Consider the following 131,986-nt stretch of genomic DNA (forward strand, 5'->3'; position numbering starts at 1 on the left):
GTATGCATAGAATACATTATGACATAGTTTTACGAATTACACAAGTCCAGGTACAGATGGTGATGCTTCTTGTTACTTTATCTTTTTTGTTGTTGTCGTTTATCTTGTTTGTTCTTTAGAATATCTTTTGAGGTAGTCAAGAGCGGTGCCAGGTCAGAGGAATAAAGGGTAAGCAAATGAACCATGGGACTCAGTGGATATTATGTGGAAAATGAGTTATGCAATTGTGGGGGAGGAAACTGAGAGAGAGGGAAAGGAGCGGACACTGTACAAAAAGAAATATGCGCACTACCTGATTTATGAAACAGGAACTCCTCCATATAACACATTAAGAATAACAATAAGATATAAGAAAAAGAGTTACACCTAAAATCTTTTTTCCTTTTTTTATTGTGAAAATACCATACAGAGGAGGTTACAATTACATGTCAAATCCTTACATTATTCTCTTAAGATCACATTTATTTATTTTTAGCTTTCTTAAGATTACTTTGATCCTGGGGCTTCAACTCAGGGTATAATGCTGTCTCCTGCTTGGCTTTTACACTCAAGACAAGTTCTTTGGAGAGACAACTCATAGATTTGTCCTCAAAGGCTGGCTTGAAAGGGTAATCCTCTGATCTCAGCCATGGGAGTACACATTGTAGGTGTTAGCCATGGTGCCAAGGAAAAATTGAGGTTACACTAAGAATTCTAACTACTGTATGCACTATATTTTAAGCATTTTGACCATCTATACATGCATATGACCCAGAAACGCATACATACACACAGACATATATATACATATATATACATATATATATATATATATATATAAACATTGATCTTAGCACATATCATATAAGTACAAAGTGCAATAAGAATCTTTAACAAAATATATTCAGAAATGTAAACAATTGTTTAGATAAGCAAAATAGAATTTTATTATGAAAATATCAATGAGTTTCAATTTTTTGAGGAATAAACAAGGAACTTTTAAGTAAATAAGCAAATGAAAATTTACACATTTCCAATCATAGTTATTTTAATTTCCAGGATCCCCTTATCTTCTGCATGACTCGAAAGAAAGCGTTTTTCACTTCCTTGTTCCTAAGACTATAAATCAAGGGGTTGAGCATGGGGATCACAATCGTGTAGAACACAGAAGCCACTTGATCCTTGCCCAGGGAGTAGGACTTCCTGGGTTTTAAATAAGTAAATGCTGTTGTGCCATAAAAAATGGTGACCCCCAGCAGGTGGGAGGCACAGGTGGAGAAGGCTTTCTGTTTTCCTGAAGTGGACTTAATTTTCAGAATAGTAGAGAGAATGGACATATAAGACCAGGACATTGGGATAATAGACAGTAACAGGTTAGAACTACCACAAATGTATACTATAATTTGAGTGGTGTATGAATCATGGCAGGACAGAGCTAAAATTGGAAATACATCACAGAAAAAGTGATGAATTACATTGGAATTGCAGAAGGGCAATCTGACTATAGAGAGCACAATGAAAAAGCAGTCCACAAAGCCAACCATGTAAGAGCCAGCAAGGAGGGCCCAGCAGAGTCTTGAGGACATTATAACAGGATACTGTAGAGGATTGCAGATAGCCACATAGCGATCATAGGCCATTGCAGAGAGGAGAGAAATTTCAGAACCACCAAACAAGACAAAAAGATACAACTGTGTGAAACAGCCCAGGAAGGAAATACTCTTGGTAGAAGTCAGTAAATCTGCCAGAGTTTTAGGTGTGATCACACTTGAGTAGCTGAGGTCGATGAAGGAGAGGTGAATGAGAAAAAAATACATGGGGGTGTGAAGCTGGAGATCTAGACAAATTATTATGATCATGCCTAGGTTTCCCAACGCAGTAATCATGTAAATCAGGAGAAGCAGCACAGAGAGGGCCAGCTGCATCTCTGCAGAATCTGTGAGTCCCATAAGGATGAAGTAGGGCACCTTTGTGCTGTTCCAGCTTCTCATAGTGTGCTGATGGACACTGCTGAGAAGGAGGGTGATCCTTAGCTCAAGTGATTCCCAAATGAATTGTGTTTGTATGATAAATCCAAGATTTTTTCATTACCCTCGGGTGTGTCCTAATTAATCATGAAGGTATGTATTGTGACATGAATTTATTCATGAAACCTAAATAATAAAGTAACTTCTCCATTTCATCCTCTCATCTGGTAAACACTTTATGAAAATATTTAAGCAATACAAAATGCTAAAAAATACATATTACTGCTTTTCAACCCAATAGCTTTTATGCATTATCATTTGTAGGGAGCTGATGGTAAAGCTCAACAGTAAAGGTCATCTTGACCCTTGTGCTTGCTTGAAGGCCTGTACAAGGAACTGGCTTACTTGAAAAACACCAGGTGCCCGGAATTGTTTTGCTATGTTTTCAGAGTCTGTTTTACATTTAACCAGTTGACCTTGTCTTGTTTTTATTGCACTTTGTTTTTACTAAACTTAAATCCTCCTTGTTTTTCTGGACTATAGTAACCTTATGCTACTTCTTGATTTCTAACAGCATATATTAGAGGAAGTTAAGAATAAACGGGGCTGCAGTCTTGAGCTGCAGACCTCACAACCCCATTTTTTGTCTTGTGTCTCTCTTCTTCATCCTCACCCCCTAAATCAGGATTCCCTTTTGTTGCCAGCAGGCTCCGACAATCATTATTATTGTTTTTGTTACCATGTAGTTGTACAAAAGGGTTACAATTCCATGTCAGGTTATGAATATAATACTTCTTGGTCAATGTTACCCCTGTCTTTATTCTCCAATTTCCCATTCCAGTGTCTATCTTCAAGTAAATTTAATATCTTAAGAATACTTACTGTGGGAAAAAGTTGGTCAGAAGAAAACTTCTTCCAAAATTATAAATGAAAATCTGCTACATTTCACATTAAAACATCCCATTTCTGTAAGATACTAATCATTTCTTTAATATAGCATTTGTTTCCCTTCCTGTAGTTATTTTTACACTTCAGTGGCATTTATTTATTTTTGTTGTGAAATAAATTAAAACTCAAAACCTTTCATCAGGTTGCTCAAAAGAAGTTTCCCAGAAAGGTATACCTCTAAAGTATCCCAGGGAACTACTGTAAGAACAGTGCATGCTTCCACTCCCTGGCTGACATGTCTAGGGTGCCTTATTTAATGGTATGGGGTATTATGCAATACTTCGTCATCCACAGTAACCAATTCCATGGAAGGTGACTTGGCACCATTTCAAGGACAAATTTTCAAGTGCTAAAGCTGCATGAGCTCTTCTCATCTGTGCTCTACAATAAAGAGGAAGATCATCTGATCTCTTTTGATTGATTCATTGCTTTTATAATGGCATTTTTTGTTAAAAGCTAGCTAGTAATGAATTAGATAACACTTGAAATAGTTAATTGAGGATTATTTTGCCAAGATAGGGAGGCAAATGGGGGAAATCTCAAAAATGAACACAGGAGGAAAAGATTCTTGTGAATCTTGCATTGAGTGATCATAAAATTTATTTTTCTGCAAATGTGTATGGAAACTATTCCTCCAAGAAAGTATGCTAGTTCCTTACCATTTTAAGAGACATTTTGTTGGTGTAAGTAAAGAAGCTATCTATATGTATTACCTAGATATCCAATGAACTTTTAGAAGGCAGTGTTATGTTAGAAGACAGAAAGTGTTTTTAATCTGGACTAGAAATCCAGTGTCAATGTATGTGATAAGCAAGTGACTTTAAGACCAAGAATAGCTCAGGGTAATTTTCTGTGTCATCTTATTATGTTTCGTGAATGTGGAATCACCTGAAACAAAGTATACTTCTGAGCAATTTTCCAAGAATAAAATATATTCATCCACCATATGTTGATGATGTCCAAAGAACTTCTTAGATTATTATCATAAGTAAATCAAAGTGTTATCAGAAGCTTTGTAACTATTTTAAGTGTAAATTATGAATTATGAAGCTTGAATTGTGACAAAGGCTATCTCCACATCTATTGTGATGACTGAGTGATAAGGATCATTGATTTGATTTATACATTATGGTATTTATTAATCTCTGAACGTTCACCACCCTTGCTACAAATATCCCGATTCAATGAATACGGTCATTGCTAAAGCATTTCATTATCAACAACAGCTCAAAGAAAATTTCAGTAAATAATAAATGCTTAGTCAATATTATTCTCAAAGTGAAACCAAAGAACATAGGTATACTAGCAAATAAGCAGTCTACATGGCATAATTATGAAAGAAAATTCAGTAAAAATTCTTTCCAATGACATTAGTATATGACAAGGCAAAATTTAAATACATTAAGAAAGTAGTGAATACAATTGATATTGAAAGTTTTAATAAAAAAGTCTGTGCTTTGAAATTATGAGAATCTATTAAATAATTAACTTCTGAAATGGACAAGTTGAAAATTTTAATTTAGTCATTTTTATTTTTTGGCAGTACAAACATGAACTTTCTGGTAAGTGCATTGTTATGTTAACACTCAGAAGACATTTAGAAAAATTACCTTTAAATTTTACTTAAAAATTTAGACACTAGCTTGGTAGTTACTTTTTAAAAATATAATGGTTGGATTTGAACAATATGTGTAATTTTATTTTTAATATATTTAAGATAAAAATAGGTAAAGGAAGAGTATTTTTAAAAATTAAACTTTAATGTCAAGAAAAATGCCACAATTCTAAAATACTTTGTGAAAATTGACAAGGAAATTTTATTATTATACTAAACTTAAGTTTATGGGATGCCGCAAACCCTAAATTTATTATTAAATATTTGCTTTGTACTTATTTTGAGAAATATTACAAGATCAAATCAAACATTTAATTCAATAATTTATGTTTAAAGTATATTCTAATCCTGAGGAAATGGGCTAATGTAATGAAGCATACACATAATGTCACTGGATACATTGTCCTCAAATGTTTAGCAGTTGCCCATATAAGAAATGGTACTGCAAGTAGATTTCATCATGGAAAACTCATAGTGTCTTAATCCAAAACATTGCAAAATAAGTCTTAAATTTGCCCATTTCCGGAGACAATATTTATCACTTTTATTGAAAATAATAAATGCAACAGATTTTAAATAACTACAAAAATTTCCAGAAGAGTGCACATAAAATGATGAAAATTTTATTTAAATAAGTCATACGTATACACACATAGTTATTCGTGTAGAACAAAATACACAATTGTACATTATAACCCTTAATAATTAATTTCAAAAGAATTTTTCCAAATAGCCTTCATTCAACATTAGCATATACTATTTTTTAATGTACTTCAATTGTTTATTCTAAATGAAATTTGTGAAATGGTGAAGTTTTCTACATCTGCTATTTTTTTTCTTGGTTTCTGAGTTAAGATTAAATGAAAATAATTTTTAAAAATGTACAGAGAGTGTGTAACTCACACCTGTAATCTTGATACTTGTGAGACTGACATATAAGGATGTTTATTCAAAGTTCGCTCTGGGAATATGTCTGTGAGACCCTGATCTTCATTTAACTACCAAATAGCTAGAAGTGAAAATCTCAGGGAAAGCCCAGGTACTGAGTTCAAGCCACAGTAAAGGTTTAATTAGGGGTACAGGTGGACCCATTGCAACAATGATATGGACAAGTCATTATGTTGAAAACGAACTTTACAACTTTTGCTGGGGGGGGAGGGGAGAAGGGTGGGAGATGGGAAGGGATGGGAAGGGGAAACAAAGGAGGAGGCAACAATGCTTGATAAGAAATGAACTCATTATCTTGTCCATGTAATTGTAACCCCTCTGTACGGTATTTTCACAATTAAAAAAAACAAATGCACTAATTAGATGACTTTTGTAACTGTAACCCTCTTTACATCATATTTACAACAAAAATTTAAGAGAAAAGAATAATGTGAACAAAAGTTGGTGAAAACCAATTTCTTCCAATAATGAAAACCCAAACAATTTTATAATATCATATTTAACAAAATCTACCATTTCTATAAGGTACTAAACATCTCTGAATATAATGTTTGTTTCCTTTCTTGTAATTATTTTTAAACTTTTGGTGAATGCATTTTTTTTGTATGAAGTAAATTCAAACTCAAAGAATTTTTATTAGAGTGCTCAAAAGAAAAGCTTACCAGAAATATATCTCTCTAAAGAATCCCCAAAGAGATACTGTAAGAGCAACATGGACTTTTTCTCCATCTGCTATGTCCAGAAGGCCTTATTTAATGGGCTGTGGTGATTATGCAATACTTTATGATCCTCAGCAACCAATTTCCAAGGAAGGTTACTTGGCACATTTACAAGGACAAATTTTCAAGTGCTAAATCTGCATGGGATTTTTACCTAGGAGCTCCACAACTTCAAAAAAAATATATGGGAATGTTATAAAAAAAAGTAGTGTATATAGTATATATCAGAAAGCAAAATGAGTGATAATTCTTTCAAATTACATTGGTTATATGATGAGGGAAAATTTTGAAATGCATTGAGAGAATAGCTGAAGGTAATAAATATGGAAATATTCCATAAAGAACTTTAAATTATAAGAATTTTAAATAATTAACTGCTAAAAGTTGAGGTTTTCACTTTATTAATTTATTTTATTTTTTGTCAGTGTTGAGTTTAAACAAAGGGATTCATTTGTAGTAAGTGCATTGTATATCAATAGAAGGCAATAAGAAAAACAAACAAATATAATACATTTTTTGTCAGGTATGGGGCTTGAACTCTGGGACTGAATAGTGTCCTTCAGCTCTTCAGCTCAAGGCAAGCACTCTGCCACTTGAGCCACTAGGCCACTTATGGTTTTCTGAGTGGTTTATTGGAGATCAGAGTCTCACAGACTTTCTCACCTGGGCTGGCTTTGAACCCCGATCCTCAGATATCAGCCTCCTGCATAGCTAGGATTCCAGGCATGAGCCACCTATTCTGGGTCAAATAAAATTTTTATTAAAACTTTTTAGGTCTTAATTTTATAGTTATTTTAAAAGTTATAATGGTTAGATTGCAATAATTTGTAACTGTTATAAAATTTAAAACAAAAATAGGGAAAGGAACTATACAGTAAAAATAACCTTTAACCTCAGAGAAAATTAAGCAGCACTTCCAAAATATGCAGATAAAAATTGCATATCAAGGAAATTTTAGTATTTAACTAAACTGGAGTTTATGGGAAGACACAACCATAAAGCTTATTTTAATGAATTATTTGCTTTATATCTTCTAAGACTATAAATGAGTGGGTTGAGCATGGGGATCACAATTGTGTAAAACACAGAAGCCACTTGATCCTTTCCCAGGGAGTAGGACTTCTTGGGTTTTAAATAAGTAAAAATGATGGTGCCATAGAAAATGGTGACCCCAAGGAGATGGGAGGCACAGGTGGAGAAGGCTTTCTGCTTTCCTGAAGTGGACTTAATTTTCAGAATAGTAGAGAGAATAGACACATAGGACCAGGACATTGTGGTAAGGGACAGTAGCAGGGTAGAACTACCACAAATGTATACTGTAAATTCAGTGGCATATGTATCATTGCATGACAGAGCTAAAATTGGAAACACATCACAGAAAAAATGTAGAATTACATTGGATTTGCAGAAATGCAATCTGACTATAGAGAGCACAATGAAAGAACAATCCACAAAGCCAATCATGTAAGTGCCAGCAATGAGGGCCCAGCAGCATCTGGAGGACATTATAACAGGATACTGTAGAGGATTGCAGATGGCCACATAGCGATCATAGGCCATTGCAGAGAGGAGACAAATTTCAGAACTAGCAAAGAAGGCAAAAAAGTACATCTGTGTGAAACAGCCCAGGAATGTGATACTCTTGGTGGAAGTCAGTAAGTTCAGTAAAGTTTTAGGTGTGATGACACTTGAGAAATTGAGGTCAATGAATGAAAGTTGAATGAGAAAAAAATACATAGGGGTGTGAAGCTGGAGATCCAGACAAATTATCATGATCATGCCTACATTTCCCAACACAGTAATCATGTAAATCAAGAGAAACAGCAGAGATAATGCCAGCTGCATCTCTTCAGAATCTGTCAGCCCCATAAGGATGAATTCGGTTACCTCTGTGTTATTCCAGGTTCTCATAGTGTTCTGATGGACACTGTTGAGAAGTGATGTGTGATCCTTAGCTCTAGTGTTTCTCAAATGAGTTGTCGTTATAGGAAAGGTCCAGCATTTTTTCAGTACCTAGATTACATTATAATTAATGATAAACTTTGTATTATGAGTTCAAATGAATCATGAACTCCAAATAATGGGATAAAATTACATTTAGGTATTATATAACTAAAAGTAACTTTCACCATTTTATCCTATAATGTGTTAAAACATTTTATGAAAATATTTAAGCAATATGCTATAGCTTATATACCACTTTTTTGCACTTCAATATTTTTATGGTTGTTATTATTATTATTCCTATTTTGTAGTTGTACAAAAGGATTAAAATTTCATAAGTCAGGATATAAGTATAATGCTTCTTAGATGATGTTACCCCCGTCTTTATTCTCCAAAATTTTCCCACCCAGTGTCTATCTTCAAGTAAATTTAACTTCTTAAGAATACTTTCTATGGGGCTGGGAAGGTGGCTCAGTGGTAGAGTGCTTGCCTTGCATGCATGAGGCCCTGGGTTCGATTCCTCAGCACTACATAAGAAAAAAGAAAAAAGCCAGAAGTGGTGTTGTGGCTCAAGTGGTAGATTGCTAGCCTTGATTTGAAGAGCTGAGGAACAGCGCCCAGGCCCAGAGTTCAGGCCCCATGACCAGACACCCCCCCCCAAAAAAAAAAAAAGAAAAAGAAAAAGAATACTTACTGTGGGGCTGGGAAGGTGATTCAGTGGTAGAGTGTTTGCCTTGCATGCATGAGGCCCTAGTTTCCATTCTCAGCACCACATAAGCTGAAAAAGCTGGAAGTGGTGGTGTGGTTGAAGTGGTGGAGCACTAGCTGTGAGCTGAAAAGCTGAGAGACAGTGCCCAGGCCCGGAGTTCAGGCCCCACAACCAAAAAAATAAAAAAGAATACTTACTGTGAACACAAGTTCGTCAGAACAAAACTTCTTCCAAAGTTGTAAGCCAAATCTCATTTTAAAACATCCTATTCCTATAAGGTACTCAACATCTGTATAATTTAACTTTAATTTTCCTTTCTGTAGTTATTATTAAACTTTTGTGGAATTCATTTCGTGTGAGGCAAATTCAAACTCAAAGAATTTTGTCAGGTTGCTCAAAAAAGTTTCCCAGAAAGGTCTATCTCTAAAGAATCCCATGGAGATACTCTAAGAGCAATGTGTCCTTTTTGTCTCTGTCTGATATGTCCAGGAGGCTTTATTTAATGGGATAGGATATTATGCAATACTTTGTCATCCTCTGCAACCAATTTCTAAGGAAAGTTACCTGGCACATTTCCATGGACAAATTTTCAAGTGCTAAATCTGCATGAGATTTTCACTTTAGAGATCCACAATTAGGAAGAAGACCACCTGATCACATTTGATGCAATGTGAAATATTTCATTAAGGATTGTTCCCCAAAATGAGTAGGTAAATGGGGGAACCTCAGAATGTACATAGTAAAAATAAGGAAAAGTTTCTTGTGAATCTTGCACTGAGTGATCATCAAAATAATTTCCCTGCAAATATGTATGGAATGTATTTCCTAAGAAAGTAGGTACATTCCCTACAATTTCCAGAGACAAATGATCTGCAGATTTGAGCAAAGAAGTTATCCTCATGTATCACATAGATATCCACTGAGCTTTTTGGAAGGCAGTGCTCTTTTAGAAGGCAGAATCTTTTAGTCTTGGATCGTTTAAATAAGGATACAGGTGGACCCGTTGCAACAATGAGAAGTGCAAGTTGTCATGTCGAAAACGAACTTTACAACTTTGGTTAGGGTTGGGGAGAGGATTTGGTGGGAGGGCGGGGCCGGGGCAGGGTGGGGGGGGGTGGCTGAGAAGGGATGTGAAGGGTAAACAAAGGAGGAGGCTACAATGCTTGATAAGAAATGTACTCATTATCTTACCCATGTAATTGTAACCCCTCTGTACAGTATGTACGCAATAAAAAAAAAAGAAAATTTACTCTTCGAGACTAGAAATTCAGCATCCAAGTATGTGTCAAGCAAGGAACCCTGCTTTCATTGTATTTGATGATGATATAATTTGTGGAGGGGAAGGGAAAAAACAAATGGTTTAAATAGGGATACAGGTGGATCCATTGCAACAATGAGATTTACAAGTAGTTATGTGGAAAAACGAACTTTACAACTTTGCGGGGGGAAGTAGAGGGATGGGGGGCGATGGGAAGAGATAGGAAAGGGAAACAAAGGAGGAGGAATCAATGCTAGATAAGAAATGTACTCATTATCTTGCCCATGTATTTGTAATTCCTCTGTATAGTATTTTCACAATTTAAGAAGAAGGTAAAAGAATAGTTTAGGGTGATTTTCTGTGCCACTTTAATATGCATGGCGAATGTTGAATCACGTGGAACAAATTATTCTTGTGGAAGATTTTCCCAGCAATAAAAATTAATATTTGTCAACCCTAGAGATGTGGATAATGGCCAAAGTGTTCCTTTGAGTATTGTATCATAAGGAAGTCAAAGTGTGATCAGAGACTCTATACCTCTTTCAAGTGTAAATCATGAACGACAGTTGAATTTTGTCAATTTTTATCTCCACAGCTATTTGCATGACTGAGAGATAAGGGTGGATGTTGCAATTTAAACAGTATACTGTATTTATTGATCTATGGATGTTCAACAAACCCTCCTAGAAATATGTCAGTTCCAGGAATGTATGAATCTGTAAAACATTTCAATACCAATGACAGCTCAAATAAAAGTTCAATAAATGATAAATTATTAATCAATATTATTCTCAACTTCAAACAAAAATATATAGGAATGCTATAAATAGCTATTGTATATAGCATGGTGAGGAAAGAAATATTTAGAGAAAATAAGGGGAAAATTTGAAATATATTAAGAAAGTAGCAGAATATAATGAGTACTGAAACATTCAATAAAGAACTTGAAATTATACAAATGTTAATAATTAACTGCTAAAATAGACAAATTGAGTTTTTCTCCTTAATTTATTTTATTATTTGTAATGAGGAATTTGAAGAAAGGAATTCTATTTTATGTTTCTTATTGTAAAAAATAATTTACAGAGGCTTTACAGTTACATGAGTAAGGAAATGAGTACATTTTATATTAAGTATTTTTACTTCCTTTTTTATTTATTTCATGTTTTTTATTGTAAAAATACTGTACAGCGGGGTTACAGTTACATGAGTAAGGTAATGAGTACATTTCTTGGCGAGTATTGTTACCTCCTCCTTTGTTTTTCCCCTACTATCCCTTCACTCCTACCACCACAATTACCCCCCAACACCCTTCCAACTGCCAAAGTTGTAAAATTTGTTTTCCACAGAGTGTCTTGTAAATATCATTGTTACAATGGGTCAACCTGCATCCTTCTTTCAGCATTTAGTTATTTCTCTTCCCTTCCCCATGAGGCACCGACATCAAATACAGTGAAAACAGGGGTTATACCATGTGGAAACACATACAAAAAAAGCAAAAAAAATCACATCGTGCATTTTAATTATGTTAAAAACTATAGGAAGAAAGAAAAAAACAGTTGTGTCCTTTCATTTCAGTTAACATCATCTTATATGGTCATATGTACATAGCTTTTGACCTTTTCTGCTTGTCCTAGACTTATATAGTTATTGCAAATAAGTAAAATTATAGGACCTCTGTGTTTTGGGCCTGGCTTACTTCACTTAAGATACTTTTTTCCAAGTTCTTTTGTAGTAAATATACCATTATACTAACACCCAGAAGTCACTAAGAAATAAAGGAAATATAATTTTTATGCCTTAATTTTGTAGTGAGTTTACACAATTGTAATGGTTGGATTTAAACAATCAGTGTAATTTGTAATTGCTATAAATTTTTAAATTACAAAAATAGAAAAAAGAAATATGCCTTAAAATACCTTTAATATCAGAGAAAAAGGAAAACAGCAGTAGAAAAATATACAGATGAAAATGAAAATTGAGGAAATTTTAATATTCAACTAAATTGGAGTTGATTGGAAGGCACAAAACCTGAACTTTTTAATGAAATATTTGGTTTATACCTCTATTTACAAACACAAAAATAGAAAATTAAACATTGGATTCAAAATTTATTTTTAAACTATATTGCAAAATTGAGATCCAACCTTGCTAGAAAAAGACAATTTCAAGATTTTTTGCAAAGTTATTTTTAAATATTTGAAAAATTAGTTATTAGTAAAGCATTTCATTATGAATGGCAACTCAAAGAAAATTTCAATAAATTATAGATGCTTAATAACTATTATTATTAACTTGAAACAAAAATATATAGGAATGCTAGTAAACACATAGTCTACAGACTGTTGTGAGGAAAGCGATATTGAGTGAAAATTCTTTCCAATAACATTGATATATTACAAGGCAAACGTTTGAAATTTGTTAAGAAAACAGTAGGATATAATAAATATTGAAAGATTTAAGGAAGAACGGCAGATTTTAAATTAAAAGAATCTATTAAATAACTACTAAAATAGACTAGCTGAAATTTTCATTTTATTAATTTACTTTTATATTTTGGAAGTGAGGAGTTTGAACAAAGTGATTCATTTTTGTAGTAACCAAAATGTTACAGGTATTTAGGAAAACATCAAATATAATTTTTATTAAAACATTTTAGAACTTATCTTTGTAGTTACTTTACAAAATTATGTTGGTTGGATTTAAACAATCTGAAATTTGTACGTGTTATAAATTTTAAAACAACAAAATACAGGAAAAGGAACTTTACTATTAAAATCTTTCATATCAATGAACAATGCAAAACCAATTCCAAAATATGCAGTGAAAAAAATGGAAAATTAGGGAAATATCACTATTCAACTAAGCCAGAGTTTACTGGATACTAGAAACACAAAGAGTTTTTTAATCAAATATTTGCTCTATATTTCTCTTTACAAATATTGCAAGGGAAAAAACAAACACTTAATTCAGGAATTTATTTTTATGTATATTCCATTAACCCGAAGAAATGGATTAATTCAATGAAGCAGAAGTGATAGGTCACTGGATACATAGTCCTCAAATGTTTAGCACATTCCCACATAAGAGATGTTACCGCAAGAAGATTTCAACATGGAAAAGTGACAGTACCTCACTCCAAAACCATTACACAATCAGTGGTACGATCACTGTCTACTGCAAGCATAGTCATCCAACAGTTTTCAGATTACATATAGCGAAAATATGGATATATCCTGTACAGCTGAAGAAATGACTAAATTTTCAGTCATTTGTTAACATTTATACAGCTAAAAAATCATTACTTATTATGCAAAGCCTGGCATCTGGAACTATTAATGTGCATATATAGATATATTTCTTCAAGATAAAATTTCTTATAATTGAGATATGCATAGAAGGGGCTGGGAAGGTGGCTCAGTGGTAGAGTGCTTGCCTTGCATAGAATACTTTATCACATCGTTTTAAGAAGTACCCCTGTCCAAGTAGAGAAGATGGTTCTTGTTGCATTTTGTTTTTTTTTTTCTCTTTTCTTATTTGTTCTTTTCATTGTCTTTGGAGAAAGTCAAGAAGCACACAGAAATGGAGGAACAAAGGGTGAACAAAGATCACCATGGTAGTTAGTAGGATTTATGATGAAAATGAACTATGCACCCTGTGGTAGAGGAAACAGAGATTGCTGAAGAAAGAGGTGACATTGTAAAAAAAGAAATATGCTCTGTATAACAAATTACTAATAACAATAAAATTTAAGAAAAAGTTATTACACCTGGAATCCTTACATTACACAGATGTTTTCCTTAAGACCACATTTGTTTATTTTTAATTTTCTTAAGATTATTTTGATACTGGGGGTTGAACTGAGGACATAATAAAGCCTCCTGCTTGGCTATTTCACTCAAGAAAATTTTATGGGGAGAGAACTCACAAGATAGATTGCAAAGGCAAGCTTCAAGTGGCAGTCCCCTGATCTCAGCGTCTTGAGTATGTATAACTGGTGATAGTCATGGTGTCAAGGTAAAATTGAGGTTACCTTAAGAATTCTAACTACTGTGTGTTTTACATGTTAGTTGATCATTTATACATGCATATGAATCAGAAGCACACACAAACACATATATAAACAATAGTTTATCACAAATTATATGACTTTAAATTACAATAGGAATCTCTTACAACATATACCCAGGAATATATACAATCATGTGTAGAAAAATAAAACAGAATTTTACTGTGAAATATCAATGAGTTTCAAATTTTTAGAAAAAAAACAAGAAGTTTTAAACAAGTAAAGCAGCAAAGGATGAATGTACACATTTCAAATCATAGTTATGTTAGTTGCCAGAATCCCCCAGTCTTCTTCACAACTCGAAAGAAAGCATTCTTCACTTCCTTGTTTCTAAGACTATAAATCAGTGGATTGAGCATGGGGATCACAATCGTGTAAAACACAGATGCCACTTGATCCTTGCCCAGGGAGTAGGACTTCTTGGGTTTTAAATAAGTAAAGATTGTTGTGCCATAAAAGAGGGTAACTCCCAGCAGGTGAGAGGCACAGGTGGAGAAGGCTTTCTTCTTTCCTGAAGTAGACTTAATTTTCAGAATAGTAGAGAGAATGGACACATAGGACCAGAACATTGGGATCAGGGACAATAACAGTGTAGAACAACCACAAATATATACTAGAATTTTATGGGCAAATGTATCACGGCAGGATAGAGCTAAAATTGGAAATATATCACAAAAAAAGTGATGAATTACATTGGAATTGCAGAAGGGCAACCTAGCTATAGAGAACACCGTGAAAGAACAATCCACAAAGCCAATCATGTAAGTGCCAATAACCAGGGCACAGCAGAGTCTTGAGGACATTATAACAGGGTACTGTAGAGGATTGCAGATAGCCACATAGCGATCATAGGCCATTGCAGAGAGGAGACAAATTTCAGAACTAGCAAAAAAGATACAAAGGTACATCTGTGTGAAACAGCCCAGGAATGAAATACTTTTGGTAGAAGTAAGTAAGTTCACTAAAGTTTTAGGTGTGATGACACTTGAGAAACTGAGGTCAATGAATGAGAGGTGAGCGAGAAAAAAATACATAGGTGTGTGAAGCTGGCGATCCACACAAATTATCAAGATCATGCCGAGGTTTCCCAATACAGAAATCAAGTAAGTCAGAAGGAACAGCAGAGTTAATGCCAGCTGCATCTCTGCCGAATCTGTCAGCCCCATAAGGATGAAGTCCAGCAGCACTGTTTTGTTCCAGCTTCTCATAGCGTGCCGATGGACAATGTTGAGAAGTGGGGGTGATCCTTAGATCAAGTGATTCCAAAATGAGTTGTCTTAATATGAAAGATGCAGCATTTTTTCAGTTCCCTAAGTTATCTCAAAATTAATCATGATGTTATGCATTTTAATACCCTAAGTTGTGTCATAATTAATCATAAAGTTATATATTATGACATAAATTTAATCATGAAGTATAAATAATGATATAAAATTACACTTAGACTAAAGGTTACTTTTTCCATTTTATCCTATAATGTGCTAAAACATTTTATGAAAATATTTGAGCAATACAAAATGCTAAAGCTTCTATATTACTGTTTTTCATTCCAATATCTTTTTATCGGGTATTATTACTATTATCATTGTTAATTTTATTATGTGTACAAAATAGTTACAATTCTATTTATACAAAGCTTTTTGGTCAATGTAACTCCTTTCTTATTCTCCAATCTCCGTTCCAGTGTTTATCTTCAAGTCAATTAAACACCTTAAGAATACTTACTGGGGATGAAAGTTGGTCAAAACAAAATGTCTTCCAAAATTAAAAGATAAAATTTGCTAAATTTCGTTTTAAAACATCTCCTTCCAGTGAGGTACTAACCATCTCTGTAATTTAACATTTGTTTTCTTTTCTGTAGATATTTTTACATTTAGGGTGCATTTATTTTTTATTACGAGGTTAATTAAACTCAAAGAACTTCATTCAGTTGCTCAAAAGATAGTTTCCCAGAAAGATACGTCTGTAAAGAGTCCCAAGGAGCCACTTTAAGAGCAGTGCATGCTTCCTCTCCCAGTCTCATATGTCCAGAGCACCTGACGTAATAGGCTGAGGGTATTTTGCAACACTGTCATTATCTGCAACCAATTTTGAGGAAGGTTACTTGGCATATTTTCAAGGACAAATTTTCAAGTGCTAAATCTGCATGATCTTTACACAATGGAGCTCCTCAATAAAGAAGATCACCTGATCTCTTTTGATGCAATGATTTTTTATGTCTGTGGTTGAGTGCTTCACTAGTAATGAATTAGCTAATAACACCTGAAACATTGCTTTGAGCATTGTTTTCCAAAGATGGGAAAGTCTATGGATGAACCTCATAAGTACATAGTAAGAATCAGGAAAAGACTCTTGTGTATTGTATTGAGTGATCATAAAGTTTATCTTCCTGCAAATATATATGCAAACTCTTCCCCTAAGGAGGGTGGATCAGTGCAGGAGTGCTTGCCTTGCAAGCATGAGGCTCTGGGTTCAATTCTTCGGCACCACATAAGCAGAAAAAAAAAGCCGGAAGTGGTGCTGTGGCTCAAGTAGTAGAATGCGCTGGCCTTGAGCTGAAGAGCTGAGGGACAGTGGCCAGGCCCAGAGTTCAGACCAACAACCGGACCCTCCCATCCAAAAAAAAAAAAAAAAAAGAAAAAGAAAAAGAAAGGGTGCCCATTCCCTGATATTTTAAGATAATACTAGCATGAGTAAAGAAGCCATGCTTATGTCTTATAGGCATATCCAATTAACTTTTAGAAGTCAGGGCTATTTTATAAGTCAGAGAATGTATCCAGTCTTGGAGACTAGAAATCCAGCAGCAAACAAAGTATGTGACAAGCATGTACGATTAAGTTAAGAGGACAGCTCAGGGTGATTTTCTGTGTCACCTTCATATGCTTGGTGAATAATAATCACCTGTAACAAATAATACGTCTGCAAGATTTCCCAACATTAAAACTAATATTCCTCAACTCTATAGATGTTGATGATGCCTAAGAATTTCTTAGAGTATTGTATCATAAGGAATTTAAAGTGTGATCAGAGACTTAATCTCTTTTAATTGTAAATCATGAATGAAGTTTGAATTTTGTTACATGCTACCTCCACAACTATTGTCATGACTGAGTGATAAGGATGGTTAATTCAATTTATATACTATACTGTATTAATTGATCTATGGATGTTCGTTCATCCAACCTTCCTAGAAATATGTCAGTTCCATGAATATAGCAATTTGTAAACCTTTTCATTACCAATGACAACTCAAAATAAAAGTTCAATAAATGATAAATATTTCATGGATATCATTCTCAACTTCAAACAAAAATATATAGGAATGCTATAAAATGTAGTGTATTTAACACAGTTTAGACATCAAAACTAAGTAATAATTCTTTCAAATGACATTGATATACAATGAGGAACAAAATGAAATATATTGAGAAACTAGCAGAATCTAGTAACTAATGAAAGATTTAATAAAGAATTTGAAAATATAAAAATCTTGATCCACTTATCTACTGAGGGGCATCTGGGTTGGTTCCATATCTTAGCTATAGTAAATAATGCTGCAATAAACCTAGTTGTGCTGGTAGTTTTAGTGTGGTCTTGTTTGTAAACATTTGGGTAAATGCCAAAAGTGGGATTGCTGGGTCATAGGGGAGCTCTATGTGGAGTCTTTTAAGGAACCTCCATACTACTTTCCAAAGTGGTTGAACAAGTTTACACTTCCACAATGCAGTAAGGTTCCCTTCTGTCCACATCCCCTCCAGCATCTGTTGAAAATGTGGAATGTATACACAATGGAATTCTATGCTTCCATTAGAAAGAATGACATTGCCCCATTTGTTAGGAAATGGAAAGGCTTGGAAAAAATTATATTAAGTAAGTAAGCCAGGCCCAAAGACACATAGGTCCCATGGCTTCCCTTATTTGCAATATCTAGTATATGTCTGAGTCAAACAGAAAAGGTCAGATAAGGGAAATGAACCCTAAGATATGGATTCAAATTTTTTTCTTTCATGCGATTGTTTCTAACACAATTATAAGATTATTTCTTTGTTGCTTTGTATGCCCCTCTCCCACAGTACAATCCCTGCTTTCACTGTATTTGATGTCAGTATAATGTGTGGAGGGGAAGGGGAAAAACAAATCGGTTAAATAGGGATATAGGTGGACCCATTGCAACAATGAGAAATACAAGTCGTTATGTCAAAAACGAACTTTACAACTTTGGTGAGGGGGGCGGGGAGGATTGGTTGGGGGGGCGATGGGGGTGAGGAAGGGAAAGGGATGGGAAGGGGAAACAAAGGAGGAGACTACAATGCTTGATAAATAATGTACTCATTATCTTGCCCATGTACTTGTAACCCCTCTGTACAGTATTTCTACAATAAAAAAAAATAAAAATAAAAAAAATCTTAAATAATTAACTTCTAAATAGACAAGTCGTAGTTTTTCAATTTAGTCATTTTTTTCTTTTTGGCAATGTGGAGTTTGAATAAAGGGATTCTCTTTGTAGTAAATGTATTTTGAATTAACAAAAATCAAATAGGGGAAAAACATAAAAAGAAACCAAAAAAAAATCACATAGTACATTAAAACAACAACAACGAAGAAAAACTTCTTGTGACCATGTCTTGGAGTTCATTTCACTTAGCGTCATTGAGTTATTCTGGTCATCTGAAAAGAGTATTCTAGCTGTAGAGTAATTATAGCAAATAAGGGAAACCAAGGGACCTATATTTCTTTAGGTTTGGCTTACTTCACGCCATATGATTCTTTCCAAGTCTTTCTATCTCCTTACAAATGGGGTGGTGCCATTCTTTCTGATGGATGTATAAAATTCCATTATATATATATATATATATATATATATATATATATATATAACATATACTTGATCCATTCATCTACTGAGAGTCATCTGGGTTGGTTCCATATCTTAGCTATGGTAAATAATGCTGCGATAAACATAGTTGTGCTGGTAGCTTTAGTGTGGTCTTGTTTGTGATCATTTGGGTAAATGCCCAAAAGTGGGATTGCTGGGTCATAGGGGAGCTCTGTGTGGAGTTTTTGGGAGGAACCTCCATAATGCTTTCCACTGTGGTGAAACAGGTTTACACTCCCACCAACAGTGTAGTAGCATTCTCTTTTGGCTACCACCCATCCACTATGTGTTATTAGATTTTTTTTTCTCACAAAGGAAATTACTTTAGTACAATTTTAAACTTTTGAGATGAAATCATTTGAACAGCAAATCTTTTCATCACTTAGAATTTCAACATTTCAGTTACTGAATAACAAGAGAGAAGCCTGTTAATAGAGTTTTTTATTATAACCATTCTAATTGGAGTGAAGAGGAATCTCAATGTTGTCTTGATTTGCATTTCTTTTATAGGCAGAATGTGGAGATAATGAAGACCCCTATGGATCAAGGAAGATGGTGGAGAAGCAGTTCCCAGCTAACTGAGCTCTCTTGAAGAAACAAGTTTTAGTGTTCCAGTGAAAAAGCCAAGGCTAGAGACTCACATCAAGTGAGCCATCATAATACAGAGTGTTTGGCCGAGAGGAAAAATTCAGGCAGCCTGTTTAAGAAGACAGAACCGAGCAAGCACTCGCCAGTGACCATGGCAGTGGAAGTGGAGAACTGACAAGGAGTAGAAAACTTCTTCCTGGTGACCACAGAGGGATGCAGATTGCAGATAGACCAAAAACCAAGGAAAAGGCTGAATACACCTCAAGACATTCCCAATCCTTCTTACAGAATAGCATTTGGAAGGTAGCTCTTCCCACACCACCAAAGAAGACTGCCATCTTTGATATAATTTGTATTAAAGCATTTTAGGCCTTAGTTTTGTGTTGACTTTTTAAAATTATAATGTTAGCTTTGAACAATCTGTGTAAATTGTAATTGTCATAAATTATAAAAGAACAAAAACAGGAAAAGGAATTATACTTTTAAAAATAACCCTCAACTGCAGAGAAAAAGGAAAACAGCAATTCCAAAAAATATGGAAAAAATGAAAATCAAGTAAATTTTAGTATTCAACTAAACTGGAGTTTATTGGATGGAACAAACCCTAAAATGTTTAATCAAATATTGGTTTTATATCTCTATTTACAAATACAACAATGGCAAGTCAAACACTTACTTCAAAATTTATTTTTAATGTATATTACAAAATTGAGAGAACAGGTTCATGACATGAAGCAGACTGGAAACACGTTCCTCAAGTTTTTAGCAAATGCTCCTCACATAAGGTCTGTTACAGCAAGAAGATTTGAACAGGGAAACTTTTAGAATCTCAGCCCAACAATAGTACAAAAGAAGTGTTACATTTGCCTGTTTGCTGAGACTATAGTCATCCCACAGCTTTTATAGGAAAGGTTGCCTTTTGTAAGTTTTCCCTAATAATAAAATTAATATTCATCAACCATATAGATGTTGGTGATGTCCAAAGAATTCCTTTGAGTTTTGTAGCATAAGGAATTCGAAATGTGATTGGAGATTCTGTATCTCTTTCAATAGTAACTCATGAATGAAGTTTCAATTTGGCCAATCTCCACAACTATTGAGATAACTAAATGGTAAGGATGGTTAATTAAATATACTATATTGCATTTATTGATCTTAAATATACTATATTGCATTTATTGATCTCTGACTATTCATCCTGCCTTGCTAGAAATGAGCCAATTTCATGAATATTTTCTAAAGTTATCTGTCAATGTATAAATATAAAATTTTTTGTAAAGCATCTCATTACCAACAACTCAAATGCAAAATTCAGTAAATGATAAATGCTTACTCAATATTATTTTTAATTTAAAAAATATATAGGAATGCTAACAAATACAATCTATTGAGCATAGTGAGGAAAGAACATTGAGTGAAAATTTTTACAAATAAAATTGATATATGAAAAGGCAAAATTTTTTAAATTTCATAAGAAAGCAACAGAATATAACATATATTGAAAGATTTTTAATTTAAAAGTTCGTATTATAACTTAACTACTGAAATAGAGAAGTTGAGGCTTTCAATATATTAATTTACTTTTATTTTTGGCAGTGTGGAATTTGAAAAAAGAGATTCGTTTTGTAGCATGGGCATTGTTATATTCATACTCAGAAACCATTTAGGAAATAATCAAATGTATTTTTTATTTGTAATTACTTTATAAAATAATAATGGTTGGATTTAAACAATCTGGGTAATGTGTACTTGTTGTAAGCTTCAAAACAACAAAATATAGAAAAAGAAATTATATTTTATAAAATAACCTTTCATATCAGAGAAAAATGAAAAATGTAATTCCAAAATATTCAGGGAAAAATTGAAAATTAGGGAAATTTTAGTATTCAACTAAACTGGATGCCAAAATATGTAAAGTTTCTTGAATTAAATATTTGCTTTATATCTGTATTTACAAACAATACACTGGCAAATCAAACACTCATTATCCCAGGGAAACAGGTTAATGCAATGAGCACACTCAGTATGTCACTGGATGCATGGTCCTCACATGTTTACCAGAAGAACACATGAGACATGCTTTGCAAGAAGGTTTCAAAATGGAAAACTCACAATATCTCACTCCAAAATTTGAGACAATGAGGGTTATATTTGCCTGTTTACTGAAACCATACTCATTACACACCTTTTCTGTTCACAGATAAGAAAAATATGGGATTATCTTATATAAATGAAGAAATGCCTAAATTTTCAGGAATTGGTTACTGTTCTGCAGCTAAAAAATCTTTACTTATTATGCAAATCTTGGCATCTGGAACTATTAATGTATATATATATATATGTGTGTGTGTGTGTGTGTGTGTGTGTGTGTGTGTGTGTGTGTGTGTGTGTGTTTTCTTCATAATAAAATTTGTTAAAATTGAAGTATGCACAGAGTACTTTATGATATGGTTTTAAGAATTACAAATATTGAGAGAGAGACGGTGATGCTTCTTGTTGCTTCTTTTTTTTTCTTTGTTGTTTTTCTAATGTCTTTGGAGGATGTCAAGAGGGGAGCAGAAATGGAGGAATAAAGGGTGACCAAATTCAACCATGATACGTAGTAGACATTACATTGAAAGTGAAGTATGCGATTGTAGTGGAGGAGAATGAGAAAGAGGGGAAGGAGGAGCTGATATTGTACATAAAGCAATATGCTCATTACCTGACTTATGAATCACTAACTCTACTTTAACACACATGAATAACAACAATAAATATTAACAAAAATAATTATAGCTAAAATCATTATATGACACAATGTTTCCCTTAAGAACATATTTGTTTAATTTTAATTTTCTTAAGATTTCTTTGATACTGGGGCTTGAACTCATGGCATTATGCTTCCTCCTGCTTGGCATTTTTGACTCAAGAAAATATCTTTGGCGAGACAACTCACTGACCTGTCTGCAAAAGCTGGCTTCAAGTTGCAAGCCTCTGATCACACCCTCTTGAGTACATATTACAGGTGTAAGCCATGGTGCCAAGGTAAAATGAGGTTTCATTAAATATTCTCACTACTGTATGTAACAAACTTTAGTCATTTTGATCATCTATAAAGGTATATGACCTAAAACACACAAATATACACACATGAGCACACAGACATATATATATGTATATATATATAAACAATAGTGTTATCACATATTATATGAATTTGAATTATAATAGGAATCTCTAACAGCATATACCCATCATCTTTAGATAAATGAAATAGAATTTTATGATGAAAATGTTGATGAGTTTGTATTTTTTTTTAGAAAAACCAAGGGAATTTTAAACAAGTAAAGTAGCAAAAGATGAATTTCCACATTTCAAATCATAGTTACTTTAGTTGCCAGAATGCAGCTCTCTTCTGGACAACTCGAAAGAAGGCATTTTTCACTTCCTTGTTTCTAAGACTATAAATGAGTGGGTTGAGCATGGGGATCACAATCGTGTAAAACACAGAAGCCACTTGATCCTTTCCCAGGGAGTAGGACTTCTTGGGTTTTAAATAAGTAAAAATGATGGTGCCATAGAAAATGGTGACCCCAAGGAGATGGGAGGCACAGGTGGAGAAGGCTTTCTGCTTTCCTGAAGTGGACTTAATTTTCAGAATAGTAGAGAGAATGGACACATAGGACCAGGACATTGTGATAAGGGACAGTAGCAGGGTAGAACTACCACAAATGTATACTGCAAATTCAGTGGCATATGTTTCATTGCATGACAGGGCTAAAATTGGAAATACATCACAGAAAAAATGTAGAATTACATTGGATTTGCAGAAAGGCAATCTGACTATAGAGAGCACCGTGAAAGAACAATCCACAAAGCCAATCATGTAAGAGCCAGCAATGAGGGCCCAGCAGCATCTGGAGGACATTATAACAGGATACTGTAGAGGATTGCAGATGGCCACATAGCGATCATAGGCCATTGCAGAGAGGAGACAAATTTCAGAACTAGCAAAGAAGGCAAAAAAGTACATCTGTGTGAAACAGCCCAGGAATGTGATACTCTTGGTGGAAGTCAGTAAGTTCAATAAAGTTTTAGGTGTGATGACACTTGAGAAATTGAGGTCAATGAATGAAAGTTGAATGAGAAAAAAATACATAGGGGTGTGAAGCTGGAGATCCAGACAAATTATCATGATCATGCCTACATTTCCCAACACAGTAATCATGTAAATCAGGAGAAATAGCAGAGATAAAGCCAGCTGCATCTCTTCAGAATCTGTCAGCCCCATAAGGATGAATTCGGTTACCTCTGTGTTGTTCCAGGTTCTCATAGTGTGCTGATGGACACTGTTGAGAAGTAATGTGTGATCCTTAGCTCTAGTGTTTCTCAAATGAGTTGTCTTTATATGAAAGATCCAGCATTTTTTCATACCTAGATTGTATCATAATTAATCATAAACTTTGCATTATGATTTCAATTTAATCATGAACTCCAAATAATGGGATAAAATTATATGTAGGTATTATATAACTAAAAGTAACTTTCTCCATTTTATCCTATAATGTGCTAAAACATTTTATGAAAATATTTAAGCAATACAATATGCTATAGCTTATATACCACTTTTTTGCACTTCAATATTTTTACGGTTGTTAATAGTATTAGTATTAGTATTAGTATTGTTATTTTGTAGTTGTACAAATGATTACAATTTCATAAGTCAGGTTATAAGTATAATGCTTCAAGGACATTGTTACCCCTGTCTTTATTCTCCAAATTTCCCATTCAGTGTCTATCTTCAAGTAAATTTAACCTCTTAAGAATACTTACTGTGGGGTTGGGAAGGTGGATCAGTGGTAGAGCACTTGCCTTGCATGCATGAGGCCCTGTGTTGATTCCTCACCACCATGTAAGCAAAAAGAAAAAAGCCAGAAGTGGTGCTGTGGGCTCAAGTGGTAGAGCGCTAGCCTTGAGCTGAAGAACTGAGGGGCAGCGCCCAGGCTCAGAGTTCAAGCCCCACGACTGGACTCTCCTTCCTCCCAAAAAAGAATACTTACTGTGTGTCTGGGAAGATGGCTCAATGGTAGTGTTTGCCTTGCTTGTTTGAGGCCCTGGCTTCCATTCCTCAGCACCACATACGCTGAAAAAGCTGGAAGTGGCGGTGTGGTATAAGTGGTAGTGTGGTAGCCCAGAGGTCAGGCCCCACAACCAAAAAAAAAAGAAAAACAGAATACTTACTATGAACACAAGTTGGTCAGGACAAAACTTCTTCCAAAGTTGTAAGGCAAATCTCATTTTAAAACATCCTATTCCTATAATGTACTAAACATCTCTGTAATATACCATTTGATTTCCTTTCTGAAGTTATTATTAAACTTTTGTGGAATTCATTTTGTGTGAGGTAAATTCAAACTCAAAGGATTTTTGTCAGGTTGCTCAAAAAAGTTTCCCAGAATGGTCTATCTCTAAAGAATCCCATGGAGATACTCTAAGAGCAATGTGTCCTTTTTGTCTCTGTCTGATATGTCCAGGAGGTTTTATTTAATGGAATAGGATATTATGCAATACTTTGTCATCCTCTGCAACCAATTTCTAAGGAAAGTTACCTGGCACATTTCCATGGACAAATTTTCAAGTGCTAAATCTGCATGAGATTTTCACTTTAGAGATCCACAATAAGGAGGAAGATCACCTGATCACATTTGATGCAATGTGAAATATTTCATTGAGGATTGTTTCCCAAAATGAGTAGGTAAATGGGGGAACCTCAGAATGTACACAGGAAAAGTTTCTTGTGAATCTTGCATTGAGTGATCATCAAAGTAATTTCCCTGCAAATATGTATGGAAAATATTTCCCTAAGAAAGTAGGTACATTCCCTACAATTTCCAGAGACAAACGATCTGCAGATTTGAGCAAAGAAGTTATCCTCATGTATCACATAGATATCCACTGATCTTTTGGAAAGCAGTGCTCTTTTAGAAGACAGAATGTTTTAGTCTTGGAGACTAGAAATTCAGCATCAAAGTATGTGTCAAGCAAGGAACTTAACCCCTGCTTTCACTGTATTTGATGTTGATATAATTTGTGGAGTTTAAGGGGAAAAAACAAATCGTTTAAATAGGGATACAGGTGGATCCATTGCAACAATGAGTTGTACAAATCGTTATGTGGAAAAACGAACTTTACAGCTTTGGGGGGGGGATGGAGGTTGGGAGGGAGAATGAAAAGGGATGGGGAGGGGAAACAAAGGAGGAGGCAACAATGCTTGATAAGAAATGTACTCATTATTTTGCCCATGTGATTGTAACTTCTCTGTATGGTATTTTAACAAGAAAAGAAGAAAAGAAATGGGATAGTTCAGGGTGATTTTCTGTGCCACCTTAATATGCTTAGCGAATGTTGAATCACCTGGAACAAATTATTCTTGTGGAAGATTTTCCAGCAATAAAAATTAATATTCATCAACCCTAGAGATGTGGATAATGCCCAAAGTGTTCCTTTGAGTATTGTATCATAAGGAAGTCAAAGTGTGATCAGAGACTCTATACCTCTTTCAAGTGTAAATCTTGAACGACATTTTAATTTTGTCAATTGTTAATCTCCACAACTATTTGCATGACTGAGAGATAAGGGTGGATGTTGCAATTTATACAGTATACTGTATTTGTTGATCTATGGATGTTCAACCAACCCTCCTAGAAATATGTTAGTTCCATGAATCTGTAAAGCATTTCAGTACCAATGACAACTCTAATAAAATTTCAAGGAATGGTAAATGATTAATCAACGCTATTCTCAACTTCAAACAAAAATATATAGGAATGCTATACACATGTATTGTGTATAGCATTGTGAGGAAAGAAATATATAGTGAAAATAAGGGGTAAATTTGAAATATATTAAGAAATTAGAATATAATAAGTACTGAAACACTCAATAAAGAACTTGAAATTATACAAATGTTAATAATTAACTGCTAAAATAGACAAATTGAATTTTTCACTTTATCAGTTTATTTTATTATTGGCAATGAGGAAGTTGAAGAAAGGAATGCTTTATTTTTTTTATTGAAAAAATAATTTACAGAGGCGTTACAGTTACATGAGTAAGGTAATGAGTTCATTTCCTATTAAGCATTTTTACTTCTTTTGTTTTTATTTGCTTATTTATTTATTGCACAGTTTTTATTGTAAAAATACTGTACCGAGGGTTTACAGTTACATGAACAAGATAATGAGTACATTTCCTATTGAGTATTGTTGCCTCCTGCTTTGTTTTTTCCATACTATCCCTTCCCTCCTACCTCCACAATTAACCCCTAACCCCATCCCACTGCCAAAGTTGTAAAATTTGTGTCCCACATAGTGTCTTGTAAATATCATTGTTACAATGGGTCAACCTGTATCCTTCTTTCAGCATTTGGTTATTTCTCTTCCCTTCCCCAAATTAGAAAAATATATATAGAAGATGCAGGGCACCGACATCAAACACAGTGAAAACAGGTGTTATACCATTTGGAGGCACGTACAAAAGAAGCAAAAAAAAAATCACATAGTGCATTTTAATTATGTTAAAAACTATAGCAAGAAAGAAAAAAAAACAGTTGTGTCCTTTCATTTCAGTTAACATCATCTTATATGGTCATATGTACATAGCTTTTGACCTTTTCTGCTTCTCCTAGAATTATACTAGTCATTGCATATAAGGAAAACCATAGGACCTCTGTTACTTTGGGCCTGGCTTACTTCACTTAATATATTTTTTTCCAAGTTCTTTTGTAGTAAATATACCATTATACTAACACCCAGAAGTCACTAAGGAAATATAATTTTTATGCCTTAGTTTTGTTGTGACTTTACACAATTGTAATGGTTGGATTTAAACAATCAGTGTAATTTGTAATTGACAAAAAATTTTAAAATTCAAAAATAGGAAAAAAAGAAATATGCCTTAAAAATACCTTTAATATCAGAGAAAAAGGAAAACAGCAGTAGAAAAATATACAGATGAAAATGAAAATCGAAGAAATTTTAATGTTCAACTAAATTGGAGTTGATTGGAAGGCACAAAACCTGAATTTTTAATCAAATATTTGGTTTATACCTCTATTTACAAATACAAAAATGGAAAATTAAACATTGGATTCAAAATTTATTTTTAAATTATATTGCAAAATTGAGATCCAACCTTGCTAGAAATAAGACAATTTCATGATTTTTTGTAAAGTTATTTGTAAATATTGGTAAAAAATTAGTCATTATTAAAGCATTTCATTATGAATGGCAACTCAAAGAAAATTTCAGTAAATTATAAATGCTTAGTAACTATTATTCTCAACTTGAAACAAAAATATATAGGAATGCTAGCAAATACATAGTCTACAGAGTGTAGTGAGGAAAGCGATATTGAGTGAAAATTCTTTCAAATTTCATAGATATATTTCAAGGCAAAGGATTGATATTTGTTAAGAAAACAGCAGTATATAATAAATGTTGAAAGATTTAATAAAGAACTCCAGTTTTTAACTTAAAAGAATCTATTAAATAACTACTAAAATAGACCAGTTGAGATTTTCATTTTATTCATTTACTCTTATTTTTTGGAAGTGAGGAGTTTGAACAAAGTGATTCATTTTGTATTAACAAAAATGTTACAAGTATTTAGGGAATAAATCAAATATAATTTTGTTTTTGTTTTTTTTTTTTGGGGTCCGGTCGTGGGGCCTGAACTCTGAGCCTGGGTGCTGTCCCTCAGCTCTTCAGCTCAAGGCTAATGCTCTACCACTTGAACCACAGTGCCACTTCCAGCTTTTTTCTTTTTGCTTATGTGGTGCTGAGGAATTGAATCTAGGGCCTCAGGCATGCAAGGCAAGCTCTCTACCACTGAGCCATCTTCCCAGCCCCTCAAATATAATTTTTATTAAAACATTTTAGACCTTGTCTTTGTAGTTACTTTACAAAATTATGTTGGTTGGATTTAAACAATCTGTGAAATTTTTTCTGGTTATAAATTTTAAAATAACAATATACAGGAAAAGCAACTTTACTATTAAAAATGTTTAATATCAATGAACAATGCAAAATCAATTCCAAAATATGCAGTGAAAAAAATGAAAAATTAGGGAAATATCACTATTCAACTAAGCCAGAGTTTACTGGATACTAGAAACACTAAGAATTTTATAATCAAATATTTGCTCTATATTTCTCCTTACAAATATTGCAAGGGAAAAAGCAAACACTTAATTCAAGAATTTATTTTTATGTATATTCCATTAAACCAAAAAAATAGACTAATTCAATGAAGCTGAACTGATAGGTCACTGGATACATAGTCCTCAAATGTTTAGCACATGCCCACATAAGAGATGTTACTGCAAGAAGATTTTGACATGGAAAACTGACAGTATCTCTCTCGAAAAGTATTACAAAATCAGTGTTACAATCTCCTGTTTACTGAAACCATAGTCACCCAACAGTTTTTCAGATTACATATAGCGAATATATGGATTTATCCTATATAGCTGAAGAAATGACTAAATTTCCAGTCATTTGTTAACAATTATGCAGCTAAGAAATCATTACTTATTATGCAAAGCCTGGCATCTGGAACTATTAATGTGCATATATAGATATATTTCTTCATGATTAAATTTCTTAAATTGAGATATGCAAAGAAAGGGCTGGGAAGGTGGCTCAGGTAGAGTGCTTCCCTTGCATGCATGAGGCCCTGGGTTTGATTCCTCAGCACCACATATGCAGAAAAAGACGGAAGAGGTGCTGTGGCTCAAGTGGTAGAACGCCCAAGAGTTCAGGCCTAGCATCGACCAAAAAGACAAAAACAACCTTTGTTTGGGCCTGGGAAGGTGGCTCAGTGGTAGAGTGCTTGCCTTGCATAGAATACTTTATCACATCGTTTTAAGAAGTACCCCTGTCCAAGTAGAGATGATGGTTCTTCTTGTTGCTTTTTGGTTTTGTTTTTTTCTCTTTTTTGGTTTGTTCTTTTCATTGTCTGTGGAGAATGTCAAGAAGGGCACAGAAATGGAGGAACAAAGGGTGGACAAATATCACCATGGTAGTTAGTAGACTTTTGATGAAAATGAACTATGCACCTTGTGGTGGAGGAAACAGAGATTGCTGAAGAAAGAGGTGACATTGTAAAAAAAGAAATATGCTCTGTATAACAAATTACTAATAACAATAAAATTTAAGAAAAAGTTATTACACCTGGAGTCCTTGCATTACACAGATGTTTCCCTTAACCACATTTATTTATTTTTGATTTTCTTAGGATTACTTTGATACTGGGGGTTGAACTCAGGACATAATGATGCCTCCTGATTGGCTTTTTTGCTCAAGAAAATTTTATGGGGAGAAAACATACAGGATAGTCTGCAAAGGCCAGCTTCAAGTGGCAGTCCCCTGATCTCAGCATCTTGAGTATATATAACTGGTGATAGTCATGGTGTCAGGGTAAAATTGAAGTTAACCTAAGAATTCTTACTACTGTGTGTTTTACATGTTAGTTGATCATTTATATATGCATATGAATCAGAAGCATACACACAGACATATATATAAACAATAGTTTATCACATATTATATGACTTTAAATTATAATAGGAATCTCTTACAACATATACCCAGGAATGTATACAATCGTGTGTAGAAAAATAAAACCGAATTTTATCAATTAGTTTCAAATTTTGGAGAAAAACAAGGGAGTTTTAAACAAGTAAAGCAGCAAAGGATGAATGTACACATTTCAAATCATAGTTATGTTAGTTGCCAGAATTCCTCAGTCTTCTTCACGACTCGAAAGAAAGCATTCTTCACTTCCTTGTTTCTAAGACTATAAATGAGTGGGTTGAGCATGGGGATCACAATCGTGTAAAACACGGATGCCACTTGATCCTTGCCCAAGGAGTAGGACTTCTTGGGTTTTAAATAAGTAAAGATTGTTGTGCCATAAAAGAGGGTAACTCCCAGCAGGTGAGAGGCACAGGTGGAGAAGGCTTTCTTCTTTCCTGAAGTGGACTTAATTTTCAGAATAGTAGAGAGAATGGATACATAGGACCAGAACATTGGGATCAGGGACAATAACAGTGTAGAACAACCACAAATATATACTAGAATTTCATTGGCAAATGTATCACGGCAGGATAGAGCTAAAATTGGAAATATATCACAAAAAAAGTGATGAATTACATTGGAATTGCAGAAAGGCAACCTAGGTATAGAGAGCACAAGGAAAGAACAATCCACAAAGCCAATCATGTAAGTGCCAATTACCAGGGCACAGCAGAGCCTTGAGGACATTATAACAGGGTACTGTAGAGGATTGCAGATAGCCACATAGCGATCATAGGCCATTGCAGAGAGGAGACAAATTTCAGAACTAGCAAAAAAGATACAAAGGTACATCTGTGTGAAACAGCCCAGGAATGAAATACTTTTGGTAGAAGTCAGTAAGTTCACTAAAGTTTTAGGTGTGATGACACTTGCGAAACTGAGATCAATGAATGAGAGGTGAGCGAGAAAAAAATACATAGGTGTGTGAAGCTGATGATCCAGAGAAATGATCATGATCATGCCGAAGTTTCCCAATAAAGAGATCAAGTAAGTCAGAAGAAACAGGAGAGTTAATGTCAGCTGCATCTCTGCAGAATCTGTCAGCCCCATAAGGATGAACTCCAGCAGCACTGTTTTGTTCCAGCTTCTCATAGTGTGCTGATGGACAATGTTGAGAAGTGGGGGTGATCCTTAGATCAAGTGATTCTAAAATGAGTTGTCTTAATATGAAAGATGCAGCATTTTTTCAGTTCCCTAACTTATGTCAAAATTAATCATGATGTTATGCATTTTAATACCCTAAGTTGTATCATAATTAATCATAAAGTTATATATTATGACATAAATTTAACCCTGAAATCTAAATAATGATATAAAAGTACACTTAGACTAAAGGTTACTTTTTCCATTTTATCCTATAATGTGCTAAAACATTTTATGAAAATAGTTAAGTAATACAAAATGCTAAAGCTTCTATATTACTGTTTTTCATTCCAATATCGTTTTATGCGGTATTATTACTATTATCATTGTTAATTTTATTATGTAGTTGTACAAAATAGTTACAATTCCATTTGTCAGGTTATTTCTACAAAGCTTTTTGGTGAATGTACCTCCTTTCTTAGTCTCCAATCTCCCTTCCAGTGTCTGTCTTCAAGTCAATTTAACTTCTTAAGAATACTTACTGGGGATGAAAGTTGGTCAAAAAAAACTTCTTCCATAATTGTAATCCATAAGTTGCTAAATTTTATTTTAAATCATATCCTTCCAGTGAGGTACTAACCATCTCTGTAATTTAACATTTATTTTCTTTTCTGTAGATATTTTTACACTTAGGGTGCATTTATTTTTTATTGTTAGGTTAATTAAAACTCAAAGAACTTCATTCAGTTGCTCAAAAGAAAGTTTTCCAGAAAGATACGTCTGTAAAGAGTCCCAAGGAGCTACTGTATGAGCAGAGCATGCTTCCTCTCCCAGTCTGATATGTCCAAGAGCACCTGACGTAATAGGCTGAGGGTATTTTGCAACACTTTGTCATTATCTGCAACCAATTTTGAGGAAGGTTACTTGGCATATTTTCAAGGACAAATTTTCAAGTGATAAATCTGCATGTTCTTTAGACAGTGGAGCTCCTCAATAAAGAAGAAGATCACCTGATCCCTTTTGATGCAATGCTTTTTTATTGTCTGTTGTTGAGTGCTACTCTAGTAATGAATTAGCTAATAACACCTGAAATATTTCTTTGAGCATTGTTTTCCAAAGATGAGAAAGCCTATGGGGAACCTCAAATGTACACAGTAAGAATCAGGAAAAGACTCTTGTGTATTGTACTGAGTGATCATAAAATATATCTTCTTGCAAATATGTATGGAAAATATCCCCCTAAGTAAGTGCGCTTGGGGCTGGGAAGGTGGCACAGTGGTAGAGCGCTTGCCTTGCATGCATGAGGCCCTGGGTTCGATTCCTCAGCACCACATAAGCAGAAAAAAAAAAGAGCTGGAAGTGGCGCTATGGCTCAAGTAGTAGAGTGCTAGCCTTGAGCTGAAGAACCAAGGGACAGAGGCCAGGCCCAGAGTTCAGACCCAGGCCTGGAACCCCGCACCCTCCCCCCAAAAAAGGAAAAGAAATTGTGCCCATTCCCTGATACTTTAAATTACTACTAGCATGAGTAAAGAAGCCACGCTTATATAATATAGGCATATCCAATTAACTCTTAGACGTCAGGGCTATTTTAGGAGTCAGAGAATGTATCCAGTCTTGGAGACTAGAAATCCAGCAGCAAACAAAGTATGTGACAAGCAAGTTCGTTTAAGTCAAGAGGACAGCTCAGGGTGATTTTCTGTGTCACATTCATATGATTGGTGAATGTTGAACAAATAATACTTCTGCAAGATTTCCCAACATTAAAACTAATATTCATCAACCCTATAGATGTTGATGATAGCGAAAAAATTTCTTGGAATATTGTATCATACAGAAGTCGAAGTGTTATCAGAGACTCTGTATCTCTTTCAATTGTAAATCATGAAAGAAGTTTGAATTTTGTCAAAGGCTATCTCTACAACTATTGTCATGACTGAGTGATAAGGATGGTTAATTCAATTTATACACTATATTGATTTATGGATGTTCATCCAGTCCTCCAAAAATATGTCAGCTATGTGAATATAGCAATTTTAAAGCATTTCATTACCAATGACAACTCAAAAAAATTTCAGTAGATGATAAATCCTTAATAAGTGTTATACTCAACTTTAAACAAGAATATATAAGACTGCTAGAAAATACATAGACTATAGAGTGTAGTGAGCAAAGCAATATTGAGTGAAAATTCTTACAAGTGACATTGGTATAGGACTAAGCAAAGGTTTGAAATTAAGAAAGCAGCAGAATATAATAAATACTGAGATTTAATAAAGAACTTCAGTTTTTAGATTAAAAGAATCTATTATGCAATTAACTGCTAAAATAGACATGTTGAGATTTTTCATTTTATTAATTTACTTTTAATTTTTGGAAGTGAGGAGTTTGAACAAAGTTATTCATTTTGTAGCAACTGAAATGTTATATTCTTACTCAGAAGGCATTTAGGAAAAAATCAAATATATTTTTATTAAAACATTTTAAACCTTAGCTTTGTAGTTACTTTATAAAATTATGTTGGTTGGACTTAAATAATCTGAAAATTTGTACTTGCTATAAATTTTAAAACAACAAAATACAGGAAAAGGAACTTTATTGTTAAAAAATCTTTAATATCAATGGACAATGCAAAATGCAATTCTAAAATATGCAGTGAAAATGGAAAATTAAGGAAATATCAGTATTTAACTAAACTGGAGTTTATAGGATACTACAAATTGTAAGGGTTTTTTAATCAAATATTTGCTTCATATTTCTCTTTACAAATATTGCAAGGGACAATCAAACACAATTCAAGAATTTATTTTTATGTATATTCCATTAAGCTGAAGAAATGGGTTAATTCAATGAAGCAGAACTGATAGGTCACTGGATACATAGTACTCAAATGTTTAGCACATGCCCACATAAGAGATGTTACTGCAAGAAGATTTCAACATGGAAAACTGACAGTGTCTCACTCCAAAAGTATTACAAAATCAGTGTTACAATCTCCTGTCTACTGCAACCATAGTCATCCAACAGCTTTTCTGATCACAAATAGTGAAAATGTGGATTTATCTTATATAGCTGAGGAAATGACTAAATTTTCAGTCATTTGTTAATAGTTATGTAAAGAAATTACTACTATGCAAAGCCTGGCATCTGGAACTATTAATGTGCATATATATTTCTTCATAATAAAATTTCTTATAATTTGAAATATGCATAGAATATTTTATGACATAATTTTTAGAAGTACCCATATCCAAGTGAGATGATGCTTTTTAGTGTTGCTTTTTTGTTTTTGTTTTTTCTATTTTGTTTTTTTTTCAATATCTGTAGTGAACTTCAGTGGGATGCTGAAACAGAGGGAGAAAGGGTGAACAAACGCAACCTCGGAACTCAATAGACATTATGTTGAAAGTGAACTATGCAACTTGTGGGTCAGGAAACAGAGAGATGAAGGAAGAGGTGACATTGCACAAAAAGAAATTTGTTCTGTATAACACCATAATACTAACATTTAAGAAAAAGAATTACACCTAGAATCCTTACATAACACAGATGTTTCTCTTAAGACCACATTTATTTATTTTTAGTTTTCTTAAGATTATTTTGATACTAGGGCTTGCACTCAGGACATAATGATTTTTCCTGCTTGGCTTTTTCACACAAGAAAATCTCTTTGGAGGGAAACTCACAGATTTGTCCGGAAAGGCTGCCTTCAAATGCCAATCCTCTGATCTCAGTGTCTTCAGTACATATTACTGGTGGAAGTCACGGTGCCAGGGTAAAATTGAGGTTACACTAAGAATTCTAACTACTGTATGTATCACATGTTAGTTATTTTGATCATTTGTACACACATATGAACCAGAAACACATACACATAGACACATATATATGTATATAAATAAGTTTTATCACATTTCATATGATTTTAAATTACAATAGGAATCTCTAACAACGTATACCTAGGAATGTATAAGATGATGTGTAGATAAATAAAATACAAATTTACTATGAAAATATCAATGAGTTTCCATTCTTTTTTTTTGTCAGTCATGGGGCTTGAACTCTGGGCTTGAGTGCTGTCCCTCAGCTCTAGGCTAGTGCTCTGCCACTTGAGCTACAGTGCCACTTCTGGTTTTGTGGTGGTTTATTGGAAATAAGAGTTTCACAGACTTTCCTGCCCAGGCTGGCTTTGAACCACCATCCTCCTGAGTAGCTAGGCTTAGAGGTGTGAGCCACCGGCACCCGGCAAATTTCCATTCTTTTCAGAAAAACCAAGGAAATTAAACAAGTAAAGCAGCAAGAGATGAATTTACTCATTTCAAATCATCATTATTTTAGTTTCCAGGAGCCCCCTTTCTTCTGCACAACTCGAAAGAAAGCATTCTTCACTTCCTTGTTTCTAATACTATAAATGAGTGGGTTGAGCATGGGGATCACAATCGTGTAGAACACAGAAGCCACTTGGTCCTTTCCCAGGGAGTAGGCCTTCTTGGGTTTTAAATAAGTAAAGGTGGTTGTGCTATAAAAAATGGTGACCCCCAGCAGGTGGGAGGCACAGGTGGAGAAGGCTTTCTGCTTTCCTGAAGTTGTCTTAATTTTCAGAATAGTAGAGAGAATAGACATATAAGACCAGGAAATTATGATAAAGGACTGAAAGAGGGTGAAACCACCACAAATGTATACTACAATTTGAGTGGCATATGTATCATTGCAGGACAGAGCTAAAATAGGAAATATATCACAAAAAAAGTGATGAATTACATTGGAATTGCAGAAAGGCAACCTAGCTATAGAGAACACAGTGAAAGAACAATCCACAAAGCCAATCATGTAAGTGCCAGCAACCAGGGCACAGCAGAGTCTTGAGGACATTATAACAGGATACTGTAGAGGATTGCAGATAGCCACATAGCGATCATAGGCCATTGCAGAGAGGAGAGAGATTTCAGCACCAGCAAACAAGACACAAAGGTAAGTCTGTGTGAAACAGCCCAAGAATGAAATACTTTTTGTAGAAGTCATCAAGTTCACTAAAGTTTTAGGTGTGATGACACTTGAGAAACTGAGGTCAATGAATGAGAGGTGAGTGAGAAAAAAATACATGGGCGTGTGAAGCTGGCGATCCATACAAATTATCATGATCATACCTAGGTTTCCCAGCACAGTCATCAAGTATGTCATGAGAAACAGCACAGATAATGCCAGCTGCATCTCTGCAGAGTCTGTCAGCCCCATAAGGATGAAGTCAGATACCGCAGTTTTGTTCCAGGTTCTCATAGTGTGCTGGTGGACACTGTTGAGAAAGAAAGGGTGATCCTTAGCTCAAGTGATTCCTAAAGGAGTTATGTTTCTATTAAAGATGGAGCATTTGTTCAGTACCCTAAGTTGTGTCAAAATTAATCATAAAATTATGCATTTTTTCAATACCCTGTTATGTCATAATAATCAAAAAGTTATATGTTATGATATAAATTCCATCATAATTCTAAATAGTGATAAAATTACATTTAGATATGATATGACTAAAGTACCATTCTCCATTTTATCCTATAATGTGATTAAAACATTTTATGAAATTATTTAAGCAATACAAAATACTAAACCTTATGTATTACTCTTTTCCAATCCAATATCTTTTTATGGTCTAACATTGTTACCATTACTATCATTGTTACTGTTTTTATGTAGTTGTACAAGAGGATTACAATTCCATAACTCAGGTTCTGAGTCTAATGCTTCTTGGTAAATGTTACTCTATTCTTTATTCTCCAATTTTCCCTTCTAGTGTCTATCTTGAAGTAAATTTTACATCTTAAGAATACTTACTGTGAACATATGTTGGTCAGTAGAAAACTTCTTCCAAAACTGTAAGACAAATTTTGCTAAATCTCACTTTAAAACATCCCATTCCAATGAGGTATTAACCATCTCTGTAATATAACTTTTGTTTTCCTTTCTGTAGTTATTGTTACACTTTTGTGGTATTTATTTGAAGTCAAAGAACCTTTATCAGGTTGCTCAAAAGAGAAGTTTCCCAGAAAGGTATATTTCTAAAGAATACCAAGGAGCTACTCTAAGAGCAATGCATGTTTTTACTCCCTGGTTGATATGTCCAGGGTGCCATATTTAATGGTTGGGATATTATGCAACACTTTGTAATCCATAGAAACCAATTCCTAGGAGTTTACTTGGCATATTTTCAAGGACAAAATTTCAAGTGCTAAATCTGCATGAACTTTTCACACAGAAGCTCCACAAACAAGAGGAAGATCACCTGGTCTGTTTTGATGCATTGCTATTTAATGTTATGTTTTGTTAAGAGCTACACTAGCAATTAATGAGATAATAACACCTGAATTATTTCATTTATGAGTATTTTGCCAAGATGGGGAAGCAAATGGGGGAATCTGAAAATGAGCCCATAAGAATACGGAAAAGATTCTTGTGAAACTTGCATTGAGTGATCATAAAATATGTTTTTCTTCATATATTTATGGAAACTATTTCCCTAAGAAAGTGTGCTCTGTACATTGAATACAACAAGTATAGTTCTTTCTTTTTATTTTATTTCATTTTTCTTTTCCCATTGTTTTTTGGTTTTTTTTTCCCCAGGCAATCACTGTCTTTGATTCTGGTACCCTGTGTCTTGTATGCATGTTTATCATGATTTGGGAAAGGAAAGGGCAATAACAAAATGCTGAAACAAGGACACAAGATGACCCATTGCAACGATGATACTCACAAGAAACTGTATTGAAAATGAACTTTAGAACTTACTGGGGTGAGGGGAGTTGTGGAGGGAAGGAATAGTGGAAGAAAAACAAAGGACTGAGTTACAATGTTTGACAAGAAATATATTCATTACTTTATTCATGTAAATGTAACCCTTCTGTACAGCACCTTTACAATAAACAAAAATCTTGAAAAAAAGAAAGTGTGCTTATTCCCTACATTTTTTATTTGTATTTATTATTATTTTTTATTGTGAATATACCGCACAGAGGAGTTACAATTACATGAGCGAGGTAATGAGAACATTTCTTATCAAACATTGTTGCCTCCTACTTTGTTTCCCCTTACCATTCCTGCCTCCCCAGGTTGTAAATTTTGTTTTTCGACATAATGTCTTGTGTCTTGTACATCTCATTGTTGCAATGGGTCCACCTGTATCCCTATTTAAACAATTTTTTCCCTTCCCTTCCACAAATTATACCAACATCAAACATTATATTGGTGTGAGTGAAGAAGCTATCCTTTTGTATTTCACAGATATCCAATGAACTTTTGGAAGGAAGTGCTATTTTAGATGACAGAGAATATTTCTAGTCTTGGAGACTAGAAATACAATAGTTAAGTATGTGACATTCATGAAACTTTAAGACAAAGGATAGCTCAAGGTGATGTTGATGATAGCCAAACAATTTCTAAGATTATTGGATCTGGAGGAAGTCAAATGTGATCAGATGTTTTGTATCTCTTTCTATTGTAAATCATGAATTAAATTTGAATTTTGTCAAAGGCTATCTCCACAACTATGATGATAATGATGATGTAGTGATAAGGACAATTGACTCAATTTGTATTCTAAACTATATTTATTAATCTGAGAATGTTCATCCAACCTTGCTAGAAATATCCCAATTGCCTGAATATAGCAATTGGTAAAGCATTTCTTTCCCAATAACAAAGAAAATTTCAGTAAATAATAAACACTTAGTCAATATTACTCTTAACTTCAAATAAATAAACAGGGATACTAGCAAATAAATAGTCTACATTGTATACTTATGAAAACAAAATTCAGTAAAAATTCTTTCAAATGACATTGATATATGATAAGGCAACATTGTGAAATACATCAAGACAGTAGCAGAATACAATAAATATTGAAAGACTTAATAAAAATCTTGGTCATTGTGAAATTATGAGAATCTATTGAATGATTAACTTATGAAATAGGTAAATTGAAGTTTTTAATTTATTCATTTTTATTTTTGACAGTACAAATTTTGTACAAATGGGTGCTTTTTTAGCAAGTGCATTGTATTAAAACTCAGAAGGCATTTAGAAAAATTATATTTAACTTTTAATTAAAACATTTAGACATTTGGTTGGTAGTTAGCATGTAATATTGTAATGATTGGATTTAAACAATATGTCTAGTTTGTACTTGTACTGTATCTTAAGATAAAAATAGGAAAAGGAACTGTACTTTTAAAAGGTTACCTTTAACATCAGAGAAAATTGTCAATCACAATTCCAAAATATGTTGAAAATTGACAATTAAGGAAATTTTAGTATTCAACTAAATCTGAGTTTAGGGGATGCCACAAACACTAAATTTATTATCAGATATTTGCTTTATATTTCTGTTTAGGAATATTACAAGAGCAGATCAAACATTTAACTCAAGTTTTTATTTTTAAAGTATATTTCAAAGATGAAGAAAGAGGCTAGTACAATGAAGCAGACGCGAGAAGTGAATGGATCCATGGTTCTCAAATGTTTAGCAGTTGCCCACATAAGAAATGTTAGTACAAGTAAATTTCATCATGGAAAAGTCACAGTATTTTAGTCTATAGCATTGCAAAATGAGTTTTAAATCCGCCCATTTCCTGAGACAATATTCATTGGATAGCTTTTATTGAAAATCACAAATACATTTTTAAGTTACTACAAAAAGTTCCAGAAGAGTGCACAGTAAATGACATAAATTCCATTCAAATAAGTCATGAATACAAACATAATTGTTCACTGAGAAAAATATACACAAAGTTCGGTACAGTATACCCCTTAATAATGAATTTCAAGAGAATGTTTCAAATTACCTTTGTTCAACATTAACATATGTCTTTTTTATCTAAGATAAATTTATATCAATAGTTTATTCTAAAGATGAAATGTGAGGTTTTCCACATCTGCTATTTAACCTGCTGAGTTAAAATTAAATGAAACTAATTTAAATAAATATGCAGTGGAGAGGCAGGCATTGGTAAATCACACCTGTAATCTTGCTACTGAGGAGGCTGATATCTGAGCATCCTTGTGGAAAGTCAGCCCTGGCAATAAAAGGTCTGTGAGAGTCTCATCTTCAATTGCCCACCAAAAAGCCAGAAGTGAAAATTTCAGGAACAGAGCCCAGGTACTGGGTTCAAGCTACAGAAGAGGCATAAATAAATACACAAGAAATTAGAAAAGCATGCGCTTTACAATACTAAAGGAACAAGACCTACATGACAAAGACAAGACAAAAGGTTCTTAATGTCAAGTTGCTTCATCTCTCATATACCATATGCATCAGAAATTAAGATTAATCTTGTGCCGGTGAGCAAATTGAGCCTTAACTAAGTGATTTTGTCAGCATGCTATACATAAGAAAGTATTTTATGTAATAAAAAATGAACAGAAAATTGTTTCCATTGGACATATATAGTTTTCTCCCCCATAAGAAAATATACTAAGCACCCAATTATCGAACACATGACTCAGGATATAATGTAATAGTTGTAGGCAAATAATTTGTGCTGTACATTAGTTGCCCATTGAAGTAACTTTGTATAATCTAGAGATTCAATACAGACATCTAATAATTAATTCTTGGAAATGTCAGTTAAGGTAAGAGAAATGAAGCACAACTGAATCTAAGCATGCGTAAATGAATCACATCTTCTTTCCAACAGACAATGGAAAGTTTGCTTTAAATGCCTCACCTCACTGTCATCTTAGTTGCTTGGGGCCCCTTTCTTCTGCATGACCCTAACGAAAGCATTTTTCACATCCTTGTTCCTAAGACTATAAATGAGAGGGTTGAGCATGGGGATCACAATTGTGTAAAACACAGAAGCCACTTGATCCTTGCCCAGGGAGTAGGACTTCTTGGGTTTTAAATAAGTAAAGATCGTAGTGCCATAGAAAATGGTGACTCCCAGCAGGTGAGAGGCACAGGTGGAGAAGGCTTTCTGCTTTCCTGAAGTGGACTTAATTTTCAGAATAGTAGAGAGAATGGACACATAGGACCAGGACATTGGGATCAGGGACAGTAACAGTGTAGAACCAGCACAAATGTATACTACAATTTCAGTGGCATATGTATCACTGCAGGACAGTGCTAAAATTGGAAATACATCACAGAAAAAGTGTAGAATCACATTGGAATTGCAGAAAGGCAATCTGGCTATAGACAGCACACCGAAAGAACAATCCACAAAGCCAATCATGTAAGTGCCAGTAACCAGGGCACAGCAGAGTCTTGAGGACATTATAACAGGATATTGTAGAGGATTGCAGATGGCCACATAGCGATCATAGGCCATTGCAGAGAGGAGAGAGATTTCAGCACTACCAAAAAATATGAAAAGGTACATCTGTGTAAAACAGCTCAGGAATGAAATACTTTTGGTGGAAGTCATTAAGTTTGCCAAAGTTTTAGGTGTGATGACACTTGAGTAGCTGAAGTCAATGAATGAGAGATGAGTGAGAAAAAAGTACATGGGGGTGTGAAGCTGGAGATCCAGACAAATTATCATGATCATGCCTATGTTTCCTAACACAGTAATCAGGTAAATCAGGAGAAACAGCAAGGAGAGGGCCAGCTGCATCTCTGCAGAATCTGTGAGTCCCATAAGGATGAAGACGAGAACATCTGTGTTGTTCCAGGATCTCATAGTGTGCTGATGGACACTGTTGAGAAGTGAGGGGTGATGCTTAGCTCAAATGATTTCCACATGAGTTGTTTATATATGGGATTTTTTCAGTACCCTTGGTTGTCTCATAATTAATCATGAAGTTCTACATTATAACTTAAATATAATCATGACCTATAAAAATGGTATAAAAAGACATTTATATATGATATATTTAAGTGTACCTTTCTCCATTTTAAACTATACATGCTCTTTTAAACCATTTAGGGAATATAAAAATGTTATACCTTATTATAATTCCCATTTTTAAATTAATAATTAGGGGGAAATCATAAATAGAATATCTGTTTGTGGCTTACTACTACTACTACTACTACTACTACTACTACTATTATCTAATTGTACAAAAGGGTTACAATTCCATATGTCAGGTAATAAGTAAATGCTTGGTCAATATTATCCCTTTATCTAGTTAAAAAAATATTGTAAAGGTGATGAACTAGGTGGTTACACTTACAAAAGTAAGGTAATGAGTCCATTTCTTTTTAAACATTGTTACCCTCTCCTTCATTTTCTCCTGTTTCCACTTCCCACTTCCCTTTCCAAGTTAAACAATCCATTTCCAACATAATGTCTAGTGACTATTATTGTTACATTAGTTCATCCTTTGTCCTGCTATTTTTTTTTATATTGTGTGTTTGAGAATACTGTACAGAGGAGTTACAATTACATGGGCAAGATAATGAGTACATTTCTTATCAAGCATTGTTGCCTCCTCCTTGTTTCTCCTTCCCATCCCTTCCCATACTCCTCCCTTTCCCCCACCCAATCCTCCCCCCACCCCCACCAAAGTTGTTAAGTTTGTTTTTCAACATAACAAATTGTACATCTCATTGTTGCAATGGATCCACCTGTATCCCTAGTTAAATGATTTATTGTTTTCCCTTCCCCTCCACAAATTATACCAACATCAAATACAGTGAAAGTATGGGTTGTACCATGGGGGAGGGACATACAAACAACATAGAAATCATCTTATAAATATGATAGAAACAATTGCATTAAAGGAAAAAAACATCAACTTATCTGATCTTTTCTGCTTGTCCTGCTATTTCTATGCTTACCTTTCCCTTGCACTGATCGGATAAGCTTATACTTTTATAAGGTAAGAAAACAGAGAAGCCACACTTTGAGTGTCAAATCTTGTAGTCTTTATTAAAAGGCCATCGACTGCATGGTAGATCCTGTCTCAAAGACCAGCAGCCAACAATACACTTAACACTGTTTAAACAAAACAAAACAAAACAAAACAAAACAAAACTGAGACATGCAGGACAGAGAGGAAAGAAAAGAAAAAAAAAGCATCCAAGGGATAGCTGAATTGGGACAGCATGGTGACCAGAGAAAAGCTAAGAGGGAGGAGACAGGAGACAGGACACCAACATGCTATGAGGCATAGCATAATGGCACCTGAGCTGGTTCTCCCCTAAGTAGGGTGAGGTCAGGGGTCAGGGTCCTAGGAAACTCCTAATCCCAGGCACTGGGCTGAATGGTTTAGTAACCTGTGCCCATCCAGGCCCCAGGGATTCAGGCAGCCCAGCACCCTGCCCTCTACTCACCATGAAGACAAGTTGCCAGATTTTACCATCTACCAACTGACCGGAATGGCCTGGGGCAGAAACTTGTTTCCAATTCTTGGAGTTCATTATGGTACATTTCATTATATATGGTCCTACCTACTCAGCAATCGTGCTACTGTTATCCCCTGCTAAGAATATCCTAGACATAGTCTTATTACTACAAATGAGGGAAACCCTGCAAACTACATTTCTTTGGACTTGGTTTGCTTCACTTACAGGAGGAAATAGGATAATGACTAGGGCTCCTTTGCACAGATCAAAGAAAAGTTGGATAAATGGGATTGCATTAAACTACAGAGCTTCTTCATGGCAAAGGACAGAGCTAGCAAGGTAAATAAAAAGCTTATTGTTTTCCCCTACCATCCCTGGAGGAGGCTACAATCCTTGATAAGAAGTGTACTCATTACTTTGCTCATGTAACTGTAACCCTTCTGTACAGTATTTTCACAATAAAAACATTAAAAAAAGAAAGCTTGTTGTTGTTTTGTTTAATGTACTGCATGATTTCTTTTTCCTTTTGTGTTTGTTTCCTGCTGTGGTTTATCCCCTGTTGGTACTTTATTTGATTTTGGCACCCTGAGTATTGTATATATGTTCATCTGCATTAGGGAAGGGAAAGGGAAAAAAAAAACAGTGAGACAAAGGACAAAGGAGGAACCAATGCAACAGTGACACTCACACTATGTTGGAAATGATGTGTACAACTTGAGAGGGGGTATGGGTGAAGGGAAAGAGGAAGAAAAATGAGGGAGAGGATAACAAGTCTGACAAGTAATGTACTCAGTGCCTTATTTATGCAACTGTTAACCCCTCTGTACATCACCTTCACAATAAAATTAAAATAAACAAATATTTAGATACCGGTGAAAAAGAAAAAGAAAGCCCACAGATTGGGAGAAGATCTTCACTAGCCATACAGCAGATAGAACCTTATATCTAAAATATACTTAAAGCTCAAAAAACTAAATCCTCCAACACAAATCCTGTAAGAAACAGCAATCCCATTAACAAATGGGTAAATATTTAGAGAGAGACTTCTCTGAAGAGGTAATAGTAATGGTAATGGACACATAAAGAAAACTCAATATCACTGGAGATAAAATAAATGCAAATCAAAACAACATTGAGATTCCTCCTCACTCCAGCTAGAATGGGCATTTTCAAGAAATCTAATAACAAAAGATGTTGTCAGGAATGTGGCCAAAAGGGAACCTTACTACACTGTGGGCTGGTTGGGGAAACATGTTCAACTACTCTGGAAAGCAGTATGGAGGCTCCTCAAAGACTTAATATAGGGCTCCCCAATGACCCAGCAATCCCACTCCTGGGCATTTGCCCAACCGATCACAAGTAAACCCAGACTAAAGCTATTCCTTTCTTTAGTCCCTGATTTTCTCCTTCCAGTCTCTATCTTCAAGTAAATCCAATATCTTAAGAATACTTACTGTGAAGTGAAGTGAGTGAGAACAGAACTTCTTCCACTATTGTAAGCCAAAAATATTGCCACATTTAACAAATAAAACATGCCATTTCTATAAGGTACTAAACATCTCTGTAATATATATTTGTTTTTCTTCCTGTATCTACCTTTATATTATTGGGGCATTTGGTTTGTTGTTGTTGTTGTTGTTGCTGTCATGTTGATTATGAAGTAAATAAAAACTCAAAGAATTTTTATTAGCTCGCTCAAAAGAAAAGTTTGCCAGAAAGGTATATTTCTAAAGAATCTCAAGAAGCTACGGTAAGAGCAGTGTGTGCTTCTTCTCCAAGTCTGATTTGTCCAGGAGGCTTTATTTAATGGGGCATGGTTATTATGCAGCATATTGTTACCCTTAGAAACCAATTTCCAATGAGGGTTATTTGGCATATGTTCAAGGACAAATTTTCAAGTGCTAAATCTGTATGTGCTTCACATAAGAGCCCCACCATAAAGAGAAAGATCACCTGATCAGTTTTGATGCGACGCTATTGTAATTTTAATTTTTAGGTTGAGAGTTAAAGTAGGAATGAATTAGATAATAATATTTCATCGAGGATTATTTTCCCCAATGAGGAAGCTAATGGAGGGATCTCATAATGTACACAGGAAGAATCAGGAAAAGATTCTTGTGAATCTCACATTAAGTGATCATAAGATTGATGTTCCTGCAAATATGTATGGAAAATATTCCTCTAAGAAAGTGTACTCATTCCCTAGATTTTAAGAGACAATTTATTGGAATGAGTAAAGAAGCTATGCAAATGGGTTATATACCTGTCCAATGAGTTTTAAAAGACAGTGCTATTTTAGAAGACAGAAAATACTTCTAGTCTTTGGGACTAGAAATCCAATATCAAAGTATGTGACAAGCTAGCTACTTTAAGACAAAGGATACCTCAAGGTGATTTTCTGTGTCACCTTCATGTGTTTGGTGATTGTCGAATCACCTGGAACAAATTCTTCTTGTGTAAGATTTTCCCAACAATAAAATTAATATTCATCAACCATATAGATGTTGATGATGGCCACAGAGTTTCTTTGAATTAGTCTATCATAAGCAAGTCAAAGTGTGATCAGAGACTCTGCATCTTTTTCAATTGTAAACCATGAATGAATGTTGAAATTTGCCAGAGGCTTTTTCCATAAGTTTTGGGATGAAATGAGTGATAAGGATGGTTGATTCAATTTATATGCTGTATTGTATTTATTAGTCTATGAATGTTCATCCAACCTTGGTAGAAATGTGATTAGTCCATAAATATAGGAATTTGGAAACCATTTCATTAACAACCACAACTCAAAAGAAAACTTCAGTAAATGAAAAATGCATAATCAATATTATTTTCAACTTCAATCAAAAACATATAGGAATGCTAGCAAATACATAGTGTTAAAACACAATGAGGAATGCAAAATTGAGTGAGAAAAATTTCAAATGATATTGATGTATGAGAAAGCAAAATTTTAAAATATATTAAGAAAATAATAATATATAACAAATATTGAAAGATTTAATAAAAATTTGAGTTTTAAAATTATAAGAATCTATTAAATAATTAAAAGCTGAAATAGACAAATTCAGGCTTTTAATTTTCTTTTTTTATTTTTTGGCAGTACAGAGTTTGAGCAAAAGAATTCATTTTGTAGTAAGTACCTTGTTACATGAACATGCAGAAGGCATGTAGAAAATAAATTGAAATAAAAAATAAGCTTTAGCTTTTTAATTACTTTATAAAATTATAATGGTTGCAGTTAAACAATCTGTGTAATTTTTTATTTGTATTAGTTTTAAAACAATGAAAAGTAGGAAAAGGACCTATACTTTTAAAACGCAACTTTAATATGAGAGAAAAATGAAAAATGAAATTCTAAAATATGAAGAGAAAAAACAAAAATTAGGGAAATTTATCATTCAACTAAACTGGAGTTTATGGGTTACCACAAACCTAAAGTTACTATCAAATATTTGCTTTATATCTGTATTTACAAAGATGATGAGGACAAATCAAACACATAATTCAAATATTTATTTTTAAGTATATTCAATTGGCTGGAGGATAGGGGCTAGGGCAATGAAGCAGAACTGATACGTCACTGGATATAAAGTCTTCAGATGTTTAGCACATGCCTACATAAGTGATGTTACTGCAAGCAGATTTCAATATGGAAAACTCACAGTATCTCATTCCAAAAGCATTACAAGATCAGTGCTAACAATTGCCTCTTTACTTAGACCATATTCATCCTATAGCTTTCATTGAAAAGGTCATCACAAAAAATGTAACAGATTTTAAGTGAATACAGTAAGTTCCAGAAGAGTGAACAGGAAATGACCAAAAGTCCATTTAAATAAGTCATATGCTGATATATATTCAGTTATTCATTGAGAAAAATGTACACAATTGTGTAGTACAACTCTTACTAATTAATTTCAAGAGAATTTTCCAAATTGTCCCCATTCATCATTAGCATATGCCATTTTTCTTATATATGTATAACTATATATAGTTTATTATAAATGAAAATTTGTGAAATACCTATGTTTTCTGCATCTGCTTTCTTCAATTGCTGAGTTAAAATTAAATGAAACCATTAAAAAAATAAATACACACAATAAAAAGGCAGACAACAGAATCTCATGTCTGTAATCTTAAAGAACAAGACTTAAATGATAAAGATAAGACAACAGGTTATTAAAGTAGATGTACTTCATCTCTCATGAAACACATGTATATTCACATATTAAGATTTACCTTGTACCGGGTCAGAAAAGTAAGCCTTAAGTGTGCAATGACTTTGTAAGCATGGTACACATAAGAAAGTATTCTACATAACAAAAACATGAAGACTAGAACTGTTATCATTGGGCATATATAGATTTTCCCCCCCAGAAGAAAATTTACTATGTACACAATATGGTACATATGTAATTTTGTTGTTGTTTTTGCTGTTGTTGTAGGTCGGCCTGGGTGCTGTCCCGGAACTCTTCAGCTCAAAGCAAGCGCTCTATCAATTGAGTCACAGTGACATTTCTGGTTTTCTGGTGATTAATTGGACATAAGAGTCTCATGGACTTTTCTGCCCAGGCTGGCTTTGAACTGCAATCCTCAGATCTCAGCCTCCTGAGTAGCTAAGAATACAGGTGTGAGCCACTGGCCCTAGCTACATATAGAATATTTTATGACATAATTTAATAGTTGTAGGCAAATATGAGTTAGTTGGCAATATAAGGCCATCATTTTTCAGCTAGAAATTCAATATAGACTTCTAATAATGAACTCTTGGGAAATATCAGTTATGATATGAAAAATGAAGAGCAGCTAAACATACACATACACATATGAATCACTTCTTTCCAACAGACTGTAAAGATTTGTTTATATGCTTCACATCAGTATCGTTTTAGTGGCTTGGAGCCTCCTTTCTTCTGTACAACCCGAAAGAAAGCACTTTTCACTTCCTTGTTCCTAAGACTATAAATGAGTGGGTTGAGCATGGGGATCACAATTGTGTAAAACACAGAAGCCACTTGATCCTTTCCCAGGGAGTAGGACTTCTTGGGTTTTAAATAAGTAAAAATGATGGTGCCATAGAAAATGGTGACCCCAAGGAGATGGGAGGCACAGGTGGAGAAGGCTTTCTGCTTTCCTGAAGTGGACTTAATTTTCAGAATAGTAGAGAGAATGGACACATAGGACCAGGACATTGTGAGAAGGGACAGTAACAGGGTATAACCAGCCATAATATATACTACAATTTCAGGGATGAACGTATCATTGCATGACAGGGCTAAAATTGGAAATACATCACAGAAAAAATGTAGAATTACATTAGATAGGCAGAAAGGCAATCTGGCTATAGAGAGCACAGGGAAAGAACAATCCACAAAGCCAATCATGTAAGTGCCAGCAATGAGGGCCCAGCAGCATCTGGAGGACATTATAACAGGATACTGTAGAGGATTGCAGATGGCCACATAGCGATCATAGGCCATTGCAGAGAGGAGACAAATTTCAGAACTAGCAAAGAAGGCAAAAAAGTACATCTGTGTAAAGCAGCCCAGGAATGAAATACTTTTGCTGGATGTTAGTAAGTTCGTTAAAGTTTTAGGTGTGATGACACTGGAGTAGCTGAGGTCAATAAATGAAAGGTGAGTGAGGAAAAAATACATGGGCGTGTGAAGCTGGTGATCCACACAAATTATCATGATCATGCCGAGGTTTCCCAGCAGAGTAATCAGGTAAATCAGGAGAAACAGCAAGGAGAGGGCCAGCTGCATCTCTCCAGAATCTGTCAGCCCCATAAGGATGAAGTTGGACACCTCTGTGTTGTTCCAGGTTCTCATAATGTGCTGACGGACACTGTTGAGAAGTGAGGTGTGATCCTTACTTAGCTCAAGCGATTGAGTCCCAAATGTGTTGTCTTTACGTGGGTGTTGCAGTTTTCAGGTACCCTAGGTGTTCCCATAATTAATCATACAGTTATGCAGCATGGCTTAAATTTAATTATTATCTCTAAATAGTGGTATAAATTACATTTACAAGTGATGTAACTAAAAGAAACTTTCTCCAATCTTTTCTTTTAATGTGGTAAATGCTTTTTAAGACATTTAAGCAATACAGAAATGCTATACCTAATATATTATGATCATATATATGTTAAAATAAGTGTTAGGGTGAATAAAGTCATAAATCTAATATAATTTTGTGGTTCATTATTATTATTATGATTGTTATTGTTATGTAGTTGTACAAAAAGTTTACAATTCTGTTAAGAGTAAAATGCTTCTTGTTCAATATTACCCCTCACTATGTTCTCTGAGTTTCCCCTTCCAGTATCTGTCTTCAAACAAATCAAACATGTTAAGACTACTTACTGTGAGAAAAGGTTGGTGAGAACAAACTTCTTCCGATAATATAAACCAAAAAGTTTGTTAAGTCTCATATTTTAACAAACATAACATGTTGTTTCTGTAAAGTACTGAACATCCTTCTAATAAACATTTATTTTCCTACTTGTAGTTATTTTTACACTCTGGGGCATTCTTTTTACTATTATGAAATAAGTAAAAGTCAAAGAATTTTTGTCAGGTTGCTCTTCAGAAAAGTTTCCCAGAAAGCTATAACTCTAAAGATTCCCAAAGAGCTACTGTCAGAGCAAGGATTCTCAAAGACTCTCAGAGCAGTGCGAGCTCCCGCTCTTAGTCTGATATGTCCTGGGTGTCTTATTTAATGGATGGTGGGTATAATGCAACATGTTGTCATCTACAGCAACCAAGCTCCAATGAGGGTTACTTGGCAGATTTTCAAGGACAAATTTTCAAATACTAAATCTGCCTGAGCATTTCATATTGGAGTCCCACAATAAAGAGGAAGATCACCTGATCTCTTTTGATGCAATGCTAATTTAATGTTTATTTTTATGTTGAGAGCTAAAGTAGGAATGAACTAGACAATAATACCATTAATATTTCATTGAGGATTTTTTTTCCCAAGATGAGGAAGCAAATTCTCAACATGTACCAATTAGAATCAGGGGAAAATTTTTGTGAAAATTGCATTGAGTGATCATAAAATTTACTTTCTGCAAATATGAATGGGAACTATTCCCCCTAAGAATGTGTGCTTATTCCCTATCATTTTAAGGGACAATTTATTGTGTGTAAAGAAGCAAACATATGTATTTTATTCATATACAGAGAATTTTTAGAAGGTAGTGCTATTTTAGAAAACAGAATATTTCCAATATTGGAGACTAGATCCAGCATCAAAGAATGTTTCAAGAAAGTAAATTTAAGTTTTTTTAAAAAAAGGATAGCTAAGTTCGTTTTTGACATGACAACTTGTACTTCTCATAGTTGCATCGGGTCCACCTGTATCCTTAAATGACTTGTTTTTCCCCATCTCCTCCACAAATTATATGGACATCAAATATAGTGAAAGCAGGGGTTGTACTGTGGGGGAGGGACATACAAAGCTACAAAGAAATAATCTTATAAATGAGTTAAAAACAAATGCATGAAAGAAAAAAACATTTAAATACTTATCTACAAATTTGGTGGGGGGCAGGGAGAGGCTGGGAAGGGATGTGAAGGGTAAACAAAGGAGGAGGCTGCAATACTTGATAAGAAATGTACTCATTATCTTGCCCATGTAATTGTAACCCCTCTGTACAGTATGTTCACAAAAAATAAAAATTTAAATTTAAAAAAATAAAAAAATAAAAAAATAAAAAAAATAAAAAAGGATAGCTAGCCGGGCGCCCGTTGCTCAAGCCTGTAATCCTAGCTACTCAGGAAACTGATATCTGAGGATCACGGTTCAAAGCCAATCCGGGCAGGAAAGTCCGTGAAACTCTTATCGCCAATAAACCACCAGAAAACCGGAAGTGGCACTATGGCTCAAGCGGTAGAGTGCTAGCCTTGAGCTGAAGAGTGCAGGGACAATGCTCAAGCCCAGCTTTCAAGCCCCACGACTGACCAAAAAAAAAAAAAAAAAGGATAGCTAAGGGTGATTTTCTGTGTCATCTTAATATGCTTGGTGAATGTTGCATCATATGGAACAAATTCCTCTTATGAAAGATTTCCCAAACTATAATTAATATTTATCAACAATATTTATGCTGATAATGGCCAAAGAATTACTTTAAATATTAGAAGGAAGTCAAAGTATAATCAGAAGTTCTGTATCTCTTTAAATTTAGATAATGAATTATGTTGAATTTTGTCAGACTATCTCCACAACTATTGACATAACTGAGTCATAAGAACAGTTGATTAAATATGCTATATTGTATTTATTGATCTGTGAATGTTCATCCAACCTTGCTAAAATAAGCCAATTTCATGATTTTTTGTAAAGTTATTTGTAAATATTTGTAAAAACTACTTATATGTAAAGCATTTTTATTATCAATGACAACTCAAAAGAAATTTTCGATAAATGATAAATGATTAATCACTATTACTGTCAACTTCAAACGCAAATATATAGAGATGCTAGTAAATACATAGTCTATAGAATATAATGTGGACAACAAAATTGAATGAAAATTCTTTCAAATGACATTTATGCATGACAAGGCAAAATTTTTGAAATACATTAAGAAATTAGCAGAACCAAAGTATTGAAAGATTTAGAACTTGTTTGAAATGAAAAGAATCTATGAAGTAATTAACTGCTAAAATAGACAAGTTGAGGTTTCATTTTATTAATTTTACTTTTATTCTTGGCAGTGTGGAGTTTGAATAAAGGGATTCATATTGTAGCAAATGCATTTTTATGTTCACACTCAGAATTCATTTAGGAAAAAAATGAAATAAAATTGATTAAAACATTTTGGACTGTAGCTTTGTAGTGACTATATAAAATTATAATAGTTGGATTTAAACAATCTGTGTAAACTTGTACTTATTATGAATTTTAAAACAACAAAATACAGATAAAGGAACTATAAAAATAACCTTTCATATCAGAAATAAATAAAAATGCAATTCCAAAATATAGAGTGAAAATTAGGCAAATTTAGTATTCAACTGAACCAGAGTTTATGGGAAGTCACGAACCCTAAATTTATCATCAAATTTTGCATACAAATTTTCAGGTGAGAAGTTTTACATCCTACAAGGGCAAATCAAACATGTAATTCATAATTTATTTTGAAGTATATGCCATTAACCAGAGGAATTGAGATAATTCAATGAAGAAGACTCGATATGTCACTTGATACATGGTCCTCAAATGTTTACCAGGTGCCCACATAAGAGATATTACTGCATGTAGATTTCAACTTGGAAAATTCACAGTATCTCAGTCCATAAGTGTTACAAAATGAGTGTTACAGCCATCTGTTTACTGAGACCATATTCATCCCAAAGCTTTTATTGAAAAGGTATCACAAATGTAACAGATTTTAAGTGAATACAGAAATTCCAAAAGAGTGTACAGGAAATGACACAAAGCCCATTTAAATTAGTCATATGCTTACACATAGTCATAGTTCTTCATGGAGAAAAATGTACATAATCAAATAGTACATCTCTTACTAATTAATTTCAAAAGAATTTTCCAAATGGCCATCATTCAACGTTAATATATACCATTTTTATATGAGATATTTATGTCAAAAGTTTATTGTAAATGAAAATTTGTGAAATCCTGGCATTTTCCACATCTGCTATTTTTCACTTTCTGAGTTAAAATTTAGTGAAAATAATTAAAAAATACACAATAGAGTCGCAGGCACCAGTCATTCACATTCATGACAATAAGCTTGTCACTCAGGAGACTGATATCTTAGGATGGCTGTTCAAAGTCATCCCTGGCCAAAAATGAAAAAGAAAAAAAAATGTCCAGGAGACACATATCTGCAATTAACCTCCAAAGAGCAAGAAGTGAAAAGCTCAGAGATAGGGCCCAAGTATTGAGGATAATCCTTGGGAAAGACATAAATAAAAAATAATTATATTGAGTTATTTAATTTTGATAGTAAACAGAAAATGATTTAAGCAATATCATGCTATTGAAAATTGAACAATATTAGGTGTTGCTTAATTTTTTCCTTTCTACTACATTGAATTCATTATTGATTTTGTATAGAGATTAAAGATGAGATTAACATGAAATGATTTAAAATGGACAAATGTTCTGAATAAACATTTTCCAAAAAGCCCTGAAAAAAATAATTTAGACAAGCATATGAATTACAATATTAAGGAAACAAGATTCAAATGGTCAAGACAAGTCAAAGGGTTACTAACGTCACTGTACTTCATCCCTCATGTAATGTGTGGATCCTCAGAAATTAAAGTTTGCCTTGTGCCAGTGAGAAAATTTAAATCAGCAGTGAATATGCAAGAATTATACACATAAGAAATTATTCTAAGCAATAAAATTGTACATAACATGGACAGCTATATTTATCTTCTCCACAAGAGAATTGAGTATGTACTCAATTATGGAATAACTTATGACATAATTTAACAATTGTAAGCAAATACTTTGTGCTGTGCAATAGCTGGTCATATAAGTGCATCATCTGTCATCAATACAGGCTTCTCACAATGAATTCTTGGAAATGTCTGTTATGGAAAGAGAAATGAAGAGCAACTGAACATAAGCTTACCAAAAGGAATCACTTCTTTCCAACAGACCATAAAAGATTGATTTAAATGCTTCACATTGCTATCATTTTAGTTGCCTGGTGGGCACTCTCTTCTGCATGACTCGAAAAAAAGCATTTTTCACTTCCTTGTTTCTAAGACTATAAATGAGTGGGTTGAGCATGGGGATCACGATTGTGTAAAACACAGAAGCCACTTGATCCTTTCCCAGGGAGTAGGACTTCTTGGGTTTTAAATAGGTAAAAATCATAGTGCCATAAAAAACGGTGACCCCCAAAAGGTGGGAGGTACAGGTGGAGAACGCTTTCTGCTTTCCTGAAGTGGACTTAATTTTCATAATAGTTGACAGAATAGACACATAGGACATAGCTATTGTGATAAGGGACATCATTAGAGTAGCACCAGCAAGAACAAATATCATCATTTCAATTCCATAGGTGTCAGTGCAGGACAGAGCTAAAATTGGAGATATGTCACAGAAAAAGTGGTGGACATTAGAGTTGCAGAAATGCAATGTGCTTATGCAAAGAACATTGACAGAGGAATCCAAAAGGCCAGTCATATAGGATCCAGTGAGCAGAGAGTAACAGAGTCTTGAGGACATTATTACAGGATACTGCAGAGGTTTACAGATAGCCACATAGCGATCATAGGCCATTGTGGAGAGCAGAACACATTCTGTAGCAGCAAATAGGACAAAGAAGAATAGCTGGGTGAAACAGCTCATGAAGGAAATGTTCTTGGTGGAGGTCAATAAGTTCTCTAAGGTTTTAGGGGTGATGACACTTGAGTAGCTGAGGTCAATGAATGAGAGGTGAGTGAGGAAAAAATACATCGGGGTGTGAAGCTGGAGATCCATGCGAATTAGCAAGATCATGCCTAGATTGCCCAGCACAGTAATCAGGTAGATCAGGAGAAACAGCGCAGAGAGGGTCACCTGGATCTCCCCAGAGTCTGTCAACCCCATAAGGATAAAGTCGGCTACCTTTGTGTTATTCCAGGTTCTCATTGTGTGCTGACAGTTGAAAAATTAAAAGTGATACTTAGCCTAAATGACTTAATATTATTACTTCCATGAATCCCCAATGTCTCCATAAATACACTATATCAAGTAAAATATAATAGTGTATTGATACAACTGAAAAATGCAACTATATATATATATATATATATATATCTGTAAAGTGACACTTATTTTAAAAAGTTTATATACTTCATAATCAGAACACACCTGATTACTTGGCCAACAGTTTTGCTAACATATTTAGTCTACAAATGCTGTGACATTATAGGTATTAATATTTTCTAAGAACTTTTAGTTAAGAATTACAATGTCATAGGTTTACCTTACTTACCTGATTTCAGTGCCAGTATGTATAGACATACTCTCTTATGTTTCTTTGCTATACAAAGCAAGCTGTCAATACTGGTCAATTGGATTCTTGTATAATTATTTTATTGCAGTTAACCAAAATGCTACATATACTATGAGTATAGATAGAAAATGACTTTATTGGATTTACTTTTGTGTTGGCCATATTAAGGCCTTTAAACAAACAAATTTTAGTGGACTTCTGTAGGTAGAAATAGGTAGCATTATTAAATATCAATCATAATTCCCAGCTATTTAATGCTTTCTTAAGTGGTCTTAACAAACAAAACAATTATATCTAAAATCACACTAAAGTAGACTGGTCATAGGCTTTGAATCCTTAACTCCATACTCTCTCTCTCTTTATACATATATAATATGTACATATATACATATATATTTAAATAATTCCGATTGTTACAGCAAGGCCCAAGTGATATATGCATAGACCCTTCTATAACATAGACAGTTTCTTTTCATGTGATGTTAAATCTTCAGGATCATTTTCTTTAAGATGATGAAATTTAAATTTATTAAGTAAAATCACAAGGAACAGAGATAGCACCCAAAATATGTAAAGATGTAAATCCCGATGTAAATCACTTATAAATATCACCTGTAGACTTAATCATTGACGTCTTTCCACTCACAGATTTATTTGCATAAGTTCGTTGTAAAAATGGGTTTCATTTTGACAAGTCCATACATCCATGCAAAGTGAAATACTTACTCTTGATTGGTGAATGGAAACTTCTAGAGTGAAAGCCAAGGAATTTGTGAAACCTTAGGTTTATTTTTTAAACAAGTCAATTTGAAATCCTACAAGGTGCTGACCTTCTCTGGAATATAATGTTTTTTCTGTAGGTATTTTTATTATTTTGTGCATTCATTATTTTTAGCCTAAAAGAATCCAATCGCCTGAGAAATTTTAATAAGATTGCTCAAGTGAAACTGTCACTTGGAAGGAACATCTCAAAAGCAAATTCAAGGAGCAGTTTGAACATCAGAAGTGTGGTGTGTGCCTCATCTCTTCGCTTCATATATCCAGGGTGCTAATTTAATGGGTGATCATTTAATGGGCATGGGGATCATACAACATTTTGTGATCCTCAGTGACCAATTCATAAACAAATTTCTTGGCACATGTTCAAGGACAAAATTAAAGGACTAAATAATCAGAAATTTAGCTTTTCACAAAGAAATTCCACAATGAGGAACAGAATAACAGATGGTTTTTTCTGATGTAATATTTAAAGACAGTATTTATTTTAGTTTGCTATCCACATAGTTAAAAATTGCCGCATACCTGTCAAATGAAGATTTTTTTTGAATAATGTGGACAAAATTTTAGAGAAATAGTTTCTGGGACTGACACCCTCCAAAATGAAATGATCGATATTTCATACAGATAAGTATTATAATAAAAAGTATAATACTATCATATATAAAATGAGATCATCTGTAACTGTAACATATATGTATATTTCAAGATGTTAAAGTAACAATTAGCTGATCAATAATGCACTGATCGCCCTTAAACATAGAATACTTATTAAAACATGTATTGTGCATATGCATAATTATAATTATTCCATATACCATTCAGATTATGTTAAAATAATATAATATACTTGGTCAATGTTATCTAGCATTTTATTGTTCATGTTCTTTTCTTCTTATACGTGTAAAATGAGTGCAGAAACAGACAATAGTTCAGTTGAAGGCTGAACCTGAACGTGTGACCCAGACCACACCTCCTTTATATATGACCAGGCTAAATATTTTCATAACTATGAGTGTAAAGGATAATGCAATTGAATAATTTCATTCATGTTTTATTTTCTAGAAATGATGATGCAAAGGGAAAACCTGAAAGGTACATATTTAAAAAAATCATGAAAAGATTCTGTAAATCTTGCAGTAAATTAATTAAATTAATAAAATAATTAATTAATTAAAATAATTAATTAAATGAATTTACCTTCAAAAACAAAGAAAATGTTCCTCTATGCAAGTGTACTTATTTCCTAGAATTTTTGGACATAATTTGTTGGTATGAATAAGAAGCTATCTTTAAGCTAGACACTCCAGTCTCATGCTTGTAATCCCAGCTTCTCAGTAGGCTAATATTTTAGGATCAAGGTTTGAAGCCATGAGAGTCTTATTTCCAAATAACCAGTAAGTTGTTTCCAAATAACCTCTAAAAGGAGGGAAGGGACAAGTGGTAGTTGAGAAAACAATTCCAGTCTGATTTAATCAAGTTAATCTTAGGGGACAACTTTGTGTAAAGGAGAATGGTGTAGATTAATGGAAGCTCTTTGATCAATGTGTCTATAATCAACTGTGCATTTTTGTCTACTTTGTAACTAATGGTAAAACTAAATGAATGTAGCAATAGCGACCGAATAGAGACTCAAAAGGGGTCCTGAGTATTAAATTGAGCAAAGCCTTTAATAAGTACAGATGAATCAAAATGGTTTACCAGTATTCATATACAGTTACTAACATATTATTCCCAATGTCAAAAAATGAATCACAATACAGAAAGTGCACATTCATCAAAGTACAGAGATCAAAGTGAACATGAGACAATTTCTTTTAGGCATTATTTTAGAATACAGTAACTTGTAAAATAGATTAAAAAAAACTTTTCAATGAACTGTTAAAATATTTAATAAATTAGTGATTGTTAAAAGTATTAATTGCTGAAATGGACAGGTTGTATTATATTTTAGTTATGATGGTTTCAGCTCAGGATCTTCTATTTGCCAGATAGTATTTCTTCTCCTAACAATCAGGAACAATCATACAGTATTTAAGAGAAAAATAACATGCAATTTTACATCAACCCCAAGCTCAATAAATTACTGTAACTTACAAAAGTTGATATTATTAAAACAATCATGGTAATAATTGTAAAAACTTTACAACAACAACAGTAGCTACAAACTGAAACCATATCTTCAAAAACTAATCTTTACAATCAGATATAATTAAAATTGCAGTAGTAGAATATGTAAATCATTGAAAACTAAAAACAACCAACCAACAAAAAAAAAAGCAGTGTACTACTTGATCAAAGTTTATGGGATGCCATGAACCTGAAATTCATTTGCATTGGCTTGCATCTGTTTAAAAAGATTAAAATAAGTGAATTAAGCATTTAATTTGGACGTCTATTTTCAATGAATATTGCAAAGTTGACAGAAACACTTAAGTGCAATGGAGAAGGCATAGTCTTCAAATATTTTACATGTGCACATAAAAGATGGCACTGCATACAGACTTTACAGCCAATAATTTTGCAATAATTCAGGGTTAAAGCATTGCAAAATATATGTTGTCCTAGTCTGAGAATTTAATTATTTCACAGTTGCCTTTGACAAATTAGCCCTCTTTAAACGAATATAGAATGTTGAAGAAGAGAACACTAGGAATAACACAAATACCACTTAAATGTTCATATGTATGCAAATAGCCACAGTTAACCACTGAGGAGAATGTATCCAAATGACCCTAAATATTAGCATTATTTTCCTATATTGTACCTTTCATAGATTATTTTTTCTTTACAAGAATTTGTGAAATGCTGATATTTCCCCCGTCTGTAGTTTTTCAGTTTGTGAACTACATTGACTGAAAGTAATTTTAAAAGCAGCAGTGAATATCTTATGAAAAAAACATGACCAATATAATTACAAGAATATTCTTTGTAAAAATAAAATCTCACACAAGATTTTTTACAGAGCATTTTAAGTATTTAAGACCCTGTGGACCTGGAATGATGATTTACCCTGTGGAACTGAGAAAACTGAGGTTTAAACTTCAGTGCCTGTTGGGGGGTTTAGCCCCGCCCGGCGCGCGCAAGGCTCTGGGTTCAGTCCTCAGCTCTGGAAAAATATTCAGTTCCTGCTTAAAGGATGGATGGGAAACAAGATATTTTGGGTGATAAAGAGAGTACTAAAACTATTATCACTGTTAAGGTATAAATAACGGTTTCCAAAACATAATAACTTCAGCTTGTAATATACATCAAATTTTATGACATATTTTAAACATTGTGGCCAAATTTTATATTTTATAAAGTATTGCGCCCCTTCCTCCCCACACCAGCAAACTCATGCATAATCATCTCTGATTGTAATATGGAATTCTGATAGAGTATTCCTGTGAATGTTATGAGAACTGTTCTGAGAAATGGAGGGCAGATAAATATAAACACATACATGTCACACCACTGTCATTTTAGTTGCCTGGAGCCTGAACTCATCTGCATGACTCGAAAGAAAGCATTCTTCACTTCCTTGTTCCTAAGACTATAAATGAGTGGGTTGAGCATGGGGATCACAATCGTGTAAAACACAGAAGCCACTTGATCCTTTCCCAGGGAGTAGGACTTCTTGGGTTTTAAATAAGTGAAGATCAAAGTACCATAAAAAATGGTGACCCCCAGCAGGTGGGAGGCACAGGTGGAGAAGGCTTTCTGCTTTCCTGAAGTAGATTTAATTTTCAGAATAGTTGACAGAATGGACACATAGGACATAGCTATTGTGACAAGGGACATTATTATTGTAGAACCAGCAAGAACAAATATCATCATTTCAATATCATTTGTGTCCCTGCAGGACAGAGCTAACATAGGCGATGTGTCACAGAAAAAGTGCTGGATGATATTGGATTTGCAGAAAGTCAGTTCACTCATGCAAATAACATTGACAGAAGAATCTAGAATGCCAGTCACATAGGACCCAGCCAGGAGAGTCCAACAGAGTTTCGAGGAGATTATTACAGGATACTGTAGAGGATTGCAGATTGCCACATAGCGATCATAAGCCATGGCAGAGAGGAGAAAGATTTCAGCACCGGCAAAGAGAACAAAAAAGTACAATTGGGTGAAGCAGCCCATGAAGGAAATACTCTTGGTGGAAGTCAGTAAGTTCGCTAAGGTTTTAGGTGTGATGACACTTGAGTAGCTGAGGTCAATGAATGAGAGATGAGTGAGGAAAAAATACATAGGAGTGTGAAGCTGGCGATCCACACAAATTAGCAAGATCATGCCTAGGTTTCCCAGCACAGTGATCAGGTAAATCAGGAGAAACAGCAGGGAGAGTGCCAGCTGAATCTCTCGAGAGTCTGTCAGTCCCATAAGGATGAAATTGGGAACCTCTGTGTTATTCCAAGCTTCCATTGATTGCTGATGCACACTGTTGAGAAATTAGAGATTATGCTTAGCTCAAATGACTTCATTTACCTATGTAAATGTTCCAGTGCATAGATTGTCCAGTACCTTTGTAGATAGCTTAGTACCTCAAAATTAATAATACATTTATAGGAAATGACAATGACAACAATGTTGCACGTGGTTATGAAATTAACATTTGCTTATGATACATCAAAAGGTATTTTTTTCAGAATTTGAATGAATGATAATGTGCCAAATGTTGTTTTTTTACACATTTGATCAACATGGGATGTTATGTTATTGTTTTGACTATTGCTAGTATGCTTGACAAAAGAATTAGGTTAAAGGATGTTATATAATTTATCTGATGGCAGTGTTATTACATATAGATTGATTTAATCACATTTCTGTGAGTCAAAGCAGAGTCCATATTTCCATGCTTCCATATTTTATTTATATATTTGAATGTGACAAGATGGTAGATACCTAATATGTTGACATAGAAAACAAATTATTTGCTTTTGATACAATTTTATCAATTAACATTACTTAAATATAAATTTTATGTTTAGTGGACTTCTATAAGTTCTATTAGAGTTATAGATGATAGAATGTACCCAATAATGTTTTTCTACATTGTACAGTGAAAATAAAATTTTATCTAAAATGAAAATTTAACTTCATAGGTCATAGTCTCTAGATTCTTAAACTCAACATTTCAATTGCAGTAAGTACTGATGTCACTTTGGACAAGATACATATTCTACCATGAAGAATGTTCTTTTTTATGTAATGATAAACTTACAGGGCTTCTTTTCTCAAGATAGTTGAATTGAATTTGTTAAATAAAATCATTATAAATCTAGATGAACACAATTCAAAGAAAATTGAAAAGCTCAACACAAGGAGAATATTTGTCTGATTATAAAACAAAGACTTACAAAACCTTCAAAGATATCCTCTATTCTAACATCATCATTCAAATAAATTGGTCATGTTAAGAGATTTAATTTCAACCCATCCTATGTATTTATTCAAAGTGAAATACTTACTGTGAACCAAAGCTGGTGAAACAAAATCTTCTTCAATAATTTAAGGCAAAAAATAAATGTCAACTCTCAAATTTTCTTGTAAATAAAATATGAAATCCATATGAGGGACTAAGTATCTCTGCAATCATACATATATTTTGTTTTCTGTAGTTAATTTTAAAATGGTGTGTATTCATTATTTGTATTTTGAGATAATTTAAATCACCCTAGAAATTTTGATAGATTGCTCAAATGAGATATTAACCAGGAAGGTATGTCTTTAAATAATGCTGAGGAGCGACTGTAAATACAAGCAGAGCAGGGTGTGCCTCCTTTCACAGGCTGAATCTGGGCACCTCATTTAATGGTCCTGGACCTTATGCAACACTCTGTCATCCTCAGTGACCAATTTTCCAGGAAAATTAGTTGGCACGTTTCCAAAAAAAAAGAATCAAGAACAAATTTTCAAGGGCTAAATGAGCATGAGTTTGAACTATTCACAAAGAAGTATAAAGGGCAATATTTTTAAAAGAATATTGGACATGAGTAATTAAACAGCACTGTCACCATTTGCACAGTGAGAATAAAGGAGGATTTTCTTAGGAGAGGATCATGAGGGCTCAATAGATATATACATATGATCATGTAAAATGATGCATATTGAAATAAACTCCAAGAAATGAAAACAAGAGAATTTATATTGTATTGTTTGTGGGTCTTTTCTTTTTCTTTTTCTTTGATTTATTCACTTCTGTCACTGTTTTTTATATCTGTACATTTTATCTTGTGTATAAGTTTATCTGATTTGGGCAGGGGAAGGGGAAGCACAGAAACTGTGGGAAAAAGGGAAAACCAATTGATCCATACTCATTGGTCACTACATTGTAAATGAATTATACAACATGGTAGGGGGAGAAAAGTTGGGAGGGGAAACACTGAAAGATAAAGAGGAAGAAGGTGACATTGTTCAAAAGGAAATGTACTTTATCTCACTTATATAATGATTGTCCCTCTGTATATCACCTTTGCAATAAAAATCTTTAAAAATTAAAAAAATTACTTTTTATTGACAACAAATAGATGAATTATAACATATTATACTTAATATAGAGATATAAAGTAAAAATTAGGAAAGTATTCTTATAAAACTCGTATTAAGTATTTGTAAAATTGATTGTCATACATATATAGAAAAGATTTTCTGGAAAGTATGCTCATTCTGCAGAATTTCAAGAGACAGATTGTTGATATGAATAAGAAGATATAAACACATACATACATACCTACACACATGTATACATACATACATACATAGAGATACTGTGTATGCACTTAGGTATCATATACAGATATGTAAACACATATACATATATATATGTATGATGAAACTCTAATTGGACAATATTATATAAAAGAATTTTTCTTAGGAGGAAAAGGTTAAGTTGAAGATTATTACATCAAAGTTATTAGCTAGTGCTAACCACAAGATCATGAATAACAAAACTAAGGATAACAATTTTATGTTACCTTAAGAGATATGATGATTACCAAATCACCTAGAACAAATTAATTTTGTGCAAGATTTTTCTAGGCTCAAAATCAACCATGAACAATTTAGTATTCTTTTAGCTTGCTACAATTTTTGTATCCTTTTTATGTCATGGGGAAGCAAACAGATGTATAACCAGAGGTTTAAATTATCTTTCAACTTTAATAATAACATAATTTAATTCCTATCTCCTTATATTTCATGAGCAGAAAATAATTATAATATTTATTTCAAAAGGGCTGCCATTAATTGAATATAAAAAAGCAAATATCTGCAAGGATTTAATACAAAACATAGGCATATACATTGCTGATGGAAATGTAATTTCATTCCACATCTATGGAAATCTGTATGGAGTTCACCAGAAATCCAAAGAAAATAGCATGACAACTATATTACCTACCTGTGTTATTCCTGGATGTACACACAAATTAATGAACGTTAGCATACAAAACCTGCACATCTGTCCAGATCACACCACTATTCACCACAGCCCAGTGGAGCAATCATTCTTACGACCCATCAGCAGGTGAATTGCTGAAGAAAATGTGGTATATATAAGTGATGAATTTTTCTTTTAGACTTAAGGAACAAAATTATCTCATTTACTAAAAAATAGATGGAACTGGACCTTTACATTTTAAGTGAAACACCCCAACACTTAAAGAGAAATTTGGATTTCTACATTTTACAAAAAGTGAATATGGGAAAGGTGTGGTTTGGGAAGAATAAGGAGAACATCACTGGGAGGAGGATAGATGGACGTTAATGACTGGTGATGTAAACCCACATGAGATTAAACACATGTGATATAAACCCACCAGTTTTAAAATACCCTAAGGAAAATCATTAATATATAACTAATATATGCTAATAAAATTGAATATAAAATTGCTAAATAATAATCAACAATATTTAAAGGACCATAAAAATACTTCAGCAATCCAAATATTTCTCTGTACATTAATAAATTTAAATTTTAATGAAAACCCTGAAATTAAATGTGTGAAATAAAAATAAAAACACTGGCTTTCCTTCATTTAGAAGGGTGTTTAGACCAGGTAATGTATGAATTCTGTTTCACCAGGTAGAAGCAGACAACAGAGGATGCTGACAAACTAATAACATGAGAACTTTGTCAGCAAAATACAGGATTAATTTAGTCATTGAAAATTGTATTCCAAGGCAGTGAAAAAAAGAAACCATTGATAAACTCCAGTGGTTCATCCATGATTTTTACCTTCCTTGTGAGCCTTTGAGTTTCTGAATCACAGCAGGAAATGTATTGTTCTAACTAATACAATTTCCCTCACCAGGATTATTTATCATATAAATCATTCTTTCCTTTTTCAAAGTCAATTGTCTATGGTTTAAAAGGCATCCCTAAATTGAAATGAAGCCACTGCCTTACATCAACATCCCTCAATAATATTTGACCACATGCATTTGTCATTCATTCAAGTCCAGGAAACATGGGGTGATGAGGGATGGAGCCCATGGAATCAAAGTGTCTGTGTTCAGATGTGAGTTTGTTTTGTAACTAGTGAGCATGAAGGTTATAAACTTGTTCTTGACCAAGTAGTTAACTTAGTGATTCTATAAAATTCACCACCTACAGAAGTCTTTCTCTATGTTGTTATGAGAGTTTGTGCTTATAGTTATATTATCATGGATAAAAGCAGTCAAATCTTGTCTTTGAAAGGCATGTCAATTATCATATGGTGATAAATGATAAGTGATAACACAAGGATGCATGAAAAAAGATGTTGACAGACACAATGTTAAAGAATGTAAAGAGTGATGAACTTAATACAAAATGAATAGAATAGGAGGGAAAAATAGTGATATTATTTCTATGAACGCTTGGGAAATTAAGAAAATGGGAGAAATGGCAGAAAATATCAGGATGTCAGGATAAAGATAACTTTAATAACAAGTCAGATTCACCAAGGCTGAGCTCATAGACGGAAAGACTGAGGAAAATGTTTTGTTTCTAACTTAAATATTTTAAAAATTATGCACTTTAAGGTTATATGTTCTATTAATCCCTATTCATCTTGAGTTCGATATCACTGTTTCCATGTAAGAAGAAAAAATAACCCATCGATAAAAGCAAAGCAGTGTAAGTATTTACAAATGAAAGAATAGTTCCTTGATTTGTGATGTTAATAGAGAAAATGCTGAGCATACAGTTCTAATTTATGCTATGTCTAGAATATGCATGTAATTTTTATTTTACTTTTTGTATATATTTTATTGTAAAAATACTGTACAGAGGGGTTAAGGTTACATGACTAATATAATAATTACATTTCTTATCAAGCATTGTTACCTCCTCCTTTGTTTTTCCCCTACCCATCTCTTCCCTCCCCATCTTCCCAACCCTTCCCTCCACACCCCCCCCAAGTTGTAAAATTCATTTGTAACATAGTGTCTTGTACATCTCATTGTTGCATGTAATGGGTCAACCTGTATCCCTATTTAAACAATGTGTTTTTCCCTTCCTTCCCAAAATTAAACCAACATTAAATACAGTGAATACAAGGATTATACAATGGGGGAGGGACATACAGAGAAACAAAAAGAAATCACATGCTAACTTATAAATACATTAGAAACAATAGCAACAAAGAAAAAACCACTTGTGTCCCTATCTTGGTTTTCATTTCACTTAATATCATCTTATCTGACCTTTTCTGCCTGTCCAGACATTTACTAGCTATTGCAAATAAAGGAAACCATGGAACCTATGTTTTTTGGGCCTGGATTACTGTCATTTTGTATATACAATTTATATTTTGTGTGCATTTGTGTGTGCATGTATGCGATTGTGTGCATCTTCATTTCTTTGGACATTGCCTGAAAATAGTGGGTGTTGAGGAAGTATATTAGTATTTTAATCCCTGTATTAAGAATTTTAAAGCAAATATAGATAGATATTCCTATATCTATAGTGCATCTGATATCATGTATCATGGAATTTAATAAAAACAAGGTTTCTGTTGCACATTCTATTGAATACCACCAAAAGAATATATTTAAAATTGTTTTTGACAGTAACTGAATCAAATATGATTATTTTAGACAGGAACTCCTCAGATATGAGGCAGAAATCTAAATAGTTTATAATTTTTACATTAGCTGCAAGTTATAATTATTTAATGAGGTGAATTAAATGATTTTTGCATATAGAACGTAAGGAATCTAAAGCAACCTTAACTCAATTAAATATACATACTCCTCCAATTTAAAAGCTATGTATAATGACATAAGGTGTGGGTAGCATTTGTCCCAGAAATAGCATAGAAGAAAACTATTTTAAATCACAAAAATAAAATAAATGAAAGTAAAGTAAAACCATATTGACAAAACTGACTAGAAATATGAAGAAACCATGAACATAGGAAATGTTAAAAATATGTCAAGAATATCAGTAACAATGTTTGCTACATATTAATCTTAATTTCAAACAAAATACTTGGGAATACCAACAAATGTTGATATTATGTTAGTATAGTTATCAAAATGTGTAAAATTCTTTTGTATTGAATTAATAAAGGCTAAAAAAATTTTATGGGTAAAAGTCAAATAGAGTTTTACAGAAAAACATCCTTATTCAAATTCCAGTAAGAATTTAAAAATCATATTAATTGAATTACAACTATTAAATGAGTGTCAAAAATTATAAACAACAATAAATAGAAAGTACAGCTGTAATATCAAAACCCATTAATATCAGAGAAAATTGCAATCACAACTCTAGAATATTCAGATAGCAATTTAGAAAATGAAGAAAATTTGTCTGATCAGATTTTAGGGGATATCACAAAATCTAAATTCATTATCAAGTATTAACATTGTAACTATTCTTTATTTAAGAACTATGATGATTGAATCAAGTATTCAATTCAAATATTTATTTATTAAGAATATTCCAGACCTAAAGGAAATCATTCCACGCAACTGAGCTCTTCCCATATACACGTGACCTGCCACAGGAAGCCATGGTCTTCAGCTGTTAAGCAGGAGCCACATGAGAAAACTCACTGGATACAGATTTGGAAATTGGGAAATTTATAATAGATTAAGCCCAAAGCACCTCACAGATTTCACTGAAAATTTCATTACATATATAACAGTAGCAAGAGTGTGCAACAGGAAATTACACAAATTCCATTTAAATATTGTATATGTATACATTCACAGATAAAGGCACACAAGAATATAGGAAAAGAAATGAAAAAGAATGCACACAAATATAATATTTATCTTCAATAAGCTATAAGAGTATCCTCAAAATTGTCTTCAAGATTAGAATATCATTTGTACAATAATATAAAACAATAGTTTAACATAAATTTAGGAAAGCCTCAAAAATTTCATTGCTGCTATATCTAAGTTGCTGAATTGAAGAAAATAAAATTGCTATTTAAAAACCAGTAGATATTCTTTAGAAAGAGTATGTACATTACAACAATTCAGCAATATGCCTTGCAATCAAAGATGAAGACAAACAAGATTATAATTACAAATATATTTTATCTTTCATCTGACTACATGTACCACAAATTAAGATTTATCTCTTGTAAATGAGAAAGTTCGGTCTTAAAAATCCAGTGAATTCTTAGGACTTGTATACATAAAATATTATTTTATACTACAAAGAAAATGATTGTTAAACTGCTATCATTAAACATACAAATAACTCCTTGTGAAGACATTAATGTTTAAATTATAGGTTGAAATCATAGCATATTTTCTAACACATTTGTAAAAATTAAGAACGAATTTGGTGCTTTCTATATTACCTGCTATAAAAAATATGACATTCAGGAATTACTATTCCAGTATGAACTTTGAATAATGAAGTTCTGGCAATATCCATTCTGTAAACAGAAATAAAGGTTGGTAGACAATAAACCCATGAATGAATAAACTTTTTTATCTAAAAGACCAGAAAAGATGAATTTCAATACATCACAAACTGTCATTTTATTGCCTGGAGCCTGAACTCTTCTTCATGATTCGAAAGAAAGCATTTTTCACTTGCTTGTTCCTAAGACTATAAATGAGTGGATTGAGCATGGGAATCACAATCGTGTAAAACACAGAAGCCACTTGATCCTTTCCCAGGGAGTAGGACTTCTTGGGTTTTAAATAAGTGAAGATCAAAGTACCATAAAAAATGGTGACCCCCAGCAGGTGGGAGGCACAGGTGGAGAAGGCTTTCTGCTTTCCTGAAGTGGACTTAATTTTCAGAATAGTTAACAGAATGGACACATAGGACATAGTTATTGTGATAAGAGACATCATTAGAGTAGAACCGGCAAGAACAAATACCATCACTTCAATTCCATAGGTATCATTGCAAGACACAGCTAACATTGGAGATATGTCACAGAAAAAGTGGTGGATGATATTGGATTTGCAGAAAGTCAATCCACTCATGCAAATGACATTGACAGAGGAATCTAGAATGCCAGTCATATAGGACCCAGCAAGAAGGGTCCAACAGAGTCTCGAGGACATTATTACAGGATACTGTAGAGGATTGCAGATAGCCACATAGCGATCATAGCCCATGGCAGAGAGGAGAAAAATTTCAGCACCAGCAAAGAGAACGAAAAAGTAGAGCTGGGTGAAGCAGCCCACGAAGGAAATGTTCTTGGTAGAAGTCAATAGGTTCGCTAAGGTTTTTGGTGTGATGACACTTGAGTAGCTGAGGTCAATGAATGAGAGATGAGTGAGGAAAAAATACATAGGTGTGTGAAGCTGGTGATCCAGATAAATTATCATGATCATGCCTAGGTTTCCCAGCACAGTAATAAGGTAGATCAGGAGAAATAGTGTAGAAAGGGCCAGCTGGATCTCTCTAAAATCTGTCAACCCCACAAGGATGAAGTCAGGATTCTTTGTGTTATTCCAGGCTCTCATTGTGTGCTGACATTTGAAAAATTAAAGGTGATACTTAGCCTAAATTACTTAAAAAATTATCATTTACATGAATGTCCCAATAATTGTATAAATAAACTAGAGTGATAAAATTTAATAATGTATTTATACAAAAGCAAGCAACTATAAACATCTGTAAAGTGACCTGTATTTAACGAAGATAATTTTCTTCATAATTATAACAGACTTGATTATTTGATAAACCATTTTACTAACATATTTAGACTGGAATTACTGTGACTTTGAGTTAAGAATTATAGTGTCAGGTGTTTATTTTACTTATATCAATGCAATGCCAAGATGTATGGACATATTTTGTTATAGTTCTTTGATTTCAAAACATATAATACTGTATAATTATTTGATTGCAGCTAATCAAAATGCTATATGTATAATAAGTATAGATAGAAAACTACTTTACTGGATTTACTTTGTGTTGGCCATCTCAATTAAGACCTTTTGAAGAAATTGAACTTTTAGTAGACTTTTGTAGGTAGAAATAGGTAGTATTATAGATTATTAGTCCTATTTCACAGCTATGTGATTTTCTTTTTCCTTGAGTGGATGCCACAAACAAAATTGAGTTTCTTCAAGAATCAAAACTTATAGACAGTGGTAGTGGTAATAAACTCTGAATCCTTAACTCCACATATAAATAAAGAGAGACAGATGGATAGCTATATAATGTATGTATGTATATATATATATATATATATATATATATATATATATATATACATTTTCATGTGGTGTTAAATCCTCAGGACCTTTTTTAAGATAATTCAATTTAAATTTATTAAGTAAAATCATGAGGAATCCAGATAGAACCCTAAGAAAGTTGTAAATCTCAATAGGAAAAGTATGCATCATTAATAAGCATTGCCTGCAGAATTTTTAAATTATGAACTTCTTTTTACACTCGCAGATTTGTTTACATAAGTTAGCTATAAAAGTGCAAGGTGAAATACTTACTCTTGATTGGTGGAAGGAAACTTGTAGAGAGAAAGCTAAGGTATTTGTCATACCTTAGGCTTTTTTTAACAAATCAAATTGCAAAGCCTATAAGATGCTAACATTTTCTGTAATATAATGTTTTCCTTTCTATAGTCATTTTTATTATTTTTTGCATTCATTATTTTTAGTTTAAAAATTTGAGTCACAATTAATTTTAATACTACTGCTCAAATGAAAATGTTGCCAGGAAGGATTTTCACACAAGAAATGTCAACTAGTGGTTGTCATCATCAGAAGGGTGGTGTGTTCTTCGTCTCTCAGTCTCATATATCCAGGTGCTCTTTTATGGGTGATCATTTAATCAGCATAGGGATCATGCAATTGATATCCTCAGTGACCAATTTCTAAGGATATTTCTTGGCACATTTTCAAGGACAAAAATTCAATGAGCAGAAGTTCAGCTTTTTCATATAAAAATTCCACAGTGAGGAACAGAATAACAAGGTGGTTTTGATGTAATACTTTAAAATACTATCTATTTTAGTTTGATAGATATAAATTTATAAATTATTTTTTATAGCATACTTGTCAAATCAAGAAATTTCCGAACAATGTGGAAAAAATTTTAGAGAATTAGTTTGCTGTGAATGACACGTTTCAAAATGGATATGTGTTATATTTAAACATATAATTCTATCATAAATAAAATGTTTCCTTCTATAGCAGTAGAATATACCTATAATTAAAGAAATTAGTGTAATAAATTACAGCTCAATAATGTTCAGTGATCTTCCTTAAACACATAATACTTATTAAAACATGTACTTGTACATATAAATAATTATAATTAATCTATATGATATGATAAAATAATATGATTATGATAAAATAATATAAAAGACCTGGTAAATTTTATCTAGTATTTTATTGTTTATTTTCTTTATTTTATTGTTTATTTTCTTTATAAATGTAAAATTAGTGCAGGAAGACATGATAAAATTGAAAAATTTTATCAAAAATGTATTGAATTGAAAACTGACCCTGAATGGAAGACCCAGCTCACACTTCCTTCTTTCTATGACAGGCTAACTATTTTAATAAATACGAGTTAAAAGGATAATGAAGTTGAATGATTTCACTCATGATTATTTTCCAAAAATAGGATGCACAGGGGGAATCTGAAAGGAACATATTAAAAATCACAGAAAGATCCTCGGACACTTGTATTAAATTATCCTATAATTAATTTATCTTCAAATATACACAAAAAATGTTCTATGCAAGTGTGTTTGTTTCCTAGATTTTTTGGAGACAAATGAATAAAGAGCTATCTTTAAGCTGAACACTCCAGGCTTATGCTTCTAATCCCAGCTTCTCAGTAGACTAATATTTTAGGATCAAGGTTTGAAACAAGCCCAGGCAGAAAAGTCCATGAGATTCTTATGCCCAAATAATCAGCTGAACCCTGGAAAAGGAGGTAAGGGTCAAATATATCACTTGAGCAAACAATTCCAGTCTGATTTAGTCAAGTTAATATTAGAGAACAATGTTGAGTAAAGGAAAAATGTTGCTATTAATGGAAGGTCAATGTGTCTGGCATCAACTGTAAGGTTTTTTTTTTTTTTCTATTCGTAACTAATAGTTAAACCAAATGTTGCAAAAGCAAGCAGAGCCTGAGAAGAGACCCTCAGTATAAAATTAAGAAAAGTTTTTAATGAGTAGAGATGAATCAAAATGGTTTATCAGTAACTATATACAACTACTAACACATTATTCCCAATGTCAAAAAATAAATCTCAATACAACAAATACACATTATCACCATACAAAAATATCAAAATAAACCTGAGGCAACTTATTTTGGGCATTATTACAGGATAAAGCAAATTGTGATATAGATCAGGAAAAACAGCTTTCAAATGAAATACTAAAATATCTAATAAATTAGTAATGGTTAAAATTTTTAATTGTTGAAATAGACAGTTAGCTCTCTATTTTACTTATTTTTAATGTTTTTATGGTAATACTGGGGCTTGAACTCAGGATCTTACATTTATGTGCCAGAAAGTGGTTTATTTTATAATAATCAGAAAGGATCATAAAGTATTTATGAGGAAACTACCATGAAATTTTACACAAAAAATTTAATAAATTTCTGCAATAATTTATAAAAATTGATTTTATTCAAACAATCTGTGTAATAATTGTTACAAATTTACAATAACAATAGCTGCAAAATAAAACCATACCTCCAAAAACTAACTTTGAAAATCTGAGATAATTAAAAATACAGTACCAGAAAAGTCAATCATTGAAAATAAAAAAATAGAATGCTACCTGATCAAAGTTTATGGAATACCATATGATCAAAATTCATTTTTAAATATTTGCCTTCTAACTTCCTTTATTTAAAAAAGTTTTAAAAATGTGAATCAAGCATTTAATTCAACCATTTTTAATGAGTTTTCCAAAGCTGATGGAATCACATAAGTGAAAAGGAGAAGGCATAGTCATCAAATATTTAACATGTGCTCACATAACAGATGTTACTGTGTATAAGTTTTTCAACTCAATAAATTACAATAATCCAGGCCTAAAGGAGTACAAAATATATTTTGAATTTTCCAAAAACATCTTACAGCTACCTTTTCATAGCTGCCTTTGTCAAAGCAACCCTCTTTGAATGAATAAAGAAAATTGAAGAAGAGAGCATCCAAATTCCATTTAAATACATCATATATATGCAAAAAACCAGAGTTAACCTTGAGGAGAATGTATCCAGAAGTGCAGTATTTCTCTTGAATCAATTTGAATAAAAGTTTCCAAATTACTACTAGCATTATTTTCCTATATCATAACTCTAGTAGTTTCTTTCTTCCAAACAGCAATTTGTAAAATGTTGATATTTCCCCTTTCTGCATGTTTTCAGTTTGTGAACTAAACCGACTGAAACAGCTGTGAATATTCTTGTGAGAAAGTCTTATAATTACAGTGACAGGAATCATCTTTGTAAATATAACATTTGTTATATGCTTTTAGCTTGGAGATAATTTCAAGACTATTTAAGATCCTGTGGACTTGAAATATGATTTATCTTGTGGAAATGAGAAAACTAGGACTTCAAATTCACTGTCTTCTTAAAGGGTGCAGTAAAGGAAGTGAGTACAGAATCTTTTTATCACTAAATCTGTTGTTAAGGTTAAATAATTGTCTTCATAGCATAATAAATTAACATAATAAATTTTTATGGCACACTTTAAAAATGATATCCAAATTTTATCTTTCACACAGTATCTGCTCCTCCAATACATACTTATCACATCTCATTATAAACTGAACTTCTGAGAATGTATTCTTGGGAATGCCCTGAGAAATGTATGAAAAAATGAACATATACAAATGACTCAGTTCTTCTTTTCAGAAAAACCAGAAATGATGAGTTTGACATGTCACACCACTGTCATCTTGGTTGCCCAGGGCCCCCTATTTTCTGCATGACACGAAAGAAAGCATTTTTCACATCCTTGTTCCTAAGACTATAAATGAGTGGGTTGAGCATGGGGATCACAATCGTGTAAAACACAGAAGCCACTTGATCCTTTCCCAGGGAGTAGGACTTCTTGGGTTTTAAGTAAGTGAAGATCATAGTGCCATAGAAAATGGTGACTCCCAGCAGGTGAGAGGCACAGGTGGAGAAGGCTTTCTGCTTCCCTGAGGTGGACTTAATTTTCAGAATAGTCGACAGAATGGACACATAAGACATAGCTATTGTGATAAGGGAGACCATTAGGGTAAACCCAGCAAAAATGAATATTACAATTTGAACCTCATATGTATCAGTGCAGGACAGTGCTAAAATCGGGGACGTGTCACAGAAAAAATGTGAGATTACATTGGAGTTACAAAACTTTAATCTGCTCATAGAAACAGCGTTCACAGAGGAGTCTATGAAACCAATCAGGTAGGACCCCGTGATCAGGACACGACAGAAGCTTCTGGACATAATCACTGGATAGCGCAGAGGACTGCAGATAGCCACGTGGCGATCATAGGCCATGGAGGCGAGGAGAAAGCATTCTGTAGCACCAAGCAGGACGAAAAAGTACATCTGGGTGAAGCAGCCCAGGAAGGAAATACTCTTTGTGGAAGTCAGTAAGTTCGCTAGGGTTTTAGGGGTGATGACACTTGAGTAGCTGAGGTCAAGAAATGACAGGTGAGTGAGGAAAAAATACATAGGGGTGTGAAGCTGGAGATCCAGGCGAATTATCATGATCATTCCTAGGTTGCCTAGTACACTAATCAGGTAGAGCAGGAGAAACAGCGCAGAGAGGGTCAGCTGGATCTCTTCTGAATCTGTCAGCCCCATAAGGATGAAGAAAGGCACATTTGTGTTATTCCAGCTTCTCATCGTGTGCTGATGGGGACAGGTGAAAAATTAGAGGCGATACTTAGTTCAATGAGTTAAGAATGTTTTTGCTCATATGAGTGTCCCAATATCTTTATAAGTAGACTAGATGAGCTAATTTTAATAATTTATCAACAACCATAAATATATCTATAAAGTGACAGTTAGCTATGAGATACCAAGTGGTAATATTCTTTGTAATTAGAACAGACCTGTATTTTTGAAAAGTGTTTTGTTTCATTAACATATTTAGTCTACATCTACTCTTACACTATAGGTTTTTCCATTATTCGAATAACTTTAAGCAAGCAGAAGAGGTCAAAAGCTATGTTCATATGACCATAAAAGATGATGCTAAGCAAAATGAACCCCAATATAGGAACACAAGAGATTTTATCTTTCTTGTTGCTCTTTGTAATGTATTTTTAATGTACTATGTGATTTTCTTTTGTTTCTTTGTATGTTCTTCCCCCATGGTATAACCCCTGTTGTCACTGTATTTGGGTGTCTTGCAACTTGTATATACATTTTCTAATTTGGGGAGAGGAAGGAAAATAACAAATTGCTGAAATATAGGATACAGGATGACCAATTGTAACAAGGAGATATACAAGACACTATGTTGAAAATAAACTTTACAATTTTTTTGGGGGGAGGGAGGTGTTGGGAAGGTGGGGAGAAAATGGATGTTATAGAAAAAACAAAGGAGAAGGGAACAATGCTCAAGAGGAAATGGACTCATTACTTGCTCATGTAACTGTAACCCTCTGAACAGTATCTTTACAATAAAAATATATATTAAAAAGAATTAGAGTATCTTTATTTAACCAATGCAGTGCCAGTATATATAGATTTATTTTAATCTCATTCTTTGGTATAAAAAGCAAGCTTACAACCATATGTACTTGGTTTCCTGTAGGAATAGTGTATTTCAGCAAATCAGAATGCTAAATATAAAAGATTGTAAGTAGAGTATAACGTTATTGGATTTAATTTTGCGTTGGCTATATCAATTAAGACCTTTCAAAAAAATTTAACTTTTAATGCACTTCTGTAGGCAGCATTAGGTAGAATTGAAGACTACTAATCTTAATCCCCACTTATATGATACTTCTCTAAGTGGACCAAGAAAATCCAGCTTTCATCCAATATCAAAACTTACTTATACTCTGATAGACTCTGAACCCTATCTCCAACAAGTCCACATGTTACTTACCACAAAGCCCAAATGTTATATGTATGATCCTCTTCCAATGCAGACACAGTTTCTTTTCACGTGATGTTAAATTTTCAGGAATTTTTTCAAGGAGATTCAATTTGAATTTATTACATAAAATCATGACAACTCTAGATAACAACCAAACTAATGAAGTATTAAATTCTATAAGTATACATCAATAACAAGTTTGGCTTGTATATTTTAAGGACATACCTCTTTCCTCTCCTTTATATTTGCATTAGTTGTAAAAAATGTTTTCATTTTGACATGTTCATATATAGATGCAAAATAGAATACTTATTCTTGATTGGTGAAAGGAAACTTGTAGAATAAGAGCCAAGAAATGTTTGATACTCTATTTTTTAACAAATCAAAATGAAATCCTACAAGGTGCTATCCCTCTCTTGTACTATGTTTTTCTTTATGTCATTATTTTTATTATTTTACACATTCATTATTTTTATTCTAAAACCATTAAATCACCTGTGAAATTTTAATATGATTGCTCAGATGAAAATGTTACTAAGAAGGACTATCTCAAAAGAAATGTCAGTGAGCAGTTGTGAACATCAAAAGGGTGATGTGTGTCTCGTCTTTCAGCCTCATATATCCAGGGTGATCATTTAATGAGTGATCATTTAATGGGCATGGGATCATGCAAACCCTTTGCTATCCTCAGTGACCAATTCCTAAGTATGATTTATTGGCAGATTTTCAAGGAAAAACGTTCAAGGAGTAAATGAGCAGAAGGTAGAGTTTTTTCACATAGAAGTTTCACAGTGTAGATCAGGATAGCATCTTTAATGTAATATTATAGACATTGTTTATTTTAGTTTGAACACTCTAAAGTTATGAATTAATTTACATGGTATAGCTTTCAAATTCAGAGCAGTGTGGAAAAATATTTTAGAGAACTAATTTCCTTGTGACTGACACACGAGGCTAGAATGGTCAGTATTTCATCCTGATATGTGGTACATTAACAAGGGTGATTCTATCATAAATAAAAAGTGTAATTCAACAACAGTAGAATATTCAATATTCAAAGGTTTACTGCTAAACAACTATGCAGTGTTCTCCCTTCAACACAAAATACTTATTATGACATACAATTATGCATTTGCATAATTATATCTATGCTATATCTTCATTATCTCATCCTCATTATGCTGTTAAAATAATATTATATACTTGGCCAGTGTTATCTAGTATTTCATTGTTCATGTTCTTTTTTGTCTTAGATATGTAAAATGAATGCAAAAAGATATATTGGCCAAATTGAAGGCTGGTTCTGAATTTGAGGCCCAGACCTCACCTAAGTGAAAGGGATAATGCAGCTAAATAATTTCATTCAGGATTACTTTCTAAAAGTGAGGACGCAGATGGAGAATCCAAATGTACACAGTAAGAATCAGGTAATGATTCTAAGAATCTTGCATTGCTACCATATAACTAATTTTCCTTCAAGTATGAAAAATGTTCGAACTTTACAACTTGGTGTGGGGGAGGGAGGAGTTTTGGAGGTGGGGAAGGAAGTGATGGTAGGGGAAAAACAAAGGAGGAGGTAACAATACTCATTACCTTACTCCTGTAACTGTAACCCCACTGTACAGTATTTATTACAATAAAAAATATATTTTTAAAACACCTAAAATGTTCTTCTAGGAAAGTGTGCTTGTTTCCTTATTATTTTAGAAGATAATTGTTGGAATGAGTAAGAAGTTATGTGTAAACTGGATGCTCAAATTTCATGTTTGTAATCCCAGATACTCAGTGTACTAAGATTTTGGATGAAGAGTTGAAGCCACCTAAGGCAGTTAAGTCTATGAGACTTTTATTACCAGGTAACCAGCCTGAAACCAGGAAATCCAGGCATTGCCCAAGTGGTAATTGATTTTTTAAAAATCCAGTCTGAGTTTATCAAATTATCAAGTTAATATTAGGAAACAATGTTATATAGTGTAGTAAAGTATAGATTAATGGGCTCCAAGATCAATGTGTCTGGCATCATCTGGGTTTTTTCCTTCACAAATTATCATTCTTGTGCAAGCTTGTGAAGCCATCAAATCATGTGACCCTGAACCTGAATACTCTACCTGAAGCAACCTACTTTATGGGTGTTTTGCACACATAACTGTGGAACTGATCCACAGATATATTTCCCATTTACTTACATAGAGGCAAATAAGTGTAAGCTGGAACATAACACCCCCCGCCCACCCGGCATCGGTCATGGAGCTTGAACTGAGAGTCTGAGCTGTATCCTTGAGCTCTTGTTCAAGCCAGTACTCTTGAGCCACTGGGCCACTTCCAGGCAACTTCCAGTTTTCTAGTGGTTAATTGGAGAGAAGAGTCTCACTAACTTTGCTGCCCAAGCTGGCTTCAAACACTAATCCTCAGACCTCAGCCTCCTTAGTAGTTAGAATTACAGGCTTGATCCACCAAGTTCCCAGCTTGTACAACTTTTTTTTTTGTCAATTGTGGAGCTTGAACTGTGGTCCTGGGCACTGTCCCTGAGTTGTTCAACTCAAGGCTAGCACTCTACCACTTAATCCACAGTGTCACTTCCGGTTTTCTAGTGGTTTATTGGAGTTGAGAGTCTCAGGGACTTTTCCTTCCTAGGCTGGCTTTAAAACATAATCTTCAAATCTCAGCATCCTGAGTAGCTAGGATTACAAGCATGAGCCACCCTTGTGCACTTTTATTTGAAGTTACTGTAAGGGTCTGGAAGCCAAGCTATGAACATCTTTGACATCACCATACTGTTTATCTTCCATTGCCATAACTGTTTATCTACTGTTGCTTGATCAAAATACCAGAGATTGGAAAGAGACTCACAGTATAAAATTAAGGAAAGTTTTAATAATTAGACATAATTCAACCTGTGTATCAGGAAAAATAAGCACTTCCTCACACATTTCTCCAAGTGTCACAAACACACCTCTAGACTGCACAGATAGTAAATATGAGGCAATTTCTTTTAGGTGGTATTGTGAAAGGATAGAGCAAATTATGAAACAGATCAGGAAAAATAGCATTAATACATAATATTAAAATATTTAATAGGTTAGTAGGCCTAAAATATTAAATACTAAATTAGATTTACTTTGTTTACCTAATTTCAGTGAATTTTCTTTATGACAGTACTTGGGTTGGAACTCAGCATCTCACACTTACCAAATAAAGATTTGTTTCAGAAACAGTCATAAAATATTTAGGGAAAAAAAACCACATGCAATTTTACACCAAAAAAACTCTTAAATTTTCTATGATTACTTGTAAAAAAACAGGCTTTATTAAAACAATCTATGGAATAATTATTAACAATTAAAAACAACAAAATAGCTGCAAAATGAAGCCATGTGTCCAAAAACTGAACCATAAAATCAGAGATAATTAAAATTACATTTCCAGAATATGTAGAGCAAATTGAAAATGAAATAAAAAATAGTTTGCTACATGATCAGACTTTATGAGATGTCATGAAACTGAAATTCATTTTTAAATATTTGTATTATAACTTTCTCTACTTAAAAATGCAAACCAAGCATAATTCAAATATTTATTTTTAAATAATATTCCAAATTGGACAAAATCATGTATGCAACTTAACAATCTCAGAAGTTCATTATTTGTCACAAAAAGGCCTGCTCCTCACATTTTTAACATTTGCACACACAAAAAAGCTGAACCATACATAGATTTTCCAACCCAATAAACTCAGTAATTCAGACCTAAAGAATTTTAAAATTAACTTTGAGTTTGGCTGAGAATATCCTTATCTCACATCTTAAAATTCTTTAAGTGTATCCAGAAATTGAACAGCAAATTATACAAATTTGACTTCAATTTGTCATATACATAAAAATATTCACAGTTACTTTTTGAAAAGTATCTATCCAAAAGTGCAGTGTTTCTTCAATAAGTTTGAAGAGAATTTTCCAAATGACCCTTAACATTAAGCATTACTTTCTTATTATACTCATAGTTTAAATAAGATTTTGTAAAATGCTACTTGCTTTTTTGTGAATTAAATTTACTGAAAGTAATTTTAAAAACAGCTATGAATATTCTTATGAAAAAGCATAATACAAAGCAATAAATAAATAAAACTATACAGTGACAGGAATTTTTTCTACAGATAAAGTCTCACACATGATTTTAGATTGAGGACTATTACAAGTACTTATGCTTCTGTGGACCTGGAATTATGATCTATCCTGTGGAACTAAGAAAACGGGGGATGAAAACTCAGTGCTTTCTTAAGGGTGTATAGGTAAGAAATTATTTCATGCAATAAAGTAAGTGAGTACTGAAACCATTATCACTGAGTCTATTAAGGCAAAATAAAGGTTTTCATAATATAATAACTTCATCCTGCAATATTCACTGAATTTTTATGGCATACTTTAAAGAATTATAGCCAAATTTTATATTTTACACAGTATTTGTCTCCCATCCAAACACATGCTTTGTGACCTGCCATTTTAAAATGGACTTCTGTTAATGTATTCCTAGGAAAGCTAATCACATTTTGAGAAATGATGGGTAGCTGAATATAAACACATACAAATGAACCAGTTCTTTTTTCTGAGAAACCAGAAATAATGAATCTAAACATGTCACAGCCTTGTCATTTTAGTGGCCTGGTATCCCCTATCTTCTGCTTGACATGAATGAAAGCATTTTTCACTTCCTTGTGCCTAAGATATAAATGAGTGGACTATAAATGAGACTTTTATCTTCAATTAACCACCAGAAACTCAGAAAGGAAAAGATTTTTTGGGACAGAACCCAGGTCCTGAGTTCAAGTTACAGGGAAGGAATAAATCAAGAAGAAATTAGAAAGGCACATGAATTACAATGTTAAAGGAACAAAACTTAAATGTTAAAGACAAGGCAAAGTGTCAGTCACATCAATGATGTTCATCTCCCATGTGACACATGAACCAGAAATCAAGATTTACCTTCTCTCAGTGAGGACATTGATGATTAAATATTCAGTTAGCTCTTGACCACTATACACGTAACAAAATACTCAATGTAATAAAAAATGATCATTAAAACTTTTATATAGATAGCTCTTCCTTAAAAAAATTCTTCATGCATCAAATTATGGTATACATTGAATATTGTATGATGTAATTTCACAGCCATAGGCAAGTAATTTTGTGGTATATTATTTACCCATATATGCTTATCAATTATCACCTAGAATTTCCATATAGAATTCTAATAATAAATTCTTGGAAATGTCCACTGTGGTAAAAGAAATGATGGGCAATTGAATGTAAGCAGGTGCAAACAAGTCAGTTCTTTTTCCTATAGAGCACAGAAGATGAGTATAAATGCTTCACTTTGCTGTCATCTTAGTTGCTTGGGGCCCCCTCTCTTCTGCACAACTCTAATGAAAGCATTCTTCACTTCCTTGTTTCTAAGACTATAAATCAGTGGGTTGAGCATGGGAATCACAATCGTGTAAAACACAGAAGCCACTTGATCCTTGCCCAGGGAGTAGGACGTCTTGGGTTTTAAATAAGTAAAGACGGTAGTGCCATAGAAAATGGTGACCCCTAGCAGGTGGGAGGCACAGGTAGAGAAGGCTCTCTGCTTTCCTGAAGTGGACTTAATTTTCATAATAGTAGAGAATATGGACATATAGGACCAAGACATTATGATAAAGGACACAAACAGGGTAAAACTACCACAAAGGTATACTACAATATCAGTGGCATATGTATCGTGGCATGACAGAGCTAAAATTGGAAATATATCACAGAAAAAGTGATGAATTACATTGGAGCTGCAGAAAGGCAATCTAGCTATAGAGAGCACAGTGAAAGAACATTCCACAAAGCCAATCATGTAAGTGCCAGCAACGAGGACACAGCAGAGTCTTGAGGACATTATAACAGGATACTGCAGAGGATTACAAATGGCCACATAGCGATCATAGGCCATTGCAGACAGGAGAAAACATTCAGCACCACCAAACAGGATGAAAAAGTAGAGCTGGGTGAAGCATCCAGTGAAGGAAATGTTCTTCGTAGAAGTCAACAAGCTTGCTAAGGTTTTAGGGGTGATGACACTTGAGTAGCTGAGGTCAATGAATGAGAGGTGAGTGAGAAAAAAATACATGGGGGTGTGAAGCTGGTGATCTAGACAAATCAACATGATCATGCCTAGGTTGCCCAGCACAGTAATCAGGTAGATCAATAGAAACAGCACGGAGAGGGCCAGCTGGATCTCTCTAGAATCTGTCAGCCCCATTAGAATGAAGGAGGGCACGTTTGTGTTATTCCAGATTCTCATTGCTGGCTGATCTAAGCTGTTGAAAAATTAAAGGTGAAACTTTCCTCCAAGTACTTCAGAGCATTTTTGTTTTTACAATTGATTCTTCATTTTTATAATTAAATAAAAAATCAAAGGAGAAACTTACCTCAAATACTTAAGAGTTTCTTTTTCATTTTTACAATTGATTCTCCATTTTTATAATTAATTTAGGTGTTCTGAAAATGAATAACAAGTTTTCAAAATATCGTGAAAAAAATCAATCACAGTAAAGGTAGAAAATGTAATTAAGTGGGATAGTGACTGATATTGACTTTTGCTCTGATTTGAATAGATCTGATTTTGTCCCAAGTAATTTATGGTTATGTACACGTTTTGTCATAAAATCTTATACAATGATACATAACCATATGCTGTAGTAACTTTATTTTTCATCTGTCTCTATCTGTCACAGTGTAGAAAACGATGTAGCTTAGCATGACAGTACAAATCAATGTACAGTCTCTGATTTTATCAACACATTTGTACTCCAAAAAACATATTCACAATATAGTTTCCTTTATATCATGTTTATAAGTAGCTCAGTAAGCCTTAACAAAATTCTAGATATTTAATTATCTGTAACAGGAAACATATGTAATGAACATCTGTGCTCTCTTTACAACATCATTGAATTCTATAAATATATTTTCATTCTACTAATATTATGTTGAGTGCATTATTTGCCATTTATGAGTATTAACAGCTAGAAAATATAAGGCTTTTCTTACTTGAACACTCAAATTATAATTGCTTCTTCAATTATATTCCCACAATATATGCATTGCCTATAGATTCTGATTCTCAGCTGGGGTTCTATCAATCCAGACCAGTCTTAGTGTACATAAGTAATATCTGTAAAAATATTCTTATAAAAATGATCTTGTTTTTGTTAAGTGATTTAAAACCATTATATTCATATTTTTATTTTTGCCAGGCTTGGGGCTTGAACTCTTGGCATGAGCACTGTCCTTGAGCTTCTTTTGCTTAGGGCTAGAACTCTACCAAGTGAGCCATGGTGCCACTTCTGATTTTTTCTGCTTTATGTGGTACTAACAAAATTAATCCAGGGTTTTTTGCATGCTAGGCAACCCCTCTACCACTAAGCCACATTCCCAGCCCAACAACTATTATATGTTTGTACATTTACTTAGTGAATAAATATTTACTGAACTCTTTTCCAGGCAGTCTTACAGAATACCCCATTAATTTTTTTAAGTTCCTAGCCTAGTAAAAGAATTATGTTTGAAGAATACTTACCAAGATCACAATTGGTCAGAAACAGTCTTGAAACTCATTTGCTTTTTTTCTAAGAAGATGAACATACCTATCATGTGACATATTTTCTTACACTTCTGTACACTCAGTTTTGTATTCTGATACAAATTAAAGTTATCCAAAAAAATCTGGTCAGATTGTTTAAATGGGGAGATTACCATGAAGGCATATCTCTGACGAATGTGAAGGAGCTACTGGTACTAGAAGAAAAACATGTATTCCCGTCTCCAGCCTGTTAAGTGCAGGGTTCCTCTTTTAATGGGTCTGGGGATTGTGCAACACTTTGTCATGCACCATGACCAATTTATATGGAAGCTTACTTGGCACGTTATCAAGGATAAAATTTCAAGAACTGAAGTCTGACTTTTTCACAAAGAGGCTCCACAGTGAAGAGTAGCATCATTTGATAGCTTAGATGTGATAATTAGAAAAATCATTTATTTCTTAAAATGAAACAATAATATAATAAAAACTCTACTTAATATATTTTTTTCCAAGTCTTTCCATTTCCTAACAAATGGGGCAATGTCATTCTTTCTGATGATCCATTCATCTACTGAGGGGCATCTGGGTTGGTTCCATATCTTAGCTATCAGTAAATAGTGCTTCCATAAACATAGTCATGCTGGTAGCTTTAGTGTGGTCTTGTTTGTAAACATTTGTGTAAATGCCCAAAAGTGGGATTGCTGGGTCATAGGGGAGCTCTATCTGGAGTCTTTTGAGGAACCTCCATACTACTTTCCAAAGAGGTTGAACAAGTTTACATTCCCACCAACAATACAGTAAGGTTCCCTTCTGTCCACATCCCCTCCAGCATCAGTTGTTATTAGAGTTCTTGATTATAGCCATTCTAACTGGGGTAAGGTGGTATCTCAATGTTGTTTTGATTTGCATTTCTTTTATGGCTAGAGAGGTTGACCATTTCTTCAATTATCTATTGGCCATTTTTATTTTTTTCTTTCTTGTTATTGCTTCTAAAGTATTTATAAGGTTCCACGTGATTTTTTTGTTGCTTTGTATGTCCCTCCCCCACGGTATAATGCCTGTTTTCACTGTTTTTGGTGTTGGCATAATTTGGGGAGGGAATGGGGAAAAAACAAATTGTTTAAACAGGGATACAGGTTGACCCATTGCAACAATGAGATGTACAAGATGCTATGTCAAAATACAAATTGTACAATTTAGGCAGGGATGGGGGTTAGGGGGTGAGTGGGTGGGAGTGCAGTTGTGGAGATGGGGAAAAGCAAAGGAGGAGATGACAATGATTGATAAGAAATGTACTCATTACCTTACTCATGTAACTGTAACCCCTCCTCTGTACAATATTTTCACAATAAAAAGCTTATTTAAAATAATAAATAAAACCCTATATAATGGTTGACTATTATGAAGAACATGCTTTATTAGATCATTATAACAATATGATACTACAAGATTGAATGTTACAATTTTCATCACAATATATTTAATATAAAAATTGTGATTCTATCAAGAGTAAAATGTGTTCATCTTGTGTATACACTTTTCTAATTTGGGGAAGGGAAGGGAAAAAACAAAATGCTTAGATAGGGATACAGGTTGACCCATTGTAACAATGAGATGCACAAGACACTATGTTGAAAAAGGAACTTTACAATTTAGGCAGGAGCAGGGAAGTGGGAGGGAAGGGATGGTAAGGGAAAAACAAAGGAGGAAGTAACAATGCTTAATAGGAAATGTAATCATTACCCTGCTCATGTAACTGTAACCACTCTGTAAAGTATATTTCCAATAAAAAGCATAAAAAAAAGAAATACACAGTATAAAAGATAAATAAAAAAGAGTTTATACGCCCAAATTACAAATGATAAATTATGCATCAAAATCGGAAGCTGTAAATGATAGCAAATGAAATTTTAACCAGTCTTTAACAACATTGCAATTTCTCTAATTATTTCCTTTAGTGAAAGTAATACTTATCTGTATATAAGCATATAGAATTGAAAAGATTATCATATTATCTATTCAGTATCTCATGTTCATTGCATAAAAAGTTTATTTTTATTGTTTATATTGTGCTTTAGTTCTTTTTCCTTCTGCTCTTCTGTTTTGTCTTATTGACATATTTTCCTTTTTTCTCTCTCATGATTTTTTTCTTAAAGCTTCAGCACATATATTTCTACTTTCTTTAATATCTTGCTTTTATCCTTTTTTTCTTGCCCTACAGACCTATTAATTACTTACTAATGTTTATATCATTGATAATATTGATGTCTCAGTTTGTATTATAAGTATCTTAGCTTGTTTCCTTCTGATTTTAGTTGGTGTCCAGTTATATTTCCAGTTGTTATCTTACTATATTTACATATCTGTTTTCTTTTAAATTTTACTTCCAAACATCAGGGCTGTGAATCCTGTTAAAAGTGCACAACCAATGAGACTAAAAGAGGATACTCTTAGATGTTCTGCCTAAGTCGACATCATATTTAAATAAAATAATATTCATATGGAAAAAACTACACTATATGCAAAGAAGAGACCTTTCTTTTTTCTTTCTTTCTTTTTTTTGGGGGTGGTCAGGTCGTGGGCCTGAACTCTGGGCCTGGGCGCTGTCCCTCAGCTCTTCAGCTCAAGGCTAGCGCTCTACCACTTGAGCCACAGCGCCACTTCCGGCTTTTTTTTCTGCTTATGTGGTGTTGAGGAATCAAACCCAGGGCCTCATGCATGCAAGGCAAGCGCTCTACCACTGAGCCACCTTCCCAGCCCCTCTTTCTTTCTTTCTTTCTTTCTTTCTTTCTTTCTTTCTTTCTTTCTTTCTTTCTTTCTTTCTTTCTTTCTTTCTTTCTTTCTTCCTTCCTTCCTTCCTTTCTTCCTTCCTTCCTTTCTTTCTTTTTCTTTCTTTCTTTCCTTCCTTCCTTCCTTCCTTCCTTCCTTCCTATCTTTCTTTCTTTCTTTCTTTCTTTCTTTCTTTCTTTCTTTCTTTCTTTCTTTCTTTCTTTCTGTCTTTCTGTCTGTCTTTCTTTCCTTCTTTCTTTCTTTCTTTCTTTCTTTCTTTCTTTCTTTCTTTCTTTCTTTCTTTCTTGTTCTTTCTCTCTTTCTTTTTTCTCTCCTTTTTAGCTTCTGATAGTTCTGTCTTCTTTATCTTACATATAGTGTACTTTAAAAGGGTTGCAGAGAGGACACAAAATTCAGGGGGAAAGTGATGCAAAAGTACAACAGTGGAGCTCACTAGACATTGATGAAAATGAACTATACACCTTGTGGATGGAGATGGGAGAGCAGAACTGGGAGAGAGTGTGGGAACAGAAGACACTGTATGAAATGACATGTATGTATTAGCTGGCTCATGTAATTGTAATTCTTCTGTACTTCACCTCTGTAATCACAATGAATTAATTTATTAATAATAAAAAGGAAGATACGGATATGCTCAAGATGAAACCTAGTATCTATAGAGAGGGAAAACCAGAAATACTAAATAAGGCACAGAAAATGTATTCAATAAAATTGTAACAGAAAATTTCCAAAATATAAGGCAGCATGTACATGGAAATATTGGAGATATTTTGTATCTTAAATAGGAATGACCAGAAAAGAAAATCTCCATGACAAATTACCATTCTACAAGTATATAGAAAAAAATTACATTTAATGATGCAAGAGTCAGTTACTAAGGTAATCTCAGCAGAATATTATCAACTCTCCTTCAAGAAGTCCTAAAAGTCAGGAATTAATGGTATGATATAGTTTTCCTGAGATTTTAAAAAATAAAAATTGCCCAATGAGTTTACTAAGTCAGTAATTTTATTTTTTCATGATACTTTGTAACGTTATTTACAAATATTTGTAAAAACTAGTTATTGGTAAAGAATTTTGTTATCAATTACAACTCAAAAGAAAAAAGAAAAAAAGAAAAAAAGTAAGAAAAAAATGAAGAAAGAAAGAAAGATCATGCCTAGATTGTCCAGCACAGTAATCAGGTAAATCAGTAGAAACATCATATAGAGGGCCTCCTGGATCGCTCCATAGTCTGTCAATCCCATAAGGATGAAGTCAGCTACCTTTGTGTTATTCCAGGTTCTCATCATGTGCTGACAGTAGAAAAATTAAAGGTGATACTTAGCCTAAATGAATTAATATTGTTACTTCCATGAATCCCCAATATCTCTATAAAGAAACTATATCAAGCAAAATATAATAGTGTATTGATACTAGGTTATAGGAAATGTATTTCAAAATTATATACTTATGAGTTGACAATACAATGAAAATAAATTGCCATGCTCTGGTGGTTCATGCCTATAATCCTTGCTACTCAGGAGGCTGAGAACTGAGGATCATAGTTTGAAGCCAGGCAGGAAAGCCTGTGAGACTCTTAGTTCTTACTAAGCACTGAAAACAAAACAAAAAAAGGTCAGTAGCATGGGAGGGATCTCAATGCCAGACTTCATGCTCTACTATAGATCCATAATAATGAAGACAGCTTGGTACTGGCACAAAGACAGACCCAAGGACCAATGGAATGGAACAGAAGTTCCAGAAATGAAGCCAAATGCCTACAGTCAGCTGATATTTGACAAAGGAGCCAAAGGCATATAGTGAAAGAAGCATAGCCTCTTTAATTACTGGTGCTGGGAAAACTGAGTGGCCACATACAGAAAACTAAAACTGCACCCCAGCCTGTCACCATAACCAACATCAACTCAAAATGGATTAAAGACCTTAACATCAAACCTGAATCTCTGTACCTACTGCAGGACAGAGTAGGAGAGACACTTGAACTTATAGGCACAGAGAGGAACTTCTTGAACAAAATTCTGGGGTCACAACAAGTTGGAGAAAGACTCAACAAATGGGACTATCTTAAAATAAAAAGTTTCTGCACAGCTAAAAATATAGCAACCAAACTGGAAAGACAGCCAACTAACTGGGAAAAAATATTTACCAGCTATATATCAGATAAGGGGTTAATATCCAGTATGTACAGGGAACTCAAGAAACGAATCCCTCCCAAAACCAACAAACCAATTACTAAATGGGCAAGGGAAGGAAAGAGAGACTTCTCAGAAGAAGAGATAAAAATGGCAAAGAAACACATGAGGAAATGTTCACCATCCCTGGTTGTGAAGGAAATGCAAATAAAGACAACCCTGAGATACCACCTTACCCCAGTCAGAATGGCCCACATCCTAAAGTCAGCCAACGACAAATTCTAGAGGGGATGTGGAGAAAGAGGAACCCTATTACAAAGCTGGTGAGAATGTACACCTATAAAACCACTTTGGAAAGCAGTCTGGAGTGTCCTCAGAAAGCTAAATATTGACCTCCCTTATGATCCAGCCATATCACTCCTAGGCATCTATCTGAACAACAGGAACCAGGATACAAGGACACATGCACCTCCATGTTTATTGCAGCACAGTTCACAATAACCAGGATATGGAAACAACCCAGATGCCCCACCACAGATGAATGGATCCAAAAATTGTAGTATCTATACACATCTACCCAGTCATTAGAAAGGACAAAATAATGGCTTTTGAAGGGAAATGGATGGAGCTAGAAGAAATCATGTTGAATGAAGTAAGCCAAGAGCAAAGAGAAAAATGGCACATGGTCCCCCTGATAAGCTGATTTTAAATCCAAAATGTAAGGTGATACAACAAAGTAAACAAGATTCAAGACACAAAGGACCTCCAGTTATCTGGTTAAATCATTACTAAATGATCCCATGCTGCTGACCATACGTACGGTATATATTTTTCTCTATTTAAAAAATGTGATTCAAGCATTAAATTCAAATATCTATTTTTAAATAATATTCCAAATTGTAAATAATCACACAAGTAAAACAAAAAAATCTCAGAGGTTCATTTTTTGTCACCAGAAGGACTACCCTTCAAATTTTTAACATTTGCACACAAAAAAAGATGAACCATACATAGACTTTTTCAACCCCATAAACTTACAGTAATTCAGGCCTAAAGAATTTTAAAATTAACTTTGAGTTTGTCTGAGAATATATTTATCTTACATCTTAACATTCTTTGAGTGTATGCAGAAATTGAACAGGAAATTACACAAATTCAACTTCAATTTGTCATATACACACAAATAGCCACAGTTACTCTTTGTAAAGTATCTACCCAAAGGCATAGTGTTTCTCTTCAATAAATTTGAAGAGAAAATGGTCCTTAATGTTAAGCATTAATTTACTATAATATAATAGTCATAGTTTAAATAAGAATTTCAAAAATGCTACTCGCAAGTTTATGAATTAAATTTACTGAAAGTAATTTTAAAAACAGATGTGAATATACTTATGAAAAAGCATAATGCACTGAAATAAATAAAACTATACAGTGACGGAATTTGTTTTTCTACAGATAAAATCTCACACATGATTTTAGCTTGAAGCCTATTATAGGTACTTTTGGTTCTGTGGACCTGGAATTATGATTTATCCTGTGGAACTGAGGAAACAGAATAAAAACTCAATGCTTTCTTAAAAGGTGTATAGGTAAGAAATTATTTCATACAATAAAAGAAGTGAGTACTAAAACTATTATCACTGAGTCTATTGTTATGGCAAAATAAGGGTTTTAATAATATAATAACTTCATCCTACAATATTCACTGAATTTTTATGACATACTTTAAAGAATTATAGCCAAATTTTATATTTTAGACAATATTTGTCTCCCATCCAAACACATGCCTTGTGACCTGCCATTTTAATATGGACTTCTGTTAGTGTATTCCTGGGAAAGCCAATCACATTTTGAGAAATGATGGGTAGCTGAATATAAACACATACAAATGAACCAGTTCTTTTTTCTGAGAAACAAGGAATAATGAATCTAAACATGTCACAGCACTGTCATTTCAGTTGTCCAGCGTCTCCTATCTTCTGCATGACATGAAAGACAGCATTTTTCATTTCCTTGTTCCTAAGACTATAAATGAGTGGACTTCAAATAAGACTTTTATCTTCAGTTAACCACCAGAAACTCAGAAGGGAAAAGTTCTTTTGGGACAGAACCCAGGTCCTGAGTTCAAGTTACAGGGCAGGAATAAATCAGTAAGAAACTAGAAAGGCACATGAATTACAATGTTAAAGGAACAAAACTTAAATGTTAAAGACAAGGCAAAGTGTCAGTCACATCAATGATGTTCATCTCCCATGTGACACATGAACCAGAAATCAAGATTTACCTTCTCTCAGTGAGGACATTGATGATTAAATATTCAGTTAGCTAATAAGCACTGTACAAATAACAAATTACTCAATGCAATAAAAAAGGATTACTAAAACTTTTATATAGATATCTCTTCCTTAAGATAATTCATTATGCATCAAATTATGGTATATATTGAATATTGTATGATATAATTTAACAGCCATAGGCAAGTAATTCTTGTGGTATTTACCTATATATGCTTATCAATTATCACCTAGAACTTCCATATAGATTTCTAATAATAAATTCTTGGAAATGTCCACTGTGGTAACAGAAGTGAAGGGCAATTGATTATAAGCATGTGCAAACAAGTAAGTTCTTTTTCCTATAGAGCACAGAAGATGAGTATAAATGCTTCACTTCGCTGTCATCTTAGTTGCTTGGGGCCCCCTCTCTTCTGCACAACTCTAATGAAAGCATTCTTTACTTCCTTGTTTCTAAGACTATAAATGAGTGGGTTGAGCATGGGAATCACAATCGTGTAAAACACAGAAGCCACTTGATCCTTGCCCAGGGAGTAGGACTTCTTGGGTTTTAAATAAGTAAAGATCATAGTGCCATAGAAAATGGTGACCCCCAGCAGGTGGGAGGCACAGGTGGAAAAGGCTTTCTGCTTTCCTGAAGTGGACTTAATTTTTAGAATAGTAGATAGAATAGACACATAGGATATGGATATTGTAATAAGGGACAGCAATAGAGTAGAACCAGCACAAATGTATATTACAGTTTCAGCAACAAATGTATTTTTACAGGATAGAGCTAAAATTGGCGATACATCACAGAAAAATTGATGAATTACATTGGAGCTGCAGAAAGGCAATCTGGCTATGGAGAGCACACTGAAAGAACAATCCACAAAGCCAATCATGTAAGTCCCAGTAACAAGGGCACAGCAGAATCTTGAGGACATTATAACAGGATACTGCAGAGGATTACAAATGGCCACATAGCGATCATAGGCCATTGCAGAGAGGAGAAAACATTCAGCACCACCAAACAGGATGAAAAAGTAGAGCTGGGTGAAGCATCCAGTGAAGGAAATGTTCTTGGTAGAAGTCAACAAGCTTGCTAAGGTTTTAGGGGTGATGACACTTGAGTAGCTGAGGTCAATGAATGAGAGGTGAGTGAGAAAAAAATACATGGGGGTGTGAAGCTGGTGATCTAGACAAATCAACATGATCATGCCTAGGTTGCCCAGCACAGTAATCAGGTAGATCAATAGAAACAGCAGGGAGAGGGCCAGCTGGATCTCTCTAGAATCTGTCAGCCCCATTAGAATGAAGGAGGGCACGTTTGTGTTATTCCAGGTTCTCATTGCTAGCTGATCTAAGCTGTTGAAAAATTAAAGGTGAAATTTCCTCCAAGTACTTCAGAGCATTTTTGTTTTTACAATTGATTTTCCTTTTTTTTATATTTAATTTAGGTGTTTTCAAAGTGAATAACAAGTTCTCAAAATATAGTGTAAAAATCAATCCCAGTAAAGGTAGAAAATGTAATTAAGTGGGATACAACTGATAATAACTTTTTTTCTGATTTAATGGACCTGGTTCTGTCCCAAGTAATTTATGTTTATAAACACATTTAATGAACACAAAGTCTTACACAATCCTATATAACCATATACTATTGTAACTTTATTTTTCTTTTTCTATACTTTTTTATTGTAAAAATGATATATAGAGGGGCTACAGTTACATGACAAAGAAATGAGTACATTTCCTATTGAGCATTGTTGCCTCCTCCTTTGTTTTCCTCCTTTGTTTTCTGTCTCTTTTTAAGAAAAATTATATAGTTTAGCATGACAGTAACAGTCCTTGTAGAGCCTCTGATTTTATCAACACAAGTATACTACAACCACCATGTTCACAACATAGTCTCCTTTTAGTCATGTTTATAATTAGCTCAGTAAGCCTTAGCAAAATTCTAGACATTTAACTAACTGTAACAGAAACATCTATAATGAAAGTCTGTGCTTTGTTTACAATATCAATGAATTTTATAAATATATTTCCATTTTATTAACATTGTGTAGTTTGGATTGATTTTTTGCTATACATAAGTATTAATAGCTAGAAAATATAAGGCTTTTCTTACTTGAGCACTCAAATTAAAAATGCTCCTTCAATTATATTCCCACAATATATGCATTGCCTGTAGATTCTGATGCTCTTATCTATGGTTCTAGCAATCCTGACCAGTCTAAGGGTAAATGAGTGATATGTGTAAAAATTTTCTTTTAAAAAATAAACATTTTTTAAAAACCATTATATTTTTATTTTTTGTCAGTCCTGAGGCTTGAACTCAGAGTCTGGGCACTGTCCCTGAGCTTCTTTTGCTTAGGGCTAACATTCTAACATTTGAGCCACATCACTACTTCTGGCTATTTCTGCTTTATGTGGTACTGAGAAAGTTAATCCAGGGCTTTTATTTGCATGCTAGGCAAGCACTTTACCACTAAGCCACATTCCCAGCACCAAAACTATTATATTTTACTTCATGAAAAAAGACTGAACTATTTTCCAGGCTGTCTTACAGAATACTACTTTAGAATACTACATTATTTTTTTAAAGTTCCTAGCCTAGAAAAACAAGTATGTTTGAAGAATACTTACCGAGATCACAATTGGTGGGAAACAAATCTTGCAAACTCATATGCTTTGTTTTTCTAAGAAGCTGAACATAATCTATCATGTGACATACTTTTCTTACATTTTTGTACATTCCATTTTGTTATTATGACACAAATTACAATTATCCAAAAAATCTGGTCGGATTGTTCAAATGCGGAGATTACCATGAAGGTATATCTCTGATGAATGTGAAGGAGCTACTGGTACTAGAAGAAAAGCCATGTATTCCCGTCTCCAGCCTGTTAAGTGCAGGGCTCCTCTTTTAATGGGTCTGGGAATTGTGCAACACTGTCATCCACCATGACCAATTTTTATGGAAGGTTACTTGGCACGTTATCAAGGATAAAATTTCAAGAGTTGAAGTCTGACTTTTTCACAAAGAGGCTCCACAGTGAAGAGTAGCATCATTTGATAGCTTTGATGTGATAATTAAAAATTTATTTTAAAATTGAAATAATAATTCCATAAATAAATGTAATGTAATAAAAACTTTATACAATGATTGACTATTATGAAGAACACGCTTTATTAGATTGATTATAACATAGTATGATACTAGAAGATTGAAGGTTACAAGTTTCATCACGATATATTTAATATAAAAGTGTAATTATATCAAGAGTAAAATGTGTTCATTAAAAAAAGAGATCAGAGGGAGGGGGGAGGCTGGGAAGGGATGTGAAGGGTAAACAAAGGAGGAGCCTTCAATGCTTGGTAAGAAATGTATGCATTATCCTGCCCATGTAATTGTAACTCCTCTGTACAGTATGTTCACAAATAAAATTAAATTAAATTAAAAAAAAGAGATCATATGCCAAAACTTAAAAACAATAAATTTGCATCAATATTGGAAGATGTAAATGAAAGCAAATGTAAATTTTAACCATTTTAACATTACAATTTCCATTAATTATTTCCTTTTGTGAAATTAATACTTATTTGTATATAAACATATAGAACTGAAAAGATTATTTTTTATTGTGAAAACACCATACAGAGGGGTTACAATTACATGGGAAAGGTAATGAGTACATTTCTTATCAAGCATTGATGTCTCCTCCTTTGTTTCCCCTTCCCATCCCTTCCCATCTCCCCCACCACATGCCCCCACCCCCTGGCCAAAGTTGTAAAGTTCAATTTTCGACATCGTCTTGTACATCTCATTGTTGCAATGGGTTCACTTGTATCCCTATTTAAACAATTTGTTTTTTCCCTTCCTCTCCATAAATTTTACCAACATCAAATACAGTGAAAATAGGGGTTATACCATGGAGGAGGGACATACAAAGCAACAAAGAAATAATCTTATAAATATGTTAGAAACAATCGCAAGAAAGATAAAACATTTGAGTCCTTATCTTGGTTCATTTCGCCTAACATCAATTTATCTGACCGTTTCTGCTTGTCTCATATATTCATGTTCATTGTATAAAAAGTTTATTTTTTTATTGTTTATATTATTGTGGTTTAGTTCTTTTTTATTTTGTTCTTCTGTTTTGTCTGACTCTAAAGGCATTTTATTTTTCTCTCTCATGATTCTTTTTTAGAGCTTGACCCTATATATTTCTACTTTCTTTAATATCTTGCTTTTCTCCTTTTTTTTCTTGCCCTAAATATCTATTTATTACTTATTGATGTTTATGTCATGATACTATTTATGTCTCAGTTTGTATTATAAGTATCTTAGCTTGTTTCCATCTGATTTTTTTGGTGTCCAGTTAATATTTCCAATTGTGATCTTACTACATTTACATATCTGTTTTCTTTTTAATTGTGCCACCAAACAACAGGATTGTAAATCCTGGCAAAAGTGCTTACCCAGCTTGTCCAAAAGAGGATACTCAGGCACTATGCCTAAGTCTGCTTCATATTTATAAAAAATAATATTCATACTGAAACAAACTACAAGATATGCAAACAAGAGACCTTCCTTCCTTCCTTCCTTCCTTCCTTCCTTCTTTCCTTCCTTCCTTCCTTCCTTCCTTCCTTCCTTCCTTCCTTCCTTCCTTCCTTCCTTCCTTCTTTCTTTCCTTCCTTCCTTTCTTCCTTCCTTCCTTCCTTCCTTCCTTCCTTCCTTCCTTCCTTCCTTCCTTCCTTCCTTCCTTCCTTCCTTCCTTCCTTCCTTCTTAGCTTCTGATATTTCTATCTTATTCATCTTACGTGTAGTGTTTCTTTGAAAGGGTTGCAGAGAGGACACAGCAATCAAGGGCGAAAGTGGTGAAAAGATACAACAGTGCAACTTACTGGACATTGATAAAAGTGAACTGTGCAACTTGTGAGTGGAGATGGGAGGGAGGAACTGGGAAAGAATGCGGGAATAGAAGACACTGTTCAAAAGGAAATGCATGCATTAGCTGACTCATGTAATCGTAATTCCTCTGTAACTCACCTTTATAAACAAAATAAATTAAATTAATAATAATAAAAAGGAACATATGGATATACTCAAGGTATAACATGGAATCTATAGATAATAAAAAGCAGAAATACTAAATATGGCACAGGAAACATATTTAATAAATTATAACAGAAACTTTCTAAAATATAAGGAAGTATGTACATGGAAATATAGGAGATATTTTGAATCTTATCTAGCTATGACCAGGAAAGAAAATCTCCATGACAAATTAAAATTGTACAACTATATAGAAAAAAATATTACATTTAATGGTACAAGAGTCACAATCTAAACTTCTTTACTAAGTTTATCAGAATCTTATCAACCCTCTTTGTAGATGCCTAAGAGCTTTGGAATTAATGATAAGAAATATATTTCCTGAGTTTTAAAAAATTAAAAAAATTTACCCAGTGTAGTTACTAGTTCAGTAATCTTATTATTTCACTAAGGCAATTAATGACTATTTACTCAATATTCCAAAAATCAGTCATCTTACATACAGATGAGGAAGAAAAATCACAAATTGGAAAACTCCTAGGTAGATTAGTGAAGGAGAAAACAAAATAAATAAATAAGTACAAGATAGATAGATAGATAGATAGATAGATAGATAGATAGATAGATAGATAGATAGTAGATGGAACAAAGTATATTCAAATCAACCAAGGAAAATAATATAATTTACAGGAATTTTCAAATAGTTCTCATCAGTAACAGTAAACGTAAATCATTTTAACTCTCTACTTGAAAGATGAAAATTAGCTATTTATATTTAAAAACAATAATTCAATACTTGATTTGTACAAAGTGACAATATGTCAACCAATTTAGTTCCCAGGTTTTAATCTGTATCACCTCCAATAGTTTTGTTTTTTTTAATTTTGGAGGATGTATTTTAATTTTCTTATCTATTTGAAAGTAACTTTATTTGCGTTGAAAGCATCAATTATTTTATGTGACTGCATTTATTTTCCTTGGAAATTCCACATATTATTATAGTTTCTTAAACATTTATTTTTATTTTATCATTACTGCGGATGTGATATACATAGGGCTTACAGTTACATGAACCAGGTAGTGAGTACAATTCTTTCTGTCTATGTCATCTTTCCTTGCTCTCTTCTTGTTTTTCCTTCCTATCTCCACCTACAAGATGTACAGTTCACTTTGCACTTACTGTCTAAGGAGTACCACTGTGGTATCTGTTCACCCTTGGTTCCACTTTTATGTGTTCCCTCCTTACCCACCCAAATACAAACTAACAAAGAAGACAAAAGGGAAACAAAAAACATCAACAACAGCAACTAAAGAATCCTGTTTCCTTTTCTTGGAGTTCACTTAATAAAATATTATTTTATATGATCATATGCACATGGCTATTGAGTCTGTGTCAATGTCAAACACTCCTATGCATATCCTCCTTCGACCTCAGATGACTAGAGTCCTATATAGTTTATCATGTCCCAGTGTGTGTGTAAATGTAAACAAATGTAAACATATATATATATATATATACATATATATATGAATATATATATGTGTATATATATATATATATATATATATATATATACACACACACACAGTGTGTTTGAGTTGTTTATAATGTTTGGATCCTTCCTCAAGGGCTTCCTGCACTACTTGCTCAAGTGAGTATTGGTGAGGTTTCTTGCAGTTCAAAGCAAGCCCTTTTTCTTTCAGGAAAAATAGTGGTCAGCTTCTCTGGGCCAACCATATGCAAGGACAGAGTCAACAAGTCCCTAGAAGAAAACACATTGTTTCATCCCCAAATATAGGTTACATAACTATGCTAGTAAAGCTATTACCCAAGTAATGTTAAAAAAAAAAACAAAGTAAGAATTAAAAGTCTCTCTCCCTGTTTCTCTCTCTTTCTCTCTCTCTCTTTCTCTCTTTCTGTTTCTTTCTTTCCTTTCTTTCTTCTTTCTTTCTTTCTTTCTTTCTTTCTTTCTTTCATCTTTCTTTCTCTCTCTCTCATACACACACACACACACACACACACACACACACACACACACACACACACACACACACAAAGTAAAATAATAGAAAATAATGTTCCAAGCAAATCAAGGGTGAAATGAAAATAAAGTGTAAACAGAAATTTGTATTTGTGACTGTCATCTCTTTCAGAAGAGATAGAGGCCATATATATTCAGAAAAAGGAAGACAGGATTGTAGAGGATTGTAAATTAATATTCAACAAACAATTTGTTGAAATTTCATAAAACAAATGGTACTGGACATAAGGTGACAAGCAGGTCAATTGGTAGAAGAGTACTTTAATACCCCAGTCACATTAGTGTATGTGTTATCAAAAAATTATAAAAAGAAGTTCAAGTTGGAATGAAGAATAAGTCATAAGAAATTAAAAAAATAATTCCTTGTTTCTTAACAGACCATGAAGAGGTGCTAGTAAAATTTCTTGCGAGAAGCTACATAAAATATTCAAATGTTTAAAGATCGAATAAGAGACTTTGTATTATCAATGTCCCGGAAGAAATCAGAGGAAATTTAAATTTCCTAGAATCAAATGTAAAATATACAATGTATCAGAAACTTTAGAATGAAGCCAAGGAAGTTCTAAGAGAAAATTTATAGCTATGAGTGACATATATAAAATTCATACACATCATAAGTGAGCAAAATAATTGTACATGTTCAGATCTTTGAAAAAGAAGAACAAGGCACAGCCAAAATTAGTATCAGAAACAAATACTAAAAGATCAATATGGAAATTAACAAAATGGAGAGTAAAATAAAATCATACAAAACATAATGAAGATTTGCCCAAAAATGATTTGATTTTTTGCCATGTTGGTTCTATGAAAAAGTTTATTAATGGATTATCAGAGATGATATTTGTAAACTAAATATTCATATTCTTCCATCCCATTAAAAATATTTAACTTACTTTTATGTTTTATAACACTACTATAATAGTACTAAAAGTATTATTCATGTAAGTCACTTACTTTTCATTTAGATGTTGTGGTTATTATTATTTCTCTACTCAGTATTAGATAATCTAAAATTGACTATTCAATTCCTTCTTGGATTGAAATTAATGCAAAATCCTAATGGAATGCATTGCCATCTCATGATGAAGATGACAATTATGGTTAGGTTTTGCTCCTAAATGCCAAGTAGCAATAAAATACTAATAACAAGACAATAATAGGCATGCATTTTTATTAATACTAGTTCAACCAATGCTAGTATTTTAAGCTATATGTTCAATAATACACATGCAATCCAGTTGAGAACATGAGCCCATACAGTTAGGATGTGGATTGTATCATAACATATACCAACAATGTTATACACACTTAAAACAACTGAGGGGTGTATTTGGAATTCATTGGTACAGATATTTCTAGAGAAATAAAAAAGCAAGATACAAAATATTGTACAGTGTGCAGTGATGATACCAAAAAAAAATCTTCAAGGCACCCAAACTTATGAAGGCACTAAAGTTATAAAGAGGGAAAGCTTACCTAAGGTGGAGATTCTTCTATAAGAACCTAATGGAGCCCTAAAGAAATATAGTGACATGTCTCACAAAGTTGTTGCTTGTCACCATTTAAAATTTCAACTATTATGTGTTGAAAATTTGGCAAAAGTCTTATCAGGCAAAAAATGACCCCAAATCTAGCTATGGTCAACCAGATTGAATCACGTGAGTGACAATGATCTTGTAATATTTGAAGTCTGGAGTATAGGTCAATAAAAGTCATGGTTTACAGAAAAATAACCATAAGTATAATTCCTAGCCACGCAATTCACTCTGTATCAAGAGCTTTCTGCACTGAATGATGTCTACAGTTTCCAGTTGTGCTTACATTGATAATTTCTCCTTAACTTCTTCATGCAGCTGATAGTCAAATTTTTGTTTTTGTGTTGTTGTAGTTTAATGCTCACACATTTAGGTTTCTTGGTAAAATCCGAATGCATGCTTTATTGCTTTGTATTTGTACTGTTTGATAATTTAGATATAAAAACAGAATCCTTATTTATACAAAAGGCTCACATAGCCAGGTAAACGTGTTTCAGCGTGATGACATGGTCAAGGCCCCTTTATTCCGTGACGTATTTCAATATGTGGGCCTAAATAACCTTCTAATGCAGAACAAAACAGTAACTCCAGTCTTCAAATTTCAAGGTACTGAGTTCTCTTTGGCGTTGAATCAACTATGTCAAGAGTCTCACTATTTTTTTCTATCAATGAAATAATCACAAACCTTCTTGGCTTTTCATGGTCATACTCAACTCCCATCAGCGAAGACCTTTACTCGGCCTGAGCCTCAGGAGCGCGTTTTTGACATCTTTGTTCCTCAGGCTGTAGATCAGAGGATTCAGCATCGGGATAACAATGGTGTAGAACACGGAGGCCACCTGCGTCTGGGTCAGGGATGAAGTGTTATCGGGCTGCAAGTACGTGAAGATCAGAGACCCGTAGAAGACAGTGACGCCCGCCAGGTGGGATGCACAGGTGGAGAAGGCCTTCTTCCTGCCTGCTGTGACTGGATCCTCAGGATGGCTGAGATGATGGCCAGGTATGTGACTGTGATGATGAGCAGAGAGCTAAGGAGTGTGAACCCAGCTAGAATGAAGATCACCAGTTCTGTGCAGAAGGCGTCTGCACAGGACAGAGCCAAAAGTGCTGTGGTGTCACAGAAGAAATGGTTGATGCTGGAGTCGCAGAAGGTCAAGCTGCTTATTACACAGACAGACACCAGGGAGTTGGTGAAACCTATGGCGTAGGGCATGGCCCCCAGCCAATTACACACTTTCTGGGACATCACCACTGCATACAGTAAGGGATTGCAAATGGCTACGTAACGATCGTAGGCCATGGATCCCAAAAGAAAACATTCACTGCACACCAAACCGACAAAAAAGTACATTTGGACAAAGCAACCCAGGAAGGAGATGGATTTCTGTTTGGATTGGAAATTTATTAGTGCCTTGGGGGTTACCGTAGATGAGTAAACTATGTCAATGAATGCTAAATTACTAAGGAAAAAATACATCGGTGTGTGAAGCCGAGAGTCAATTCTGATTAACATGATCAGCCCCAAGTTCCCCAAGACAGTGAACAGATAAATGAAGAGAAACACAAAGAAAAGACTGATTTGTAACTCAGGGTGATCGGTGAATCCAGAGAGGATGAAGAGAGTTACTTCTGTGAGGTTGCTCCCAGCCATTTTTGAACATTCAGGTTTTAATCTGACCTGCTGAAGAGCAAACAAAAAAGTCAAGTTGAAGAAGGACTAAAATTCACTTGAAAACAGGGAAAGTCTGAAATAAATGTTGCTGTTAAGAAGACTGTAAAAGACATTGTGAATCAATGGAATGTGTTACCTCGATGAGACTTTAGAATAAAAGAAAAATGAATGTGTGTAAATCAAATAAACCATATTATACAGTGCCTACTTCACTGAACAATGATGTATCAATATTGTTTCACTAAGTGTGATAAATGTGCTAGGCTATTTAATAGGGAGTATGTACATAGAGATTATGAGATCTCTGAAATATCTCTTAATGTTTCTGTACATCTAAATGCATCCCAAAATTTAAAAATTAAATTTAAAATGGTAAAACATAAGAAGTACTAGAAATGTACAAGTCTACCAGAGCTAACTTAAACTCTAACACAGAGACTATAATATACAAAAAACAAAGAACTATTATAAGCAGACATGGGATTTATGCTGGATTGTTAGGTTTTACAGAACTAACAGATACAAAAATTTCCAAATTCATAATTACATAGGATTTTCAACACTCTAAAAGCTACCTACCATAAACATCTACCTAAATTACCTATCTAGTATAATTTGGAGAGATTCATCCTGAGAAATGCCATCTGCTACCAAAGTAAATTACTTGCCCAAGATTACAGATTTAGCAACTTATTTTCTGGAAAAGAAGCTATAAGTTGTACATTTAGGGTATTTTAGAAGTTTAATTTAAAAAAATCCTTCTTAGAGAAAATTACTGATGCATGCATAAAATAGATAAACCTTTGAAAGATTTTATTTTAGAAAGAAAAGTAGCAACAGCTTTCTAAATGCTTATTGATATAAAAATGGTTAGCCTATACTTCTACTTTTTTAATCACCCTTCCTTTATATTGGAGATTGAAAGGCACATGTAGACATTCTACTTTTTTAAATCACTTACCCTTTCTTTCTATTGGAGACTGAAAGGCACTTGTAGACCTTAATCCAAAATGTAGTTCAAATCGTTTCATCTGTGTGACTAGAAAACATGATTGTCTCCAATTTGAAGCACAAATGACATCAGACGATAGCCAATTCATTGCCATGTAGTTGTTTTGAAGCCAAAAACAAGAAGTCTAAAATCAAATGTTTAAAGCAAAGATAACGTCATCTCAGTATGAGTACAAAAGTTATCTTCTTAATTCAATTGACATCAGTACAAAGAAAATTGAAACTGGTGTATACAGATAGGCCAAATGGGTTTCAGATGTTCCCCAGAGAATCCATATTCCTTTGTTTTAAGTCCAATGTATCATTTCATGTTTCCTGCATTTACAAGTGTTTCTATTTATTCATTCTTTCATTTAGCAAGCATTTCCCCCCTGAAAGCCTATGGTCCTGCTTGTCCCTAAAAACACCTTTGAAAACAGAAAAGGTAAAAAGCTATGTACCTATGACCAGATAAGATGATGTTAAGCGAAATGAACCCCAAGATAGGGACACAAGTGTTTTTTTTTCTTTCTTGCTATTGTTCCTAACATATTTTTAATGCACCATATGATTTTTTTGTTTCTTTGTATGTTCCTCCCCATTGTATAACCCATGTTTTCACTGTATTTCATGTCGGTGCCCTGCATCTTGTATATACACTTCTCTAGCTTGGGGAGGGGAAGGGAAAAAACAAAATACTTAAATAGGGATACAGGTTGACCCATTGCAATAATGAGATGTACAAGATGCTATGTTGAAAAACAACCTTTACAATTTAAGCGGGGAGGGGGGAAAGAAGGGGAGTGTAGTTGTGGAGATGGGAGGAAAGGGATGGTATGGGAAAAACAAAGGAGGAGGTAACTTACAATGCTTCATAGGAAATGTACTCATTACCTGGCTCATGTAACTGTAACCCTTCTGTACAGTATATTTACAATAAAAAAGGACTTAAAAAAGAAAATACATTGGATTATACAAACATTTAATAGAACAAAGTTGAACATAAAAAGCACCTACATACAATTCTTACACACACATACACATGCATCATACATGCATGTGGATTATGGAAAGTCTATGATGCTCAAATTAGACTTACCAGGGACTCAGTAATCCAAAGACAGTCCACTTCCTTTCAACTATTGTCTACTTATTTGTATCTTTAGTATTTTACTTTCATGTATAGCTCTGAATCCTGTGAATTGCCAAAACAACGGCTTGTCTTTGTTATTGCAGAAACTGTGGCTGCTGCTACTCTTAGCATTGAGCTCTATTCCTCTATCCTCTATCAGGTACCCTTATATAAATACCCTTATAAAAATATTATGAAGTTGGTAACCATATGAGTAGCTTTGATGATACCCTTGAACGTTACATATATTACTTTCCATTAATAATGCATCTCATTGAGAATTAAAAGTTCAGTTTTAACTCCAATCTGACTTAGTCTATAGGATAAATTTGGTATTTCAAAAGTGGCCCTGCCACAAAGGAGTTTCTTCTACCATCTAGTATATAATATACAGTTCTTATATTTGCATTCCTCCCTGTAAAACTCTGAAACTCATCTCATAAAGGATTTGATCAGTCACATCTAAGATCTCTTGAGATTTGCATTTTAATTATACTCCAAGGTTTTCCTAAATTGCTTGCAGAGTGTCTCCAGTGAAAACACTGAAAAATACATATATTTCTCTTTTGTTTATTTCAGTGTATGTGGCCAAAAATGTATTGATTTTTTTTGGTCAATTGTGGGACTTGAACTCTGAGCTTGGGCACTGTCCCTGTGCTCTTCAGCTCAAGGAGAGCCCTCTACCGCTTGAGCCACAGCATCACTTCCGGTTTTCTAGTGGTTTATTGCAGATCAGAGTCTCATGGACTTTCCTGCCCAGGCTGGCTTTGAACCATGGTCCTCCGATCTCAGCCTCCTGAGTAGGATTACAGGTGTGAGCCACCAGCGCCCGGTTTTACATTGAAAATTTTAAAGTGATGTGTTCTTTTGAGATTCATAGTGATATATGAAGAGTACTTAGTTTCCTTAGTCCTTTCCAACTTTGACAGTCTTTTATAACTATAATACTTTTTCAGATTACTGCTAAGTACTTAGCAGAAAATCTCTCAATGAATACTTGCTTTGCATTTTCTTATTATTAAGTTGAGGTTCCTTTGCTATTTGAATGAGTTACAGGTAGGTAATGAGTGTGTTTTTCTCATTTTATCACATAGGATGTGAGACTAATAAGTGATACTAATTTTATACTTGACCCCTTAAGTTTCATTGTTTCTTTACAAAGTTGTTATTATTATTATCTTCATAAATATGCCAGGTGACCTTTAAATATCTCATTACTACCTTTGCTAATTCACCAACATCTGTGTGGCTTGTAGCTATTTTATTTTGGCAGATAATATTTGTACCTCTTTTCTTTTAACATATTTTAGTTGGAATAGAATTCTATAAGAAAGTTACTTTTCCCATTATTTTATTTACTTATTTAACTTATTTACCATTATTTTTATTCATTTATTCATTCCTTCCTTTATATTAATATATATCCTGGTATTTATTCTTTTGCATTTTTACTTAAGTATTTTATATTTATTCTTGCTATTTTCCATTATATTTTCAATCTATTATTGGTTATTTATGTGAAACCAGTATACAAAAAGCAGGCTGTACTATTTTTCCTGTACATATACACTTATGATGAAATTTAATAAATCAAGTATAGTTATAAATAAGAGTAACTAATAAAGTAGAACCATGTCTGTCTCTCTCTCAAAACATATTTTTCTATTTGCTTATACTTCTTGCTGACCCCATGTGACTGAACATCCAAAAAATAAAACTGGAGATACAAAGGGAGACTGCCATTTGAACTCTAATATTACTGTACAAATTACTTTATCAAATGTCACATCTTAAGTAATTTATATTCAGAAATGAATACTTGAGTGTACCTAATTCAGATTTAGATAACAAAATATAACAAGAGCACCTTGTTATATTTTACAGATTCTGTTATTAAGAGTTGGGGATTTATGTGCCTTGGTTGATTTTTTTTGTAAACTTGGTTATTAATTCTGATTCCTTTTATTTTGAAATGAATGTGTTGCTATAATGATATTCAATCAAAATATTTGACAACACAAGTATTCTAAAGGAAAGAATGGACTATAGGTAGAAAAATAAAATAAAATTAACTTTAATGTCTCTTGCATATGTATATAAATTTATAAAAAAATTTTAAATACTTCCACAGACTCTTTTAGATTTTGACAGTTAAAATTTATTTTTAAGAAGTATAGTTTTAAACAATTTGGCTAGTATTATTTGATTAACATACTTTTCAAAAATCCAAAACTTCATATTACAAATGTGTCAGCTAAGAGATGCTATGTTCATTCCTTTATTAATACTGAGGAAAACTGTTAGCATGTTAACAATTCCAAGCTAAACAATAAACACCTAGTACATAGATATATGCAATATATGGTTTTAAGCACAATGTATTAAAATATAAAACTTCTAAGCATTACATTTCCTGAATCTTGATTTTTGGACAACTGTGTTATTTCAACAATTTGGTCAAATTGCCAAGTAGAAAGTTGAAGAAACAATTCTTTGCCTGTGAAATTACTGTGATATTTGAGAATTGTCTTCCTACGGCTTCTTCTTTATTCTTTATGAAAGTAAAGATTGTATTTTGTAACTACCTGATATAGCGAAGGGTTCCAACTTGTCAATACTTGTAAAAGCAAAGTAATTTCTAGAATTTCCCTTTCTGATTAGAAGCAGACTTTTCCAAACTGAGGCTGTCATAAATTATCTTTCTAGGTAGCTTCACTCCAGGAAGAAGAAAAAGGCAGACCCATCTCCAGGAAAGACAGAGACATATGCCTTCACACATCATACATCAAACCACATACATTTTTGTCTCCCAATTGTCTACTTAAAGTCCATTTCTCTTCCCATAATTTTCTTTCTGCTGTCTATCTTCCTTTAAATTGGGTATGTTGACTTCTTGTCTAACTATGGAGCCTCGGGAGTATTTGGCCTATGCATAAAATACATTGCCCCTTTTCTTTGTTCATATTTAAACCAATTAGTTCCCAGGGCTCCCACAGCGAGCTTCCTAGGATAAAGGAATATTTTCATATGAATGTGTGCTTATTCAGGTTACTGATATTCAGGTTACTAACACTCAATAATGAATATATCTTCAAGCATAAGCTTTCTAAAGTATGCCCCTTCCCTAAGTCTCATAGGTATTTAACAATGTGCCAGCCTGCCACATCAATACGTTTTCCTTAAGTGTTTTTACTTGTAAATTCATATTCACTGAGCAAATGCTTGTCTTTGTATTATTCTTTTCATGGCTTCTTTGGCCTCTCTGTTTCTTATGCCATATATCAGAAGGTTGAGCACTGGAAGCAAGAGGGTGTAAAACATGGAGACGATTTTAGCTCTATTTTGTGAGTAGCTAGAGGTGGTTCCCAGATATGTAAAGATCACTGTTCCATAAAAGAGAGTTACTACAGTCAGGTGTGAGGCACAGGTGGACAAGGCTTTATACCTGCCTCTGGTAGAGTGCATTTTCAGGACATTGAGAAAAATTCCCAGATAGGAACCTATTACAGTCAAAAATGTAGTCACTGATGTAGCTCCTGAAAGGACAGTGAATAAAATCTCACTGTGGTGGGTGTCCGAGCAGGAGAGTTGAAAGAGCAATGGAATATCACAGAAGTAATGGTTAATAACATTGGGCCCACAGAAGGACAGGCTGAGCAAGCTACTCAGGTGGGTGAGGGAGTTGGCACAACCCAACAGGTAAGAAGTAGTCACCAGGAAGATGCAGCACCTGGGGGTCATGACCCCTCTATAGTGAAGTGGGCGGCAAATGGCAACATAGCGGTCATAGGCCATGGCGGCCAGGAGGAAGCATTCTGTAGTCAGGAGCATGCTGACCAAGGTGTACTGCAGGAGGCAGCTGTGATACGAGATGACTTCCTGCCCTGCCATGTAGCTCACTAACATTTTAGGAATAAATAAGGAAGAATAGCAGAAATCCAAGAAAGCCAAGTGGCTAAGGAAGAAGTATTTGGGAGAATGAAGGTGGTCACTGGCCACAATGACTATGATAACCCAAAAGTTGCCCAACACTGTGCTAACATAGAGCAAGAGAAGCAACGAAAAGAGGAGGGTATTCAATTCAGGGTTATCTGTCAGACCCAAGAGGATGAATTCAGTGACCACACTGGCATTCCTGTCAGCCATTTATGCTGCTCCCCTAGGAGGAATCTGCAGGAAAACAAGGGGGGGGGGAAATAACCAAATACATACAGATTGAAACATGGATTTAATCAATGAAGATTCTCAGAAAATGGTGCAACATTATCTGCAATCATAATCCATAGAAAATGCAGATCTTCCAATGACAAAAAGAGATGACTACAAAATTGTAGTTGGATCTCTTTAGGGATAATAATTGGCATTATTTATTACATAAAAATATGTAGAGAAGTTAAAATCTCCTGGGAAAGCCCTGACAAAAATGTTTGCTTGGTAGTTTAAGAATCAGATCCAAGGTAATAGAATACTCTAGATTAAAGAGAATAGGGCATGAATTTCATGTTGTGAAGAAGAATAACTTATAACAAGAAAGGAAGCAAACAAAACTTGATTTTTAGCAATGAGTGTTCGGAGTCATTTGATTATTAATTATTCTGATGATATTTAGACAAGTTAAACAAATAAACAGAATACAAATGGGTGTTATAGGTCTGTATATGCATGTTGACATATGACATATACATCGCTGCAAACAGTATCATGTAATAAAACATACAAGGAAAAGTAAATGTGTGTCATTGGTAGATGGGCTATAAAATAAAAGAAATCGTTTTATCATAAAAATAGGAAAGAAATCTTTTTATCATAAAAATATTTATTTTTTAAGGCTAATTTAATTCTAGGAAATCATTCTTTGTTATTCCAAATAATATCACTTGATTGTCTAAATCACTGGAGAAATTACTGAATGACTGAAATTTGTCCTCATCAGGTATTTCCATAATTTCTTGAATTGTGTGTGTATGTGTGTGTGTGTGTGTGTGTGTGTGTGTGTGTGTGTGTGTGTGTGTGTGTGTGTTGATAGGTTTGGAAAACTTTTTGATATGTTTTACTCCCTGAAGTCAAATCTCAAATAATTTTAAGAAAAGAATCATATTTCCTATACACTCAATCATATCATATGGTTCTGACTTTTCCTTCTGGACAAATTAAATCATTAAATAAATATTATTTCAAGTTTGGTCATATATTCCTCCAAATAAGAAAAAAACTGCCTATATCAAAAATATTTGCATAACTCTTGGATAAATAATTTTCAGGGGAAAACTCTTCTCCTTATAAGTCTGTTAGGAATTTGCGATATGTCATTATGGCTTGGGTACTTTCAATGAAAAATAATTTATATTTATATATATTTATAGATTCCATCTATAAATATATATTTGTATATTTATAAATTATTTATCACATCATTACCTAAAAATGTCATTTATCACATTTTTATTACAAACTCACTTTCCCCTAAATACTGAATATTTAATTTATTTTGTAATCAATAACTCCAAATCATTTGATAATATTTTCTAATGTTTGAATGTGATGAAGATATGAGTCAGGATCATTGCTGTGTAATATTAATATGGTAGCGATTTAATAATGCAAATACTGTGAACAGCCCTATGTGATCTTTTCATTTGTGTCTGTTTTACTGAAATGGTAAAGATTTTTAAACAATAATTTTTTACCAGAGTAATCTCTCAGCCAAACAATTGGCCCAACCATTACATTCCTCTGAAAACCTTCCACATACAGTTGTGAGGATTACATAAGAAAATACATAAAAACTGTCATCTACAATGCAAGAATATACCTAAGCCAGTCATTGCCTACTTAAAACAAATAAAGAAAATGGAGATGATCTGTTGACACGTTTCTAAAATGGCTTTTTGATTAAGCCAACATTTATATTTCATCAGTTTTATTTAATTGTCCTCAGGTAATACACATTGTTTGACCTTCTTTTGGAAACAAAACAATTGTGTTACATGTGATTGTGTTTCTTTTAATTTCTGTAATTTCATAGTTGTTTCTTTAGTGTTAGGACTGCCTTCCAAAGGCAGTTTTCTTTCTCTATAAAATCAGCTGTGATGTAATAAATTAATATTTGAGTCTAAAATTAGTTTTGATAACAATAATTCCAAAAAATCCTTGCTATTTGCCTCAGAGTTAGCAAAATTCAACAGTTGACATCAATCCATCTTAGGTTTTAGGATTTTTAAACAAATTCTCCTTTGCAACTTTCAACAAACAAAACTAAGACTCATTAAATGTAGCTACTTGAGGAACTGTGGAATAAATCCACACTCACTCTTTTAAGAAATGCTGATGGCGGTGTAAATGGGATATGTTCATAATCAGAATGGATTTAAAGCAGATTTTCCCTCACATTAGATTCAATGTTTGAATCTAATTGTTCCTGTAGAAAAATCAAAGAAAATATTTATAAATCCTTTCTTAGAACACATTAGTAGACGCTTACCTGGACTAGAGAAGAAACTGTGGTCCTTTCCTCTTCGTTCCCTCAAGGTTGGGTTTATATTTGTTTTCTGATCATTGGAGGATGAAATCCCCAGGGCTTTGCGAACCCTAGGTTTCGTTAAAGCAGTTAGATAACTCTGAGGAAATTAAGTCCCTTGCACTCTTCCCAAATTGTAGCAATTTGTATATTGAGCCTTTCCTTAGCTTTAGAGAACAATTGACTTGACTATTTCATGTTGATCCAAAGGAAAACTAAACTCTTAAGAACTGTGCATAAATGATAATTTCTATCAATTATATGCACCTATTATCCACAGAATTTACTATATTCAGTCTTTAAGTTTTATTCATTGGTGAGACTATGATTGCATAAATATATTAGTAGTGGTAGTTTTAAAACTAGAAAATATATTTTTATTTCAATGTGAAAGAATCCAATATAACAAAAGCAATTTCTAAATAGGATTTCATGTTTCTTTGTGTGTGTGTGTGTGTGTGTGTGTGTGTGTGTGTGTGTGTGTGTGTGTGTGTGTTGTGGTAACATAAGCATATACTCAAATGTACTTTCACCCAGCAGGTTTTTTTATATTAGTGACAAATCATCCAAGTGGTGTATTAGGATGAAGTTCAACATTTTTTTATTATATTGGATGAATATGAAAGCAATTTATAAAATGATGAGTAAACAGGAAATGGAAAAACAGAATATAATATAAAAATAGCAAATTCAGGGTAAGTTGGTGGATTAAATGTTATACAAAATTAAAATAATAAAATAATTACAAGAAGAATAATATTAATCATATGCTACCAAAACAACAAGCAAAATTTGGAGTGACTTTAACATGAAACAAAGTGAAAACACTTATAAGGCACTGTCAGTTTTGCTAAAATAATTATTGCTTTTTCCCTGGACCACTAATATCAAGAGGGGCTGTTTGAAATGATTTGTATTTATATGGGTCTAATATGTACCAAGCACTTCATAACCATTATCTTTAATCATTATTTAATTTTATTTACTGAAAAATTTGGATTTACCTTAGTCATGATATAAAGGATTGCTGGGCCACTATAGAACTTGCTCAAGGTTTACATGAAAACCAGGAGACTTATGAGGGTATTGTAGCAAAACAAACATTTGAGAAGTTAAAGGTTGAAGAATAAGAACATATGAACTCAGATCTTATAAGACATAACTAAAACTCCATGTCTGCTTTAAGGAGTGAGTCACTCTTTTCAAACTGAAAAAATTGTTATTATTGTTTAATTTAGTCAGAGTCTTTAATAATACACGAGGGTTTGGATAGGATGGTTGTTTGATTTTTGCATGATTATTTGGAGTGTCAGTTACATACACAGTTATATTTCACTCAGGACAACTGACAATCCCCTTTATGTTTTTGCTGGCATTATGCCATCACTGGCTACTCATAGAGCAAAACCAAACCTTAAATCAAAGGATTATGAGTTCCTAGAATTGACCCTTATAGAAGTAAAACACCAACAAACAAGACACAAATGTAGCTATGACCAAGCCAATGGTGCCAGTGAGTCACTCACTTCCCTGAGTTATGCCATGAATTCATGGCAGGGGCTCATACATAACTGTGTAAGTTAAAACACATGTGACTAAGATACAAATGCAGCCTTAACTTCTCCAGGCAGGGCCAGCAAGACATTTCTCTGATGAGTTAGACCATGAATTTGTTGCATTAGGGTTTGAGTAGATGTGCAAATAAAACACATGTAGTATATGTGTGTTTCATGACTATATACAAAATGCAGCCATAACTAGTGGTACCAGGGAGTCATTTCCTCAATGAATTATACCAGTCCCTAAATCACAAATTGCAAATCTGTGTGCATGGCATAAAACAGTACCGCATATGTAATAACCATTCCTTCAGAAACTGAAGTAAAGGTCACAAATAAAACTTAGGCAAGTTTTGTTAGAGAAACAATGAGTCTAAGCAATAATCAGTTTGAGATTGGAGCAAGAAGTATATATCCTTGGGTCTTTTTTCTTGATCATTTTATATGTCCACAGATGAGATGCAACAGGTATTTTATCAATAGAATTCTTATTTTCTACTGATTAATTCAACTATAGTAAATCAGTTTGAATATGTTTGGCTCAGTTTATGTTCACAATAAGCCTATATTAGAACAAAGATCACTTAGAATATCACCATTGAATATATGTGACACTTTATATCAATCTGTGACTATATATACATATATGAAGCTATATCGTTTATTTTATAGTACAGCCTTATTGGAGAGTCACCAGACTCTTAATTTTCTTCAGACTTCTAGGAAAGTAAATTTTTAAGGAAAAGTACAATTTTCTAGTTATTGATTCAATTATCTTGTAACTCGTTGATAGAATGAGCTGAAGGCTGGTATCACATAAAATATCATTTCTCCTCTGATGTATTGCCTCCTTTTCCACATGCATATTTTGGAATTGTATTATTTTGTTTGCATCATGGGAGGTCAAACCGACCTTTTAGAGACTGTATATTATGCAGAACTTATAAGTAGTGGAGTTTATTCTTCTCATATCATTTTTATTGCCTGTATATATTTCCATGCATGCCTCTTGGATTTTAAGTTCAGTGGTCTTAAAAATTGGTACATTGCATAAAATCATAAAATCAGTATTTCAGGGTTAGTATTGTGAAGGTACACTTGTATCTATGATTTGAATGAGAAAAAAACACAAATGGATTTGCAGGCTTCCCTTTGCTAGAATACATGGCAGGGATTCTTTTGCCTAAGGTCTGTAGACAATGTTGTTCTTCACCTGAATTGTTGCTGAACTAATCCCAGGAGAAAGCTGACTTATCTTCAATAATGAAAAACAATCATGGTTTGTACACTAGATGTTTCTTTTTGAAATTGTTCAACCTTTCTCTTCAGTTGTAAGTGAAAAATAAATAATAAACACAAAATAATTTTTAAAGAATGTTGGAAGATACTTAAAATGAGAATCAGCTATGGTTTTTAATGATGCCCTAGGGTTCATGAATTTACTCATTCTAAATAGTAAAGAAAATTCTTCAGAACAAGCTTTTCTAGGCTTTCGTGGTTTTTCTATATAGAATACTGACAAAGTGGGTGCTTTCTCTCCGGTATCACTTCATATGTGTGAGTGAAAGCTGGGAGCAACAGCGGAGAAAGTGTTAGAATAAGCTCTGTGAGTGGGAACGTAATCTAGGACCAGTTTCTTTAATGTTTCAAATTGTGTATATTTATTTTAAGTTCCAGTATTTATGATCATAGCCATGACTTGGTTGACAGGATGCAAGAACGCTACCGCTAAGCTAACTCCCCAGCCTGTACCATTATTTTAGGGAATATCAGCCCATAAACAACCAAGGCAAACTTCTGGAAAATGTGTCTCTGAATTTTCTGGGTAACATAAGTATCAGTATTTTTTATGACTTAAAAGTATTTTACTTTTTTATTTTTTATTGTGCAAATACCATACAGAGGGGTTACAATTACATAGGCAAAGTAATAAGTACATTTCTTATCAAGTATTGTTGCCTCCTCCTTTGTTTCCCTTCCCATCCCTTCCCATCCCCCCCCCCCAATTTCTTTCTATATTCAACCAAGGAAACCAACTAAGAGTTATTTTATTATTCTGTCCTTTGTCTCTACTGGGGGTATATAATTCTTTGTTTATCTCTATATAATAAATCCATACGTCTTTATGTTCATGTCTACTCATGAAAAGAAGGAGCAGTCAAATGTCTAGGATGACTGGCTATACCTCCATCCAGATTTTAGGATAGTTAGCACATTTCTCCTCCATTTGTGCTATGATGTATGATTATTGTAGCTATGATTTTATCATTGTAACCCACAGGACTCCAGCCAAATAGACCACAGCCTTATTTTGAATACAACTTTATTTAACCTAAAAAAGTCATCATATCTCCCAAAGCACTGGTTTTGTTTTTTGTTAGATCATTTCATTGGAGATGTGTAATTAACAACGAAAAGGTTTCATCTCCACCGCCCTTTTCACAGCCTCCTTCACCTCCTTGTTCCTGAAGCTGTAAATCAAGGGATTCAACATGGGGATCACCAGGGTATAAAACACCGAGACTACCTTCTCTTGTTCTAGGGAATATTGGGAGCTCGGCTGGATGTAACTGAAGCTTATGGAGCCGTAGAACAAAGTCACAGCGGTCAGGTGAGAGGCACAGGTGGAGAAGGCTTTGTGTCTGCCTGCTGCCGAGCGGATCCTCAGGATGGCAGCCACGATGAACACGTAGGACACCATGACCGTCAAGAATGTAATCATGGCGATGATGCCAGAGAAGACTAAAAGCAGCAGTTCATTCATGGAGGTGTCGGAACATGACAGCTTCAGCAGAGGGGGAAGGTCACAGAAGAAGTGACTGATGACCTTGGGCCCGCAGAAGGACAGGTTCAGCAGGCCGATGGTGTGTGTCAATGAGTTGATGACACCTCCGACGCAGGATCCGAACACCAGCACCACGCACACGGTCCTCGTCATGGCCACGGTGTAAAGTAGAGGGTTGACGATGGCCACATAGCGGTCATAAGCCATGGCGGCCAGCAGAAAGCCCTCCGTGGTCAAAAGGGTCACGAAGAAGAAATACTGCACGATGCATGCCCGGAATGAGATTGTCTCCTGCGCGGCGAAGAAGTTCAGGAGCATTTTCGGTGCGAACACGGACGAATAGCAGGCGTCCACCAAGGACAGACAGCTCAGGAAATAGTACATGGGCATGTGGAGTTTGGGAGTGATCTGGATGAGAAGCAGCATGCCCAGATTGCCCACCAAGGAGATCGCATAGATGAGCAGGAACAAGACAAAGAGGAACGCCTTCAGTTCAGCCCGATCGGTCAGTCCCAGCAGGATGAATTCAGTCACAAGGGTAAAATTGACGCCAGCCATGGGACTGGGTTTCCTGGTACCTGCGAACCACAACGAGACTGGGATACGTTTGGAGAATCCATGGCTACGTTAATGTCTTTAATATCTTCTGACTCGAAGTCAAGAGCTTCTCATCTTTAGATGTTGTGCATATACGCTTTAGAAAATTTAACTAGAATGTCTATGGTTTACTCACTACTGGTTTAAAAAATTCATATTGGGAAAAATATATATATAAAATCAGAGTCCTAGCTATAGAAGGCTTGTCTTTGCTACCTTTAATATGAACAAGAACCTGAAGCGAATTCCATGGTAAAGATATGTTAAGAAAACTCAGGTTTATACATACATGAAAATTGGAACTAGAACTTTAATCTCTTTTCCCAATGTAGTTTTTATGCTTTGGTTTTAATGGTAGGTAATATGAAATAAATCAGCACACAAGACTTCTTCCTATTAAACAGAAATAAAAAGGTCTGAGGGTACACCTCAAATGTAGAGTGAATACCTATCATGGACAAGGTTCTTTTTACTTACTGCCTGGCACACAGAATACATGGACAAACAAACAAACATACAAATACATGAATACATACACATATACATATATATACATGTACTGTATCTTGTTTTCCCCCCTTTGGTACTTGTCCTGGGGCTTGAACTCATAGCCTGGGCACTGTCCCTGATCATTGTGCTCTAGGCCAGCACTCTACCACTTGGGCCGCTGCTCCATGTCTAGGTTTTTTGGAGCTTAAGAGTCTCACGGACTTTCATGCCCAGTCTGATTTTGAACCCTCATCCTCAGAACTCAACCTCTGGAGTTGCTAGGATTACAGGCATGAGTTACCAGTACCCATTTTAGCCTAACATTCTTAATTTGAGGTATTCAACTATTCCTTTATAATTAGTTTCCACTCTACTTTTTTTTCTTAGCACTAGATTATGTTTCCAGTCCCTGAGTATTCTAGGCAAGCTTACCACTACTGAGTTATACTCCTGAACTTCCACAATTATAAAAAAGAAAAATAATAATGTGACAGAAGTGTGGGACCTACCATGCCAAACTGCTGAAGTCAGGCTTAAATAACAGCAGGTGATACTGGCTTCTGAGGAAATACCCACCAGTAATGACATGAGAGTTGTCTATGCTGGAACATGAAACATGATCAAAAGAAAGTGGTGTATAGTCCAGTAACTTGAGGGGATGGATAGGGATGGGATGGCCAGGTGGAGAATGATGTTAAGATGACACTCATGAAGATGCATTGAAGTTATACATTGACATGTTGAACTGAAACTTCATTGTAGAGCTACTTAAAGATAATAAAAAAGAAAAGCAACTTACAACTGTCCTTTGATATTCAATGGAAATGCTTACTGAAACTCAACAAACGAATTCTTTCATTTCTCTGAGAAAAAGAAAACCCATGAATCAAAGCAAACCTACCCAAGATACCTGCATTTCTTTCAAAGCTTTTTAAATTCCGTGTTTTAATATGATTCTGCATGAAAAATGTAACAATACATAATAATTTCATACCTACCTTCTGATTAGTATAAATTTTGCACGAAAAATGTAATATGTTTTTCTCACATATATATACATATACATATATAAATATATGTATACTTAAAATATAAGTCTGATTTTTTTAAGATGAGATTTTTAAAATATAATTTTAATAGTCAAGGTCAAGATTTTTTTATCTGGACTACCTTGAAGCACTGTTTTTGAATCATTTGAAAATTTGATTTATTTATTCTAAATCATATTACAAACTATTTCTCACCAATGACAGACTAGAAATCTCTAACCTGCTTCTTCACATATTCCTTAAACTGTATTCTATCTTTTTTCATGTACCCTTTTACATGATTCTAAAGCAGGGAGTTTAACTTTCTTGAATTTGGTTTCTAGTACACAGAACATTGTGTTACTTTTGTTGTGGTGATTTTATCTTATCTATTTTAGAAACAAAAATAACAGAATTACAAACAAGTGTTGGAGTTCAGGCCCTGGTTTTCTACAACCATGTAGTAGCACAGAGAGTCTCTAGTCCTGATCAGTACTTTCCTCTCAGGACAACCTGTGCAGAAAAGAATTTTCCATAGGAGACAGAGTCCTTTAAATTACCTCTTGGACCCTCTGAGCCAAGTGCAAATGTACATAAATATTTGAAGCCTTAGGATACTGGTACCTTTACCTCTACACAATACAGTAAGGAATAACATTTTCACTGGCTGCATCATTATTCTGTCATTTTGAGACTCTGTTGCCTATCAAATGGGCAAAATTAAAAAAATATACATTAGAAACAAAGACAAAAAGAAGATAACTATGTTATATCTGGGTGATCTATACTAATAATTGAAAAATACTTGTGTTTCTGACTTAGATTAATTTGAATTGTGAGTCGTACTTTCAGAAGGAAAGTATTTTATTAATGAGCAGAACGTGTACAACTAGTTGGTATTAACACAGAAAGAAGGACGGACAGGCAGGATAAGGGATGTGTCCTTCCCCTGTAACTTGAAATGTTCATTATTATCAGCACCTATTTTCCTCTCCATTACAAAATAACTGATTTGTTAGATATGACTATGTAAGACTAAATAGGTGAACCTAACCTATCATAGAAGCAAAGATATTTAACATCTCATCGCATTTAGGAAACCTGTAGCCATGCCCAGAGTTGATTTTTTTCTTTGTTTACCCCAAACAAAAATAGAAACAGAACACTGAAAATATTCGATTAAAGGTACCTTACTTTTAAAATGATGCATTACTTGGGTGATTAATAGTAGTACCAGGAAGCAGGGATGGAATTCAATTTATCCTTTCATAGGGAAGAATCAAAAGTACAGAATCTTTGGTATAAAAGTGAGAGCAAGATGATTAAAATCATGCCAGAGGGCACGCTTGCATGAGCAGCTCAATTATATATTCACATTAGTTCAAGTGGGAATCTGTCCCCAATGGAGTTAACTGATTAAAAACATGTAATATTTGCATTATTAACTTTCTTCAGGGATTCAGAAAATTCTCACACACATGATGATTCCCCTAAGACATTTTGTTTTCTTGAATTTTATAATGCAGAAAGGAAAATGTGGAGGAAGTCAGGAGAAAAAGAGAATTATGTTTTCTGGGAAAAAATGTGACAGCATTGGAAGAAATGCCTTTGGCATCCTTCTCAGAACATATTTCATGGATTGAAGTCTTGGAAAAAATATATAAACATAATAAATCATAAGTGGAGTTTAATGTAGTAGAACATGATACAAAAGTAGGAGAAAACAACGGTGGGGGAACACTTCAAAAAGAAATGAACTCATTACCTTATTTAAATAACTACTGTCACCCCTCTGAACAGCACCTTTACAGTTTAAAAAAAAGGAAAAAATATTTCCTAGCTGCCTGTAGGTGACTCATGCTAGCTACTCAAGAGGCTGAGATCTGAGGATCATGGTTCAAAGCCAGCCCGGGCAGTCAAACTCAAGAGACTCATCTCCAATTAAGAAGCAAAACCTCATAAGCATAGGTATGGTTCTAGTCATAGAATATCAGCCTTCAGGGAAAAAGTCAAGAGAGAGTAAGAGGCCATTAGTATTTTTTTTCTTTTGTCTGGATACCCTGAATGACATGAATAATAACAAAGGAAATGCAAACTACTGCTTCTTATAAGAAGGCTCCTTTGAAGTGGACCCATCTTCCATTCCCTGGATGCCTTTTCCTCTCATCTATGACTTCTCTACTGATGTTTGTGTCCATTTGCTTCACTGGATAGGAACATTTCACTGTTTCTACCTGGTCATTTGTATAAGAATGATAAAAATTAGCCCTTTTTTTGGACTAAAACTTAATTTCTTCAATGTAATTGAAAATTTCTTAATTTCCCAAATTTTAAATTTATGAGATCATAGGTACACATATCTAGTATTATCCTAAGATTGAGTTAGGGCAGAAATTAATGTTCTATTGTTTTACATGACCTAGAACCTTCTTTGTATATAATATATTCTCTGTTCCTTTCTCTTTTTACTACAATTCATTCCCAGTTTATCTATGAGGAATAGGTAACCTATGTTTATGAGACTAATATTTTCTCTTCTCTTAGGGAACCATTAGGCTAAGGACAAGTCTTTCTTGCAATAGTTTATAGTTTTCACTTCTTACAGGAAATATTTCACTCTGCTCATTTTTACTTATTACTAAATATCTATCTCAAACTAATGCATTGGGAATATTTTCTTTATAAAAATAAATGATTTTTATATTTATAATAATGGTTAAGATTATATTTGTATAGAATAATTTTCACTGTGTGGTGGTGATATAGCTCAGTGGTAAAATATTTGCCTAGAATGAATAAGACCATTGATACTACCTAGTACAAACAGACAGACAGACAGACAGACAGGACAGATAGATAGATAGATAGATAGATAGATAGATAGATAGATAGATAGATAGATAGATAGATAGATGGATAGATAGATAGATAGATAGATGGATAGATAGATAGATAGATAGATAGATAATTGATTGATTAGATGTTGATAGATATTAATCAAGTTCCACTTCTTACTTTCTGAGTTGAATGCTGTTAGGTTCTTCCATTGGCATTGTTCATTTATCATTTATTACTTCATTTTTATTCTTCTCCCTTCATACGTAGGTCTAGAATTTATTTCTGTGCAACTATATTGTGTAAGAACCCTAACCAGTAAAATGCTGAATATATTTCCACCAAGTGCTGAAAGCTACTATTACAGATACTTTTTCTCTTTCTCCTATTGTCTCCTCAGTAACTGCTAATCCATTCTATATTTATGCTTTTTAAACTCTAAAGAGGTTCTACTCAGTTTTCCTCATTCTTTGTGGTTTTGTTCTTTAAGTGAGATGCTTTTCAGGGATGCTACTGTGAATTTAATTATTTACTTTATCATCCTATAGATTAAAATCCTCGGTGGATTTCTCCTTAATTATCTGTGTATATTAGTTATTCAAAGCAGTTTCACCATTGCATTTCAACCATCCTGTTATGGTACTTCGGTCAGATTAGCTCCCTCTATTGTTTGACTTTTACCCTTCTTCTCTACCCCCTTGAGTTTTCATGGGCTTTCAGTTGTTTATCTTCTGTCATCTTCATACATGCTTAGACAGAAATCATTTCAATATCACTCATCTCCCATTATTCTTTCTTTTCTCACACATTTTGTCTCCCCTCAAATAAGCCCAGAATTTTTTTTTGGTTGGTTCTAGGGCTTACTTTCTGGACCTGGGGAGTGTCTTTGAGCTCTTTTGCTCAAGGCTAGCACTCTACTCTTAGAGCCACAAAACCAACTCTGGCTTTTGTTTTTCTCTGTGATTAATTGGAGATTCGATTTTTACATACTTTCCTGTCCTGACTGGCTTCAAATCTCAATCCTCAGATCTCAGCCTCCTGTGTCACTAGGGTTAGAGGTGTGAAGCCCAGGCACTGGCTTATGAATTATTTTCTATAGGTTGAAATGTTTTTATTTGATGTGTCATACTTTTCATATTTCTCTGCACTTTACTTATGCATTTGCTTCATTTGTTTGACCTTAGCTTCGTAAGAGCAAGTAAGCAATCACTTGCTTTCACTCAATCCAATATTTGGATTATTCAGAGACCATTTTTATCTGCTTCTCTATTCCCTTAGGTAAGGATGACATCTTTTCTTGTTTTTCTTTGGAAGTATGGTGATTTTTTTATGGGAACTATTCATTATACAATAGATATTGTCGATATTAAACAGTTCCGAACATTTTTTCAAAGTTTCTTTTGTTGTTGTTGGTGGTGGTGGTCATGGGGCTTGAACTCTGGGCTTGGGTGCTGTCCCTGTGCTCTTCAGCTCAAGGTGAGCACTCTACTGTGCCACTTCTGCTTTTCTGGTGGTTTACTGGAGATAAGAGTCTCATGGACTTTCTTCCCTGGGCTGGATTTGAACCATGATACTCAGATCTCAGCCTCCTGAGTAGCTAGGATTACAGACGTGAGCAACCGGTACCCTGCTCAAAGTTTCTTGAAAAAATATTTCCAAGTATTACATTTTCATTGGTGATCTATAATATATCTAAGTTTTCCATGCCATCTGTCAAGGGAAGTCAATATAGTTTAACTTTTATTAATGTGGTCTTTCTGTTAAAACTATAACCATATATTCCTTTAGATCTTTTTCTTTCTACACTACTGTTAAGGTTGAGGTACTGTATGGTTGTATTTGGTACTTATTTGATATCTATTAGTGCAATATTCCTTTTCTATAGTTTCATTGAGTTTTCTGTTCAATTCTATCTAGGTTTACTTATTTGACTTGGTTTTGATCATGATTTCATAAATATGAATGTATATTCATATATAACTTTACATATATACGTATATACACACACACACACACAACCAGATACACAGAAAGAGACACATGCATACATACATATATAGGGATATATATATGTGTGAATATATATATATATATATATATATATATATATATATATGTCTAGTAACCATGTGGCTCAATTGTTCTACTCAAATAATTTTTGAAAAGTAAGTGTAACTATCTATGCCAGTGATTCACATCTGCAATCCTGGCTATTTGAAGCCAACCTTAGCAAAAAACTTTGTGAAACCCAATCTTCAAGTAACCACAAAAAAAGCTGGGCAGGAGATTCCACTCAATTGTTACAGCACTGCCATGAACAAGTCAACCTGAGAGTATGTAAGGCCTTGAGTTCAAGCCGAATACTGGTGCCCACCCTTCTTCCCCGACCCCCCCCCCCCACAATGTAGCTCTCTCCTCGTTTATCAATAAAGATGTCCATGAGGCTGCTGGTGTCTTATACCAGTGGCATGTCATAAACCAAGCACATAGACAAGGAGGAAGTAACAATGCTTGATAGGAAATGGACTCTCTACCTTGCTCATGTAACTGTAACCCCTCGGTACAGTATTTTTACAATATAAATGTATAAATAATAAAAAATATAATAAATAATAATAAATAGCACTGTCTCTCTGTCTCTAAGAACTTTATAGTCCTTAGATTTTTAAAAAGAAAATTCTAGCCTGGTGCTACTGGCTCATGCCTATAATCTTAGCTACTCAGGAGGCTGAGATCTGAGGATCGCAGTTCAAAGCCAGCCCAGGCAGGAAAGTCCTTGAGACTTTTTTCTCCAATAAACCATCAGAAAACCAGAAGGGGCACTGTAGCTCAAGTGGTAGAACACTAGCCTTGAGCTGAAAAGCTGAGAGACAGCGCTCAGGTCCACAGTTCAAGCCCCACTACCAATACAAAAGATAAATAAAAAAGAAAATTCTAATCTGTACCTGTTTAATTGATAAAAATGAAATAAGAAACTCAATGGCAGTGATAGGAGGGAGGGAACAAGTGGGAAAGAAGGAACAGCTGATGCTATGCAAAACAAAAGAAATGTACATATCGCCCAATGTGGAAGAAATAACTGTATTGCAAAGCTCATAGAACTCATAAATGTTATAGAACATGATAGAAAATTTGCCCCATGAAAGTTAGAATGTGTTTGTGACTTTAAGCATCACTATCCCACAATACTGTGAAATTTGGGAAATTATCACTTCATCACAATAAAGAATTCGAAACAAAAACTAAATAGAAAAATGGGCAAAGAACAATAAATATACAAAATAAAAAAAATCTGTACCTGTCTAATAGCAGGATTAACTCTTGTCAGATATTTTGAGAGGAAAACCAACATTACACCTACTACTGGCCACTAGTTTTTACGAATCTTTTTCTTCTGGATACAGCCTGAGTGCAGGAGATCTCTGTAAACCTTTGTGATTCAAAACAGTCTCTCGTCTTCTGCCCAGTCCAAATGCAGAACCCGCTGTTGCATTAAAGTTTCATTAAAATCAAATTCATCTTTCCAGCCTGCATAACTGCTTGAAACTCTACCCTTTTTATTTTCCCCAGAGCACTCATAGGACAAATAACTCAGAAATGATACTGCATTCCTTTAATGAGACACAATATTTACTATATTTCCTGGGATTCCTCTCTCTCTCTCTCTCTCTCTCTCTCTCTCTCTCTCTCTCTCTCTCTCTCTCTCTCTCTCTCTCTCTCTCTCTCTCTCTCTCTCTCTCTCTCTTCTCTCATCTATCAATCTAAATACCTATCTAGATATTTATCATGTAGTACCTATCTCTATCATCTCTCTACCTATGAAACTTCAAAGTAATATAATTACTTGAACAATATGTAAATCTTTGGTTTTTACTAAGGCTTACATCATTCCCTATTATATAATCAATTTTTAAAATGCTTTATTGTTTGAAAACAATGCAGAGTGTATAAACTCCAAATTCTGTGGCTGTCTTGTGTTTCTCTATGACCATTTTCAACTCTTTTCATTACCATCTTGTGGAAAGAATCTTAATAACATATCCAAGTTTATTTTTCTCACTAGTTTGATTGTAATAAACCTTGTTTAACATACTTAGAATACTTAGCTGAGTGATTGGACAGGGATTTTTCTGGACTTTTTTCTCATGTCATTGATGTTCTAGGATTTGGTTTTTTTTTCCTTTTTATATTTGGCAGTACTAAAGTTTGAACTCAGAGCCTCTTTCATGCTAGGTAGGGGTCCTACCACTTGAGCCACGTCTCAGCGTTATGGTCCATTCTGAATATATTTTATAATCTTTTTATTATGAAATTAGTATCCTTTTTAATGTTTAAACTAAGCCTGGTACCTTTCTCTTCTTTCAGACCCAAAATCTCTATACACTTACTATACTCCACTGCTATCTCTCCATTTTTTAAATTTTTTCTTCCTCTCTTTAAAACACCTCTGACCTATAAGCTATTTGTTTATTTTGTTTTGTTTTGAATGGTCTAGAACATCTCGTACTTCTTGAGTTTATGTCTTGCCTTTATCCTTTAGTTCCTTTAGAACTAATGCTACTTAGCTTATTACACTTAACTTTTATTTTTTCTTTTATTGTGGTAGTGACATAGGTTCAGAATTTTCCAATCATTATAAACCTTTTTCTGAAGAACACAAATCTCTCATTCTTGTTTATAAGCTGTCTTAACTATGTTCACCATTCTCTATTATTTACATACTTCTTACATGTTTCACTTTTTTCTTTTTAGGTTCTTAGTAGCTTTTTACTTAACAATTCTTTCTGTCATATTAGTATATATTGATAAGAGTGACATTGTGCAAACTTTCTGAGGCATACAAATTGCATTTAATTCAGGGTTAACTTGTAGCCTTTGAGAGAGTCTTTAAAATATCATCTTACTATTGATGGGAAATTATATATAAAGAGAGCATATGCTTGCAAGAGATAGTTCTACATAACTGTTTTATTAGTATCCTCATCATTATTGATATTATTATTATAAAGTAGTTGTACAAATAGGTTAAATTTCATAACTCAGATTATGAGTACAATGCTACCTGCACAATGCCACCTTCCTTCATTCTCTCCCATTTTCTCCCCTCTATGCTTACCCTCAGGTTATATAGATGGTTTTTCCATAATATACATTAAATATTATGGCTAAGTGTTCTAACTCTTCCTTTTTTAATTCTTGTGTTCCCATTTTTGTCCAACCACTAAAACATTTCCTCCTTACTGAAACTCATTTCTTCTTTCTTTCTTTGTTTGTTTCTTTGTTTTTCTTTCTTTCTTTCTTTCTTTCTTTCTTTCTTTCTTTCTTTCTTTCTTTCTTTCTTTCTTTCTTTCTTTATTTCCTTTCTTCTTTCTTTCTTCCTTTCCTTATTCCTTTTCCCTCAGCTGAGATTTTCAGTCAGAGCCAACTAAGAGTTGTTTACAGGAATTATGTAAGTCTACCAAGAGTTGTTTATAGGAATTATGCCTTTGGATTCCTCCCCTAATACATCTGTCTCAAATTTCATGCTATAGACAAACTTGAATATTTTCTTTTCTTTAAATAACTGTTCTCATTTATAACATGCCTTAATTTCTTTTTTGCTCTTTCTAACAACTTACTTTTTATCTCTTAAATCTTTTCAGCTTTACATTACACAATGTGATTGGCACAACAAAAGTATTCAGTAGAAGTATGTTTATTTAAAGTTTTAAGCAATGAGCCATTTTAGGATATTATTGAGACATTAACTCTAAAATCAAAGGGAAGGTAGTTTTACTAAAAGAATGACATTTAGAAAAACTTAATGGTAGCATCTGGATGCAAAGATGTTAATTTTTCACTGAGACAACAGTGCATTTAATAAATGCCTACTTATAAAACATTGTTTGATTTGAATTATTATTAGCTTTTCCTTTTTAAACCACAGTGAGCTCTTTCATACTGTAGCATAAACACTTATTGGAAAAAAGACATATATATATATATATATATATATATATGTATGTATTAGCTTTTGAAGGAATAAAATCAAAAAGCTACCAAAATAATGAATGTGACTTTCATGCATCAGGAAAAACTCAAAACTGTTGTCCTACATGCCCTGAGAGTGTCTTTATCATAATTTTCTTTGCGATGTTGTTGGTGGTGTAATTTTTAAAGAACAGGTGTGTTCAGATTAATGTCAGATGGCTAAAACCGTGGATAAGATTTAGTCACATGAGTTTTCTCTTCCAGGGAAGCAATCTTTTTGCTGCATCTTTCACGTCCTTATTCCTCAGGCTGTAAATCAGTGGGTTCAGCATGGGGATCACCAGTGTGTAAAACACAGCGGAGACCTTCTCCTGTTCAAGTGAATACTGAGAGCTTGGCTGGATGTAACTGAAGGTCACAGACCCATAGAACAGGGTTACAGCAGTCAGGTGAGAGGCGCAAGTCGAAAAAGCTTTCCTCCTCCCCTCAGCCGAGCGGATTCTCTGGATGGCCATGATGATGCGGGCATAGGAGACCATGATGACGATGAAAGTGAACATAGCGATGACCGCGGAGAAGACCAAAAGCAGCATCTCATTGGTGCGCGCATCAGAGCACGACAATCTTAAAAGAGGAGGGATGTCGCAGAAGTAATGGTTCACAACGTTGGGACCGCAAAAGTCGAGTCGGAGCAAACCAATTGTGTGTGTCAGAGAATTAATTAGCCCACCCAAGTAAGATGCCAAGACCATCCGAATACAGAGGCTTTGGGTCATAATGGCAGTGTATAACAAAGGATTTGCTATGGCCACATAGCGGTCATAAGCCATCATGGACAGGAGAATGCCTTCGGTGGTCACATACACTGCAAAAAAGAAACTCTGTAGGACACAGCCAACAAACGTGCTGGACTTGTGTTTCGATAGGAAATGGACCAGCATCTTAGGAGCAAATACGGTAGAGTAACAGATATCACAGAAGGAGAGGTTACTGAGGAAGAAGTACATTGGGGTGTGAAGCTGGGCATTTAACCAAATCAAGACAATCATCCCCCAGTTACCTACGAGGGTGATGAGATAAATCAGAGTGAAAAGCACAAAGAGAGGGAGCTGCAATTCAGGATTCTCAGTCAACCCCACCAGAAGGAATTCCTTCACACCTGTGCGATTGCAACCTGCCATGCATTCAGCTTGATGGGTTTCTTTAGTCCCAGAATAAGATGATGTCACTAAGAGAAGAAACATGTGATCTCCTCCATGATGTAAGATTTGCTATTCCATGAGATTCTTAGGACTCCCCTGCAGTTCACATGAAGAAGAGATTAGTTTTAGCACTGGGCCCCGTGTGTGGAAGACAATCCATGTATTTTATTATTCAAATTAAAAAAAACTTAACATTGATTGTTTTATTCCAGGTAATTAAAAATCCATTTTATTGTGATTCAAACTTTTGAAATGTAAGATTGATTATTTTATTTCTGATAATTCAATTCAACATAATAATCAGAAAAATAAAAGAGAGAGAGAGAGAGAGAGAGAGAGAGAGAGAGAGAGAGAGAGAGAGAGAGAGAGAGAGAGAGCCCATGACAATCCTCAAGCCAAGCACAGTGTGGTTTATCTGTTATCCTGACACTGAGAAGGCTGAGGTAGAAGGATCATGAGTTCCAGGCCAGTCTGGCCTACATAGTGAGTCCAGTCCAGCCTGGGCTATCTACTGTTTAAAAAATTGAATTGGATTACAAAAAGCAAACTTTGTTATCTCAGAAAACTATTCATAATTAGAATGGATATTCAAATGCTAGGCTGAATACCCAGCTCTCACTCATTCTATGACATATTCCAGATTTCTTCTGGAATACAGAATAGATATTCCATTTCACTGTGAGTACCCTAAGGCTTTCCTTTTATTCCCATTCCTTTTATTCCCAGTTAAGCTTGACACAGTAACTTCTGTAATATGCAAGCGCCTTAATTTCCAATTTTGTTTCACTGGGAATTATATAAATTGAGCTACCATTTGTTATTTTATTGAAACATCTAAAGTGCTTAAATGATATGGATAAATTCGTGAAAATGCTTACAGCTCTACTTATCTGATAATTGCAGCTACCAATTGTCATCCTTTTCTATAGTCTAAGGACATATCAATTTATTCTACTAAATGAAGAAAAGAGCACATTCTCTCTATTTTATCATTTTGTGTGTATTTACAGAAAATATTTTTGGATTTAAACTGTTACACAATAGCCTTACTTTATTAGTAAGTGTTCTATGTGAAATCATAAAAAAAAGACTCATAATTCTTAATCTTCACATGATGGTTTTAGTTTCCCCATAAGTCACTGTTGTGAGAATACAAGTTTTTCCTATTTCCTGTGTGAAATATGTCTATCTTATTTAACAATATAAAATCGCTTTATCATTCCCCAATCATGTCCTGTATAGAAGGCAATATATAAAATGTTAGGCATTCATAATATCAAGCAGGATGTTTGGATAGTATCTCTGTGGAGGTTCACATCACTAAGATAAGATTTGAGTATACCTGGGAAGTAGTGTCACTAAACCAAAGCCCAAGTACTCATTCTGTAAGCATAGGTCAATCCCTCAAGTTTGAGCATGTCAATCAGTTCCCATCTATATGTTATATCAGATATTATATATTATAAATCCAAGTTGAACTCTATCCAAGGAAAAGAGGAAATGAGATGCTTGGAAGTAGCAGGGTTTTTTTCCTGTTAACAAAATCAGGTTGCAAAAGCAAAAAATCAAGTTATATGATGGGTAACATATGCAATTTAAGTAAGCAAACACTTTTGAAATAAAGGGACACGGTGTATTGCCTAGTGAAGCTTTATCTTCTGCAAAGGTGCTTAGTACCTTGGAACTTAGCCTCACTTTCCTAAAAAGTAAAAGACTGCCTTACAATGCTCATCTCTTTGTGTTTTCTCTCAGGAAATGAATATTGGTTTAAAAGAAAAACATTTTAGCACCTAATTGTTGATGCAAATGTGATTTTTTTCTAAAATTCAGATTAATATTTCACAGTGTCCTGACAAAACACAAATATTAGTTTAAAAAAATTAAAATTTCCTGCCCAGATTGGCTTTGAACCATGATCTTCAAATCTCAGGCTCCTGACTAGTCGGAACTACAGGTGAGCCAATGGTGCTCAGAAAGTGGGAGAAAATGAGGGTGGGGGTAATGGAATCACTACCTTACTTAGGTAACTAACCGTTTTGTATATCACCTTGACAATAAAAATTTTTAAAAACTACTCTACTTTTAAAAATATAAAATTTCTTCACAGTAATTTATTAACCCAACAACATAAAGTGATTAACAATATAATGAGATGTAAGAATAGGAAGTCGCAAATCTAAAATGATTTCATTATAATTTAATGGAACCCAGATAAAAGTCTACCAGCAGATTATCTCCATATTCCAGGACCATAATCATTAAGCAAAATCAGAAAAAAAGGTGTGGTATACTTTCATTTAACTGTATAGAATATGAATATTCTATATTCTAGGCCAAAGGAAACTAACACAAGAAACTTAGAAATTATATATAAAATTATAAAAGTCCACCATAGCTTCTGTAGTTTATTTTAGGAACTGTGGGCATTATTGTTAAGACTATTGTATTCAAGCCTACGAGGATCATAGTGAGACTAAACAGTACTTTACGGGGGGGGGGGTAGGAGGGAGACCAACTTTGGAGAAGAGCACTGTCAGGTGACTGAGCACAATTCCTTAATTACACAAAGCATGAAATGATAGCCCAAGGAAAACAAAAAATTATTGCTAAAATGTCTTATTGGAATAAGATAAAATTAGGTCTGCACAGTTTCCAATGTTTATTAGTGTATTAAATTTGAAATAAATGTTTTAGCATTACCTAGTTATAGAACAGTGAATTTCTCATATTCTGTTTTGAGCAACTTTCCATTGGTAGGAAAATAAGTTTATGGTAATATGCAAATCAAGTTATAGAGATCCATACAATCACCCACTATTTGACATACTTATTTATGTAAATATTACCCCTTTCCACAAAATAAGACCACTGAAAGCTAAATAAAACACAGTTTAAGAAATTGACTTCAAAATAATTGAGAAGGATATGGAAATCTTATAAGCAACAATCACTTCTATTAAACAGGGGACATAACAATAAAAATTATAAATTTAAAATGAATATCACTTTCTAAATGTACTCACACAAGATAGTAAAGCTTAGCTCAAATAAGCACTATCTGGAAGACAAAGCAAAACAGGTTTTCCAATAATAATAGAGATAATTTATGCCAGTTCCTGTTCTTTTGGGGACAGAGGCTGAAGCTCACTGTGTGGCTATGAATCTTACTTGTCCAGAGTTGAACCATTAATATACCTGTGGTCCCTTGAGACCAAAGCTAATCACAGAGCTTATGTGTTTCAACCTTTGCTTAGTAGATGACTTTTATTTCACTGATTAAAAAAGGGAAGGTGATAAAATGTATAGGATACTTAAAGAGCTTACAAATTCTCTAAGTTCAAACATCTCTAGGTAAAACTACAGTACAAATAATAAATGTCATTGGAGAACCTATCAACAAGTTAAAATAATAAATCTATATATAAAATCCCTCTATAATATACATTATGTGATTTATATATAAATATTTTTCTTAATGGCATAATAGAGATATAGTGATTTTTCTAAATGGCATAATATATATAATTATACATATAATTTAATGTATCATAATATCTAGGCTATATGATTATCTATCATGTTATTTACATACATAATCTATCATGTATATATGATTATTGTTGTATATCATATACTATTGTTATATATTACATAATCATATATAATATTACCTATTCTATACCATATAGTATAAACATAATGCTATAGTATAAACAAAATGCTTAATTGTTCTAATTATGAAATAGCTTATTTTCTTTTTTATTCTACAAAATGAGGACATTCATACATTCCCTGACTATATAATTATTTTCTTTTTAAGTTAATAAATCACATATTCTGAAAACCTGAAAGTTCACTTAGTGATTTAAAGTTTTATTACAGATCACATCAAGAGCATACACACATAGAGTATGTGAAAGTAGCATGGCAACTTGGGTAGTTTATATTAAAATTGTATGCTTTTCTTCTCTTTAATAATTCACAAACAGACATCACAGATCTGTGGATTATGGCTACACCATCAGAGTTAGTGTTTGCAGCCAACTGAGAAGATACATTTTCCTAATTAATATGCTTTTCCTACTTCTATCTGTGTTGTCAATGTGATAATACTTGTCTCATCTCAGTGTCAATTTATTCCTAGGGAATGAATTTATTTATGGTAGTAAGAATTATATAGTATAGTACATGTTAGCCTACATATAGTAAATAAGCATTTATGATAAAAAATATTGACTATTAAGTATCAATTGTAATTATTTAATAAGTATTATTTTTGACAAACACTCTTTTGAAAATAAATACTGAGTACACTCATACATGACCTACTTTTTTACATCTGTTCTTTAGAAAAATTAACATCTCCAGAATTCTCAGTTTCCCAGTGATCTCAGACAGTGCCTTCCATATGGTTATGATTACAAATGTGTAATATCATGCTCACCATGTTTTTAATAAAAACTCTCACTAATTTTTTGCCTGATCTAGCCTTGAACCATATCCTCCTGTCTCCACTTTCCCAGTAGCTGAAATTACAAGGAATATGTGACCATGGTTAGCTTTTTATTCCCACTGACTCCACTGCCTTTTTTCTTGGAATCTGAAGTCAGAGTTTCACACTTGTTCTATTGATTCATGGAATTTTCTGCCTGGGTCCACTTTGAATTGCATTGCTTAGGATTTCAGTCTCATAAGTAGCTAGAATTACAAATGTGAGCAGTTGGTACCTGGCTTTTCCTACCCATATTTAAGCTACTATTACTTAATGAATGCCCATTTTCTTGCATACACTATTTTTTGAATGTGCAATATCTTTCAGACACAGTTCTGTTAACCTGTTCAATCATTTTAAAGGCGTATGTTTTATAATAGTTTACTAGAAAAGTAAAAATAAAAATCCAAATAAGTAACTATATAAATTACTCAAATAAAGTAAATTATTTTATTAGTAAATATTGTGATTAAATCTAAAAGATTTTGATATTTGTGTATCAATCTATGTCTGATGTTATGTTTTTTTCTAAAATCTCTTTTCAGTTTTAAAGAATATAACAAGATAAAAATATATGTTCAAATTTGAAATAATGAAAATGTGAGTACCTTTTTCATATAGTGCAAAGACCAACAAAGAAATTTTATTTACTAGAAAATTACTTGAAATTTCTTTTTACATTTGGAATTTATTTTTTCCTTTTTCTTTTTAAAATACATAATTAGTGTTTAATTTAATATCTAATTCTTATATATAACTTCCCACAGTTCTCTGTTATTGTAATGCAACATAATTCAATTATACCCAGTTAAAAGATATGATTGTCAGAATGTAAACTGATTCATTGTGTGAATGTCAATATCTGTATGACATTCCAAAGAGAAAATGGGAATAAGTATAAAATTACATGGAAAAAATTTTTTTGAAAACAACAAAATGTTCATTGACTTTAGCACAAACCAGCTCATTGAATAGAAAATAATTTGATAAACACTGATCTTTGTCTTAAAGATATATATTAGTATTTTTCCTTCTTGGATGATATTTTAAATAAGATCAAATTTTGGTCTTTAAAAGGTTTCAAGAAATATTAAAAAAAACCCTATGATTTACTACTGTGGCAAGTTTCTCAACAGGTCTAAATATTACAAAAGTTCTAGCACTCTAGTGGTCAAAGCTTGTTTCTAGTTTTATAACCAAAGGAGATCCAGGATGGTAATGCCTGTGGTATATGCATTATACCTTGTTAAGATAATGAACACATGGGCTGGGAAGGTGGCTCAGTGGTAGAGCACTTGCCTTGCATGCATGAGGCCCTAGGTTTGATTCCTCAGCACCACATAAGCAAAAAAAAAAAAGGCGGAAGTGGCGCTGTGGCTCAAGCTCTTGAGCTTGAAGAGCTGAGGGACAGCGCCCAGGCC

At 33.7% G+C, this 131,986-nt stretch overlaps 18 protein-coding genes across 18 annotated transcripts; all 18 read right to left on the bottom strand.

Moving 5' to 3' along the window:
- Positions 1-1,022: 1,022 nt before the first annotated feature.
- LOC138833625 (olfactory receptor 8H1-like) lies at positions 1,023-1,970 on the bottom strand. The gene has a single exon (XM_070031907.1). The coding sequence runs from the start codon at positions 1,968-1,970 to the stop codon at positions 1,023-1,025; it is 948 nt and encodes a 315-aa protein (XP_069888008.1).
- Positions 1,971-7,178: 5,208 nt separating this feature from the next.
- On the bottom strand, positions 7,179-8,087 carry LOC138834163 (olfactory receptor 8H1-like). Its single transcript, XM_070032920.1, has one exon. The coding sequence runs from the start codon at positions 8,085-8,087 to the stop codon at positions 7,179-7,181; it is 909 nt and encodes a 302-aa protein (XP_069889021.1).
- A 6,329-nt stretch (positions 8,088-14,416) lies between these two features.
- Positions 14,417-15,364, bottom strand: LOC138834164 (olfactory receptor 8H1-like). The gene has a single exon (XM_070032921.1). It carries the CDS (start codon positions 15,362-15,364, stop codon positions 14,417-14,419), a length of 948 nt encoding a protein of 315 aa, XP_069889022.1.
- Positions 15,365-22,987: 7,623 nt separating this feature from the next.
- On the bottom strand, positions 22,988-23,935 carry LOC138834165 (olfactory receptor 8H1-like). Its single transcript, XM_070032922.1, has one exon. The coding sequence runs from the start codon at positions 23,933-23,935 to the stop codon at positions 22,988-22,990; it is 948 nt and encodes a 315-aa protein (XP_069889023.1).
- A 6,448-nt stretch (positions 23,936-30,383) lies between these two features.
- LOC138834166 (olfactory receptor 8H1-like) lies at positions 30,384-31,331 on the bottom strand. The gene has a single exon (XM_070032923.1). The coding sequence runs from the start codon at positions 31,329-31,331 to the stop codon at positions 30,384-30,386; it is 948 nt and encodes a 315-aa protein (XP_069889024.1).
- A 4,317-nt stretch (positions 31,332-35,648) lies between these two features.
- On the bottom strand, positions 35,649-36,596 carry LOC138833626 (olfactory receptor 8H1-like). Its single transcript, XM_070031908.1, has one exon. The coding sequence runs from the start codon at positions 36,594-36,596 to the stop codon at positions 35,649-35,651; it is 948 nt and encodes a 315-aa protein (XP_069888009.1).
- A 4,445-nt stretch (positions 36,597-41,041) lies between these two features.
- LOC138834167 (olfactory receptor 8H1-like) lies at positions 41,042-41,983 on the bottom strand. The gene has a single exon (XM_070032924.1). The coding sequence runs from the start codon at positions 41,981-41,983 to the stop codon at positions 41,042-41,044; it is 942 nt and encodes a 313-aa protein (XP_069889025.1).
- Positions 41,984-48,473: 6,490 nt separating this feature from the next.
- LOC138834168 (olfactory receptor 8H1-like) lies at positions 48,474-49,427 on the bottom strand. The gene has a single exon (XM_070032925.1). The coding sequence runs from the start codon at positions 49,425-49,427 to the stop codon at positions 48,474-48,476; it is 954 nt and encodes a 317-aa protein (XP_069889026.1).
- A 4,840-nt stretch (positions 49,428-54,267) lies between these two features.
- On the bottom strand, positions 54,268-55,212 carry LOC138833627 (olfactory receptor 8H1-like). Its single transcript, XM_070031909.1, has one exon. It carries the CDS (start codon positions 55,210-55,212, stop codon positions 54,268-54,270), a length of 945 nt encoding a protein of 314 aa, XP_069888010.1.
- Positions 55,213-59,815: 4,603 nt separating this feature from the next.
- On the bottom strand, positions 59,816-60,763 carry LOC138833628 (olfactory receptor 8H1-like). Its single transcript, XM_070031910.1, has one exon. It carries the CDS (start codon positions 60,761-60,763, stop codon positions 59,816-59,818), a length of 948 nt encoding a protein of 315 aa, XP_069888011.1.
- A 7,566-nt stretch (positions 60,764-68,329) lies between these two features.
- LOC138833629 (olfactory receptor 8H1-like) lies at positions 68,330-69,271 on the bottom strand. Its single transcript, XM_070031911.1, has one exon. The coding sequence runs from the start codon at positions 69,269-69,271 to the stop codon at positions 68,330-68,332; it is 942 nt and encodes a 313-aa protein (XP_069888012.1).
- Positions 69,272-73,703: 4,432 nt separating this feature from the next.
- LOC138834169 (olfactory receptor 8H1-like) lies at positions 73,704-74,651 on the bottom strand. The gene has a single exon (XM_070032927.1). It carries the CDS (start codon positions 74,649-74,651, stop codon positions 73,704-73,706), a length of 948 nt encoding a protein of 315 aa, XP_069889028.1.
- A 6,580-nt stretch (positions 74,652-81,231) lies between these two features.
- Positions 81,232-82,179, bottom strand: LOC138833630 (olfactory receptor 8H1-like). Its single transcript, XM_070031913.1, has one exon. It carries the CDS (start codon positions 82,177-82,179, stop codon positions 81,232-81,234), a length of 948 nt encoding a protein of 315 aa, XP_069888014.1.
- An 8,883-nt stretch (positions 82,180-91,062) lies between these two features.
- On the bottom strand, positions 91,063-92,010 carry LOC138833631 (olfactory receptor 8H1-like). The gene has a single exon (XM_070031914.1). It carries the CDS (start codon positions 92,008-92,010, stop codon positions 91,063-91,065), a length of 948 nt encoding a protein of 315 aa, XP_069888015.1.
- Positions 92,011-100,016: 8,006 nt separating this feature from the next.
- Positions 100,017-100,948, bottom strand: LOC138834170 (olfactory receptor 8I2-like). Its single transcript, XM_070032928.1, is given in 2 exon segments — positions 100,017-100,261; positions 100,264-100,948. Coding segments are annotated over 2 exon segments (930 nt in total).
- A 5,350-nt stretch (positions 100,949-106,298) lies between these two features.
- Positions 106,299-107,237, bottom strand: LOC138833632 (olfactory receptor 5J3-like). Its single transcript, XM_070031915.1, has one exon. It carries the CDS (start codon positions 107,235-107,237, stop codon positions 106,299-106,301), a length of 939 nt encoding a protein of 312 aa, XP_069888016.1.
- A 6,334-nt stretch (positions 107,238-113,571) lies between these two features.
- On the bottom strand, positions 113,572-114,510 carry LOC138833633 (olfactory receptor 5J3-like). Its single transcript, XM_070031916.1, has one exon. It carries the CDS (start codon positions 114,508-114,510, stop codon positions 113,572-113,574), a length of 939 nt encoding a protein of 312 aa, XP_069888017.1.
- Positions 114,511-124,945: 10,435 nt separating this feature from the next.
- LOC138833634 (olfactory receptor 5J3-like) lies at positions 124,946-126,052 on the bottom strand. The gene has a single exon (XM_070031917.1). It carries the CDS (start codon positions 126,050-126,052, stop codon positions 125,114-125,116), a length of 939 nt encoding a protein of 312 aa, XP_069888018.1. The 3' UTR covers positions 124,946-125,113.
- Between the last annotated feature and the right edge of the window lie 5,934 nt (positions 126,053-131,986).

This window comes from Dipodomys merriami, unplaced genomic scaffold (genome assembly GCF_024711535.1).
Source record: "Dipodomys merriami isolate MVZ:Mamm:240054 unplaced genomic scaffold, mDipMer1.0.p SCAF_21, whole genome shotgun sequence".
Lineage (NCBI taxonomy): Eukaryota > Metazoa > Chordata > Mammalia > Rodentia > Heteromyidae > Dipodomys > Dipodomys merriami.

Bases quoted from the DNA above. Each gene is read 5' to 3' on its own strand.
- LOC138833625 (XM_070031907.1), bottom strand. From the start codon at position 1,970: ATGAGAAGCTGGAACAGCACAAAGGTGCCCTACTTCATCCTTATGGGA.
- LOC138834163 (XM_070032920.1), bottom strand. From the start codon at position 8,087: ATGAGAACCTGGAATAACACAGAGGTAACCGAATTCATCCTTATGGGG.
- LOC138834164 (XM_070032921.1), bottom strand. From the start codon at position 15,364: ATGAGAAGCTGGAACAAAACAGTGCTGCTGGACTTCATCCTTATGGGG.
- LOC138834165 (XM_070032922.1), bottom strand. From the start codon at position 23,935: ATGAGAACCTGGAACAACACAGAGGTAACCGAATTCATCCTTATGGGG.
- LOC138834166 (XM_070032923.1), bottom strand. From the start codon at position 31,331: ATGAGAAGCTGGAACAAAACAGTGCTGCTGGAGTTCATCCTTATGGGG.
- LOC138833626 (XM_070031908.1), bottom strand. From the start codon at position 36,596: ATGAGAACCTGGAACAAAACTGCGGTATCTGACTTCATCCTTATGGGG.
- LOC138834167 (XM_070032924.1), bottom strand. From the start codon at position 41,983: ATGAGATCCTGGAACAACACAGATGTTCTCGTCTTCATCCTTATGGGA.
- LOC138834168 (XM_070032925.1), bottom strand. From the start codon at position 49,427: ATGAGAACCTGGAACAACACAGAGGTGTCCAACTTCATCCTTATGGGG.
- LOC138833627 (XM_070031909.1), bottom strand. From the start codon at position 55,212: ATGAGAACCTGGAATAACACAAAGGTAGCCGACTTTATCCTTATGGGG.
- LOC138833628 (XM_070031910.1), bottom strand. From the start codon at position 60,763: ATGGAAGCTTGGAATAACACAGAGGTTCCCAATTTCATCCTTATGGGA.
- LOC138833629 (XM_070031911.1), bottom strand. From the start codon at position 69,271: ATGAGAGCCTGGAATAACACAAAGAATCCTGACTTCATCCTTGTGGGG.
- LOC138834169 (XM_070032927.1), bottom strand. From the start codon at position 74,651: ATGAGAAGCTGGAATAACACAAATGTGCCTTTCTTCATCCTTATGGGG.
- LOC138833630 (XM_070031913.1), bottom strand. From the start codon at position 82,179: ATGAGAATCTGGAATAACACAAACGTGCCCTCCTTCATTCTAATGGGG.
- LOC138833631 (XM_070031914.1), bottom strand. From the start codon at position 92,010: ATGAGAACCTGGAATAACACAAACGTGCCCTCCTTCATTCTAATGGGG.
- LOC138833632 (XM_070031915.1), bottom strand. From the start codon at position 107,237: ATGGCTGACAGGAATGCCAGTGTGGTCACTGAATTCATCCTCTTGGGT.
- LOC138833633 (XM_070031916.1), bottom strand. From the start codon at position 114,510: ATGGCTGGCGTCAATTTTACCCTTGTGACTGAATTCATCCTGCTGGGA.
- LOC138833634 (XM_070031917.1), bottom strand. From the start codon at position 126,052: ATGGCAGGTTGCAATCGCACAGGTGTGAAGGAATTCCTTCTGGTGGGG.